The sequence below is a fragment of the Phaenicophaeus curvirostris genome, chromosome 1 (assembly GCF_032191515.1).
Source record: "Phaenicophaeus curvirostris isolate KB17595 chromosome 1, BPBGC_Pcur_1.0, whole genome shotgun sequence".
Lineage (NCBI taxonomy): Eukaryota > Metazoa > Chordata > Aves > Cuculiformes > Cuculidae > Phaenicophaeus > Phaenicophaeus curvirostris.
In genome coordinates, this window is record NC_091392.1 from 47,045,009 (window position 1) to 47,182,756 (window position 137,748).

Consider the following 137,748-nt stretch of genomic DNA (forward strand, 5'->3'; position numbering starts at 1 on the left):
CTCACTGGTCTTGCATCCTCTCTGGTACTGCTTAATGCATAGTGCCGATATATATGATGAAACGAGATGTTTCCAATGTGTGTAGGCAATAGCGTGCCCCTCTCTGCAGGAGCTCTCTGCAGCTGGGCTGGACAGTTTGCTGTCTCAGGAAACCATTAAATTAAACAGATATTTGACCTGAGGAGAGCTACGGTGGGTGACTAGAGCGACTTGATGGAGCATTAACACTGTTTGCAACTTATTAAGAGACGGGTAACTGCTTTGGGCAATCCGATGATCACCATTCAGCATCCTCAGCTGATGGCCTGAAGTACTCATTTTTCAATCTTATGTCATGTTCTGATGACTTGATTATTGGTTGCTGCCTTAAATAGGTTCTCAGTAAAATCCTCATTCTTTTCATGTTGTAATAGGATTATCATACAAGTTGATGACGTTTGTACCTCAGCCAAAATACACAGCGAAATAAGCGAAAACGTCTAGAAATTGAATTTCCTAAAGATCAGCACAAAGCTCCTCAAACAGGCCGAACCCACACAGCAAATGCAAGTTACTGTTCAATAATGAAACAACAAGTTTCAAGGCTGTGCCAGCAAAACAGGGAAATGTTTCACCTCTCTGATACTCAAGCACTTCCTTACCTATGGAGGAAGTTTTTTCTGCCATCAGTTACTGATTCACTCATTTCAGGGAAGGGCTCCTTTCCAGTTTGGTTTGAATGCCGGTCCTCTAATCAGCTGGAGAAAAGGAGTCCCTTATATAAGCCAAGGGAAACGAAATGCTTCTGTGATACGGCTCACATGAATAGCTAGGACTGAGTGCCAGTTGACTCCCCAAGTCCAGCTTCTGCATCTTCTCACCCTGTTTCTTTAGGGCTGTGTTGACTGGGACAAGTATTTGGGAGGTTTTCCTCTTCTTACTGGTTTTCTTTTTCAAGGCAGTCGGTGAAAGCAAGTGGAAGGCATGACACCCTCTTCAGACAAAGAGCTCAACGGGCTAGATAACCCCAGCTTTGTGGTGAGTCTGCTCCTTTCTGAAGGGTAATTCTTGCGTGAATGGGTGTGAGCTATGCGAATGGAGAAGAAAGGGAAAGGCAGGGGGCTCAGGCTGGCTGCAAGGATGCTGATATATGGTAAACATCTGTCTTGACTCTTTTATTGGCAGGAATCTGAGGAATGATTTCCTCGCTATAGCCTGCTGCTGTTGCACTTAGCATGTTTTCTTTCTACTCTCTGGTATCCTTTTCACTTCTTTGCTCTCTGTTATTTCTAAAATGATAGTGTAGATGAATGGCAGCGCAAGTGTACCTGTACTGAAAAGCAAATGAACTCATGGCTTCTTGTGGCTGTGTCCCTGATTAAAGGATTTTATGTCTTATTTAGTAAAAATACAATAATAATTTAGCTTAGTGAAGAATGTGTTTCTTTTTCTTCTGGATCTATTCTAGTGGGGTGAATTGTCAGAGAGGTGGGTGAAAAAGGGAATTTGGTAGTCCGTGGGGGAGAACACCCTATACAGCTAATGCGTGGAGGTAAAAGCTGTAAATGATGCGTCAGTTCTGTAGTGTGCAGTGCACTGGAAATGCTGTGGGCTATAACAACCATAGGGCAAGGGCTTGGGGCATGGCAGCCCCCTTCCTATCTCATGGCAGGGATCAACTCCGTTAGACACTAATAAAGCTGCTTAGGTTTTGACAGCAGGTGTGAAGGAGTGGGGACCTGCAACTGCCTTGCTACCTTGGTACAGACCACCCACCTGAGGGACTTCGGAGGAGGCATTTAACATCCCGGTACAGAGGTCTCTCATTACTTGGATAACTGCTGGCAAGTTTGCTGTGAGCAGAGGAGGTAGGGGTGCTGTGCCCGCTGCAGACAGAGCCTCAGGGAGGTGCTCAGATCCAGTCTGAAGTTTTATTTCACTGTTGTTAATGGACTCCATTTCTACTTGTTCTGCCATAATGCGGATCAGGCTTGTGACTTCCTCTGTTTTGAATCACCCCAAAGAAGGTAGAAGACAGGAGTCTTTTTACCTATGGTTCGAGCAATTCAGTTTCTGACTGCCTTCCTGATGTGCTTATTTAAGATGCTGTTGAGGGCCCTGGTGCTGTGCCTGGAGCCTGAGGCACACAGAGGGCATCCTGGTCCCCTGGGTTTGTGGGAGAAGCTAGACTGAGAACCACCAGCAGTGGTTCCCCCTTCCTGCTCTGGACTGCTCCTGCGTTGTTCTCCTGCCAATATCTCAGCATCACAGACTGGCTGAGGTTGGAAGGGAGCTCTGGAGGTCATGTCCCACACCTCTGCTCAGGGAAGGTCACCTAGAGCCAGTTGCCCAGACTGTCTAGACAGCTTTCTAGTCTCTCTAAGGGTGGAGATTCCACAACCTTGCTGTACAGTACTTGGTCATCCTCACAGTAAAAAAGTGTTTCCTGATGTTAGGATGGCACCGTCTGTGTTTCACTTTAAGCCCATTGCTTCTGGTCCTGTCTCATCCTGTTATCTCCACTCCATCCATCTTCTGCTCACTCCCCTCCAGCTCCTGGAGAGGGTCAGGCCTTCATGTGATGATCATGTGGGGCTCTTACTGGCACAGGCTCTGCCTGGCTGGAATATGCCTCCTGGTTAACACGGGAAAAGTTATAATGCAAGGAAAGGAGCTTACTGCTGTCCTCCTACCTTAGGATTCATCTACCCACGGTGTTATTCAGGAGCAGACATCCTCAAATAACTCTGTGCATGGGCAATCTTAAGTACCTTGCTGTATATTTGTTAATCCATGACTCAGGTTCTCTTGTTCTGAAATGAAAATGTCTCCACAGGGAGTTATTCAGGAATGCCTTTTGCTCTTGAAGTTCATGCCTGAGTTCAGTTTGAATTAACTCTGTCTTCAGCTGTTTGTTTTGAAGTATCTGTGATGTTCCCAGTCTGCCCAGGCTGGATAAATACACTGTATTTAAAAGGTATTACATAGCACATTTTCAACAGCATTATCTAAAATGGGACTTTGGAGACACAGACACGAGAATGGAAACATGGTGGTTTCAGGCAAATAATTAAGTCCTTCAAGATTAATTTGCCACAACTGCAAAATTTAGAACTGAATGCAATGTTAATTTTACATCCCTACTCCGTGACCAGAATATTAGCTGTTTGCTTCTATTGGTAGGTAGGCCATGAGTGTTATAGCAGCAGCTTTAGTCTGCTGGGCATTTTGGTGTCTCCAGGTTCAGCAGGACTTGGAGGGGGAAAAAATAAAATGTTTGGTGGTGACAAACTGGTTGAGCTTATCCTGACAGTAGTTTTCTTACCCTGCCTGACAGAGCAGGGCATCCCAGCCCAGAATAGCCCTCTGCTGCCAGTCTGCTGGGGACTCGCTGGCTGGACAAGGATCGACGAAACAAACGGTTTGGGTTCTTGATTAGCTTTTGCATTTGGCTCAAACTGTTGTTGCTTCCCAGACAGACTCCTTCTACTAGTTATGTGTGTGTGTGCAGGGGTGTGTGCACACGCACAGGCGGGATGTGCATGAGGGTGCATGTGTGCGCACAGGGGTGAGGGCGGCATGGAGTGAGGAACAGAAAACCAGGGGCATTTACTTAGCTTAAAACCCGAGGCAACTGAAGCAAAGCAATCTTTATTTCCTTGGCAAAACTCATCTCTGTATATATTAACTGTGGAAGGCAAGCAGTCCCCCAGGGAGCCCTGGGGCTTTTGGCTGCCTGGGAGGGCATCTGAGCCTTCACGGGGAGATAATTCAGACCCAGCCATCGCTCTGAGGCCCCAGGTCCACAGGCTGTTTCCTGGACCCTGGTGCTGCTGCTGCCCTGGGTCTTCCCTCTGGGTGCCGTTCCTCACGGCAGGTGGCTGAGCTGGAGCACGCCCTGGTAGCCCACACTGAGGGCAAGACCTTGACTCACCCTGCTTTTGACATTGGGCTCCCTTGAAAGAAAGACTGGGACTCCCCATCCACTGGTGCCCCTGGGTTTTGCCTGGTTTCTCCATAGGAACAAGGTTTCCTGGTAAGACAAAAGGGCAGATGTGTTTATCAAGGGCAGAACTTTCGTAAGAGTGAGCACAAGGACATAGCGAATAGAAGGCTTAAGAAAATTAAATACAGAACTGGTGGCAGCCAAGTTCTTTCATGATATTTTATCAAAAGCACTGTTTGGCTGGGCAGTGATCAGAGAACAGTGCAGCTTTCACGGATTAGCCCACTGTACACTCTTTCTTTCTCCTGGTTGCAGGAGAAAGTGTCTCTGTCCTTAGCTAGAGATGTATGATACTAACACACTTTGTCCAGAAGCACCTTTGAACCTGAGACATCCTCCAATGTTTGTTCTGGTCTAGACAGACACATGCATACGAAAAAAAATCCATAGATGTTTTTATCTCTGTTTTAATTTCCCCCCTTGCTCTTCTTTTTAATCAGGACCTTGTTGAAAGCTACGTATAAGGTGTTCCCACAACACACAGAGCGCGGTCATAAGAGAGGCAGCTTCTGTGTGCCAGTGGGGCCAGGCTGTGTCTAACGAAGTGTCTCTCCTGTTTGCCAGGGTGAAGATGGGAGTCACTACTGCTCCTCACTGGACCACACTGTCCAGGGCCTAGAGGAAGGTGGGAACAAGGGCCACAGCAGCAGCAATCTTGCCTACACTGTCACAGATGTGCCCCCCTGGTACCTCTGCATCCTGCTGGGAATTCAGGTGTGACAGGGGAGCAGGTATAGGCTGGGGGTGGGTGGAAGTTTAATGGCTGTTCAGCTGCTTAATGGGGATGAAACCTGAATTTGGGAGTGCTTTACCTTCACTGGGTATGACTGGAGCTGTGGGGTGGTTCTTAATGACTTGAATCCCATTCCACCACCCCCTGGGCACCAACTGTTATACTAGTGCCCACAGGTACACCGTGTCCCTTGAAGTGCAAACAGGAAGGCAGAGTCTTGGGGCTGGGGACAGATAGTTGATAAGAACAGGTCAGACACCTTGGCTGAAGTTAGCCCAATGTGTAAGGGCTTCTGAACTTCTGCCTTCCCATGGCAATAAAAACTGTGCAGAAGGGCTCATGCTGCTTTGGCTGGTGTCATGCCCAGTGTCACCCAGTGCCAGCTGGGTACAGAGCCTCAGGAGGCAAGAGAGACTTCAGAGTGATTAAGGTAACAATGGTCTGTGCCTGGAGCTTGGCAGGCATTTTGTACTTTGTTTCCTTAAAATGTCATCTTAGACATAGAATGTATTAAGACAAGGTTTTCTGAACATACCTGCATCATGATTTTAGTAAGATGTGCCTCTGATGAGTACAGTGAGTTTCTGAGTGCCACCAGATCCACCACTGCAGTTCTGTGGTGCTCATGGAGGTCCTCTGTGGCAGACCTGGGGCTGTTGGTTGACAGCGACTGAACATGAGGCAGCAGTGTGCCCAGGGGGCCAAGAAGGCCAATGGCATCTTGGCTTGTATCAGAAACGGCGTGACCAGCAGGTCCAGGGAGGTTATTCTCCCTGTGTACTTGGCACTGGTGAGACCGCTCCTTGAGTATTGTGTTCAGTTCTGGGCCCCTCACCACAAGAAGGATGTTGAGGCTCTGGAACGAGTCCAGAGAAGAGCAATGAAGCTGGTGAAGGGGCTAGAGAACAAGTCTTATGAGGAGTGGCTGAGAGAGCTGGGGTTGTTTAGCCTGGAGAAGAGGAGGCTGAGGGGAGACCTCGTTGCTCTCTGCAACTACCTGAAAGGAGGTTGTGGGAGAGGAGGGAGCTGGCCTCTTCTCCCAAGTGACAGGGGACAGGACAAGAGGGAATGGCCTCAAGCTCAGCCAGGGGAGGTTCAGGCTTGACATCAGGAAAAAATTTGTCATGGAAAGGGTCATTGGGCAGTGGCAGAGGCTGCCCAGGGAGGTTGAGTCACCTTCCCTGGAGGTGTTTAAGGGACGGTGGATGAGGTGCTGAGGGGCATGGTTTAGTGATTGATAGGAATGGTTGGACTCAATGATCCAGTGGGTCCTTTCCAACCTAATAATTCTATGATTCTATGATTCTATGATTCCGTGAACTAGGGAGTGAAACTGACTGAAACAACCTTGCCTTGCCTATTGCACACAGGAATTAGGGTTAATATTTGAAGCAAAAAAATAAGTTTGAAGCAAAAAATAAGTTTGAAAAATTATTTTCACATTAGTAATTAACTGAAGGTCATTGTAGTGACTCTTCAGAAAAATGCAGTGCCTGATTTGCCCAGTTCTATGGTTATCCATAATTGCACAGTATGAGAAAAGCTGCTGATAGCAAAGAATGGGTAGCTCCAATTTGCCAACTTTTTATGTTATCCTTTGTGGTGCAAATAAGCTGGCCTGAAACATTTGCATTCACTTTGCCTGACTGATCTCTCACCCTGCCTTGGGATGTCCCCATCTTACTGGAAGAGCAGCCTCAGCAGCTTTGTCTGCAAGTGCTGGGGATAAACTGATTGCATCTTTACAGCAATCTGGGAAGTGCAGAGCACGGCAAAATTTCTTTGGGCGTGGAAAGTGGAAGAAGTTTGTGGGGGTGCATTGCAATTCTTGTAGGTGTTTTGGAACAGTCTCTAACAAACATTGAAGTTGCCAAAAAAAATAATGGGTGGTACTAGTATTGCCCAAACACAAACCTGTGAGTTATTTTTATATTTCCCTCAACAACACGGGAATAATATACAGCCAGTTCTATGTCCTTTTCACCCAGTCTTTCTCTGTGGCTCCTAGCATTTCCTGACAGCCATGGGAGGTCTCGTAGCCATTCCGCTGATCCTCTCCAAAGAGCTTTGCCTCCAGCACGACCTCCTCACCCAGAGCCACCTGATCAGCACCATCTTCTTTGTCTCAGGGATTTGCACCCTGCTGCAAGTCCTCTTTGGAGTCAGGTAGGCCAAATGCAAGAAATGGGACATGGGACAAAACGAGTTTGTAGATGCAATTACCATGTGCTCCACCAGTCTGCTGTGAAGTTTATCTATGCGAGGTACTCAATGCGCCTTTGTTTGGGCTTATAAGGAACCTGTCTTAAAAAATAATACATTGAAACTTGCGGTAGGCAGTATCTGCTTGCTCCTTACCGCAGGGATCCTCCAGCTGAGGCAGAACCCTTCTGATTTGGGCTTAGGATCAAGAGAGCATAGAGCCTGTAGGAAACTCTGGGGCAGGGAAAGAAATGTAAAAAATAGGAGCCAATCTGCCACCTCCTAGGGATGCAGGTAGGAACTCTGCAGCATATCCCATTAAGATGTACCATTTCTCATGCTCAGGTATTCATGGTACAATCTGAATGTAAGCAAATCCTCCTTGTGGCTTAGCTGTTGAATAGCTTCTGGTGAGGACATGATCATGGTGTTGCCATTTACTACCCAGAAAATGGAGTACTTAAGAGACGTGATTGCAAGCACTCTCCCTTGCCCCAAAGACTGTATCTTTGCTTGCCTTGCAAAATTTCTTTTATTTCCCTTATCATAACTCTGGACTCCCTCTCTCTTTCCATGGGATGTTTTTTTGTTTATAGGGGAAACACATGTTTCTTGCTTCAAAGGCAAAAATCACACATTCTTTGGCTTCCAAATCTGAGGGACCTGGTTAAAACTCTTCCACTGGTCAATTGCCAGCTCCAAAAAATGTTTCTACTCCTTCTGTTTCTTTCCCCAGTGTAAATTCTCCATCTCTGCTTGTCTTAAGAAGTGGCTGTTGGCAAACCTCTTCCCAGAGAGGGCTCCCCTTCTCCTCCTGCTGCACGATTAGGGTAGGAGGGGGCCACCCTGGCCATGAAAAAGAGAGAATCTAGTTCTTCTCAGTTCAGTTAAATTCAGGCTGGGATGCGTGACCATGGTGGTGGCTGCTGGTGTGATTCGGGCTGGGGTACTCCCAGACACCCCCCAAGCGCCTCCGTGAATACCTGAGAGCTGTGACGTCCCCTGCTCACTGTTAGCTGAGGATGAAAGACTAGTAGGGAGACTCTCCTGTGGCTGAATAGCTAAACTAGAAGGAACAGATCAAATTAAGTGGTAAGAAGTTGTTCCCATTAGGATAAGCTTGAGGACGAAATGCCTTGTTGCTGGCTCCCACTAATGTGTGAGGACATTCCTGGCAGAAAGGTGGGACTGCGGTGTGGCTGGAGGCAAACCAAGCCTGAGGATACATTTTGAAGCAGATCTCTTTTTCTCCTGTTACTGTTTTCTGAAACTCTAGTAGTTAACTATAATGCACTAACAAGACAGCCAGGAAAGGGGTAAATACAAGTTGGAGGGGATGCTTTTTTCCTGGGGACCCCTCAGCTAAGCACTCTGCACAATTCCCAGTGTCTGTATTTAAGAAAGACTAATTCAGAGGAGAAGAAATATGGAGATGATCTGTTACTGTGGCATGGGAAAGAGAGATTTGCCTGGTTATCCTGGCAAAGTGGCATCTCAGAGTAGTATGGCTGCAGCCTACAATTAGTCTGGGAGAGAAATGGGGAGGATCAGACAGGGAAAAACCATTTTGGCTAAAAGACAATGTTGGAACATGAATGAACAGATGGGAACTAGCCATGGAGATGGGGAAGTTCCCACCAAAAGTGAGTGCAGTTTGGGAGCAGGAGTAGCCAAGGGAGAAGCACGACACAGTGCAACCTGCAGCTTGGTTGTGTTACACAGCGTGAAAAAGCAATGACAGGTCCTAGGATGCCACTGGAGAGGCTATCCAAGAGGCTACTGAGGGGAGACACAGGCTGCTTGCCATTATGGAGAGCCCCCCTTAGCAGTTGCTTGGGCATCATATAGTGATGATCAGAGTGTAAGTTTTCCTTCTCTAAACCTGCAGCTTTCCCTGGAAAGAGCTCAGCATGCCCCATATGCATTGCCTTGGCACTCCAGTTTGCTCTGAGCCCATCCATGCCAGCAACAACTGTGAAATAGCTTGAGGGCCAACACAGCAGGAGCTGTAAATCTATTGTTAATTCAACAATGTTGGCACAGGGCATTCTCTGTTGCTTTCTGTTTGGTTTTCTGCCTTGCCCAGCAAAATGCTTTGAAGGCTGCAACATGTTTGGCTGAATGCCGTAAATAAGTGACTCCACAGATGACTGATATTCAAATATAACTTATGGGAAAAGCACCGACCGTGCTTCAGTTGTCCATGGCATGAGTAATTGCAGCAGGGTATAAATATTTGGTCTATGTGACAGAAATGTAGTGCTGTTACAGTTATGCTGTCTCTTATTTTACAGTACTTTTCAGAGAACGGGGGAAACTACTTTGGTTCAGGGAAATTCGTGCCTGGCTGGAGCACTCACCTGGCTAGCTGCCCTGCTGCTTTTCTGAGCAGGCACCATGAGGCAGCTGGAGCAAGGAGAGGCTGCTTTGGGGGCTGCTCCCAGGAGCAATTTCTGAACAGAAGAAGCTGAGTCATCTCAGAAGTTTCCCTCAGCTTGTTTAGATCTTCTGTGCCAGCCAGTGCCTTTGGGCAGCCCTAGGTTTTTCAAGTATGCTAGAGGAATGGCCAAAACAACATGCTCTACAACAGGGGCTTAATGCCTGCGATGTCTTCTGTGTCTCCATTTCTCCCTGCACGGAAGGAGAAGAGGCTGATGTAGCTCACAGGAGTACCAGCTCTGCTGTACAAAGCTCTGTACGAAGACAATGCTGAGCACCTCTGAGCTAGCGAGCTCCTTGCTAACATGAGGGATTTCCAGAGTTAGGGTTATTCTAAGTCAGGAGACAGGTGGCATGAGGGGAGAGCCGAGGTCCCTCCCAGACCCTGCTCACAGCCCTGTCCATGCAGTTCTCCTTTCCAGTGTCAGAGGAAACAGGGTAGAGTCATTAGCTTTGAAAAAATGTCTAAAAGCCAATCTGCATTTTCCACTCCCCTCAGTCTGAGGATGGTTGTGACATGAAGAGTAGCCAGTGCATATCCTTATGTTCATGAGCAGATTGTGAAGGAAACCAGGGCAGCTGAGGGGGACAGAGCAAGCAGCTGGATATTGACAAGATCTGGGCTTAAGCTGATGCTTAGATTGTCTTCAGTCTCACCATCTTTCTTCCTTGGTTTTCTCCCCTCCTCCATCTTTTTCCGTTGGTTATTGTTCTACTATGTGCAGCTCCATGGTCTTGTAACACCTTAGAGGAATTACTTTTTCCTTAATGTGGGGTATCAGCCATTGCTGGTGTTTGAACAGGAGCTTCTCTCCTGCCCCTGGTGCTCTTGCTCTTGAGTGCAATGGGTAGCAATTCCCACCCGTGGTCAGCGATGGAGACCTATCAGAACATTTCAAAAAATACTGCCAGAGGCCATAAGCAGACTGATATTTTAATTTATTTTTCTTTCTTTTCCCTCACCACTACGGAGCTGGGTTTCTAGCATACTTGCTTTTCCCTCTGCTCTCCTTCTAGGTTGCCTATTATTCAAGGAGGGACTTTTGCATTCCTGACGCCCACCCTGGCCATGCTGTCTCTCCCCAAGTGGAAATGCCCTGCCTGGACACAGAATGCCACCCTGGTGAATGCCTCTTCACCAGAGTTCATTGAAGTCTGGCAGACACGGATGCGAGAGGTACATTACATTTTCAGTGGCTCTCATTATCAAGGCTGTTTGCACCTAGAAAAGCACCTGACCATGGCAGAGCCATCAGTGCTGAAGAACACACCATTCCCAATGGATCTTGGCCCTCACCCTGTTGCAGCTTGCTAAGTGTCTAGACATTGGCAGAAAAGCAGGTGCTTTGCTGCTGCTGAACAGGAGACGTACAGTCCTCGGGTGATTTCTGGTCCCTGCAGTCTCTAATGATCCAACCAGATCCCTTCTCCCTGAAGTATGGTTAACCTCAAAGCCTTGAGCAGCCTAATCTAGTTGGAAGTGTCCCTCCCCATGGCAAGGAGGTTGGAACTGGATGATCTTTAAGGTCTTTTCCAACTCAAACCACTCTGTGATTCTATGAAGGAAGGGAGGGAAGATGTTTCCAAGGAAGGGACCCAGTCTAACCACAGGAAACCCAGTAAAAAGAAAAGAAAGGGCAGAGCTTACTGTAAATGTTAAGGAGAATTCATTCTTAGGAACTCAAAAGAGACAAGGAAAGGTCAGGGATCTCACTGCCTTGTGTTATATCTATTGCCTTATAAGTGGCTAAATTTGCCTCTGTCAATCCATATATTGGGGTGCTTTGCAAAGCACTCAGAAATGTTGTGAGCTCATGAAGGGTTTGCTGTACAGCACAAGCTGACCTCCCTAGTAATACACCAAAATCTATCACAAGGGCACTGCTGCCTTCTCCTTTCAGGCTGGGTGCTTCATCCCAGGCACCTGTGTTTCTCTTCCCTTTGGAGCTGGGGGGGAAGTTTCTGAGCACTGCAGAGGACCCAAATTCTTCAAACTATATAATCAAACTTGTGAAGGCAAAGAACAGCATTTCAGGGTGTAATTGCCAGTCACTGAGCAGTGATTGTCAAACACAGGAAAGTTCAGAGAAACCAACACTCTGAAAAAAACAGAGGCTGTAATGACCTGCCTGCCCTACCAGCATGCTGAAGTGCCCCAAGACCTTCCCAGATAGGAGATGAGTGGAGAACACAGCCCTGCTCCTGTTTTCAGGGCAAGAGTTCTTCCACTGCACTTTGGGGGAGCAGGAGGGGAGGGTGCAGGGAAGCTGATGCCTGCTTGGGTGGCCCAAGAAGACAGAGAGGAAGAGGTCTCTGGAGCAAAATTAGCCGTGGTGAGGACTAAATCCATCAGCCATGGGGAGAGCTGGTGTGCTGGTACTTTGGTGGCCCTTCCCCACACTGCTGTAGTCAGAGGGAAGCCTCTATGCTGGCTGGTCGCTGGTGGCTGAGCTTGAACCTCACTCCAATTTTGCACTGACTTATTACGAAAAGGCTCAACAGCTTGAGCTCCTTTCAACCTCTGCTCTCTTCCTCCATTTTTCCAGGTGCAAGGAGCTATCATTACAGCTTCCTGCTTTCAAATCTTTGTTGGATTTTCTGGCCTGCTTGGATTTCTGATGAGGTTCATCGGCCCCCTGACAATTGCCCCCACCATCACCTTGGTTGCACTGCCGCTCTTTGACTCGGCTGGAGATGAGGCTGGGCAGCACTGGGGCATAGCGTTCATGTAAGTCTCGCTTCCCCGCAGGAAAGCTGAGTGTACATCAACTGCTGGCCTCTAATATGAAATCAAGTGTTGCAGTCTGTAGCAGGTTTCCCCAGGGTCTGAGGTTTATTTGTTGAGCACTATTGTGTGGCAGGCTTTTGCAAGACAGCAGCGTGGCATAGTTGCTGTCTGCTTCCCCCCATCCCTGGAGGCTAGAGGCCTCTACAACAAAGCAAAACCCAAAAATGAGATTAAAAGTCTGGGGTTTTTTTGTGAAAATCCAAAGTTCCTAGGTCAGTAAATAAATTTTCATGTGTGGTTCCTGGGCACAGTTTCTATTACAGTTGTCTACCCACAACTGTGGGTGTCTTAAATGGGTGTCTTAAACACCCATTATTTAAATTAAAAAATAAGATTCCTAAAATGACAAAGTTGAGCACTCAGAGTTAAGTATTCCTTGAGTTAAAATAGCTGGTGCTTTATGTATTGTTTTCACATGATGAGGAGGAATTGTTTTCACCACAGAGGACTTGAGGGGCTCTGTAAATGTCTGTGTGTGTGGCTTTGCAGCATGGTGTGTTATTTCAAGGGTATCTCAGTATGTGCCCCTGCACATGAGTGTACCCATGTGCTTGCTGGCAGCATCTCCTTGGTATTGCAGAAACAAATTCAGAACACACAAATGTCGTTGCATGGTTCCTGTGCAAATTTGGCACCTTCAGATTCCTAATGCAAACTTCATCTTGGGATAACATGCAACAAGAGTAAGTTGTTAGCCTCTCTATGGGCTCCTATCAATTTGCTAGTACTTTTCAGAGCTACCTTTGGAGACCAAGGGGCCAGGCTTGACTACAGCCCCAGGAAGGCAGCATGCTGTTGTGGGGTCATGCCCCAGTCTACCTCTCTCCAATTCTCTTCTATTCTCTTTACCTTTCCTCCCAGGCCTTCAAAGCCACCTCTCTTCTCCACCTCTAGCTCCCTAGTTAACTGGTTTCTTCCACCAGCACCCCATACAACCACAAACCTTGCCTGCCCTCAGTTTTCCTTTCACCATTGTTTCTCCCACCAGTTCTATGGCTAGTTGTTTTGTTTTCCAGCTCTGATGATCTGTCCTAGCCCCTCTGCTCAGCCAGTCTTAATTTTCCCTTGAAAATGTGTATCTTTTTCTGGACAATCTCTGTTTTCCGTCTCTTTTCTCCAGTCAATGGCTCCTAACCTCAGTTCCTCACTTGACCTCTTTGCCCAACTTTGCTGCTCCATTAATGAGGTCCCAGCCCTCCAGCCCATGTGCCTATTATCAATCTTTTCTTACCTGTTCATTTCTGTACCATCTTCTACCCATACTAATCCTGGTCCTTTCTTTCATGACTCAGAAACCTGAGCCCCAACCTGATCACTGGGCTTTGGGCTGATTTTGTGTCTTCTTTTGCTGTCTCCTCCGTGCTCTGTGGGTACGGTTAGGGAAAGGGGTAGAGGAGTGACAGCAGAAGACATAAGCCATGTGGTCCCATCACATTCTTGAACCCTCATGATGAGCGATACCTGCTGTTGCTTCAAGAAGCTGCTCTAAGTGCTGCTTATTTGCTCCTTGGTGATGGTGCATACACAGGCCATCACTGGACAAGGCCTGGACATACTCAAAAAGCTCAGAATCTTCATGGGCTGCAAATTCTAAAGCCTGAGATGTTTTTGCTGAATGCCTGGGACCTGGAACGAATGATTGTTGTCACAGACTGATCATTGTTGAGCAGAATTTTGTGAGAAAGAACCCCAAAGAACAAATTCTACTAAACCTCAAACTTCTGCTCCAGGTCATCAGCAGACCCTGCTACTTCTCAAAGGAAGATTACCTTCTCCACACAGGCTATATGCTGTGTCTATTTCCTGAACATCACTCTTTGAAATAGGTTTGGGACATACTTTTTCCAGAAGTATTTGGCCTGAGGCAGACATTTTCCATGGAAATTTTTATCCTGAGTGGGTAACAATAGGCAGAATTATAAGCAGCTGAAAATAGCATTTGTCAATGGGATGTGTCAGGCAACCTGAATAATAAGCAGTGACGCCTACTTGAGATAGACAAGGGCTCTGCAGTGATTCATAAGGCAGCCGAGCACCTTTGTTAATGCAAATGCGCAACACGAGCACTAGCACAGTCTGTCTGAGCTCTGTAGCTTTCAAAATCGTGAATGGAAACCAGTTCCTCCTCAGACTTTCTGCCTCCAGAATTCAGTGCTTTAAATCGTGATTGATAGATAATGTTTGGCTCTATGTCGTGGTGTGTCTTTGCAGAGGTGAGGTTAGTGTTTCCTTTGCACTGCTGGTATTCTACCTGCCTGTGAATACTGCACCTCATCACCTTTTCATGCATGGAGAACCACCAGTTTTCCATGCACTGTCGGTGTCCTTCAGCTGGTGCAATCGATTTCTCACCAAATCCTATCTGGATTAATTCACTCAATGTCTACAATTCAAATTTGTTAGAAAAAAAATGGGGAGCCTTTCCGAGCCCTGGTTAACATAGGAGGAAAATGTCCACAGTCTTCTAGCAGGCCAGTAGTCAAGGTGGAGCGCCCAGTCCTTGCCCTTTCGCTGCATATTGCAGCCTCCAGCTTCATCAAGTGGTTGCCCTTTCACATGCAGAGCAGACAGGGCTTGCTGTGAGTGCACCCAGCTGTGCTGCCATTTGTGGGAGATGTGTCCTACATGATGGATGGCAGAGGAGCTGCATCTTGTGGTTGCTTCCACCAGAATGAGTCCTGGGCACTTCTGGGAACACACACGAGCTCACTTGCTTTGGAGGACCCCTCTGCTGTGCAGCCCTCGCAGAACGGATGGCATTGCTTTCCCCTTCTTGACTTGCTGGGAGGGATCTGAGGATGATACGTGCACCACCAAAGACCCACAGCATTTTTTTCTTTAAGAAAAAGGGATCTGCAAAACCAAATCAAATCTTCTTTGTTTTTTTCTGTGTTTTTCGCAGAGCAGTATAGGTGAGCCTGAAATCAATAAATCCTGTACTGCTGGTTTATCTGAATTACACAGAGGTTCAGGGACAGTTTCCTACATAGCCTGCCTGGGCCTTGCATGCCTCTCAAGTGTTTCTTCTACTCAAGTATCACTTTCAAATTCTGGCAAGCGTGTCATACTCGGAGATGCACCGTCTGGGAGGTCAGTTTTGGAACAAAACAGGGAAAAAAGTATTTGCAAATGCAGCAGAGCTGTGGTTACTCTGATGGAAAGCTTGTTCCACTCCAAGTTTGCTGGAGTGAGAAGCCACCCACTGGTGCTGAGAGCCTGGTTTCTGGTCCTCTGGAGCCCTCGATCCTCAGACAGGAGGTCTTCAAGTAATGTAGGGCCAGGCAGGCAGCTCAGCACCTACTTTGTCTCATGGTCTGCTTTTCCCTCCTTCTAGGACTATTTCTTTCATAGTCCTATTCTCTCAGTACCTGAAAGATGTCCCTGTGCCACTGCCATCTTACCAGAGAGGCAAGAGGTGCCACGTCTCTCCAGTCTACCTCTTCCAGATCTTCCCGGTATGTTGGGGTTCCCAGAAACCTAGTGGCTGTGGCAGAGGAACTGGAGTCACCCGCTGTGGGCTGGCTGGGCTCTTTCCATTCACGTCCAGCCAAGTTAGTGCTTCACAGCCCAACCTGCACTTCAAGGGGGGAGAGCAAGACAAGGTCCCCATGGCCTTGCATATGGGGAGGGAACAAGGGAGGAAGGGCCACCAGGAACCCCTGCCATCCTACTGTCTCCATCCGAAGTGCAGAGGAAAGTATCAGGCAGGGAGATACCTTATCCCTGAGAACTGTGCTGGAGAAGTAGCCATGCCCTAACTGCACCCAACTGCTGTATGTGATGGGCAGGTGCTGCTGGGGCTGTCCCTGAGCTGGCTGCTCTGCTACGTGCTGACGGTGACCGACGTCCTCCCTCCAGACCCCACTGCCTATGGCCACCTGGCCCGGACAGACACCCGCGGAGATGTTTTGTCACAGGCTCCCTGGTTTCGGCTGCCTTACCCAGGTACCACTGCCTCACTTCTTTCTCCATCCCACTCTGCTGCTCCCCACTCCAGCTTGCACCTCTGCTTACAGCTAACAAGGGGAGATGAAATGCCACAAACCAGGCAAATACCCACAAGCACCCTTGCTGCTCTTTGCCCAACCCCACAACAGATTTCAAGGAAAATGTGCCCTGTGGACTTGAACTGAGCTCTTTACTTGCAGGCCAGTGGGGAGTGCCAACCGTCAGCCTGGCTGGGATATTTGGCATCTTAGCCGGAGTGATTTCTTCCATGCTGGAGTCCGTGGGAGATTACTACGCCTGTGCCCGCCTCTCCGGGGCTCCGCCGCCGCCGAAGCACGCCATCAGCCGTGGGATAGGGGTGGAAGGCATCGGCTGCCTCCTGGCTGGGGCCTGGGGGACAGGGAACGGCACCACGTCATACAGCGAGAACGTGGGCGCCTTGGGCATCACCAAGGTGAGCCTCACCGTGCAGGGTGGTTGTGGTGCCCTGACCCTCCGGGAGGTTTCTCTCGGGAGTGTATTTACAAAGGTGTGGTGGGCGTGGGTATGTCCTGGGCCTGGGATGTGATCTTAGCTCACCTCCTGCAAGGCACGCTGGAAAAATATGCCCTGGTGAAATTGGTGACCAACTCAGCCGCACTATGAATCACCTAACAGAGGTGACCAGTTCCTCCCTTCTGCTGATTATGGTCTGCATGTGGGATGAGTACATCTTGCTGTTACTCACAGCACCTGGCTTAGGTGAGACTAAAGTGAGTATGTTATGTCTGAGCTAACCTGGAAGCCTCCTGAGGATTGACCTACCAAAGACCACCTGCCTATCTGTCTGTCTGTGGCTCCATCTGTTTATCTGTCTTCCTAAATATATTTATAAAGGGGATGCGAGGGGAGAGAAGAAATAAAAAAAGAATATCTTTTAATAGGGCTTCAAATTCCACAACTTTTATAACCCAAGAATGGCAATCATGTGAAAGGTAGACTATTTCTTTGGGATTATAAAATGTGATGGCAAAGTTTTATGTTTTTACCTCTCTATAGTTTTGTGAATCCCTTGAGTATCTTATTGCTCTTATAAGGGAAAGAAATTTCCAGAGATAAGCTTGACAATCAGATCAGAGATTTTCACTAAGCTTTACAGCCAGGGTACGGGTACATCCAGTGGCCAACTGGAAAACATTTTTAAATCATTGTCAAATAAGCAATGTCACATCAGCAGAGCTGCGAGTCAGTAAACAAATGCAGAATTTGACTTACGGCTCCAACTCTATAATGCTGCTTATATCACAGGATTTTATGAATCTCACTCACAATAATAATTTTTCACAGACTGAGGCTTTCACATTTGATGGAGCTGCCCGCTGCCAGCAGGAAAAGCTGTCTGGTTGTCTACATGGAGTCCAGTTTAACTTGTCACCACACATAGTTTTTCCCTATGAAATCTGTGCATGCTGACCATTTACCTGAGCCCATTCTTTCCTGACAGGTAGTTTGCTGCATACATTGTGTGTAGGGGACGTAGCATAGTGCAGAAGTGCCCAAACTGATAATTATCAGATTACAGGACATGTTCTCCTCATGTGCGCTAAGTCCTTCAGGAGAACATAACACCAGGAGAGATGTTTCCCTTAGATTCTGCCTCTGCTCACCTTGTTCATACTTAAGAGAGCTGAAAATACAGTCTCATCTCAGTCAGCCTTAAATCAGTGTAAAGACTCTGGCTGAGATAGATGGGGATGCTGGCAGCACAAGGCAGATTTCGTTTTGTTATTTATGAGGGAAATGCAAAGAATGTGTTTCCTCTGCTTGAGCAGAGGTGTCCAGCACTACCTGCAACATGTTTGGAGATCTCCGATATCCACAGGGGCTGTCAGATAAGGCAAAGGAGAAGCTGCCAAGATGTAACATCTTAAATGGCACCAGGCATCTATGTTTAAGCTGCTGGGTCAAGCTCAGTATACCGGTACCTAAACTCTCATTCCCAAGAAAATAAAAGGAGGATTTTAAGGAGAGGGAAAGACCTCAGAGTCACTGTATACACAGCAGGAAACTACAGTTTCTCTGACCTTAAAAAAGAGAACTGGTTTTCTTGTTTTCCTGACATAATTAAAACAAACTCTAAACTAGAGGCTTTAGCAGCATGTGTTCACAGTTGTGGTATCAGTGGATTAGTTTATTTGCCTTTAAGGCCAACTCCATGTACTGGGTAATTCGACATTTTGGCAAATGAAGAATCTGAAGCTTCATTCTAATCCTGGAATAAATAGATCTGTTGGCTTTTATTGAATTACAGTTTTGATGGTAATGATGTCCCAAGGTTTTAAGCCAAGGAATATAAAAAACCCACCTGAAGGCAACACATGATTTTATTTTGAAACTTCACCAAATCTTTTTTATTTTTCTTTCACAATCAAGTAAGACTTAAAATATTTTAAAGGGACATATTTAAGAAATACTTAAAAGAGACGCTACTGGTTACTGGGAATGTTTTTGTTGAAAGCATTCACAAAAAGCCCTTCCTGTAAATATGACATTCTTCAGATATTTAAAGGGAGGGATTAAAATGTGTAATTGATTTATAAAATGTTTGCAGAGGATTACAGTTTCCCTGCCTAAGACAGGAGCATAGTAAATCTTAGCATGATTCTTTAAGCTATCTAACTTTTGGTGTGGCAAGGCTGAAAGTCTAATAAATATTGTTGCTTTTCTTTTCAGTTTCGATAGTCCATAAATGTCTCTTTTATCCCTTTGTTTGGCAGATACTCTTTCTTTCCTATTTACATGCTATAACAGACCCGAATGAAAGTCTTGGTGCTTCATCCTGCCTTTGTTGTAGTGCCCGACCAAGAAAAGGCCTCCCTGGCTTTGCCTAGGGAAAAGAAAAGAGAATGGTTTTATTGAAGCTAAATGGGTGATGAGAGATAGGGACAGACTAGACCAAGAGACTTCTCCACTTCTTATCAGCACAGAAAGGATTTATCAGATCCCATAGCTCAGGATCAAACCAGCCAACCTGGCCAGCTCTGCTCTCCCAAATCTTGGTTTCCAGGGAATGGAGGAATGTGTGTGGGACATCTAGTTGAAAGCTATCTTTAGGTGGCAACCCAAACCCTGGTGGTAGGATTCTCCAGTGAACTGACTGGATAGTTGCAGCCTGTGGGTCTGCCAAGATGTTTCTAGGCTGGAGCGCGAGCAAAGTTGTCTGTGCTCTTAATTTAATAATAAACTTTTTTTTTTTTACAGCAAACTGTTAAAGTCCTGACAGCAGTAGGAAAAAGGATGACATCAAGCAAATAGACATGGAACCATGATTGCTTTCAGAATGCCTTTTGTGATAAATATTTATTAGTGTGCAAATACTGATGCTTCCCATGCAGTGTGAGCGTTCCAGCTCACCAGCAGCTGCACCTGAACCTGTGACTGAATGTGCCGCTGAGTGCTACAGCCAGAGGTGCAAACCCTGCCTGGCAGGTTGGCGCTGGAGCTGCCATCCCTCACCTCTCTGTGCTGGTCAGTGCGTAACTACCTCCCCTTCTTCTTGCCCCAGGTAGGGAGTCGAATGGTGATCATTGCCGGTGCCTGTGCCATGCTCCTCAGCGGCATCTTTGGGAAAGTCGGAGCAATGCTTGCCAGCATACCCACCCCTGTGATCGGAGGCATGTTCCTTGTGATGTTCGGAGTTATCACGGCAGTGGGCATTTCCAATCTGCAGGTAACAGCTGTACAAGTGCTGCTTAATTTCCATGGAATCATCATAGAATCATAGAATAGTTTGGGTTGGAAGGGACCTTAAAGATCATCTAGTTCCAACCCCCCTGCCATGGGCAGGGACAGTTCCCACCAGACCAGGCTGCCCAAGGCCCCATCTAGCCTGGCCTTGAACACCTCCAGGGATGGGGCAGCCACAACTTCCCTGGGCAACGTGTTCAAGTGTCTCACCACTCTCATGGTGAAGAAATTCTTCCTTATGTCTAGTCTAAATCTGCCCCTCTCCAGTTTATACCCATTGCCCCTAGTCCTATCACTACAAGCCTTTGTGAACAGCCCCTCCTCAGCTTTCTTGTAGCCCCTTCAGGTACTAGAAGGTCACTATAAGATCTCAGATCTCCTCAGATTACAGGCGTATGCCTGAGGAGATCTGAGGAGATCTTACAGTGACCTTCCAGTAGGCGTGCGCTTGTAATCCCCCAAAAAAGTCCCAAAGGAGACTTTGCTTTCAACAAATGCAAACATTTGCATTGGCAGTTCTTCGGGTGAAGATGAGGGCATGTACCCAGAGAGGCTAAACTGCAGAGGGCTCCCTGGTCAGGGCAGGGCTTTCTGGCACCAGGGGCAGCAAGATGACAGCCCAAGCAGAACCAGGGCTACTGTCCGGGCCCACTCCTGCATGCACTGTTTACATCTCAGCACATCTCATGAACACAACAGTAATCCACAGATGCAGGCAATTCCAGATTTAATGTATACAATTTCTCTGCGCAGTACACAGATATGAACTCCTCCAGAAATATCTTTATCTTTGGATTTTCTGTATTTGCCGGCCTCGCAGTTCCCAACTGGGCAAGCAAAAATAGTGCACTGCTGGAAACAGGTAAGTGACAACAGCATTTTCTGTAGCATGAAACTGAAGCAAAGGCTGATCCAGAGAAATCTTTTAAAATGCAGATTTTAATGATAAAATCTATAATCTGTGCTTTGACTGCTGCCTTCTTCGTTCTGGGAGGACTGTTCTTGCCCTTTGCTTGGATGCACATCTCTGGTGTGGAAATCTCTATTCCTGATCAGTGACTGCACCTCACCAGATTCCTATCAGGCTAAGGATTGCAGAGCTCTTCCTTGGGACGCATTCCTAGGACAGGGCTTTGGGCAGGAGGATACTCCAGGGCTAAATTCTGATCAAGATCTCAACAAATGAGGCTTTCTTACATGCTCATACACAATAAAACTTTGTGCTTCCAAAAAATAAAGCAGACTTCTCTACTAAATTCAATCAACTTCACTCTATTGAAACTGCCAGTTCTCCAACAGTTACACCTTCATTGTATTCACATGACAATGTACTTGTCACAAAGGCTATAGTGTCCTCCCGTAGGTATATATGCCATGCTGGATGCTCCCAAAAGAGCTGGGCCCAGAAATCACATGCTCTTTAGATGGTCTATCAGATGCTTTACTTCAGTGTAGCCCTCACAGAGAAACCTCACACTTGATTAACTTCTGGTGAAATCCCACACTAAATATACCTATATTTCTTTGGGAACTGTAGCTCCTGCTTTTGTAGAGAACTGCTTGGTGTTATTTTGAGGATGTGCAGAACGTGTCTGGAAAGCAGCATTTTTCTTGGACAGTGCTATGATCTGCACTGTTAATAGGCTCTTAATGTACTTACGAATCATCTTCAGACCACTGGCAGCTGGCTCAGTGAATAATTACACAGAATAAAACTGTGCATTGCCAAATCTTAAGCTCTCTTTTGGGATTTGCAAGCCTTGTCTAAATAAGTGTGCTGCCTGCAGCCTCCTGACATGGTGTATGTCGCTGGTCAAATGTGCATCTCTGCAGCAGTATCCAAAGCTTTGTTTTTCTGCTAGGAATCACCCAGCTGGATCAGGTGATCCAGGTGCTTCTCACCACTGGCATGTTTGTGGGTGGACTCCTGGGGTTCATCCTCGATAACACCATTCCAGGTAGGATTTGCTGAAATAAGCTAAGATGCTAATTTGTGCCTGCCTCGCGGTTTGTTTCCTCGTGTTTCTGTCTTCACGACTACTGCTCTGTGGGAAGGAGTTGTGGTAGCAACCATGAAACACCATGTGATAAACTCTTCCCAGAGAGAGTTGAGGAAGAGAAGAAATCAATGAAATAGTCTCTAGCTAGAAAACAGCAGCTTATAAAAAAACTACCTCATTTTTCAGAAATAACCCAGTCTGAAGAAAATGTTTATTTGGGAAAAATGTCTTCTAGGGAAAACACCAGCCTAAAGCCATGTTGCTGGTTGAAAGAAGAAAAACAACTGCAAGAAGTGGAAGGAGCCAACACATGCCTTCTTATGAAAGCTGCTAAAATTGAGGCTGAATTGGTGCCACAGCAGTGGGAAGCAGCAGGAAAGGCTGATGACCAAAGATATAGGATACAGTGCCTGCAGCTGGCCCTCACAGGCAGCAACAAGCCTCTGATTTTCATGAAGCCTGGGGAGGAATGGCGTAAGGAGAGGAAACCCTCTTTTCTGCCACAGAAAAAGAGCAGGAAGGACACTTAACCAGATACCTTTACTCCCTCAGGCTTCTTAAAAAGTCAGTCTCCTTTTGGCTCATTCATTTTCTTGTAGCCCTTGGTGTTCAGCTCCCCTAGGCAGAATTTCCAGGTGTGCTCACTCCATTTCCCAAGAGGGACTCAGCCACTGGGACAATTACAGGTGCTCAGCAATTCCTTGGCTAGAGTAAACGCATGTGACTGACTAATAAACCTTATTCTCCCCCTCCCCATTATCTGGGCAGTTAACATCCAGCCTTGCTTTCATAGCACTGCGTGACCTCCCCCTTTGAACAGTTCTTGGATGCCCCATGGCTTGTGAAAACCTGTCTTGGTATACTTGATTCCTGCAGAAAGCAGTGGAGAAAGCTGCTTGTCTGGAGGCCGTTGCAGGAAGACAGGTATCGTCTAGAAGATCATTAATGAACTTTTGTAAAGAGCTTTGGAGGTAGAAGGGTTTAAGTGCAAGGGATCTGTATGTTGTGCAGGCTCTGCTGGGATTTGAGAAGTGGGTGTGAGGTGCACAAGGTAGTCGCTTGGAACACCTACCATTTTAATCACAACAGTCTCATTTTTGGTGTTGCAGGAACACAGGAGGAGCGGGGGCTCCTGGCATGGAAGAACAGCCACAGGGGAGAGGTGGACAACTCTCAGCTCATTTCCAAGGTCTATGACCTTCCATTTGGCATAGGCACCAAATACTGTGCTGTCTCTTGGTTTCGCTATCTCCCCGCTTGCCCCAAAAGACTACCTGGTGGCAAGAGAATGGATGAACTGAAGGCTGCCGGACAGGAAAGCAGCGTTAAAGCAAATTCAGAAAAAGACTCTGAGATAGGTGCCGATACAAGGATATAAGCACCTGGCCTTCAGGTGAACTCGTCTCAGAAGCAGGGACCTGAAAAGCGTGTCTGCAGTCCCCATCAATTGAACACGAGCTGGTAGCTGTTAGAGGCTGTAGCAGGAGACCAATAATGTCTTTCTCTCCCCAGCTCTGCCCCCTGCACCACTGGTGACCTTGAGGGAGTAATTTTTCTCCTTTCTGGTCCTGCTTGCCCACCTCTAGGAAGAACATAATCCCTATTTAGGGAACACCAAAGACCAAGAAATAAATGCCTGGGAAAGGCGTTCCGTTTCCTTCCTTGCACTGAGCCTTAGGGACCCCAAGGAGGAGCTGTTCAGCTGAAGCAGAGATCTTCCTGTCCCCTGTCCTCGCTGCTCAAGAGGCCACAGGAGAAGGCATCCTTGATGTACACCCTGTACCACTCTCAGGTGTCCCTTGGGCTGAGCCTTACCCCCACCAGCTCAAAGATCTGTAATGGCAACACTGGCCTCTCAGCTTGTGGTTTACACCTCATCCTGGCTAAAAAGGCACATCTAGGTCATAATTCTTCTCCTTCTGTATTCCCATAATTTAAAGTCAGTCAAATGAATGTTGTTCTAAGAGAGGCATCTAATTAACAGGATGGATTTTCTTGTAGCCTGTGAACATGACTCTCCCACCTTAGGCCACAGAGGGAATTTAGAGACTGTACTTATGTTCTTGACCTAACAGAAAATCCCAGCCTCACTGAAATTAGTCTCACCTGGGCTGCCAGCTTCCCCAGGGCACCAAACCCTACAAAGATGAAGGAATCATCCTCAAAACTGAAGGAGAAAACTCTCCTGCTCGCAATCCAATGCATCCCTGGTACTGCTATGCCCTGTGTCCCCCCCACTGTACCTGTTTGATCTGGTGTGGTGACTGTGCAATGACAATCGTATCTCTGGCAAACAGCTTGCAGATTCTTGTTCCTTTCCATTATCAGCAGAAACAGCCTTAACCTATAAGGCACATCTAATGTGATTGCATGTGGTGCTGGTTGCCCATGGCGTGTAATAACATTGTTGCTGTAGCACAAGCTTGCGTTTCCTGCATTGACATTTATACTTACATGGAGGAAAAAAAATAAACAAGAGCAGCAGCGTAGTGGTATTTCTCAGGGTGATTGTCATAGCGAGGGGCAGGTGGTGTGCAGAGGATCATGGAGTAATTAATTTGAAGGAACCTCTAGGGGTCATCTGGGCCAGGCCCTGCTCAGAGCTGGTCCTAACAGACCAGGTTGCAGTGATCTCTGTCCAGCTGAGCTGTGGGTGGAGCTATAGCTTTTTTGGACAGACTGTTCCAATGTCTGACCATCCTCACGGTGAGAAGCGTTTTCCCTCACATCTAATTGGAATTTCTAAAGCATCACCTTGTGTCTGTGTCCTCTTGTCCTGCCACTGTTCCCCTCTTCCAGAAAAGTCTGACCCCATCTTCTTAGCACCTTGGGTACAGCAGAAGGCTGTGAGACGATGCCCCCTTCGGCCTCTCGTTTCAAGACTGAACAAAACCTGGGTGGTTTCAGTGAAAAGCGTTTATCCCTCATGCCTATTACAGTCCTGTTCTTTATTCCCACACCATGCAGCTGTAGCGTTATGTGGCTTGTTTTTATTGGTTAGGGGCATGCTGGTGTCTTAGATCAATTGTGTGAACGTTGGGGTCCTAAAGGAGGAAACAATATGGTATAAACTGCTGTCACTGGCAAGTTGAGATGCCTTCACTGAAGATTGTGGGTTTTATGTCTTCGGGAGAAAAAGTGATTTGCAAATATCTGTGTATGTGCCCCCCACCACATATTTTACAGGGATGACTTAGTCCCAGGCATCTCAGCTCTGGTATTGTCTTCATCCTTCACAACCTCGACTACATTTCTAAGCTCATTTAGAGCCAGCCTGTGCTCCAAGGGGATCTAGCAGACAAACCCATGGTCTTACGCATCATCACTCTCAAATTTACTTGTGCTGTAGCACGTGTGTGAAGGGGAGTTGTTATTCTACTGCACACGGTTCTCGTGTCCTGCACTCAAACTGCCCCGCGGCTGCTGCCCAGATGCCCTGCGCGCTGGAGTGGTTAAGCTGGGAACAGGACACAGAGCTAATCAACGAGGCACACAGGCAACACCAACAGGGCCCAAACCTGCTGTACTACACAGCCTATAACAGGCTTGTTGTTCCCTGCCCCAGTGATGGATGGTATCACTCATCTGTTACGCCACTCCCCTGCGCACCCAGCCTGTCTGCGTCCCCTCATCTTGTGTTTGGCTTGCAAGCTCCCTGGAGTAGAGCTGAGCGTGACTACAGCTCCTGGCATGATGGGGCCAGAATCCTCAGTGGACGCTCACCCTGGCACATCCCACGCCCCAGGAGGCACAGGCAGCGGGAGGGGCAGGGGGGATGCTGCTCTAGGGCACCTGGCTCAGCTGTCACTGAGGCTTAGAGGCAGTTTTCAGAAGATGTTTACAACCCTGTTTCAAGCTCAGGCTCCTCAATGTCCTTTAAAATTCCTCCTTTGGCACGTTTGACACATAAGCATAAAATATTCTTTTATTTGCCTCAGGAGGACAATTCCAAATTTTAAAATGAAGTAGGCAGGGGTTAGGCTGCAGGACCACCACTCCTCCCAGCTGCATGTGGCCACTTGAGGTTTGGAAACAGCTCTGGCTTTGCGTCACAGCCACACAGCTTCTGTTTATTTTCTACTTAATGAAAATAAATGAAAATCAGAGGATCCTCAAGTGTAAAACTGAACACTTGAGGGCTGTTCTGGATTGCCTGGAGAACAGCCAGCTACCTGTCAGCTGCATTACCCTTTGTGCTACTGTCGAGTCCTGAGTGTGGCAAGACTTACTAATACCAGCCAGGTGTGAGGTCACCCGGCTTGCAGCTTTGCAGAGAAGCAGACAGCTAATTGGGAAGTCTAGGCAGATGCTCCTGCTGTTCTGGCTGAGGAGATCCACTGAAGAGTATTTGTTTGTACCTGGTTGCCCTGGCGTTAGCGCAGCTCATCAGTGGCTCATTTTCAGAGCTTTCTGTGAAGACGATGTGACCTGGGCAGTAGATCTGCCCGATGTTATGCTCGTAGTGCCATAAAGTGAGGGGCCGCCACGCTGCAGCACGGCTCTATCTAAAGTGCCTGGTCCCACTCCGCTCTGTTCAGCGTAGTCTGTTCAAACCCCTGCAATGGCCACACTTTCACTGATGCATCCACGTTTCCCACTCTTCTCCCCCTGCAGCCTTTCTGCGTTCAGCTCCTTCCCACTGTCCTGCCCCAGTAGCCTGCTGGCCTACATTTTCCAGATTTTTTTCAAGGAAGGTTTCCATCAGAACAATCCACCCCAGGCACAGCAGAAAGCAGTACCCACATCCCTCCCCCATAATGTGCTCAGGAATGAAGGCCGCCTCTCTGCCCAGGGAGAGCAGACCTCATTCGCGCCAAGGCAGAACAACTACTGTCTGTGTAGTGTTGGCTCTGCAGGAGAGGAAACCTCCTTCCCACATTACACACAGGCCTATGCTCTTGTAAACTATGATTATGCAATAGGAGGAACCAAAGTAAGTTGTTCTTCACCTTCTCCTTAATGTTGTAACACCTCCCACAAAGCCTGCTTCCATTTGGAGGAATTGTTTTCATACTACCTGAACATACCTGTTGTTTCACACTGATGTTTGGGCCAGTCCTTACCTACAGTACTTCTGGTGAAGGATCAGAAGCTTTCATGCATGATGATCAAGTGAATGCGCCTACATAGTGCATGGTGTCCATTTAAAACTGTCTCCTGTGGTAGGTGGCAGGCTGAAAGTCATGTGAAATTTAATACCCTGCTCTTTAACTTCTGCCCTGTATTGTCTCTCAATAGGGTGGGGACAAACGCTAACAAGAAAAGTTTGTTAACCCTTGAACATTGCCAAAGTCTGACCTCCGTTGATGTAGTAATTAAGATGGATGTGGTGAAAGAATCATTAATCATAGAATGATTTAGGTTAGAAAAGACCTTTAAGATCATTGAGTTCACCGGCTAAACCATGTCCCTAAGCGCCACGCATACACCTCTTCTAAATACCTCCAGGGTTGGTGACTAACGCTTCCCGGGGCAGCTTGTGCCAGCGCTTTGTAATCTTTGGGTATTAACAAAACTAACCTGACCAAATGCTGTCTGGCAAGTGGAACTGGAAATCAGAGGTCTGTGAGATTTCTATGACTGAAAAATCATACAAAAAGTAACCTCAACACTGAGAAAAACTAATCTAGTCCCTCCTCACCCCCAAACTCCAGAATGATAAGAAAACACAGGGAGACCACTTAATGTAAACAATTATTACTGTAGGTGCATACATACATCTTGCAGTAACGAAAGGAAAGAATGACTTGACCTTGGATCCTCTTCGAAGCCTGTACGTGTATTTCAACCAACTTGTGTCCCAAAACCTAGACTGCCCGGGGGATGCATATGCTTGGCATTTTGGAATGAAATGGAGAGGAGGGAGAGCCAGCATTGCTTACAGCCTCAAAGCAATGATAGGCTGTACACATGAAGCACACTAGAAACACCAGGGAAAACGCAGGGCTGCACCCTGAAGAAATTAGAGGAGCTCTTAAACCCAAACATAATCTGCAATTAGGACCCTCCATCCCAACTTTCAAACACAACAGCCTGGCAAACATCCACTTGGAAGAGCTACCACAGCCTCAACCACAGAGACAGAAGGTGCTTTGGAGGAATTATTCTCCCATTGTACTTTAGTTTTAGTCTGCACGTGTGTTTGCTTGAATACAGGTGCAAGTATCGTACTCCATGCACCAAAGCAGTGTTGGGCCACAGCCCAGCCCTCTTGGATTCAGCCTAAAAGCCTGGCTGCTGAAGACCAATGAATACCTGGGCATGCCAGCTTCTCTTTAGAGTTTAAAATAACACTTCTAGCCTTTGTTTGTGATGGCTGTTAGCATGACCTCAGCATAGCCAGGAAACCATTTGTCCCAATCTGCAAAGAGCCTTTAACAATAGCTCTGAGATATGAAGGATTTTATTCATCTTCACGGCATCTGTAATTCCAAGACACTCTCTGAGCAGCACTCCTCATCAATGAATTAGATGTGACAGAAGAGCACAGAGCTGCTCACTCAGCTTTACACACTTTGCAAAAGTAAATAATGCAAAATGTGTATTATTGTGTCTGCACTTCCCTAGGTCATTTGGGAGTGGACAGCCACTGCTGCTGTCCTCATAAAGAGATGGAAGAGCCTCATCTCACTCTGTGAGGAAAACCCTCTTTCCTTGTCAGCCTGGGCCAAAAAATTGTACCAGAAAAGTAATCAATGTCAGGGTGCAGGGCCATTTGTGAATTTTGCAGGTTGCAGTTGGAGACCTGTGTCCTGCAGAGCTGTGTAGGCTGTCACTGATAGGACCTCTCTGCAGCTCTTCCACAGCTAATGCTAGATAAGGTCGCTTAACACTACATGCCTCCATTTACTTGTGGAACGAGGTTATACATAACAAAGCAATAGAAAAAGTATTTCTAAACTCTGTAACTTTTATAGGTATAAATTCCTCAACCTTTAAGGGAATGGGAAGTCAACAGTAACAAATGACTTCAACACAGTGTCTCCACCCTCTGCTCAGAGAGGTGCTGCACTGATAAAGGTGCAGTCTCTTCAGGTGTAACCAGCAATGCTTGGCAAAACATCAGCAAACAGAGATAATATTTAGAAATCTTCATCAAGCGTTTCAGTGCATCGCAGCAACTCAGTCTCATAATCAAACTGAAGATCTTCTTCCTGAAAGACCCCCAAAAGTCAAGCAGCATTAAAACACAGAGAAGTTGATAGTGTTTCAAATATACAGTAGGTTGGTCAAGAGCTGACATGTGTCAGCTAGTGCAGTGTGAGCCTGCCCTCCTCCCTGAATCAGCAACCAGTACTAGTCAAGTCCCTGAGATGCGTGATGAAGAATGGCTAAAATGTTCGACCAATTTCTTTCTAAAATCACAGGGCTCTACCCTGTGCCTATTTACATTGTGTAGGCAGCTGTCATTTACAGTGGTAGCAAGTAGGTCACATAACAGGCTCTGACCTCAGGCCTTGCTGCCCTATTAGCAACAGAAGATGGTCTTCTCTTTCACCAGCTTATAAAGAATAGATGACTCCTGAGAAATCAAAGTTAAGCAGATGAAAACACCCACGCCTGCAGTCCATCTAGGCCACCTCTGCCTTGATGCAGGACTCTTTAGAGCAAGACTGCTTTTAAAAATAGGTGCTGTTTAAAAAAATGTATAGCTTAAGGAGCACTAAATCCCACTTGTTTGTCAAGGGACTCACCTAAAAATCCATAATTTTAAAAGAAAGTGTGCCTCTGAAGATGCAAAGGTGCTCAGTGCTATTTAAGAAAAAATCTCCATTGACTTTCACTTACATACTGTAAAAGTTTTGTACCTCAATCTAAATTCATTCTTTACTGCCTTTGCTACTAAGCATCTCTTATGATGCAACCTGAAGACAACACCTCTTGAAAAATTACAAGATTGCTTAACTAATCTCATGAATCTTAGAAATATTTCTCTACCATGGAAGCATGCTCTTGCTCTCAGTTTTGGGTCACTGTCCTTTTAAGAGCTCTCTTTTCCTTATCCAATTTATTTCCTCCCTTCTCTTGTGTGGGTCTTTCTCAAGCATTTTATACCAGTGGAATGCTTGCCCTTGGCAGCCTTAAGGAGGCTCGAGAGGAGCTGCACTCAATGGATCTGTGACCGTGAAATGGTGAACATACACAATCTGACAACCAGGTATAACGTAGTACTGACACGTAGGGACCAGCAATAAAACCTATCAATCACCTCATCAGCTCTGCAGATGAAAGGAAAGGAGACCCTAGGCTGCCTGTTCTATTTCAGTCAGGTGCACATTGCATGCTTCACCTTGTCACTGTGCCCACTACCTACCTCTGTATCTCCAACAAGTTGTGTGTGCACAGTGCACCACTACATCACTTTATACTTGGGATAATTTTTCATAGTGCTGTCCAAACTCCTGGGCTAGCGTAGGAAGGGGAATGCTCTACAGGGGTTCAGTCACACCCAAAAGGTAAGCACGAAGGGCTCCTTTCCCTATCGAGTCCAAGAGTCACTGATGCTCTCCATTGCCCAGTTTCTGGGGTAATGTGTGTAGTCTACACAGAATTCTCTGCTGCTGCCTGAGTTGGTATGTTTCAAGATAGTTAGAACATCACATAGCACAGCTCTGCAACCACTGTTGCAGCTCTGCAACCACTACAATCTGTCTGCTTGAGACACCCCTCACCACAAGAAGGATGTTGAGGCTTTGGAGCGAGACCAGAGAAGAGCAACGAAGCTGGTGAAGGGGCTGGAGAACAAGCCTTATGAGGAACGGCTGAGAGAGCTGGGGGTGTTTAGCCTGGAGAAGAGGAGGCTGAGGGGAGACCTCATTGCTCTCTATAACTACCTGAAAGGAGGTTGTAGAGGAGGGTGCTGGCCTCTTCTTCCAAGTGACAGGGGACAGGACAAGAGGAAATGGCCTCAAGCTCAGCCAGGGGAGGTTTAGGCTGGACATTAGGAAAAAATTTTTCACAGAAAGGGTCATTGGGCACTGGAACAGGCTGCCTAGGGAGGTGGTTGAGTCACCTTCCCTGGAGGTGTTTAAGGGATGGGTGGACGAGGTACCGAGGGACATGGTTTAGTGTTTGATAGGAATGGTTGGACTCAATGACCCGGTGGGTCTCTTCCAACCTGGTTATTCTATGATTCTATGATTCTGCTCTCAAAACAAAATAATTGTCAGTCTGGGGTTTTTTGCCTCTTGGCAGGAGTCTCTGGAGGTGCTGTACTACAGTTAGAATCAGTTACCTAAACCAAAACAGATTGTGACCTTCACATTATCACTACTCTCTTGCCTGGGTGATTTCTGCTCAAATTCCCTTTTTATTGTCTGATTGAAGACAACTCAAGTTCCTGCATAAAAAAAAAGCATGCACAGCCATTTATTTCCTTTTGGAATAGCTCAGTCAATGCCGATTTGCAGTACTTTGAGCTTCTTTTGTTTCCTGTCTTCCCATCATTCCCACTCTCCATCTTATTTCAAATGTCGCTCTTCAAAGCTTGAAAGACACAACCTCATCTTATACCACCTAATCTGGGAGCTGAGAGACAGACCTGGGCTCACAAATAACAATGCAGCACCAAGCAGAAGGACAAAATAGGACCACCTAACGTCACACAGACATAATGTTAACAAAAGAAATTTAAAACCAGTAAAACCAGAAAATATCTAAAACTGGAAAATACCATCTCTTGCTAAAGCTTTTAGTTCTTTTCTAGGCATGCTCAGTTCACAGCTCTGCTCTTACGAGGAAGACAGCTATTTGAAGACCAAAGGGCAAAAAGTGCAAGAATTGTGTGCTCTATTCTACAACATATGCTCCGACACTGTGGCTAACAGTGCTGAGGACCTTCTGAGCTGGAAATTGTACCAAGACCTTCAGACTTAGTAACTGTCAATGGATTGATGCTCCAGCAGTCAAATCTAGTAATTTTCAGGCTCAAGTATTTTTTAATGTTTCTTCATTTCATTTAGTGCTTTTTTGGTCTACTGTTAGACACAATGAGTAATCATTCAGTGTACCAAATACACACCATTTAGGATCAAAATCCTCTCACTACTCCTGAGGGGTATCTCCCTTTCGTTCCTCCACATACATGCAAGCTCTGAGCCACCTTCTTGGCAGAAGGGGAGAAAAAACACTGCTAATGACTTGTCTCAGCGAACCTCTAACAGTAGGCTGAGGTTACGAGGCAGCTCAGCAGATTGACCCTCCGTGCTCCAGCTCTTTCAAGAACAGGAATACCCAACTCCTAGGGCCTGTCAGTGGAGGGCTCAGGGCAGGGAACCTAACACCCAGAAAAGCAGAAGGTGGTCATACTGAGCTAAGAATTAAGCTGCTGGCGTTTAATGGAGAACTGCAAAGTGAGCTTCACTTGCTCAGATGAGACTACTCAAGCTTTTGCCCAAGGAACTTTCAGGCAAGTGATAAAAAATTTTATTTGTAATGAATCTGGAACAGATCAGAAGCACGGAAAATATAAACCCCTTCCTAAAAATGACATAAATACTTTGGTCCTTCTATAAGGATTCTTTTGGCAAAGCTTACCTGGCAAACCTGCGTGTTAGCAAAGAAGAGGCTTTTTAGGAAGTTTGTGATCTGCAGGTGTCTGTGGTGCTCCTCTGGACTGTCAGAAGCGAGGCTTAGAAATGCTGAACTGAAAATGGAACCAGATACTATATTTAATTTCCTATTCCTTCTTTTTTCATCCTACTCGCTTTCTGTCCTCCACACTTTACTTATAAATTAAAAAAGATTCAAATTGTTTTCAAGATGATTTGGATATTAAAGACAACAGCCAAACAAGACAGGGAAGAGCAGAGGTGGACGGATTGACAAGATATTGTCTAACAAATGCAAGGAAGACATGTCAGATCCACTGACACATGATGGCTTTAGCAACACTGTTTTGCAGAAAAGCACATTTCCGTTATAACAGAGAGCAACAATTGTGACCTAATAAATGTTATTTAATGGATACACATTTGTTAAGCTTTATTATGTATTCAAGTATATTTTGATCAACAGCCAAAACAACCTTGTTTCCATTAATTCTGTTCTGGAAGTGCAAAGTGGAATGGTGGTGAAAGAGAGAAAGAGATTTCTACAAAAGAACTCACTAAATATAGAAAAATAAGTAGAAAATTTTATTTAAAAAGAACAGATTAAAAACACTACGTGCAAAGGGAAACAATTCTAACAAAGTAGCAAGAATGCATAAAATGAATCATAATGTGGTTTTCCTCTCGAGGAAAGCAATCCTTTTCTTTCATTGGTCTACTGGGAAAAAATCAAAAGCAGTGCCAGCTTTGTATCTGACCTGCAAAGTAAAGAGATGTTATTATTTAATAGGTCTGTGTTTCTTTGATGTTCCTGTTCAGGTTAACCATACTTTATCTTGATCACCTTCCTGTGATTGAGTTAGGGTACTTGAAAAAGGTAAGGGAGACAATGTTAAAAAATGATAATTTTTGTCTCATTAAATTAGAGTGCAGTTTATAATTAGCTGACTTATCCAGGGAATGCCTTATGGTCCTCCTAGACCTAGTAAGGAAGAGAGAGAAATGGACAATATTACTAATACTGTAACTTGAAAAGATGGAAAGCTATGCAGAGTGTGGAAGAAAATTAGGACTCGAGTTATCCTGAAGTGACCGTGTGCTCTTAAAAAATGATTCTTACTGATTCTGCCATAAATACCTATTAATCATTTCACTTTTGCGCCTTACGAGACAGTACTATTGTGAGTACAATTGCTGGAAGCTGGTGTTCTAACCATTTATTAAAAATTAGGCACAAAAAAGGAAGCTAGGCTATTGCCCTACTTGACAGCAAACTTGCTGTGAAATATTGACAGTGGATTATTAACTTACTCTGTCTAGCAAAAGGGGCGAGTTTGTAATTTACCTCTGGCCAGAAGTTCCCTGAATCTCATTTCTGCCAAGGAAACCAGCAGCAACATCAAATGCATCTTCAAACATCACCTATCAGAGAAAACACTTCAGATGTCAACATATCCAGCCACCTAAAAGTTTTACCTAGGGCACAATTTTTAATAATGACATCTTTAAAAGCATGATACTCTTTACTTTCAATTTAACAGGTACATTTATAGCTAAAGTAAACCAAGAGGGTTTTGTGGAGGCAGGAATAATAAGGAATAACTGTATTTCATGATGGGGAATGCCAGTTTAGTCTATGCCCTTAGGCCTGTGCTTCAACATCTAGGAATCAGACTTAACACTATATCTCCCAGAAATCAGTAAAACAACCATTAATTATTATCAGTGCTTTAGAGACTTGACTGTGGGCTGCTGCTTCCGACTAGAGATCTCAGCTGCACCAACCAGTCTCCCCAAATCTGATTCCAGTGTGCGACCTGGCTTACAAAAGAGTTTGGATACTCCCTATGACAGACCAATAATCTCATTAGTTCACTCTGCCATAAGGCAGCTCACACATTGTCTGTGCTAGAAAATACTGTACATGCAACACCCTCTGACGTTTCCTAAGGAGATTAGCAGTATGAGTTATGTCTGGACACTCAAAAAGTACTTCTCAGTGCAATTACTTATATGCTAAAGGTGGGCACCTGTCCCTCCCTTACAGCTAATAAAATTACACATATATCTTTGGGCAGCCAGCTGCTTAAGTAAGCAGTGCTCTAGGAACAGTTCACAAAGAGCTGGCTGTTATTTAATCTCTTTTTGACAAATGCCTTGGTCTACTTAGTCACCGACTTCTCGGTTCTGTGGAGGTGTGTGGCACAGGCAGTCATTAGACCTGTACCATTGGCACTGGTTTACAAATACTTTTTCTCTTTGCTATGAAGTGATTTGATTAAAAAGAACCCAAAACACCAAAACCAAAACACAGCAGGCCTTGGCAAACTGAGTATTCCTTCTGAATACAACTTGTCTGTGCTCCTTTCAGAGTTTGCAGAATACAGTAATTGTATAATTCTTCTTGTTCTTGCTCCCTCCCCCTGGAGCAAGCTAGAGCAAGTTTAACTGTTACTTAGCACAGGAACTCTACAGGTCAGTGCAGAATAGCAGGATTACCATCACTGCACTCCTATAGCTTGCTGTGCATCTTACCAAGAGAGACTTGGTGTAGACATTTTACCCAAAGACTGCTTTATTATCTCTACTTAGGCATGGGAGTGGGAAAGCTTAATTACAACTACTGTATGTTTCCAATTAAAAGCTGTAGAGCCAATTATCAACTGAAAGCTTGGAGTTTCAAAGGCAGACCAGTGTGTTACTGAGCACTTACGTCCTCTTGTGTGGAGACTGAGGAACCACTGGCTTCCTCACTGTCACCTCTGCTGTCCCTCACACTACCTTCACTGCATGCAGGCTCTTGGCTAGCAGCCTTGAGATCCTCCAGGAAAGCTTTCTGGCTACAGTACTGCAAGATGCTGTCTCTCCTTTCTTCAGAATGCTCTTGCCAGAAGTGGGAAATAGCTGTGGAGACCTCGGGAAGAGGCACCTCCTCACTGCAAACAATTCCATGCTCTATCAGCAGGTCCACTGTGTGCTTATAAAAACACAGGTATCTGTAATGAAAGGAAAGTGAGCTCCCCTGAAGAGCAGGCTATGAGGCAGCCATCTACTGTAAATGAGCAGGAGAGTAGGGAGTAGCTGTGATTTAAAACTACTTCACTGACTCTGCCCCCTAAGACTTCATACAAATATCGAAGGTTGCCCACTGCTGTCTGCAGATTTTAGCAACTCTGTTCTGCCAAGATCTCATTTGCAAAAGACAGGCTCCAGCCACAGCCTCGGCAGGACTGCCTCACAACAGACACTCCAGGCGCTGCAGGCTCTACTTGTTGCCCAGGCAAACCTCATTTTGGCATTTAATAAATTTTGAGTTGCTTGCCTTTGTAACCTGAGGCTTTTACACTTTAAATCACTTTTTGTAATTTTACTGGCATTGTGCTACACTTAAAAGCCTTGGCTGAGGTCACATCCTGACGTATAAGGTATTATACGTGCAGAGAGACTACCACAAGTTTGGATGTTCTGACTTATTTAAGGATGTGAGCTCAATTTCCTCCATTCTATATCTGAGGAAATGCATCCTTAAGATTGACTTCTAGGCAGCAGTGAAACTAGTAATGGAACATATGTGTTGTAACACCAACATGGTGACTAAATCTCCGAACGAGCCGGCTTCTTCTGTTAGCATTGTGTGGCACTGAAACTTATTTTACGTTAATTAAATGCTTAGAGCTTCCCAGATGAAAATAATAAGAAAAAAGGAGTAAAAAACAGGAGTTCTATAAACAGCAATTCTATAAACAAAGAGTTACTAAATTTGGACTCAAAATGATTCTTTGGAAGATATCCCAAGTGAGCACATTTCCTGATTAACTGAACAGTATTGCATGAGTAAGTAACTCAAAGAGTTCAGCAAACCAACATTGAAAATCTTAAGATGATTTTGCACACAAGCATAACCATTTTTAAACTCCAGTTTCCATACTCGGAAATATTTTCCACTATTGCTGGAGACAAATCACCTGAAGGGGAATAAGCGTTCTTATGTAAGGTATTGTACTCACCAAGGATTCTGGATCTCCAGCTTCAAATAAAAGATCTGGAGTTTCTCAAACGAAAGAATAGGAATCACCGCTAGACTCACCACAAGAAGGATGTTGAGGCTCTGGAGCAAGTCCAGAGAAAAGCAACGAAGCTGGTGAAGGGGCTGGAGAACAAGCCTTATGAGGAATGGCTGAGAGAGCTGAGGTTGTTTAGCCTGGAGAAGAGGAGGCTGAGGGGAGACCTCATTGCTCTCTATAAACTACCTGAAAGGAGGTTGTAGAGAGGAGGGTGCTGGCCTCTTCTTCCAAGTGACAGGGGACAGGACAAGAGGGAATGGCCTCAAGCTCAGCCAGGAGAGGTTTAGGCTGGACATTAGGAAAAAAATTTTCACAGAAAGGGTCATTGGACACTGGAACAGGCTGCCCAGGGAGGTGGTTGAGTCACCTTCCCTGGAGGTGTTTAAGGGACGGGTGGACGAGGTGCTAAGGGGCATGGTTTAGTGTTTGATAAGACTGGTGGGTCTCTTCCAACCCGGTTATTCTATGATTCTATGATTCTATGAAATTAAGGTTGAGCCATGACTCAACTATTTCCTTCCAAGCTGGAAAGAGGCAACCACATATTGCACTGGACAAAGTACTGGGCAGTCCTACCACTGTAGCTCCTGCTGCTGGACTTGGAAAAAAACCAGTTCATTGAAGCTTAAAGCTTCTGTGATGCTGCACAAATAATGTGATTAGATGATCACCAAAAGGCTGTTACTTTATATGCTAAGAGTCCCTGTTGTTTTTTGCCTGTTATAAAGGATCAGTTTTTGAGAAAAATTGGCTATGAACCAACTGCAGTCTGCCATAAGACTGCAGGGTAAGTGCCTGAGTCCGCACAACACAGGCTCTGGTCTACCCTGTCAGTGAAGAAGGGGAAAATGTGGTGTTTACGGCTCTATTGTGCAGCCTTTGATGAAGTAGAGCTTACTTCCCCCAGAAAATCAGGATTCAGCACATTTCAAGGTCTTGTAAATGACACCTTACCACAGCCACCTCCGACTCTCACAGGAGCAAACGCAGGAGCAGGAGGCTGGTGCCATCTGCTGGCACAGCTGCAGTATCATCTTGAAGACAAAATAATCCAAAGGAAATAATAAATAAACTCCAGTTCAAAGCAAAACAGAAGAAAAGGTGGAAGTTTTTGTTTATGATGGTGACGCTGTGGAAGAGGATGCCAGCTGCAGCTGTGGATTCTTCTGCATTGCTGTTTGACAGCAAGGGGAATGTGATGAATACGGTACTCAAGTCTTAAGATATCAATAACTTTGGAAAAAAACCGCAGGAATTTTAGAATTACTATCCCGAATTCAAACACATGGGCCACTGACATGAAGACATTTGCCTCTGATTTTTAGACCCTGAACTTAGGACCTGATCCTTAAGGGAGTTACGGACTCGCACCCACTAGCTCTAAGTGTAACACACATGTAAGAGTTCAGGTTCTCCTCCTCCCACTCCACATTGCAGACATTTTGAAGAGTGCTTTCGGAGATCTTCCAGATCACCACTATTCTGCAGTCCACAGGCTGAGGACTATGTGATCTTCCCTGGTCATAGCCAGGGAGCAATCTGGTCTAGCGGAAGGTGTCCCTGCCCATGGCAGGGGAGTTGGAACTGGATGATCTTTAAGGTCCCTTCCAACCCAAACCATTGTAGGATTCTATGATCCATGCTCTGATCCCCCCCAGAAAAATACTCCAAGCTGCCAGGAGCTAAGGTTCTGTTTCTGGAAGGGGCAATAGTATTCAAACTCCTCATAACAATGCCGTTATAGGCAGGATGAACATTAGTTGTGGGGAAAGTATCCGCCTACCTCTGGTTCCTGCACCTCCCTGGAACAAGAACAGCTAGACTCTTTGAGAATTTCACCTGGCATAGCGATTCTCACATTTCTAAAATCTAGCCCTGTTGCAGGGATACAACTTGATAGCGGCATTGATACCCCAAACACACAGGGACATACACCTGCATAAGGCATTCTGGATGAATAACCTCCCATTCCACCTGAGCTTGGCTGTTAAACCACTACTGTTCACAGGTATGTTGTGCCTTACTCTGTAAGCCATCTGGATGGTGGTAAAGCACGGCCATGCAGGGAGTGACACACTGGAAAGATCTTTTTCTCTTTCTTCAGGATGGGAGGAAAATCCTCAGGGATTTCCAAAGACTTGCAGAGCTGGGGACTGCTGTGATGCTGGGAGTCCATTCACACGCAAGTTACAGGTAAAAGATTTGGGAGGTGCTCAGCTTCATCACCAGCAGGGTCAAAGTTGCTAGCACAAGTCTTCTGCAAAGCAGATGCAGACTGCAACAGGGCTGCACGAGCAGCAGCAACTGGATGCACAGTGTTAATGCAAACAGATTAAAAAACTGAAGGCAACATAGGGTGCACCTACCTTTCAAATTCCACCAGATCCGGAGATGAAATGTCTGGGGACAGGATAAATACTGGTTTCTCATCCCTTCCCACTGTTTGTTTTTCACATTCTTGAATTGAATAGGAGGTGACAGAGTCAGTCTCGCTCACAGCTGATGCAGTGCTGTAAAGAATACACAGGAGAAAAAGCCACATGAACAACTTCTGAACTGGATTAACAAGGCCCTCATCATGGTCACTTCAGAGTCTGGGGCGATTCCTCTTACGCCAGCTTTCTCCTCCTCCTTTTGCTTTGCAGGTGAATGAGAAGTCCTTAGTGGAGATAAGCTATGTACAAGGGAAAGGAAATGGAAGCACTGACTGGAAACGAAACCAACAACATGCCTAGAGTGTTCATGTACTGTACAGGATTACAGGGGCCCAGGTGAAATCTCTTCATGTTTTCCTCATAATGAAGGCCTCTGCTTGGAGATTCATTAACAATGACAAAAAGGTTCAGAGATGCTGCGATGGAAGTAAGTGCAAAGTATCATCATCTTTCCTTGATTGGTGTAAGCCCTTACCTGTGATTTTTAAAATGCCTCTTGACACATTCCTCCCAGACTTCTTCCAAGTTGGACAGGTTTTCATCCTCCAGACTGAAGGATTCTGCTGTCAGCAGAAAGGTTACTGTCACATCAGTGGCACTTTTGGCTTCCCTCTCACTCTCAATAGAGAATAATTTCAAATAGAATAATTTCAGCACCTGCTTCTTCATGAGACAGAGGTTTTCATTAAGCAAAAATGATGTGAAAGGAGAAACTTTCTGCCTCTCCTGCAACGTAACCAGCATTACTGGGAGTTTATGATCACTGAGGAACTTAGAATCAATGCCTTCTTCCTAACGTTGGTCTCACATAAGTGATGAAAACAATCAGCAAGTCAACACCCAAGCAAGTAGCAGTTAGTACAGTATTTTGTGCTTGCCATATAATGAGCCAATTGCCCATAAAACCCCCCTGACAACCAACCTGATTCACAAGCAGTATGAATTGCACACATATGCAAGTAAATAAAAGGGGTAGTTTGCCTCCAAACTCTCCTCAACCTGCCTCACTGCTTATGACCCCTTCAATTTTGCTCTGTTAAACTATTCCTTCTACCTATTACTAGTTTTTATGGGCTGTTACCGAAGCGGGTGGCTTCAAGGGAGATTGCTCATTTTAAACACTGCGACCCTTAATTGACACAATTATTGGAGGTGCAAGTTGAATGAACAGCAATGTTTTTTTTCTAGCTGACAGTAATTTGGACACTTGAAGTGACACAAAAATACGTCCAAAGTCTCTACCCCATCAGGCCCTACTCCTGCTTGCTGCCAGTGGGGCAGTGGCCAGCACCAGTGACCAGAAGGCAGTTGGCGAGCATCCCCAGTGCTGGTGCTGCCTGGACTGCTGGCAGATAATATTAGACCACTGTGACACGCAGTGTCACAGGCAGTAACAGAGGAGCGTGAGACGACCTGCTAGGCTGAAAAAAACAAAAACCACAACATCTCTCTTACCCACTTATATTGGAGTGAATTCTTAAGTAGGAGATTCCATTTCCTATACTAGAAAATCCTCAACCATTTCTCTGTCCTCCTGATTTACCTCACACCAGAGCCTGTTGTTCTAAAGTTTACGTTCTAGCTGTGCTCCACATATTTGTTACAGCTGTGACTCGCACTGCGCCAGGAGGAGCACAATGGGACCCCACGCACGCAGCCTGGGGACCCAGGCCAGCCCCACACCTGCTGTAGGTTAACTGGCAGCAGGAACATAAGAACACTCTGCCTGAACTGCCTGCTGCCGTGGGATAGCAGGAATGACTCATTTCCTTCCTTCACCTAGGCTGGAGAGGGGAAAAGAAGAACTGAGAGTCAGAGGGGGCTTTCTGAGGTGCAGTGCTCAGTGGGTTGATAAGACCTCTGTACCATCCCTTGCTTACTGCTACAGCTAAAAACACAGTCGGCTAACGCTCTAATGGGCTCAGCTATGTACCTGTCTCTATTTAACAAATAAATAAAAAACAAGTCCAGGCACCCTGTCCAAGGCAAATACTTGCATACAGTACCTTCCATCTTCAGCAAAGAACCCAAGGTTTGCTCCAGCTTCTGGATAGATTTCTTAGCCTTATGCAAAACCTGATACTAAAAATAAGAAGAAATCAGAACTGATTGCTCTCTGCTCTAAATAGATTCACGTTTTAACATGCCTTGGTTGTTTTCTTCACTTTTGCTTCATTCTGACCATCTATTATTTCAAAGCCTCTGTGAAAATAACTGTGTTGTTTCACCAGCTACTCTTATCCTTACAAAAGAACTAATACCAGAATAACCTTAAACATAGAATACAAATATTTGGATATATATTATGCATTACAGACACATCACACGCAGTCACACACACATTTGCAACTTAACTCGGATCTTCTTTTATCAGCAACTGGTGTTATTTGGCACGTTCTCTTCTTGGAGCATGTCCAGAAATATCACACTGTGAAGTCTCATTGGATATCTACCAACTTTAGGCACAAGACTATCCTTATAATTTCCCATGAAAATTTTGCTAAAAGTTGTCTTTGTCATGTTCTACTCTCAGCTACACTGCTGTAAACTGGAATAATTTCAGTGATGCACATAATTCTTTCATCATTTACAGAGAGCGTAACTGAGTGCATACAGCAAATGCATTTAAATGTATACATCTCAGAAATATTTCAAGATCAGTGATTAGTGATTGTGATCAGTAAGACCATGCACAATTACCTTAGACAGGCCATCTACTTTGCAGAGCTTTCATAATGGATATTTTAGCCAGACACAAAGCACTATGACTAGGAATGAACTTCTGTATTTAGGCTCTTGAAGATATTGAACTTCCCTGGCCCCCAAAAGTCACAGGAAGGGAACATGATACTATCAAAAAGCAATTTCAAGAACTAGTACAGGAAGATAGTCCCTTTAGGCTAGACAAAACAAGTATCTGTTTAGTTTTGGCTTCTGAGATCATAGTGACTTCAGCTTAACTGGCATCTTATTCACAAGGCAAATTAAACTCATACCTCAAACTGCATGAGGTAAGAGGCTTAGCAGGCACAAGCCCCAAATAGCAATATTTTGCACATTATTATCTTTGCTTCGAAGACTTTGCCCTTTTTAATATTTTACCAGTGAATGAGTGTTTCTCACAAGAATTAATTGATAAGTTTTGCTGCAGCTGGTTTGTGTGTTTAATTATCTCATCATAAAAACCTGTCTTGTAAGATGTAGCTGGTTTAGGTCAGGAGATAACCTGACCGGAGTCTCCAGACATGGTTGGATATCTAAAAAAAAGAACAAACATTCTTTGAGGATTTACACGGTTCTTTGTCTAAAGCTAGTATATATACTCACTGCTTTTGTAAGATGTTATGCCTTTTTTTTTTTTTTTTAGGAGGGCATCCGATTCAGTGCTTAATTGTAAAATAAAAATATTAAAGTCTTGGCTTCGAAGATTTTGGCCTTTTCAGTATTTTACCAGTGAATAAGCATTTCTCACACTAGCGATAAAACTGCACAGCATGAAACACAGCCGAGACGAGCCTCCCACCTCCTGCACCCTTCCCTGCACCGATTCGATGCTCCATTTCCACGGGATACCCAGGCCTCGCCTTCCCAGAGCTCCGAGACTCCTCAGCTCCCCGATACAAAAAAGAAACGGCTTCACAGCATCGCGATTTTGCTCCCCCGGGTAACTGTGACAGCAGGACAGGACAGGACAGGACAGGACACGATACCAGGCGCTCACAGGCGCGAGGGGTCCGGATCCACACCCAGTCGGGTGCTTCGCCTTCCCCGGCTAGAGACAAGAACGCCCAGAGCCGGGAAAAGAAATAGGCGGGACGCCCGCGCCGGGCGCCCCCGGAGTCGATCGATCAATCGATCGATCCGTTCGATACATGCCTCCTCCCGGCCCCACCCCCCCCCGCCCCCCGCCATGGCGGCCGCGCCTCTGCCCGGCCGCGCCCGGCAACACGGGCCGCACGTGCCCGCGGGCCAATCGGGGCGCAGCCCGCGCCGGCGGCGGCCAATGGGAAGGCGGGAAAAGCGCGGGCTGCGGGCGCCGGCGGGGGGGCTGTGCGTGCGCGCGCGTGCGTCAGCGACGAGGCTGGAAGAGGCAGGCTGGAGGAGGCGGAAGGGACTACAAGTCCCGGCGTCCTTTGCGTTGGGTGGGCTCGGCGCGGCACGCTGGGAGTTGTAGTTCTCGCGGCGCCCGGCTAGGCTGTTTGGCTCCGGCCCCGGCCCCCCCGCTCCCGCTTCCCGCCCGCGTGGGCGGGCGGAGCCGGCTCGGCCCCGATGGCGGCGGCGGCGGAGCGGACGGACGAGCTGGTGCGGGAGTATCTGCTGTTCCGCGGCTTCACCGCCGCTCTCAAGCAGCTGGACGCGGAGATCAAAGCGGACCGCGAGAAGGGCTTCCGGGTGAGCGGCGGCCGCGGGCGGCTCGGGCCCCGTCCGCTCGCCTGGGCCGCCCGGGAGGGGCTGCTGGGGCCCGGCGGGGCCCGAGGGGCCGGGGGGCGGCCGGGGCGGCGTTTTCCACCTCCGCTCGGCCGGGGGGTCCACCCGGCGGCTCCGCTCCCTAGTTCGGAGGGGTGTTAAGCTCCTCGTTGGAGGCGTGGAAGTTGGCGCGGGATTTGCCAGCCTCGAAAAAAACCCACAGTTTTGGTCTTTCGTGCTCCCACAGAGGCGGGTTTGAGCGGGCGATGTGGTGTTTGGGGCAATCGGGCTTTTTCTTAATCAGCAGTGCGAGCTTTATCGTTAACAAAAACGTGTTGCTTTTGTTTTTAAAACATCGGCGCTTTGTCAGTATTTACAGCTTGGCGAACACTTGCTCTAATTGGGACGGCGTTGTCCAAGACAAAGTGAGGAAGGGACTGCAAGGGTCACAGACTTGTTTCCTTTATCCCTAGGAAGCCACGGAGGTAGAGGCTGGATGATGTCCTAAGATGTTAACTGATGAGAGGGGAGCAAACCACATATTAGTAGAAGGACCTGGGGCTGTTGGTTGATAGCGACTGAACATGAGCCAGCAGTGTGCCCAGGGGGCCAAGAAGGCCAATGGCATCTTGGCTTCTATCAGAAGTGGCATGACCAGCAGGTCCAGGGAGGTTATTCTCCCTCTGTACTCAGCACTAATGAGACCGCACCTCAAATACTATGTTCAGTTCTGGGTCCCTCACCACAAGAAGGATGTTGAGGCTCTGGAGCGAGTCCAGAGAAGAGCAACGAAGCTGGTGAAGGGGCTGGAGAACAGGCCTTACGAGGAGCGGCTGAGAGAGCTGGGGTTGTTTAGCCTGGAGAAGAGGAGGCTGAGGGGAGACCTCATTGCTCTCTACAATTACCTGAAAGGAGGTTGTGGGAGAGGAGGGAGCTGGCCTCTTCTCCCAAGTGACAGGGGACAGGACAAGGGGGAATGGCTCTGCCAGGGGAGGTTTAGGTTGGACATTAGGAAAAACATTTTCATGGAAAGGGTCATTGGACACTGGAACAGGCTGCCCAGGGAGGTGGCTGAGTCACTTTCCCTGGAGGTGTTTAAGGGACGGGTGGACTAGGTGCTGAGGGGCATGGTTTAGTGATTGATATGAATGCTTGGACTGGATGATCCGTTGGGTCTTTTCCAACCTGGTGATTCAATGAGTCTACGATTGTATTTAACAACTTCGGTAATTGAATTTTTATGGAGATAGAGGCTGGGTGATGTCCTAAGACGCTAACTGATGAGAGGGGAGCAAACCACATATTGAAACAGCTTTGGTAGTTGAATTTTGTATAGGGTGCAGATTTTTGTGTATTTTGCTGGTGCGTGTCTCGGCCATAAAAAATCACTGAAGTCAAAATCTGTTCCCACACCACCATTCTGCTATATTCGTGTTGCAGAAGTTATTCCAAAAGAGGCAGAATAACAATAAAAAAAAAGGTTGAAAACTTCTATGCCTGCCTTATTGGATGATGATGTTATTAAAGATAAAGGTACTCCAAAGACTTCAGTGCAACGCTCACTCTTGTTCTTTCCGTTGTTTAAATAGTTTTTCCTTTTAATCTAAAAAAATGCTATTTTCCAAGCGCGGCCCTTGAATCACATTATTTCCGTTTCCTCATTATGAACTGACCTCTTGTAAAAGAAGTAGAAAGTTTTGCTTACTTGCAAAAAACCCCACTAACTGTGTTTTAAAAAAAATGTGATCCTTCTGTCAAAATCTATTTGGCTATATTCCTCCATGTTTGTTTTTTGGGTTTTTTTTTTATTTGATAGGTGTTGCAGAATGGAAGAGTGGTAACTCAAAATGCAGAGTGATTCCCTGATTAGGAAAATAGCTAGTGTATAAGTACTGGATTGTAGTGTTATTTGCACTGTTAAAGCTTCTCAGCATTAAGTTACAGAAAGTCTCTTGTGCCGGAAGAGCCCTCATGTGACTGCAGTCTTCCCCATTTTGCCCTCATTAGGTGGATAAGATAGTGGACCAGCTGCAGCAGTTTGTTCAGACCTATGATCTGGCTGCCCTGCGGGATTACTGGAGTTATCTGGACCGACGCCTTTTCAGCCGTTTGGAAGATGTGTACCGGCCAACAGTGAACAAGCTGAAAACCAGCTTATTCCGATACTACCTTGTCCATACTATTCAGGTAGTGCTTGGTTTCCCTTTTAAAAAGGATCCTGGTCTCTGAAACCAGAGCCGTGTGATACCCTTGTGAGCCTCTCAGCAGGCTTGGTGTGTAAGGGACAAGCAATTTGTGCAGTGTGTATCAGGAGTGTGGTAAGGAGTTTGACATGGGCTCACATGACAAGCTTGTAAGCAGGATAGGGAAGCTGAGGCGAGAGGGAAATACACTGGGAACTGGGAACAGGATGTTCAGACTTAGAGATGAAGGCAGGCCTTTCTCAGACAGGATGACTGTACTGTTAACTCAGTCCTGATCGGGCTTTGTTAATAACTTGGGTACTGGGAGAGGTCACAAGGTTTGTGAACACCTCCTTGTCTGGCATTGCCATGAGGACAGGAGGACTATAGCAGTGCTCAAAGCAATTGCTGTAAGTTGAAGAAACAGGCAGAAAAATGCTCCAGGCGCCTGTATGTAGGTAGCAGTCAACTGTTCCGGTGCAGATGACTGAGCAGGCATCAGCCGTGCAGGGAAAAGCATTATTGCAGTGTTAGGGATCAACAGTCTGTATTTCTTCTACTCTAACCCGCCCACAGGACTCACCCAGTCCCTCCAGGCACCACGGTTCTTAAAGCATCAAGGGAGTTGGAGGGTTTGGAAGGAAAAAAGGTGATTTGAAGTTGCTGGAGTTGAGTTTTAATTCATGAGTGAGGATAAGTGGGCTTCAAATCTGTACAAGGTAATGTGGGAAAGAAAAATGAGTGAATGTTTTGTTTTGCTTTGAAGAGGACAGAAACGAACAAGTATAAAATGGTGCAGAGATTCTTATTGAAACCCTACGAAAGTCAGTGGAATATATTACATAGGGGAATTTGGCAAACAGAATAGACACATACCTGTCAGGAATTCATGCTTCATTTCTTACCATTTAAAAAGAATGTTTCTTCCTTGACTCCATTCCTTGACTGAAAATCTTAAATGATGGGTGTTTGGTGGAGGAGTCAAAATCTAATGCACATTTCTGGAAGTGCATTTTTTTGTTTTGTTTCGGCCTGTGCTTACTTTTGAGGCATGACTGTTCTGTCCGAGTAATATGTCGGATGGAAACCTTTTCAGGCTACATCTGCTGTAGATGTGAGTAATTTGAAGTATACATTGTCCTGAATGCTCATGTCTCATGTCAGTGTACAAACTCCACTGGTGTAGCTGGAAATCAGTGTAAGCAATTAGTTCAGTTTCCCTCAGCCTTTAAACAAGACTAGAGACTAGAAAGAAGATTGGATTAAGTGCATTTGTGAGCTTCTCCTAGTTTATTTGAGATTCTTTTGTTCCTAGATGTTAACTCTAACCACTTGCTCTGTTGGGCTTTGAAAGTAGTTGTTAGTGTGTTCATAAGACAGAGTAAATATTCCTAGAACCCACGTGGTGGCATGAATGGAAGTGTGAGCCCTGTTCTTCTTGCTGTGTTTCAGACTGGCCGCAATGACAAGGCGCAGGAGTTTTTCCTCAAGCAAGCCTCTGAGCTCCAGAACCAGGCAGAGTGGAAGGATTGGTTTGTCCTGCCCTTCCTCCCCACCCCAGACTCCAACCCCACCTTTGCCACGTATTTCTCCCGCCAATGGGCAGATACATTTATTGTGTCACTGCACAACTTCTTAAGCGTCTTATTTCAGTGCATGCATATCCTTTTTTTTTGCAACTAACAGTTAAATCTCCCTTGCCCTGGTATTATACTTACTATTAACAGTGGTGCTGAGAATACTGTATTACAGAACTTGTTGCTTTCAGGTGATTGTTTAGAGCCAAGAGTTAATCGGAAGCTGGTGTTTAACGGAGGATGTTGGAATAGTTACTGTTCAATTATCTGATGATATGTTATGTTCCCTGGGCACAAACAATTGTGGTTGTTGCCAGTGCTGAACTCATCCCTGCTCAATGACCAGAAATCTTGTGCACATCTTGTTCTGAAACGCTTCTCCTCTTTGCTTGGCAGAGTACAAAACAGGCTTGCAGCCTTGGGTAATGGTCCCTCACTGAACTAGCATCTCCCAGTAGACCCTTCTCTGGGTACATATGTTCACAACGTTGTCTTGTGACAACTTGCAGTTCAAGGCTGGCAGAAATAACTGCTTTTGTCCCACACTACTGCATTCTGACAATGGGTGGATTTATGCTGCAGCAGGAATACAGCTCATCTTGAACTGTTTCTTCTGTGTACACTAATGTGATAATATAACCTCTCATCTTCCACTTCTGACATGTAAAAAAGGAAGAATCAAAAAATCCTTGAAAAGCCTATGTGAAATAGTTCGTGCAACAGAAAGGTATAAAGAAAGTACAAAGTTGGCTTAGGTGACTAAGCTGTTATCAGTCTTCTGGCCTTGCATGTGCCTCCTTCTAGCAGTGTGAACTGGGCAGCTTTGCTCCTGCGAGCAAATGGCCAGTATGAAGTGCTGGCTTTTAGAATTAAGCACACAAGTTCTTGCCTTGGGTTTCTTTAACATTCCTTACCAGTTCCAGTCATTTTGAACTTTGAAGCTGAATGTCTCAGGAGCAGTCTCATACAAGAAGAAAATGAATCATTGCGGCATAAGGTCAGAACTGAAGTCACTCTGTAGTTGCTGACTGTATGAGGCTGAGTTTTGTAAAATCAGTTCCATCCATTTAAGAAAGTTGTAACTGTTCAGTTTGGTGCAGTTTTTGCAAGGCAGGTTATTGTATCAAGTCCTGTGTTATTTTGGTTTATCTTTCAGCTGTCTCCAACAAACTTAGGATTGTGATCATATTGAGAAGTGTCTGTGCAGGCTATTACAGTCCCTCTGCTGCAGGTGACTGTCTCTCCCCTGTGCTGGCTGGCAGGTGGCTGGATCCTCTGCAAACTCCTTTCCTGCTACACTGCAAAGTCAAGACAAGCTGAAACTGGTGGCAAGTTAAGGGCATATATGGCTGACTTTGCACAGGAACTTGTGAATAGTGTTCAGTCACTTCCAGATTTTAGCTGGTGGAGCAGTAGAAGCGGGCAATAACATCTGACATAGGGGCAGAAACTTACGTCTTGAAATGGCCACTTCACCGTGGTTGAAGTGCACTTAAAGGAATTTCAATCAGCTAGTGGAAATATTGTGGGTATCTGTTTCCCGACTTTAGACCTTACTGTCAACCATAAGAAAGACTGACAAGTTCAGACAAAGTGATGCCCAGCTCCTTATTTTCTATAGTAGCATTGGCAAATGCTAGAGAGAGGGTGTAAGAATATGTAGCATGGACTGGTCATCTCCGAGTACAATTTCCTGTTAGAAAGATTTGGGAAATCTGCAGTTTAAGAACTTCCTAAACTACCGGTCCTATGTGGATGATAATGTCCAAGTGGGAAGCCTTGTTCATGTAAGCAGGACCTTAGTTTGCTTCCTCAAACGCACCAAGTGAAAGCTTTCTCTGTATGAATACTTAAATAAGTTTTGTGCTTTACCTTTTGTGCTACAAAACATTACATTGTATGTTGTGCTTAGCATCTCAACTGTTTTGGTAACTGATCAACACTGTTAATTTGTCCTAAAAATGTTGAAGTAAAATAGAATATTTGATTTCAAAAAGGAGATTTTTGTGTAAGAAAAGCAAGGTTTCTCCCTGTGTACTGTAGAGAGTCGATGCATCAGGCAGACTTTGACAGGGGGGTTCTATTAAGATGGCCAGTGAATAGGGATAAGGTATGTTTTGAAATAGAGCTCTTTTATTTCTTCCAGTTTTGTGTTCTATACTTTTAGTCAAATTAAAACTGGTTTTTGTTTGTGGCATGTTGATATTGCTTGCAGACTGTGTAAGTGTCCTGTGGCAAATATTAAAAAATTAAAAAGAGTCTTTCCTTTTTGTAGAACTGCTCAGGTAAGAAAAGGAAGCAGCTACCTATGGAATACAGGTTTAAATAAAAAATGATGTGAATAAATAATTGAATTAGATGCTGGTTGAAATTTAGTGATTCTGATTTCACTGTTGAAACAATGCAAATTCACAAATAGCAAACTGGATTTATGAAGCCTTTTTCTTCTTTTAGTTTCTTTCCTTAAATACTATGATAAAAAGGGAAAAAGAAGAGTTATATTTGAAAAGCAAATGCATGGAAACAGAAAAGCCTAGAGGACTATTCTTGTGAACAGAAGTGACAGGCATAAACTACATCCATCACAGAAAGCTGCTTCGTGAGGTTCCTCCCCGCTAAGGTGGGGAAAGAAAAATGTCTTTCTCCATGATGTAGAGATGAATCACAACAGTGAGATTCATCTCTACACCATGGAGAAAGACATTTTTGGGAGGGAGCTGGGCAGGGTTTGGAGCTGGATTTCAGGGTTTGATCTCAGTGCGCCCTGCCAGCTCACCAAACCCCTGGTGGGAACATTGCCTTCTAGGCTCAGTGCCCGTACGTTGCTACTGCGAGTCACATGCATTGCCCTGGCCTTGAACTGCCTGCTTGGAGTGGCTGATCAGTTCTTATTTCTTAGCAGCATTTGTGTCCCTACAGCTACAGCCCATGGAGAAGAGTAAAGGGTTTTAAGTAGGCTCCAGTTTCATGTGTGTAAAGTACTGATTGTTTTGACTACTTGGATTGATGTGCTCAGCCGGTCAGAGCAGCTTTCTTCCCTCCCCACCCTTCTTGGCTGTTGAAGTTAAAGGAGTAAACAACTTCAGCAAGTGGGAAGGAGGCAAACCTCAGCGACCCTCGGTTTACTTGTCTCTCTTCTCTCGTTGTAGCTGTTTGCTTTGCAGGCTGAATCCTCTCGCATAAAGAAAGAGGAACTGGAGGGGGAACAAGTTGTGCATCACAAGTTGCCTGCATATGTGGCCAACATGGATCGACTAGGGGACTCTGAGCTGTGAGTGTCTGCAGGGAAGGAGCTAGGGACTGGCTTTGCTTTTATTGAGTCAGGGAGGCTCCTGGAGGGTCATTTCCTTGTTCCCTGCCCTGGGAATCATTGCAGAAAGACATCCAGGCAGAAATTCTGGTCATGCACAGTGATACACATTGTTTAATCGTTATTGAAACTCTTATTTTTCCCCCAGTACAGAGTCATGCAAAACAAGTCTGTGTGTTTGAATTCATTGTGTTACTGAGGTTTTTTTTCTTGCTTTAAAAAGATCTGAAAGCCACAAGGTATTAATAACCCTGCTAAGGCTTTGACTTTCTCATGTGCTTCTTTCACTTCTCTTCAGACAGAAGGATGACTGATCAAATTATGCTGCTGACAGTGACTAATGGAAGTAGTTGCAGAGACCCCACACAAAGTCTTTTGTTTTAGTCTAAGAGTCGTCTGATTAAATAGACTTAAGTGTCTGGTGAACTGTCTTGGTAACTGCTCTGCACTCTGTACCTGACAGGCTACAGAGTTTAATCTGAGTTTTGTTTATTTTAGTTTAGCTTCTCTTTGTTGAAAGGCCTGATGTTCAGCTGCATACGTGGGAGAGAGGGATGTGAGAGATAGAATAATTTATTCCCATATTAATTTTTGTCCATTTGTATTAGAAAAACTTGCCTTAGAAGTGACATTCCTTGTCTTTGCAACTTAACTCTTAATCTGGGGGCCAGTACTGATGGCTTTTTCCATGCTTCTGCTCCACCCAAAGCCCAGCTTTGACAGAACAGTTCTCTCATAGAAAAGAGGATAGACATGGTGAAGGTGATTGTATTCTCCATCCCCCTGGTGCTGCTGTGCTAGCAGAGGAAGCTGTAGTGGAGTGAGGTCACAAATATATGTTTCGGGAAACTGCCACTGCTCTTGGCATTGTGGGCTGAGGAGGGAGATGTATGTAATCATAGAAATAGACCTAAACATTCTTACTTTCTTTGGGTGCAGTTTTTGAGATACTGAGGGCCTGTTCTTTAAAACTTCAGAACACGACTTGGTGACTATCCAAGGGTGTTCAGTGGAGCACTGGATACTGAATGCCTCGTGAAGTACTCTGATTTATGCCTCAAATTGGGAATCGTGGCTAAATAGGTTCTTCAGAAATCTGGATTCCCCTGCCTTTCCTTTAGGGTCTTTTTAAACTAAGCAGATGGAGTGGAAGGAGTTTGAGGTGGCCCTACAGGGAATTCAGCAACAGCTTGGCCTTCTGTCTCTCTGAAAAGTGATCTTTAGTTACAATAATTACAATGATTTGCTCCAGGCACTAACAGGATGCTTTAAAACAGATTTTTAATGCATAGTGATCCATTGGCTTAGAAAGGAACATCTGTCCTCCAGTGCTTCAAGCAGCTGGCACTTTGCTTGTTGAGTAGTCTTTGATTAGATTGCCTGGCTACACTTTCACATTCTGTTTGGTGTTTTCTTGTTTGTGGTTTGGTTTTTTTAATTAGAGATATGACCTGCAGCCAGAGGAATACTGCACATTCTCTTCAGTCCCGGGGAGGCTTTCTGTCCTCTTTTCTCTCCCAAAGTAAAAAAGGCCCTTCCAGGCCAGCCCATCCAAGTGGGGCTTCTCCAACACAGACTGGCAGTATGCTGCTAGGGAAGAAAGAACCAACAAATCACCAGGTAATTCTCAACTGTGTTTCTTGAAGTGTGCCCAGTATATAAGCAGTTCACTTGCAGCACAGCACTGCTCCAAGCTTTTCCTTCTAGTGGAAAAAATGAAATGTTATTTTCTTTGCAAGTTTGTGCTGGGCCTGAGTGCAGCACAAAGACAGCTGATGCCTTGTGGGGGATCGTAGAGCCTTGCAGGTTCTTGATTTCTTTGCCTCCTCATTTACTCTTTGTTCTGAAGCCTAGCACAAGTGTAACTTTGCCAAATCATTACTCTGCCTTCCAGAATGCCAAGGGAAAAGAAGGAACAGTGAGCTGTAAGGACGGGAAGAGCCACTTCAGCGGGATAGTAGCAGGCGAGTCAAGCTTCCTTCAGCAGCGGCAGAAGCGCTTGCAAGAGCACGGGAAGGAAAGGAAGGAACTGCTGTCAAAAGGGACCTTCCAGGTACTGGGCAACATAGCAAGGCTGGGAAGAGGAGGGCTGGTATTTCTGTAGTTTGTTGTGCTAGGCGGTAAAACAAGCGCAAACATTCCTGTTAAGCTTCTGAATTGCTACTCAGCTCTAACTGTATCAAAGGTTAATCTCTGTAGTTAATCAACTCCTTACACACTCCATTTATTTCTGTGTCAGTATTGACATTTGCAATGGAAGAGGAGTTGTCTTTTGTCATGATCTTTTAAACAGCCTGGTCCTGGTCAGGATGAGTTCATCTGTCTTAGTGGTTCTGTTCAAACACCTTGTTACAATCCCTAGTGCTTAGTGGCAGTGGGCTTGGCTCAACCATCCTGTCCAAGTGAGTTCTGTCCTGTGGGTTCTGAAGCTGGTTTGGGCAGGCTCTCTGTGGGATGGAGAAAAATTGATAGAAAGCTTTTCTGGATAGGAGTAGAAATATCTTCCTTGGCAACACTTGCTTTTATGGAGTTTTCTGCACTGTATGTTGCAGTTTTGCCTGGGGGCTTACCCTGCTTTCTGAGCTAATGAAATAATAACTGTGTTCTAGATTTTAACCTCTGAGGGTCAGCAGACTACTTATGAATTGTCTGGCTTTTGGCAGCCATGTGATCAAAGGATACAGAGCATGAGAGGAACGATGGCTGCATTTCAGCCATGTTTATTTTGGCTGTACAAGATGCTGCCTGGCGGAGAGGGAGAGACGCTGCTGAGGGAACGTTGTCTGTCGGCCCATATGTGTGGCTGTACTGCATGGAGGAACAGCTCTTTAGAGAGCAGAAGCTACTCCCCTACTGAACATTGAAGGCTGCAAGAGAACTTTTTCTTCATGGCTCATCTGAAATATTTTAATTAAACATTGGTCAGAAAATTGCAAAGCCTCGTTTCTGATAAGTGTCCTTTGGTTTTCCTTTTCCTGTGATGGTCTAGGTTGAGGAAGTATTTTCCTTGCTTTGGAAAAGTTACTTCTGAAGCTTTAGGGGAAGCCGATACTATTATAGTTTTCCGTTTGTTGTCAGTGCATGCGAGGAAAAAGGAAGCTGAAAGGTGGCACTGTTCTTCCACATGACTGTCATTCGCTGGTTGTTGCTGCCCCACATAAGCCTAACAGTGCCTCTGTGTTAATTTCCCAATCTTTTTCCAGCTTTGTGATTTTAGATTATTTGATTATGCAGTGTTTGACCCATTGCTCAAGATGTGCAAGCCCTTATAAGTAAGGCAAGGATGTGTTAGGGAGCAGTGATTCTAAACTATCAATACCGATACCATTTTGGGGCATTTCATCTTCAGAGAATGATTTAGCAAAGTTAATGCTTGCAGTTGTTTTACTGGCTTATGTGCTTTATCTGCTTCTTGTTCAGTTTCTGGTGACAAGGGAAGACAAAGCTGCTTTCAAACACTGCTGTGTGCTGCAGCGCAGATCTTATTCAGATACCTTCACCTCCTAAAGCTCTGTTTGTTTTGTCTGCCCTGTGAAATCGTGTTTTAAGCTCTTGGACTCCTGTTGACTCTATGGTTGTCATCAGTCAGTTGGCTGCAGTGGTTGAGTGGACTAAATCTCTGGCAGATGAGGATAACCAATCTAGTGAGGCTCACCGTCCCACTCTCTGTTAACTTGTATTGCTGAATGCAAGTATTGCTTGAAATATGTTGATTTGCTTGTGAATCTGTGCTCTAGTGGTCCTTAGCTGAGGTTTGCCACGCAGGTGGTATGGTTCCTTTCATTCTTACAGGAAAATGTATGGCTGGATGCATTGAGGGTGATGTAAGAGACTCTGCAACCAGGGAAGCCACAATAAATGATGCAGTTGTGCAACATGCTGTCTTTGTGCTCAGAAAGTTCTCTGGCAGAATGGATGTTGAGCTGACAATGCTTCTCTTTTCTTTCAGTGCAGATTCTTGTGACGTTTTTTGGGGGTATTTTGTTTTTGGTTTTGGTTTGGTTTTTTCCTCCTAGCAGGCTGGGTTGTGGCTGAAGAGCTTGATCTGGAACTACTGTTTCCTTGTATTTCACATAGGATTTCTTCCTTAGGGACAAAGTGCTGAGAAGAAAACAGATATTAGCACAGCTGAGACAGAGCTATGCTCAGAGATGAATGCTGAGCAAGTAGAGACTTCAACCAAAATGCCCGCCAGCAGTACAGAGCCTGTGGGGGTCCGGCAGGAGCAGCCTTTCATCGTCCTGAGCCAGGAGGAGTATGGGGAGCACCATTCATCCATCATGTATTGCAGGTAATGGACTGGCAGAAGGGGGATTTTCTTGTAGTAGCCTCTACAGAGGACCAGCTGGCCTCTGTTCAGTCCAGCGCATCGTGCACGTGCCCTCTCTTGTAGGGCAGTTGAGTTGGGGTGACTGAAAATAGTCTGTAGCTTGTGCAGTGAGAATGGGCAGATTTTTGTGATGTGGAGATGCTAGCCAGGAAGAAACTCCTTGGGAAAGCAGGATGGTATTGCTTTAGGGCATTATGCTTTGCATGTGGAATTTGGTGGACTTCACTGTGCCCGTTATTCTGGACCAAACAGGCAGTGGTGCGAGGAAGTTCAGATTCCTGCAGAATGAATTAGTATGTGGCCAGAAGAGGAAGGATTACTGAGGTACCTACTCACATCTAAGAACTTTAGGGAGAAAAACATCCAATCAGTTTCCTTCTGCACATAGGGTCGATTGTTCTGGACGGAGGGTGGCCAGCTTGGATGTGGATGGGGTCATCAAAGTCTGGTCTTTTAACCCCATCATGCAAACTAAAGCGTCATCCATTTCCAAATCTCCATTGCTGTCTCTGGAATGGGCCACCAAGCGTGATCGGCTGGTAAGTAGTCTGTGTGTGGAGTCTCGAGAGTCACAGCAGCTGATTTGGGACTGTGTCGCTATGTGTTGCACATTAACTTCTAGACAGCTGCAGTGTGGATAAGATCAGGGCAAAAGTTAGTTTCCAGTTTACTGGGATGTGGGGAACTGAGGCTTATAGGGCCTAAATAAAACTAGAATGGGGAGTGCACTCCATGTAATGAGCAAGGAATTCACCACTGGTTGCACCGAGACAGAAGTTCTTAAACCGTAGTGCAGGTACAGCTGCAGGATAGAAGTAGCTCATTTGAGAGAAGTGCCTGTCTCCAGCAGAGCTGGCAGCCACTTGAGAAGGCAGGCAGAGGCAGCCTGGTGCAAGAGCCCATGGGAACCCCACAGGAGGGAGCTGTGGAATTTTACTCACATCCTGAGCCAGAGGCAGAGAAAGGAGAGTGGGGCTGAAGAGCAGAGGCATGATGTTAGTCTTTTGCTTATGCAGGTGTTAAAAAGGCTCCCTGGCCAGTTTTACACTGGTGGCTTATTGAGTTGAGGGTTGGTCTGTGCATAAGGGGCTTGGGGCTTGTTTAAACACCATGGCAGTTTAAATGTTTCCTATAGTATTTTTTCCTGTAGCTCTGTTACTGGAGAGGAACCTTAAGTTATATGCATTCTTCTGAGTCCTAGAACTGTTGCTAGCATTTCATGCCCTCCCTTGGCAAAGTGACAGGGCTGTGTGAGGAGGCAGGCCTGCAACTGAGTGAATATTGTTCACGTTCTGGCACTGATGATGTGTTGCTGCTAACCCTAAAAATGCCACTTGTGAAGAGCTGGTGGTACACCTTGTTTGTTTCTTTTCTTTTGCTCTTAAGAAGGAAGTTCTCCATGCAGTTATTCTGATGTTTCTTTTGTTTGGTGGAGTCTATTTCCTGCTTGCTGATGGAAAGATTCTTCTTTCTGAAGTACCTTGGGATTCAGCAGTAAATCAGGCTCTGAAGAGAGAAGGATCTGGCTTGCTTAATTTTCTTTGATGCATCCCTCCATGGTTTATACTTCTGATTTAAATTGTAGCGTCACTGATAAAAGTATGCGTGAGCCCTTCTAAATGATTTCCTATTCTCCTAGATGAAAGGAGGTGGCGGCTTCTTGGTTTTCTCTTACGTTAATTCTGTGTCACTCTTTCCTTGATCCTCTAGATATTGAGACTCCACATATGTTTTGCATCCTATAACGTTAAGCCATGGCTTTTTTCCCACCTTTATGCCTATCCGATCTTTTTCTCACTGGAAAGCAGTGCTTTCACTCTGAATTGTGGCTTTTATGGTAGTCCTTATCAGCATGATATGCACAGAAAGACAAAATGTACCCTAATGGAGATATGTTTACTCTGAATGCATAAGTAGAAAAACATCTACTGTGTGATGTTGGTGGTTGTTGGATAGCATCTTTGAAATCACTCATGCTTTTTCCATCTCCTCCTGCTGCTTTCAAGCTATTGCTTGGCAGTGGGGTCGGGACGGTTCGTCTTTATGACACAGAAGCAAAGAAGAATCTCTGTGAAATCAGCATTGATGAAGACATGCCCAGGTAACTCTGGAAAACTGATTTATATACATAAATATAAATGTTGTTAGTTTTGACTATTAAAAGGTGGGTGAAGTAGCAATGTTCTTGTTGCTTTCCTGCAACCATAGAACTATCTAGCCTTCATCCAGAGGGCAGTCCCTGTCTGAGCAGTGTAAAATTGCTCAGTTAAATGGAAGACACTCAAAATCTGTTTAAGCACCTGCTTTACAGTGGACCTTGTTTTGCAGGGTGTTAGTGGGAGAACTCATGGCGCAGTGTAGTGCTTGAGGCGTCTGCTGGAGAGAAGCAATTCAGACTGTTTACTGTGTTTCAGGATCCTCTCGCTTGCCTGCAGCCCAAGTGGTGCCTCCTTTGTCTGTTCTGCCGCAGCCCAGAGCCCCATCTCCCACATGGACTTCTCAGCAGTCGGCGCTATGGGCAAAAGTATGAACCAAGTTCCTGGGAAGCTGCTACTGTGGGACACTAAAACAATGAAGCAGCAGGTACTTGCTGTGGTTTTTTTCCCTTTCTCAGCCTGCCTGCTGAGAATGAGTGCCTTCTGTTTCAATACGTAGGATCCCTCTTTCTAAACTATGCTGACTCTTCAATGCCTTTCTTTTTTTTCCCCTGCCTTTCACCCTCCTCTATCACTCACAGGATGAAAATGAGTAGTGTATATAGCTGTTGGATTTGCGTGGGGTTTTTTTGTCATTGTTGTTTTTTAAGGGATTCTTCAAACTATTCGTAGCCTTGTTTCTATTGTGCTTGCGCAGTTTGTGACCAGAAATGTCCCAAATTAATTACATGATGCTTTGCTCAGACTTTCTCCAGTTGAGCTATGTTCAAGGGGTTTCTTTGCTATTTCCCCTGCCCTGCCTGTTTTTAAGGGAAGTGCTTCTTTCAGAGGTTTCATCTCATGTCGTCTTCTCCATTGTTTTGATTTGGGTGGGCCAGATTCTGTCAGGGAATCCTCGTCCCATCCCTTGCCTTTGTCCTTAAAAAATGTTGTCCCTGAAACGTAGGAAAAAGTGATGTACTCAAGCTAATGTCTGTCAGAAGCTGGTTTTGCAGCCTTGAGGCCATGGCCAAGAAAGCCGTGGCTTGGCAGAGGTGAATTGTTGGTTTAGTGTCACAGTTAAATGCAGCTGCCAACCTTGAAGACTGTAGTCAGGAAAGGTGTAGGGCTTCAGACTGAAGAGGTTCTTGCTACCTAGATACTGTCTTTCCTCCACTGGAGACCAACTCCTCAGCACTCCCAGCTTGGTTTCTTGGCATTAATGCAGACTTTCCCTTCCAGCTGCATTTCTCCCTGGAGCCTGAGCCCATTGCTATTAACTGCACGGCCTTCAACCATAATGGCAACCTGCTGGTCACTGGGGCTGCAGATGGAATTGTTCGTCTCTTTGGTATGTTGAAACTGGGCAGTGAAGTGGCTGCTTGGTCTCCCCAGCTTGCTGCCCCTAGCATCCTTCTTCTGCCAGCAGGGAGGCAGCTGTGGGACATAGCCAGGTTATTTTTTTCATTCTTTACCATAGCTCCCAGGAGTGAACTAGCATAAACTTTCTCTGGGGCACATCGGCTGGAGACCCTCGTAGTGCAGCTGCATTTATTGCTTCGCTCCTGTAGAGGAGCAGAGCCTAACTTGCGCTTGATCCATGTGGTCTTGGCTGTGCCATACAGCAGTACCGCTGCCAGAGGCTGTGTCTTGAGGAAAGGAATTACTACATGACTTTCCGGATGGAAGCAAGGGCTTGGCATCAGTCCCTCTTCCCTGAGCAATTTCTGTTTCTCAGGTTTTGTCTTCTTCAGCCTGTCCTTGTGATAAAGGCAGTTTGGGCCTCTCTCTGTGAGTAAGGGATCTTCTTCTGGCCCGGGTGCTAAGCTGGAGGCTGCAGTCCCTGGTCTGTGGGAGAACAGTGCTAGCAGCAGCTGTAAGGGTGGACAGGATAGTAAGGTGAGGAGAAAAATGTGGTGGGGGGGTTTTGCAGCTTGCCTGCAGTTGACAGTAAGCTTGTGAGCAGCTCTGTAAAGTTGGACGAGGTGAGTAGTTATAGGCAATAATTTTTGTGGCCAGTGTAAAAGCCACATGCTGGAGAATAATTAAGCACACAGTGCTGGGATTGGATTGGGCTCCCTCAGGCTGGTTTAGAGGGCTGGGACAGAGACCTTATGACTATAAACGGCCTCTTTCTCTTCACTTCAGCTCTGTGTGATTTCAATGAATGTTCAGTACCAGTTCTCCCCTCAGATATGCAGCAGCACGAGTGCGCCATGAGCTGGAAGGCACACGATGGGGAAGTCTACTCCGTTGAGTTCAGCTATGATGAGAACACAGTCTACAGCATAGGCGGGGATGGAAAGGTAGGATCTGGGTGACCTTCTGCTGGTCAGCTGGCAATGAGATCCCTTCTGGAGTGTTCCCCATATGGTGGGAATAGTGTATAAATGCTTTCAGAATCTGGAGGATCTTCAGGCTGATAACTGTAATCTTAAGTGTGCAGTTCCACCCTGCTGTATGCAGACTCTTCAGAGAGAGTGGTTGGGAAGCCTATTCACAACTGAAGCTGTCTTGGACCTTGTCTACAAATCCTGTTGCTGGTGACATCCCCTCCCTAGAGAATCTATGTGAAGATGGCCTTTCTGTGCCCCTGAGATCGCTGTATTTGAAAAGTGGGATTCACCAGGGAGCAGATCCTTCACCACTTTGCGTAAATTTCCTTGTCAGCAGCTTGCTGTTGCTTATAACAAAGGCTTCAGTTTCTGCAGTTTCATAGTCTTCAGCAGTAGAAGCCTGGCTCAGGGAGGGTGATTGGGAATGTGTGGGTCCTTGACTGATGAGTTAAATGAATTCCCACCAGGATCGTGCATGCTGTGTGGAAGGACACATACACAGCAGTGCTTGTGGAAGGTAGGGAATATGTTTGCCCAGATAGTAGGCACTCTTACAGTCTTTGTAGCCTGTGTTTTATAAATGTAGCCACTTAGATATAGGTGTCAAAATGTCATCTTCTGTCTGTGAGGAACAGCAGCTTTGGTTAAAAATGGTGAATGCTCCCTCTACATTCATCCCAGTCAATTTAATGGTAGGCTTTTGTCATCTCTTTTTGTCATTCTAGTTTATTCAGTGGAATATTCACAAAAGTGGCTTGAAGGTGTCCGAGTATGATCTTCCTAGCGAAGCTACAGGTCCTTTTGTTCTGTCTGGGTACAGTGGCTACAAGCAAGTCCAATTCCCACGAGGAAGGCTTTTTGCTTTTGATTCTGAGGGCAACTATATGTTGACCTGTTCTTCTACTGGGGGAGTCATTTTTAAGGTAATTCTGAAGTGATGGGGAGTAAGTACTCTTACACATCCATACATACTCTTGTTATAAGGCTGCAACAGCAGTCACTGGAGCTTCTCAAGCAGCATCTACCCACCCCTGCTCTGTGAAAGCTGCTGCTCAGTTTCATACAGTGTGCATTTTTGCAGTGGTTGGTGTTTAAGTCTTTGAATGCTCTCTAAGTGTTTGGCCCTCTGTATGTAGCTAGTATATGTGTGCTGCTTGTTCTTAAAGCTTAGCTGCAGCAGTTTTCCATAGTAATCAAGTGCCTTTGAGAAAGTTTTAATGTTATTTTAATATACTGAAGCATGCCAGTTCAATACAAAATGTGTGATTGTTGGCCAGTACTCATCTTTAATCTGCCTTGTGTGCTTGCTGATGCTCAATTAGTTTCAGCTTGATGCTCTCTTACTGTGTACTGAAAAGAGATGAAGGATAAGGTTTTAAGTACCCAAATTTCTGTGCTGGAGTAACAAGCGGTTACTGATTGCAAGCCCCTTGCCTGCCCCTCTTGAGTCAATCCCCATCAGTATAAGACATCACAAAGCAGATTGCATGTAATTTTTATTTCGTGCCTGGGACATTCAGAGCAGCCACACTAATATGAGTTATAGTTTAGGTATATATGTACTCATCATCAGTGTGTGCTCTTAGGCTGCCTTGTTCAATTACTGCAGCTCAGTTGATGTCATAAGCTGAGCTGCTTGAGAACATGTGACTGGAAATTTGTTTCCTCATGTGTGCTATGTACATCTCAACATCTCTCTGATTTTCTGCTTAATTCTGTATGCTGCTAGGGATATGGAGCTGTTAGCATGCTTTGGCTTTGCTTGTGAGTGCACTGTTCCCCCTACAGAAAATTGCCCCCTTAAAATCTAACACTTTCTTTCTTCTAGTTAAATGGTGAGGAGAAGGTTCTGGAGAACTGCCTTTCCCTGGGGGGACATCGAGCTCCTGTTGTCACAGTGGATTGGAGTACAGCCATGGACTGCGGGACCTGCCTCACTGCTTCTATGGATGGGAAGATTAAATTAACCACCTTACTGGCTCAGAAGTCTTAACCTGGACAGTGGTGAAAGGAAAGAGTGACGGACTTCACAAAAACAGTATTAACTCCACAGGAAGAAACTGCATGGGAGAGAAGGCAAATCATAGTCCCTCTTCTCATTGTAGATTTTGCCTCCTGACAAATGTTAAATACATTTGCCAAACCACTGTGCAATAGAATGCTGGTATGGGACCGGATAAGTGGCAGCACTGAAAAGTAAGTCTCCACTGACCCAGTGTGGCAGTTGGACTCCCTTCATTGGGACATGTTGAGGTACCTGGCTAGACAGCTGCTGGGATCACGTTGGGGGTCCTGCAGAAGGAAGTGAGGCTAGAGGAGGCATGCGGGAGGCAGCACAGTGCATGGTGATACGATGGCTCAAACTGGAAAGGCTGGTGTGACACCAGAGTATTCTTTCAGTATAGCATTTGTTGTTGTGCTTTTTTTTGTTTTACTTTTTTCCATAAAAAGGAAATATTCCCTTGCACTTGATTCCTGTGCTCTGTTCAGTTTTTGATGCAACATGTGGAGGGTGGCTGGGGCAGTGGTAGCCCAGGAAAGTCTCCTGCATGGAGAAAATACCCTTGTGCTTTCACCAGGTGCTTCCAGCACTGATACTTGCACACTGAGGGGAACCAGTGCAAGACATCCAGGAACAAAAAGAACTGCATTTGTGGGGATGTCGTGTTTCCTTGCGTTATCTGCTGCCAACTAGAGGAGAGATCCTGAGTCAGAATCTTCTTGAAATGCCTGCATTGGAGGTCAAAAGCTACATATTACCTAGCAGTTACCTGATGGCAGATTGGAGAGGGAGGGCCAGAATCATTCTGATCCTGTACAGCGCTCTCTGTCACTGGAGCCAGCTCTCCTCCTGCACCCTGCCACCATCAGGGCAAGTGCTGTGCTCAGGTATTGCATAGTCGTGGAATGGACTGATAAGCAGCCCGTATTTCATTTTGAAGCCTCAGCCAAGGTGATGTAGTGAAGCAGTTATTTACAAAACCAGAGGTCAGACACAAGGGCCCTCGTGTGTGGGAAGTAAGATGGGAATAAAAGGTAGGTATGCGAACGGGGCTGAATGGGGGGAGAAATGGGCCTGGGTGCTTCCCTTTCTCTTCCCTAGCACTCCTCACCCCAGTCCTTGCCATAGGCTGAGTTCAAGGCCTTCAAAAGAGAGGAATGCATCAAGGGTCTCTGAAGTGGGGGATGAGGTGTCTGGGAACAGCAAGGCTCTGCTGACGACAGGAGCCTAATTATTTTCTAAAAAGGTGGACTGCAGCTGCTGCTCTGATAACTTGGCCTACACATGACCTGTGCTCGTTATTGTAATAGTATTATAATATTAAAACACACCTCCACACCCAAGGCTACCAGCCTCTGAGGCAAACCCCTCCCATGGCCACACCTACTGGGCTTGCGCGGTTGAGTTTTGGCACGGAAAGTGAGAATTCTTTCTCTACCAATCGGCAATTAATATAGGGGCCACGATCACTCAAGCTTCTTTGCCCCTACATGCAGGCTAGTATAAATAATTCAAACAAAGGAAAGTTTTAGGCGGTGGTGGGCAAGTGCGAAGAGGAGTGTCACCGAAGCTCTAGGGATCAGCTGGTGGACTGAACCCCATCTTCACCTACCTGTGCCTGTCCATCACTACTCGGTGTCTTCAGCTCATGTCACATGTTCCCCCCCACCTTCTTCTGCCAAGTGCTGATTCTCTGACTTCTGTTGTTTCGGTAGCTTTCTGCGTATCCACTTGGCAACAGCAGCAACCTCTGAGGCAATGACGATTTAACCTGGCTTCTCACAGCAGTCTAGCTGAATTTAAAATAAACCATGTTTTGAGTTTTGTTTATTTTTTACTAACTAACAAGCTATGAGTCGTAGTCCCTGTCCATTTGCTGCGGATAAAGGAGATAGATTTCTAAGGCTGTGAATTCTTCTAGTGTTTTTTTTTCCCTCTCTAGTATAAAGGGCAGAAACAAAGTCATTACTGTAGAGATGATTATTTGTATGCATTTCAGTGTTACTTTCTTGGAAAATGCTGACACAGCACATATATTTTAAAATGGAAAAGCAGTGAAACTTTTCGTAGTTTCATCGTCTGATAATTAAAATTTAATTAACTTTGTTCATAGTCTCATCTGACCCCTTACGGTACTAAATACTTGCAAGTGCCCTGCCTCTGCATTTGGAGCTGGAAATGCATAGTACTTTGCTAAATAAACCAGATCTTTGATGCTTGTGAAGTCAGTGGGTTTCAATCAGACTTCTAGTGCATGAAGCTAATAAATCAGTAAATGAAGAAGCCATGTTTTCATAACAGAAGGGCCACTTAAGAAAAGGGCCACTTCAGTAACGTTTTATGTTTCATGAGAGTTAAACTTGACAGCATTCCTTTACAACCATTAAGCTAAGGCTTTTGCAAGTCTGATAGGTACTGACACATAAATTCAAACAAAATATTTTTTCAGTTTGTCACTCAGCCATTACTACTTGTTGGCTTTACAGTAAAATTGTTTTCTTGTAGTGTCTTTTGTATGTTTGCCCAGAGACTTGCCCTTCATAAGTTCCATGTCCCTCCTCAGTTCTGTGCTCCAGCTCCTTCACCGCTCACCAAGGAGTTCTAAAGAGAAACAACCTGTAAGACAAAAAGGAGAGTATAGCTTGGTTTTGCTGCTGCTGTTACTTTCAGAGCTTTATCTGACACTGATGCTGTAAAGTGCCACCTTCAGAGCCTTATCTACATCTAGAAGCAGTTTGTGTGACAACTCTCAGTACATTTTGTAATCACCTAGCAGGTGTCCACACACAAGCATGTTGAACTTGTTTAGCAGCCATTACGCCTATGTCACTTCTCTGTGGCTTTGTGTAAAATTACCCCAGAACAAAACTGTGTGGCTGAACCTCTATTGTAGTGTCTGTGATGTAAAAAATAAAATTTGCTGTCAGTTGACAGGAGTTTAATAATAGTAACTTTTTGTAAACCGCATCTAATGCTAAATCATTGATGCTCTGCTTCAGACACTTGTCCTTACAGGTTCAATTGGAAATTCCGCCTAAAAAAACCCACCACCAAAGAAATCAACTCCATTACTTGCGTGCCTTCTGATCTCTTTACTGCTCTGTAGTCTTACCTGTGTTTGAGGACTGAGTGTAGTTTACTCCACTTAGACTAGAACTGCATGCAAGCTACCTTCAATAGAGACATTTGTTAGATGTCGAGCAGAGCTGGATTTGAAATAACATTCGCGTGATCAAAGATTGTAAGAAGCTTTTGTGGTAATTGAGGAATAACAACCACACAAAATGTGTTTGCTTCTCATATTTAAATTAAGCATGAAGATAAAATGCATGAGAGGCTTATTAAATGAACATACAGATATTGCATCTGATAAGATCAAAGCAATTGAGTGGTATTTTAATTTAGGCATTTGACTAACTTTGTCTAAAAAAAAAAAATACCTGGTTTTGAGGTAATGTTGGCCTTGTTCCATAACATCTGAGAGGTTCACTTGGTTGTGGATTGTTCCATAGAGCTAGTCCCTCTGCTGCTGATACATCATTATGTATATTATACCCTGAGAACACTGTACAGGTAAAACACGCAGGCACAGTTACAGGCCTGAAGGCCTTCGATCTAAATGGGCAATATAGGACGGGTGGTATAATAAATTGAAGTTCTTTACTTGAACTGTTAGCAATGTCTTTCAGCTCTAAAATTACACCCTTCATCCACTCTGAACTAAAGATACATTCTGTACAGTTCTCATCCTGTGGCAACACAACTGAGTCTGACTATAATGGATAAGTGAAGCAACTGCTGTCTACAGGTTCCATCGTCTTAAAAAAATAGGTTTATTTAAAATATTTAGTATTCCTGGAAGTCACTTGCATGAAAATTGTTCTTGTGGTTTAAAAAGGAGAGATGGAAACAAGACTTGAACCAAAATTCTCCAAGAATCTCCCATTTGTATCAAAAAGCCTTTGATATAAGGATTTGAGTGGGCATGCAGTTGTTTTCTACAGTACTAAGTAGCCTTGGGAAGAAAACTTATGAACGAAAACTCTAAGCATCTTGCTTCATTGCTTTGACAAAATAAGCCTGTATCTGCCCCTTGGGAATACAGAACAAAACCCCCAAATACTTCAAGTTGCTCCATAGAGGTTTGCACTGACAAGGGGGTCTTAAATAAGACCAGGATATGCGGTCTGCTCTGAGCTCTAACACAAAGAGCAACTATTCAAACATCTCAGGAAAGGTCAAGAGTGTGACAGAGAGAGAAGGAAAGAAACGATCAAAGATCATCTATGCTCCATAGTTACCAGTTTGGTTGTTCTGCAATGAAGCTCTCTTCCACGAGGGGGCTGAAACATTCTTAGCAGTAGAATGAACTTCCTAAAGAGCCGAAGACTAATGAACTTCAACTTTTCTCCCTTCATCTTGAATATCTATTTCTTAGGAGTTATTTAATATAAACATAAGCCATTTTTAAATATGCTTCATTAAAGCAAAACCTGTTCTTTCTCTCCTCCTGCTAAGAGGCAGCATGGAATAACAAACACAATTGGGACGAGTTTTTCTCTAGAGTAACAGAGTTTGCTACTCCCACCTGAATAAAACTGCTTTGGGAAAAATTCCATGAGCAGGACTTCCTTGGTCTTCATCCTTCATACCCTTCTCTAGTCTTGTTTCTGCATGAGAGAATAATGTTGTTCTATATTTTGATTCTGTCCCAGATTTCGCTTAAAATGTATGCTATTATACATAATTGAAGGGAAATCTAATTATTTCTGCTTAAAATAATTATTGCTTAAAATACCAGTAAATTAACAAGTCTGCTTTTATTTCCCTTGTTTCAAGCAATTACGTAGTTTGCTTCTACCAGCATTATGCATTATTTTAGGCTGTCCTAAAAGTGAGAAATAATATGCTGGCTGCAAAATGAGCACGGTAAAAGCAGCTTCACCTTCCACTACCAATGGTTCTGCTTTGCCAAACTTCATCTTTTCTTCTTTGTTATAAACACACTCTGGAAACTAAAATTCCCAGAGTCTTTTATTATGGAATAAAGTCAGCAAAGGGCTGGGTGTGTGGCTGAGGCTGGACTGTGTCTAACCAGAGGCGTACCTGGTCCAGGCTCCTCTCCCCTTTTATACATTTCTTTTTGGAGCAAAAGCAGTTGTTCCTCCGACGTCCATCAGCACGTGTTGGGGGGCCCTTGCCACATGGGTCGGCCCAGGCAGTCCGCTGCTACAGAACTGCCTCTCCACCGAACCTGGCAGCGCCACCAAAGAAAGAAAACATTCCCTGCCATGACCCAAGCGTTTGTCCTAAACTCAGGTACAGTGATCAGGATCAATACATTTGGATCTCCACCCTCCTTGACCCTCCCACCATGTTCCTTTATTCAAGCCAAAAACACTGAATAGCCTATTTTTCACAATTCCCCCTCTAATGTTTGATCTAATTTTTGGCTTGAAAATGTAACAATCCACTAAATTTAACCAAAACATGAACAATCCACTAAACTTTTATCAACAACTAATGAACCCCACTTATTCCAACCATTTACATTTCCTTTAAGGCGTTTCCAGCAGAATCTTGCCTTTGATTAAGTTCTGGGTGATCGTTGGGATTTCAAACTTTGCCTGTTTGGGTTTTTTTTTTTTTGTAAAACCAAATATCCAGTTGTTTCCCCAATTTATTCTTTCCCACTTCTTGTTCCTTTACATTCATAACGAGTGTGGTATATCAGGGATTCAGTGACCTTCTCACCTGAATTTGTTTCAAATCTTAAACCACTGATCACTGTAAGGAAGAGCATAAATGTCCAGCGACTCACCTCTCCACCCATTTCTTGGCCTGTTAGGTTGCAGGTAACAGCCGAGGCAATGATCTTCTTGGTGGCAGAGAATTTTTGCCTGCAGGACTGACTGCTCCTTGATGAGACTAGAGGTTATAGTTTTTAATGGATTTCCACTTAAAGCGCTTTTTGCGCCTTTCAGTGGTCTTTTAAAGCTGGGTGCCAAGTTTGAGTCCCTTCGCCTCCTTGAGGTTCTAAATTCCCACAAATAAAACAAGGGATATCCATTCTCCCAATCAAAGGTTACCATCCAGTTTGAAGGGGTCAGGTAAATTCCCTCAGGTCTCCTTTTCCCTACCACATTAAGGAAATCTCAGTTATTCAGTCCAAACCACCATAATAAGTTTGTTTCCGATGGCTCAGTCAGTCTTCTCCTTTACTTCTTCTGTAGCGTGAATCTCAGTGGATCCTGGGAAGCTTTGATTGTCCACTCAGATTCCGGCTAGTCCACCAGTCCCTTAACTTGCGAGGCATGAGTCCACCCTTGTTCCCTGGTCCGTACAGCAGCTTCTGTAGTCAGGAGAACCTGAAAGGGACCTTCTCATTCTGGCATTAAGATATTTTCTGAGTTCTGGTTGGTTCCTTTTGGTGAGTCCAAACAGCATCTCATAGGGTGATACTCCTACATCCACATAGGGACATGCGTGGATCCTCAAGAGAGCTGATAGGGGGAGACACTGTACCCATGACAAATGAGTCTCTATACTCATTTGTTCTACCCTGCTGTGTACTTCTCAGGCTATGGGCTTGTTTAACCTCTGTTTCCCATACAGTAAATCCCATAACCCTTCCGAGCTCTTCCTTGCCCCTGGTTTTAGCGGTCCTCTTCACTAATTATAGGGGGTGCTGAAGGTTCAGGGTGCTGTTCCAATACTAGCAACAGCTTTTCTTTTTCCCTTTATTGTCACCTGCCAACAGCCCTGTCTTGGCAAAATGCAGTGTTGCAACAGTTCCTCCAGAGCCCCTCGAATAAGTTGGGAGACTCGGCAAACTCCCAAGGCAACCTGGTCCATCTCAGCCGCTGCTCTCGCCCCGTGTCTGGGTCCCCCCATTCAAAAGCGATCCCTACTACTCAAAAGATTACAGGGGTTAGGGTCTAAAGCTGTGGGGTGACACACACAGCTCCAAGGTCCAACCCTGCAACACGACCTCTACAAAACCTAGGGGCAGGCCAGGCATTAAATATCAGGGAAACACCTTTCCTATTCCAGGAGTAGGGATTGCAATCACATCATCCTGCTCCCAAAATCCATTTCCTCCACCCCAGCAAAGTACTGTTTGAATCACAAAGCATAGTGCTCCCTTAAGCTCCTGCAATCCAGCCAGGTCCGTTAGGGCACATCCATTTGCTTCAATTAGGGGCTGGAGTTTGAAAATCAGGATCTGTGTCAAGAGCAAGATCAGGTTCTGCCACCCCTTCATTAATAATAATCAGGGGTTGGAGTTCAGGATCAGAATTGGGAATAGGACCCGATTTCACCACGCTCTCCTCCTAAAAACAATGAACCTCATGCTCCAAACTGGAAAAACCAGTTTCACAACACCCCACCACCACCATCCAGCAGTAGTGATCCAATCCATTTGTTTCACCCACGGCGCCCCACTGCCCAGGCACGCACTCGGCCTCTGGGTCTGCATCCAACAGCAAAATAAATCCTAGTCTGTAGAGTCCCTCAACTTCTTGCTCAGCAAGTCTAATCCTATCCTTTTACACAAGTCCTTTCTGCCCAGGCATCTCCACAGTAATCTCACACTGGGGGCAGCTCCCCCATCCTCCACGCCACGAGGGAGGCTGGAAACACGGCACTCAGGACTCCACACTCGCTTCTCGAATCTGTTTCAGTTTGAATCTCATTCACTCCACACTCACCACCCCGAACCCACCCAACCAAATCACACTCATCAGTCTGTGCTTTCTTATCCAGATCTTCGTGCACAAGGCAGCCGCGATACCTTTCCCTTAAAAAAATGTTGCTTTGCAAATTCCAGCCGGCAGGACATCGAGCAGCCGCCCCAGGCCACCCACGAGACCCAGTGAACCACAGAAATTTCTGTGGGGTGCACCACTCGCCAAGACCCTGTGGAATGGTCCAAGCACAGGTTGAGACCTCCTGGACGAGCCCCCAAATTGTTATAAACACACTCTGGAAACTAAAATTCCGAGAGTCTTTTGTTGTGGAATAAAGTCAGCAAAGCAAGGTATACAGCGCTGGGTGAGGCATTCTTCCATGCCTCTTCTGAGGGAACATGCCCAAAGTAGTTTCATAGACTTTTATTTTTGCTGTTTTAGATCTAATTTTAGAAGTTATTTTTTCAAGGGCTGCAGTGGCTTCTCACCTTCGATGGTCTGTTGCCCTCATTTGGTGGTTTCTGCCTACACAGTAAGAAGGTTCTCGCTTTCCTGAAAAAGCCTACTCCTTATACATGGGAGAAAAAGAAAAAGACACTGGCATTTAATACTTTCTTCTTTTAAAAAGTGTTAAAGCATTTTCACCAGACAGTGGGTGACTCTAGGCTTGCTTTATTCACAAATCAGAGTTGGGCCATCACCTCAGTGAGTGGCAAAGGCCCGCACAAAATCATCAGGTATTTACATATTTTGACATAGCATTATACAATAGGTATTTTCTTTGAAAAGTTCTTGGTGTTCTTCCATGTGCTCCTAGTTCTTTATTCTTCATTAACTCAAAAGTCCACAAAAGTCCATCTTGATAATTCATCTCTGCTGTCTCGTTTCACTTCTCCCTCAGAAGTGATGCTTCAACAGGTCATGTTCCTCCTCTGGTCATAAAAGGCACTTATCTTCTTTCTTGAGACACATCTATTCAACTTTAAACTTCAAAGGAAAACCTCAGGCTGTTCCATTAACTTATACCTATATCTAGTCTATGTCTTTACTCAAAATATGCTGACCTTTTAATCATCAGTTAGCATTAAATCTAATACCTATGTTCCAAGCCTGACATTTCTTAAACAATCTGTTGATTCAGCTGGACTGGGGCTGTACCTGGGACAATTGAACAGTATTCTTGTAGCTGTCAAAAAGATTATTTTCCAACACCTGTTCTTATTATATTCTTAATACAATGCTCTATTTATCACAATCAACTATCAATAATATCTAAGTCCTACCTGGATATATTTATTGTTTCCCTTAACAAAATGCCAGGCTGTGATTGGTAGTTCAGCAGTGGCTTCATAAGCTGAGCCTTCCTCCGTGTAGCGATGAGATCCTTCAAGAGAAGGGTAGATTATATGTTTCGCAGTCCTCTGATTTTCATCTGTCTGTATAAATCACAATGCTCAATTATCCATTCACATGTAGCTGTGATTTTGGAGTATGTGGGACAAAAGTAGATGACTGAAGGAGAGCAAAGCCTGCCTTACCAGTGCTCAGAGCTGTTGATCTTGCACTTTCTTTGACCACTGCTTTCACTAACAAATGAATAAGAGGCAAGAAAGAAGAATAACCCCAACAAGGTGAACCCGGGGTCCCTCTGCAGATTTACTGCTGAGCAGGCAGAGCTTTTGTGGAAGACAGAAAGAGTGTGTTTCACTGTTTTCCAATGTGACAACTTGATTTCTTCAGAGAAGATTTTACTTCTTGCCTGAATTAATCTACCCACACTAGAGAAAATGAACGAGGTCACTATGAGTCTAATTTACTTCACTATTTACATCACAGTTAATTTCAAGTAATGTATTTTATCTTTTCTACCCCAGGCAGGAAAAACACTGGATGAAAACAAATACAATTACATCTGATTTTGCCAAGTCAGATCTATCACTGCTAGGGGAAAAATCCAGGCTGCAAGTTTAAATGTTCCCTTAAACATTCTTCCTGAGCACAGAAAAAGGCAATTTTCTTGAAAAAGCCAGAGTATCTCTTTCATTGCACAGGACACATGAACTTGTATATTACAGAAAGGAGTTTCAGAAAGGCAGATACATAACTCTGGTATGTAATGTAGGTTAGAATTTGACATTAAAGACCATTTTCCAAAGACAATTCAGTCATTCTGTCAATGACAATGTCTCTTAGTTATGCAAATAACCAAGTACAGCAGTGATTATCTGCCTGTGCCCATGCAAGTCTTTCCAGCACTGATGACTGTACATTTTTGTGAGTGTACCTGATGCCCTTACAGGCACCAGGTCCCCTCAGAGTTAATCTCTAAGCATGAAAAAAAAAGTTTATTTAAATGTAGATCTAGAACCTGGAATGATTAATCCATCTATTCATGAAAAGCATCAAAAAGATACTTTCAAGTTTTTATTAAAAACATTCTGTAAGCTGATGGCCAAATACATAACAGTAACAGATGTTCTAGTAAAGGCTTACAGCACCTTGCCAGTTTTCTTTTCTCACTGTCTCAGATCCTGTGCGTTGCCATCCTATGGTCAGACTTTCTGTTACTGCAATGCTTTTCCTGATTGGAATCTATATTTTTGTAAGGATATCTATATTTTTGTAAGGAATTCTATATTTTTGTAAGGATACAGGTCCAAGGACAAAGCAGAGTTATTTTCAACATTTTCTGTCTAGTAGTCACCATTCATAACTTAGAACACACACTGTAAAAAGACTGAGAAAACCATTGATTAATTGCCTTAACTTTTTACCAAAGGTAAAACCTACACACACTGGTGCTTAATCATACTTTGCATCATGTACAAACATGCACTTCTCCATACAAATTCCATAAGGTTTTTAATCTGCTATTGCAAAAATACTTATTTGCATACAATCACACCCTGCTGTGGTTTTAAATGTTTTCTGAGAATACATTTTGAGCCTATTATCTTAACCTCACTGCCTTTCTACCCACGTATAGATTAGCAGACATGCAAACCCTTTCATTTTTATTCAGGTCTGACTGCAATTAAGTTGAAGTGAGTTTGTTCTTCAAAACAATAGGACTCAAGTTTTTCCATAAGTATTGTTGGTGAACACACTGTTGCTCAGCTGCTGAGCTCTAGCACAGTCTGCATCTTACAAATAAAAGTTTTTATTACAGGAGATGACAGTGATGGGCAGTTTTGGATATTTTTGTAGTCTGACTTGTTTGTTCATGCCATGTGTTAAAGGATTTTCACCAGACAGTGGCTAACTCTAGGCCCACACAAAACCATCAGATATTTATATATTTTGACATAGCATTATACAATAGGTATTTTCTTTGAAAAGTTCTTGGTGTTCTTCCATGTGCTCCTAGTTCTTTATTCTTCATTAACTCAAAAGTCCACAAAAGTCCATCTTGATAATTCATCTCCACTGTCTCATTTCACTTCTCCCTCAGAAGTGATGCTTCAACAGGTCATGTTCCTCCTCTGGTCATAAAAGGCACTTATCTTCTTTCTTGAGACACATCTATTCACCTTTAAACTTCAAAGGAAAACCTCAGGCTGTTCCATTAACTTATACCTATATCTAGTCCATGTCTTTACTCAAAATAGGTTGGCCTTTTAATCATCAGTTAGCATTAAATCTAATACCTATGTTCCAAGCCTGACATTTCTTAAACAATCTGTTGATTCAGCTGGACTGGGGCTGTACCTGGGACAATTGAACAGTATTCTTGTAGTTGTCATAGAGATTAATTTCCAACACCTGTTCCATTATTTTCTTAATACAATACTCTATTTATCACTATCAACTATCAATAATTTCTAAGTCTTACATGGATATATTTATCATGTTTTCTCACTTCCCTTAACACATGCATGCCAGTTGCTGAACAGAAGCAGTCAGATATTAAGAGCCCTATCTTATCTTTCAGGTATTTAAACCCAAATACCAATATGACCCTGGTTAAGGAAATCAAGGTGAAGAACACATTTTTCACCTGCTTTCTTGTTGGAGACAGGTTTAATCCAGACGCAGAGAATATGGACCTAGACATGGCAGTACGCTAGATATACACTGTCATTTAGAGTCCATCAAACTGATTATATATCATTTGTTTAAAGAAGACATTGGAAGTAAAAACCAAAATATGTAAGTGCGCACAACAGGACAACCTACTGGTCAAAGTAGGACCAGTTACAGCAGACTGCTCAGGACCATTTCTAGTCAAGCTTTGAGTATTGCCCAGGAAGGATACCATACAACCTCTCTACACAACTTGTTTCAATATTTGATCTCCTTCATGATATAAATACATAAACAGATCTCTGTATCTAAGCAGGATTTCCCACGTTTCAACATGTGTCCATTCCCCCTCAGTCTCTTGCTCTGCGCTTGGCTTGGTCTTCTGTGCAGACAACAGCAGTAAGATCATCCCTTAACCACCTCCTTAGGGCCGAGCAACACTAGTTCTCTCAATCTTTTACAATACACCATTTTTCTAGCTGCAAAATTGCTGTTAAGCCCCAGTCTACGAACTACACGCTTGTGTTTGGGCCTTCTTATGGCCTGCACAGTCAAAGAAACTGGTTCTTTTATCTGTGTGAAGATCCAGAGGCCGGCAAAGTCACTCCCAGGGTGAAATCAAAAAGCACAATTGATTTTGGTCACAACCAAAATAAGCAGACCAAAAAACTCAGTTGGAGGGCTGAGGGTGGGGGCAACTTCCCACTGTTGCAAAAACAGATCTCAATCTCATCAGATTACAATCTGATACCTTAAACACAACCAAGGACACTTGGATATGATCTGACATGCACCAGTGGTCAAAGAACACACAATAAGATAAGTGAGACAGAGAGTGGGGGAAAAGAAGAGAGAGCAAAAAAGAAAAAGGAAGGGGTCACATGTAGTTTCTTTGGCAGCAACTCCAGCAGCATCTTCTTCCATGCCATGTGGTCCACGCTGGTCCAACTGGAGTGATGGGCATGGCTCCTTGCAAGTTCTTTTATAAGGCCAGTCCATGCCCCTTCAGCATTTGAGGGTTGGTCTTGCCACGCATGCACGGAAGCTCCTTTGGAAGAGTCCAGCAGTTCCAGGGCAGTCAGGTGGATGTGGGGAGGGTTGTGCCCGTGGTTGCTCCTCCTCCCCCTACTATAGCAGCTGGCTCAGGAACATGAGTCTTCTTGGCCAGGTGAAGAGCCAGTGGGGGAGTGCCTGCTGCCGCAACTCCTACCCCCACTATAGCAGCCAGCTTAGGAGCAGAGCCACAAACAAAGTGAAGATAGCCAGCCCTGAGATGATATTCTAAGACCAGTTGTTGGGGAGCACCTGATGCTGCACCCCCTCCTCCTCTTCTCATTGACCCAGGCACCACAGAGAAGGCCCTCAGGTGCAAGCAAGCAGCCCTGCACTCAAACAATGTTTAAGACAGGCAAATCAGTAGATGACTTGGCCTTTATAATGTCCACATGTAGCAATTAAGTCATGGACCCCGTCAGCATCAGAACAGAACCATTTTATTGTGTAAAGGCAAAGTCTTATACAGTGTTTCTCTACCTAGCTAGCAGCTACCCCAGTGAATTTCCACTTCTAAAGATCCCATGACTACAGTGTTAAAGTGCAACGACTACTTACTACAGATGTGCCCCTTATCTTCATGTTTTCCTTCTCTGCTTGTTCATCTTACACATTCTTTTCTTACTATCCCACAGGTCTTGCTAACGATTGCAAGGTCTCAAGCTAGCGAGCATGACAGCAGAGATTCTCTTGCTCTGTGCTTGCTGCTGATACTGCGGGTGCGCAAAAGCATCAGCCCCTTGCCTCAGCGTACGCGTGGCATTGTTATCTTTTGTGTCCACAGTCATACTGGATCAGACTATGTACACCTAACTAACTTTGGATCTTAATGATCAGGACTAAACAGTCAAGAAGACAATATAAAGAACAGGTTGGGTATAGAACAATCCTTCTTGATATATATTCAGAGTTTTCAGTAAATCAGTGGTTAGAGAAAGCCTGAACCAAAGGCCCCTGTATTCCGTTCCATTTACTAGCTACCAATTCACTGCTTCCCTCTTAGTTCAATCCCTTTTTCAAAGTCATGATAATTTTACCTTCCACATTTCTGGAAGCAGTTTGCTCTATACTTTAGTTCTGCAGCATCTGAAAAAAAAAGAAAAAAAAGGCTATTCTAAACTTGCTGTCCCTTATTTCACCCTGTGTGCCCACCAGGTAGAAAAAGTGAATGAGAGCTCTCTACCTTCCCTCCCCAAGACACCATTTAATATAATTCAGTCCTCCTCCCTCATTCACTCAGGCATTGTCACTGTTGTCTTTTTCAAATGGAAAAGTCCAAGTGTTGGTAGTCATGTTTTGAACTGAAACTGTTCTCTATGTTTTATTAATGTTTTCTACCTTTACCTTCTTTCTGACCTGGTGAAGCACATCTTTACCCTGCTCTCTAGATGTGGCCACACCACTGATCTACACAACAATGTCACAATGTTTTTCTCCTCTAGTCTGTCTTCCTTTTTTTAATAATTCCTGGTATTTTTGAGTTGGAGCTGGAACTTAACTTTCCAAAGAATTATTTTTAGAGACTCCAATAGCAGCTACAGCAATAACAGCATGTATAGAACTTACACTAGGCACATGTAATTAAGACTGGGTTTGCCAGTATGCATTACCTTACATTTACTATGACTGAATTTCAGCTTCTAGTTTAGCACTCCTTGCTGTCATCTTCATACTCCAGCACTGCAAAGGATTTTGCATCAGCTGCAAACTGTGCTGCTTCCTTACTCACTCTCTTTCCAAGGCCATTTCTGAGTATGCTAACTAGTGCAGGTCCCAGCATGAATCCCCATGGGAGTCCAATTGTAAGTCTCCTGCAGTGTAAAAAATGACTATTCATTGCTGCCCCATTAACCCTTCTCTTTCAGCTTGTTACTAATTCACAACACAGCCTTTCTTCCACAGCTCCTGTTCTTTAGCAGCACTGGTGAGGGACTGTGCCAAAAGCTCTTTTGAAATCAGCACAATGAATGTATCACCTTGGTTTATCAGTTCGTTGTTCATCAAAGAACTTCACAGTTATGACAAAGTTTCTCTATCTACAGAAACCCATGTTGAATTTTCCAGAGCTTGACGTATTTGTCTGTATGCTGAAGCCTCACCCCAGTCCTCCGGCACTGATTTGCTTGTATGACCTGAGACAAGACTTGGTGACTACATCAGGAAGAGGGCTCAGATGCTGAAAATGAACACTTATGATCCCTAAAACCAAAAGAACTGCCTTCAAAATTCTCATTCAGTTGCTTTCCAGCTACAGAGATACTTACATTCCATAAATTATTATTGCAGTGATGCTCCCAAAACATCTCTGACAGCATTAAAATCTACTTCCCAGTAAGCTGGTGAGGGGGCTGGAGAACAGGCCTTATGAGGAATGGCTGAGAGAGCTGGGGTTGTTTAGCCTGGAGAAGAGGAGGCTGAGGGGAGACCTCATTTCTCTCTACAACTACTTGAAAGGAGGTTGTGGAGAGGAGGGTGATGGCCTCTTCTCCCAAGTGACAGGGGACAGGACAAGAGGGAATGGCCTCAAGCTCCACCAGGGGAGGTTTAGGCTGGACATTAGGAAAAAATATTTCACAGAAAGGGTCATTGGGCACTGGCAGAGGCTGCCCAGGGAGGTGGTTGAGTCACCTTCCCTGGAGGTGTTTAAGGCACGGGTGGACAAGGTGCTAAGGGGCATGGTCTAGTGTTTGATAGGAATGGTTGGACTCGATGATCCGGTGGGTCTCTTCCAACCTGGTTATTCTATAATTCTATGATTCTAAGGGTCCAACCTGGACAGTCACAGCTAAACTGCTTCAGTGGCTAGGGTTAAGGAAACTGTAATAACCCTAAGATCATTGTAGCACACCCCAAGTGAAGGAAAATATTAATTTATATGTTCATAGACTGAGGATGAAACCAAACCCAGATCCCTCACAAGCAGAGTTCTGGGGTTTCTAATCACTGAACTATAGGAAAAGAACAGGATGATTTCACATCCTGCATAAAGGGTCCCTCTAGGCATCTAACAAGAAAAGAAAGAGTTTAATGAATTGAACTCCAAGTAGAGCAAGCAGCTCCTTCCCGCTCAGTTAGTTTTGAGGATGTTAAGAGACACACTTTTAAGTTTTGCAGCTGTACTTGCCTGCCTGGTTGGCATCTGTATTTGTCATGATTTAACCCTCCCTGAGCCAGGTCAGCAGCAAAACACAGGTCATTGAGAGCCCAAGCCCCATACCCCAGGGAAAGAGGAATGGGAAATAAGAGAGACACTTATGTATTGGAAATTTAACACTAAAATAGCTTTAATGAAACAACAATAATAATAAGGAAAATAATATGAACAAGAAAATAATAGAATATATACAAATACATGAAATTGAACACCCTGATGACTATAAGACACCACTGGTGCTGCAGAGCAGGCATAGGGAAAGGTGCCAGGCTGGACTCAGAGGAAGACAGGCAGTGGGCTCAGGACCTGGATTCAGGAATGCACAGATCTATGATCGCTGGGCAGAAAGAAAGATGGAGTTTTTACTGGTTACCGGCCATCAGAGAAGAAAAGCTTGACCTTCACCATCCTTCAGTTTTATACCAAATATGTGGAATGGAATACACTGTTGGTCAGTTTTGGGTCACCTGTCCTGTCTGCTCCTCTCTGCAGGTGCAACCCGTTTTTGCCTCTTTGACTTACAGCATTCCACCAAATAAGAATGTCCTTGGCTTCTATAGAAATAAGTATAAACAATGGCCTCTCTGCATACCAGTGCCCCGTTACTTTGGTGATGATCATATATTTTAAAGTTTATCACTTTTGAAGACAGACACTATCTGAAAAAACACACAGTTAACTTTCAGAAAATGAAATTACTTAGACAAGGCTTTGCTGAAAAGTTAGAAAATTAATTCTGCTTTAGATCAAACCAGAACAACATTGAAACACCTCTGATATAGCTGTGTGGGCAAAATGGACCAATGTCAGTGTCCTGGTTAAGGACTTGCAGTGTGGACCTAACTTAACATTCCCGAATTAGTGCTGTAGTGGCTGAGGCAAGTGCATATAGTCCATCTGCCAGTTTTCCAATGGCAGTCATAATTCCTGCTTGTGGGACACAACAGACACAAGCCCAACAGCATACAAGATTTGCTGGCACTAAGCCCCAGTCACTGTGACTTCAGTCACATACATGTCATTGGCCTTTCACAGTGAAAAGTTTAGTCAGCTTATTGTTCAGTGTGGATTCCATGCGATCCCATTCCTCCACTAGCCTCAGCCACACACAACAGGAAACCCGGATAGAGAGCTAGTTGTGAGTGAGTTCACACAGGAGCAAGGTTCTTCAGCCTTACAAACCACAAATTTGAGCACTGCAGTACCGAGACCCTCTATAGACCGAATTCACCTTCTTTGTAAGTAAAATGAAACTATATTTCTTCTCTTGTGAAGGAAACAGAAATAATTCCACTAATGCTAATGAAGTATCAACTAACAGAATGACAAATGCCCTAAGAATATCTGTATAGTTATTCGCCAAATGAATAAATAAATAAGGCAAAGGACACTTGCTGCACCAGAAATTTAAAATAACCTGCTGTTTTCTCCCGTGAGAGGCATCTATCTAGTCTATGTCCTGAATGAGGAAGGGGCCAAACAGAAAAATTGTGTATGACAGACTACTTAATTCTATCCTGCTTTGTGCCCACAAGGGAGTCACAATTACAGCTGCACAAGTTGCCTGATTTTTAGAAGTCTGACATTGTGACAAAGCTCTTTGAACACTGTTTTGTTCATAGCACATAGTCAAGTTCTGAGGCCCTGAAACTCTGAAATACAATGGGTAAGGACAGGAGAGCAGTCTTCATTTGGAATTTCTTTGCTTTTTTTCAGCTGAATTCAGATCTTAAATGTTACTGCAAGACAGCATAGCCTTTTTTTGCATTTAAGAATATATTTACTTCCCATTTGGTTATGACAGGCTAGTTGGAAACAGAGGTGTGCATTCTGTAGTCAGCCTATCTATACTTCTCCTGGGAAACAGTCAGCAAAAAGTGACAACAACTGCGTGTGGCAGCCTTAGTTAAAGGAATGAAAATAGTTCAAAAGGCAGCTTCACTTAATATGTTTTCCAGGCTTTCAATATTCAAATAGTAAGAGACTAAATATCTAGTATCTCAAGAAGTAAAACTCAGAGCATCTCAGACAGCAAGCTCAGCTTAAAATGAGGTCAGGGAAAAATAGCTAATTTTTAAATTGTTTTTGCAGCTCATTGTATTGTCTTTAAAAGTCTGCTAACCAACTGTTACAGTACCAAGTATCCTCTCCTTCACAGTATGCTAATATTGTTTTGATCCTTTATCTGTGTCAATGATATATTTGTACAAGAATATGACAACATATATAACTGAGGAAAGCTAAACTACTATACAAACAGCCACCTGAGGAATTCCTGAAAGACCAGGTCTGCTCCATCTTTCTCTGGTTACCACGGGAATTAGAGCAGAAGGTTTGTCATATTCCTGCAGTAATTTCAAGAAAAGTTTCACTATGTGCATTAGAATGTCCAGTTGCAAGAAGCCTTTATTTATTACTTTTTTTTTTTACTTTTTGACTGAAATGATGACAACTTAATTACTGATGACAGTACTCAATGAAGTAGTGAGCTACTGGTTTGAATTATTGGCTCAACATTATACTTCCCTCTGAAAAAAGACAAGTGTTAACTTTACCGGGGAGGTGTTCTTTCTTAGGAAAGACAGGAACAAGCCAAAAGTCGCTGCTCTATAGCCACCATTGTACGCAAAGGCTTTGTTTAATCATGAAAACAAAAACTTCTTGATTTGATATACAAAGGGTCATTCTATACTTAGCATGCCACACACGAGGTCATGCAGAATATGACATGATTGGTGGTGCTCTATTCAGCTAGCACACTAAGTCCAACTCTGTCTTTCTAAATCTGTTTTCCAGCTCCTGAAATGATGTTAGAAAGTGAATGTGGTGGTGGTTTTTTTTTTAAAAAAAAAACAAACACAGAAGGTTTTTGATACAGTATCAAATAGATTTTGGAAAGGGAGGGTCAGAATAAAATTACACTCTAAGTAGCCTCTTACAGCAGAGCAAGAGAGCAAGCTTCAGTACACATTTCAACCAGAAACATGCTTTCACTGCTTAGTCATAAACTCTGAATGACAGTGCTTATAATAGAGTCCTCACCTACAGGTGGGTAAGGTGGTGCCTTCAGCAATACCGAAGGCTTTCTTTATCACAAAGCAAAGTGTCTGCAAAGGTTTGTGATTTGTCATGAGTTTCTTGCTATGGTTTTATTTTTAAGAGGAACTGTTCAGTCTTCTATGTGTACTTAAAGAGCAGAACTTACAGTTGAAACAGTAAGGGTCTGAATGAGTACCCATCTCCAAAAATACATCCAGGCTTCATGCTGGGTATAGACATCTCAACTGATCAGAAAAGACTTCCCTGATGTGAAGACAAACTATACGTGAAGCAGAATAGGTTCCAAAGACATTGAGGTCCTGGGGCATGTCCAGAGAAGAGCAGTAAAGCTGGCGAGGGGGCTGGGGAACAAGTGTTATGAGGAGCGACTGAGGGAACTGGGTTTGTTCAGCCTGGAGAAGAGGAGGCTGAGGGGAGACCTTATCACTGTCTACAGCTACCAGAAAGGAGGTTGTGGTGAGGTGGGTGTTGGTCTCTTCTCCCAAGAGACAGGTGATAGGACAAGAGGGAATGGCCTCAACTTGTGTCCAAGGAGGTTCAGATGAGACATTAGGAAAAATTTCTTCTCTGAAAGAGTTATTGCCCAGTGGCAGAGGCTGCCCAGGGAGGTGGTTGGGTGCCCATCCCTCGAGGTGTTTAAGACAGGTAGATGAAGTGCTTAAGGATGTGACTTAGCGGTGGACAGGTACGGTTGGTCTTGATGATCTCAAAGGTCTTTTCCAACGCAACAATTGTATGATTCTATGAAACACAGCTCCTCCTGTTCAAACTCTTGACAAGTTTGTTGCCATGAGTCTTGGGACAACACGTGAGAGGAAACTGCAGAAACACAGCGCAGAGCCCGTCCTCCTGTTCCCCAGGGGTCCCCACTTTGCAGACACCAGCAGTGACAAGAGAACAGTCACCGGGGGCCATGGCCACACCCCCCTCCCTCTCCCCCTCCCTCTCCCCCTCCCTCTCCCCCTCCCTCTCCCCCTCCCTCTCCCCCTCCCTCTCCCCCTCCCTCTCCCCCTCCCTCTCCCCCTCCCTCTCCCCCTCCCTCTCCCCCTCCCTCTCCCTCCTCCCATAAGCCCCGCCCCCTCCCTTAAAGCCCCGCCCATCGAGCAGCCCCCGCCTCTCCGGCCGCTGCCCCCGGAAGTGGTTCGCGCCGCGCCCCGGAAGTTGTCGCGGGCGGAGCCCGGCCCAGCGCGCGGCCCTGTGGCGGCCGCTGTCGGGAGGCGCAGCCGGGACCGCGGGGCCGCCCTCTCGCCCGGCGCAGGCGGCCCGGCCGGCTCGGCGCGGGGCTCCTGGCGGAGGTGGGTGCTGGTGCTCTTGCTCTCTTACTTTCGGCCCCTGCGCGCGGGGGCGCCCGGCCGGCTGCGTCGGGAGCGGCGGCTCCCGGGGCCGGGCCCGGCTCGCCCGTGGGCGGGAGCGGCCCCGCTCTCTCTCCGCCCGTGGGAGCCGGACTGGGACGGGACCCCTCCCCGGCCGCGGGGCGGGGCGGGAGGAGCCGAGCGCGAGCTCGGAAGCCGAGGAGGAGCCGCTAAAAGCCGTCCTGGGTTTGGTTTGCCGGGGTGCGGGTCCCGGCGGCCCGCCCGCCTGTTCGGTGCCTTGTGGCTCCGTCCCGTCGCGTGGGACCTGTCACCTTCCCCTGGCTCCGCTGCTTGTGTCGTGCACCTCGCGTCGCCGAGCAAGCCCCGGGGCTTCCGAGGGGCGAGCCCCGAGGCTGATGGAGAACTCTGCCGGTCAGTGGGTTAGGGCCGGTGGGCAGAGCCTCCTGAGGGGAAGGGGTTCCTAGAGCTTTTCACAGGGGTACCTGGTGTCCTTGCTCTTCTCTTATTAAACTCCCCTTCCTCCGATGCGTCCCCATGTGCGAATGTAGCAAGGATAGACCTGAAGAGTCACAGAGGTCAAAAGATGTCTCAGTACTCGTTTGACTCTGTTCTCCATCTAAAATTGATGTTCTGGAAAATTAAGTCATGTTTTCTCATCTTTGTGGTCACTGCGTCTTGTTTAGCATTTATGCATAAGAAGTGATAATTAGTATTGGAAATCACTAGGGGTGTTGTTGGACTGTGAGTTGTAAATCACACTGTTACTGCAATGTGTACATGCCGTAGAAATCAGGGTCTCTTGTAGTAAGTGTTGAAAAAGTTGCCAGCAGTGGTTTGATATTAATATTTGAAGAAGCATCTTATTTGTGATTTTTAAATAGACTTTGATTTTTTTTTTTAGCTGTTTTACTTAAAGTGCTATACTTAGGTGATGACAATCTAATTTTTCTTAGGTGTATTGCTGTGTTAAAAGTGATTTGATATTAAGACACACAGGTTCAGATCGAGTAATTATCTTCTTGTCTTGTTGAAGTTGGCAGAACTGCCAAAGGAAATTGGTTGCCTGTTTTCCTCAGCAAATGCACTTGAAGAGCACACCTGTTTATGTATGCCTGCTTAAAATTAAACCAGCATCACAATTTCAAGTCCACAACCTGTTAACTCCATTCTAAATCAAGTGATTAAGAATGTTATAGCTTGACTGAGATTCCCAGAGTTTATTTGCCTCTTTGTCAAGAATGCTTTGAAAATGCTTGTTGAAACAGTGCACTAGCAGTTGTGTGTATATCAGGTTAAAGGGCTTTCCAGGCTTTTGCTTGCTTTCCAGTTCAGTGTCTCGTCTTAAAGGTTGGTAGTGAGTTGCTGTCAAAATAAACTGTTCTCATTCCTGTATAACTCTTACAGGTAGAGTAGTTTGGAACACTCTTTTGTCATATGAGAAATTTCTGCTAAGAAGAAGAGAGGTTCTCTTAAATTTTTGTAATGGGTGGGTGGTAGTTTGTGGAAGGATTGATCCTTGTAAGAAAGGAGAGTTTCAGAGACTGGCAAAATATGACGCATGGCCCTTGGGAAGACTGGTTTGCAGATACACTGCAGATATCTGATTCTGTACTTGAGTTTTACAGTTCAAGAGCTCTGATGTTGATATATTTTGTCTTTTCAATTGATACGTTTCTCTTCTTTGTTAACTGGGTGAACATAAACAGATATATTTACTTGCCATCAAAATGCCTCCCTGCTAAATCTAATGATCCATTAATAAGTCCTATTGTTTGGAAGTTAGTGAGATTATTGCTGAAGGTCTGTTTGTACTCCTACTTATGATACTTTACAAAAAATATTTTCAAAGTAGCTCATATCCACGTTTACTAGGGGTCTGATTCTGAACTCATTGAAATGAGTTTTGCTCTGTTTTGTGACCATTGAATCTTGTAGTTTAAGCAAAACATATTTTGAACCATTGTTTAAATTCCTTGTAAATACTAAACTGCAGTGAAGATAATACTTAACATGACTATTGGCTTTGTTACGTTTATGTTCTTCCTATGGAAATACCTGAGGTGATTTAATCAGTGACATTTAAAAGAATGTCTGGTTAAAGTATTATTAAGTTAGGGTACCTAATATGCTGTCTTAATTTTACTGAACATGAAGAGTGAAATTGGTTAATGTAGTGAACTGGACTCCCTGCTGCTTGTGCATGAGGAGGCTATGGCTGCCTAGGTTTCTGGAAAAAGCTGGGACAAGGTTTAATCTTAGGAACAAATGAATTAATCATGTTCAGCTGCTCTGGCAAGTTTAAATTTAAAATGTGGTGGTGTACCTGTGCTTTCCCACAGCATCACAAACTAATGAAAATTGGACCTTCTGCCTTACCAGGCTCCTTGCTGTTCTTTCTTCCTTGTGTCAATAAGAGTTGCATTGGGAGCCAGTTCAAGAAGCTGAAGTAGCTGGAAAGTAGCAGCTTTTTTTTTTTTTTTTTGAAGAGTTAGTTTTTAATTGACTCAGCACCCTGAACCAACTCACCCTGCAGTTGTGTACCTTTGAGTGGCTGTTGGCCGAAAAGGTAGGATCTAAGGGAAGGAAGAGAAGAATGGCAGTGCATGGGCCTGAATGCGTGAGGCCGACGTGATGAGACTCCAGCCTGCAACCTACAGCTTTGCCTAGGTGTACAGCTGGCATGGACCAGCTCCACCATTGAAAAACATGGTCCTGTTTGTTTCCACCTCGCTCTGCTGCTTCCTCCTTTGTGCGGGCAAATACTTGTATGGTTATGTGGTGAACTGGGCTGAGGTTTGAATGAACTTGGGGGAGGGGAAGGGAGGAGAAGGTTAGGTTTGAGCTGGATCAGTTTGCTGCACAAACATTTGTGCTGGCGCAAAGATGGGGGTGGAAGCAAGCAGTAAGGGGAGCAGGGTGTGTCTGTTTCTTTTGGTGACAGTGACACATTATGCCCACTTAAAGTTTATTCGATAATTCAGTGAGGTTAAGCTCATACAGGATTGAGGGTTTGCATACATTGTTCAGTTATGGTTCATGGGCATATTTTGCATCTAAGACCTTTTAACAGTGTGTCTCTGATTTCATTATGTACTTTGAAGGGAGTTTGAGGAAAGAATCTGGCCTTTTGTATAATAACCTTTTAAAAAAATATTTTTATTTAATACCTATTGTTTCCTTTAGCATTGTTTAATGGGAATAATATGCTGCTGTTCCTCCGTCAAGTTCTTGAAACAGTGAATTTGTTCAGCATGTACGTTGAGTTTCTAAATTTAAAAGACTAAAATCGGAAAAGATAGTTATTGGAGTGTCCACTAAGAAAACTGCTAAGTATTTTGCAGTAATAAGTAAATTTAAAAAAACCCCTCTCTTCCAACCTGGTTATTCTGTGATTCTGTGTGATTCTGTGAAACAGTGAAAATTATGAGGCTGACCTAAGATATGTATTATAGCTTCAGACAGGTTCCTTGGAGACAGTGTGTGACTCTTATTAAGTAACTATTTAACGGTGAGTGGTTTTCAAAATAATTTAAGGCTTTCAGGCTATCACAGAAGTTGTCCTTATGTTTCAGGATATGGGTAGGCATTGATTATTATTGTTAATTATAAACATCTGTGAAGTTTGTAGATACCCTGTCCCCAGTCGTTTGTCTCTACTGCTCTGCCACAGACTACCATGCTTACTGATCCTTTCCGTCAAAGAACGTGTATGCAGTGATTCGTACTTTAGGCATGATCAGCAGTTAGATAGACAGTATTAATCTACCCTCAGTGGTTAGTTACCTTGGTTATTTTTTTCTGAAGCAGACTGGTGTGCTCTTACAGGATACACTCTGTTGCAAGTCTGAGTGGGTGGTAACCTGTCATTGCTGGGTGGTGATGAGTAGCTGTGGGCAGTAGATGCTGCTGGAAGAGAGGACCTATCTGCAGCTTTTCAGTAATGTGTTGTGAAACAAATGTAATGTGTTTTATTTCTGTCTGCTGCTGAGTAACGATGTTTCTTACCAAAACTATTTTGGAGCTGTTGGCTGAAAACTGCCATTCAGACCTGTAGTTTCATGCAGTGTATGCAGATGATATTTTAGTTTTGTTTAAGTTGTAGAACAGCAGTCCTGATGTAACAGATTAGAGTTCTCCACTCTGAAGCATCATCTTTTCTTGTTGGGCCTTCTGTGTAATCAGTGTTAAATGTGAATGTTCTTTTTGAACTTGAACTGGAGATAAATTGGTGTGTGTTTTTTTCCCAAATAAGTACGTACGCATATAAATATGCATTTATGTTATGTATTGTCCAATCATAATGTACTCTTCAAAACTTCCTTTAACAATCTTGGCAACCAATTTAGTTCACTCTTTCTGGAAGCCTGTCTTCCTAGAGCCTTCCTCCAGAATTTCAGTCTTTCTTTCAAGCTTGACATGACAACAGAAATAATTATCCCTTGGCTTTACTAAAAAGAACTAAACTTATTTCTGATGTTGATACAGTAAAACTTCATTATTACGGAATATTTGGGAGTGACTATATGCATTCTTTGCTAATTAGTGGAAATGACGCGATTATTGACTGTTCCCTTCTCTTCTCTTAGAGTACTTTTAATTTCATATCTTATTTGTTCTTCTAAAATGCTTTCACATCCATATGTGGCATAGTAAGGTGGGAAGTTTCTTGTGACACAAGCTGTATTTAATCTGTCACTGACTTCTTAGGTGGTCCAGGATAATTCCTGCCCTTTTTCCTTGAATCTCAGTGGACAGAGTAGTGCTGACGTCTGTGTTAGACAACGTGTTCCTCTGAATTATTCCAAGTGTAAAATGGTTGTGGTGCGTGTTGTTGCTCTCATAGCAGGCTGTGCTGGATGGCCACCTGTATCTACTTCAGCTTCCAGGATCAGCCACAATTACTAGATATTCCACTTATTCCCCCAGAACTATTTTTGTGATGTAGAGGTTCAGGTTGCTTACTGGCTGTTAGTAGAAGCACCTCTCTGTTGGTATGTTTTTGAACAGGGATTTTTGAAAAAAGATCCCAGATGTAGGTTTTAGCTTATCCTTTTTCTTTCCCTTCCTGTATGTTATAGCAGAGATATTCAGGTACTGCTTGCCATTCATCCTTTTCTGGTTTCTACGTTGTTTACTTTTCTGTTGAGGAAAATGTGATTCAGAAATACTGTATGAATTGTCTATGCATGTAATAAAAGCTGAGAGCTATGGGACAGTGGGCATATCTGAAATAGTGATGGTTTTCCTGGACTGTACTCCAAACTCAGGAGAGACTGGGGCACCATGTTTTTAGTTTGAAGATTGAACTTCTTCCCCTTGGCTCTTCTTCATAGTGGTTTTGGTCCTGGCCGGGTCGAGATGCTGCTGCTGCCATTTGTACAGGGGTGATGGTTACTGTAAACCACTGATCTGCTACTGTGTGCTGACTCAGTGGTGAAAAGTTGCTTTTAATTTTCTGCCTTTTCAAGGATAAGGTGGACTTAATCACCTTTGGCAGTACCTGGATTCCCCTGTTTCTAATGGAAGAGACATAACTTTGATTTGTCTGTCTGTGCTGGAGCTGCAGGTTAAACTGATGTGTTGGTATTTCCACTGTTTTCCTGTGGCTGCTGCCAAGGAAGTTAAAGTGCATAGCAGTTCTTATCTGCTGGGGTTACTCACTTTGACACAAATGAAGCATTTGTCTTTCAGGCAAATTTTCTTAGGTGCGTTTGGACAGGGATTTTTTTTTCTTGTACGTTAGTGTGACAGCTGGCACAATATGCAGGTGGGGACATTGCATTCTTACTGTAATTTAGTCAGTAAAAGTGATTGCAGTAATGCTGTTGGTTTGTTACGTGAACATTGGAAACCTGTTGTTCAGCACAGTATTGATGTATTTCTGAGATATAATGTCTTCATGTTATGACTAAAACACTTGGTAGGGTGAAGAGTGGACTGCTTCTGCTATGCCTTAAGGCAGTGTGACATCTTTTTCCCAAATGGAGATGTTGAAGTGGTAGCTTTAAAGGAGAAACTCTTTTTTTTTTTTTTTTTTAAAATTATTTTTCAGAAATGCAGACTCTGGTTTATATGTAAACTCCCAGTGAGAAATGAACACTCCAGTAATAGCTGTGTTCCATCTTGGTAGCGCTGTATCTTACACTGAGCTTTTCTGAAACGACAGCAGTAGCTTTTTGCTTAGTTGCACAATGGAGTAAACCAGACCTGACTGTGCAGCAATTCTCCTTCAGACATGTCTAAATTTTTCAGTCTATTTGAGTATCAACAAACACTTTGTGCATACTTTCGCCATGCGTTGAATGCTTCTATTTTCCTTTAATTTAGCTTAAAACTGGTAATGGAATTCCTGAGGTTTTGAAAGGAATACTTCTTGGCAAGCCTAGAGTTCTGAAACCAAAGGCAAATTAAGATACCAAGCAAACGCAGGGAGGGCTACTTCTTCAGGGAAGAAAGTTAAGATGATTCCAACGTCTTAGAGAAACTTCGTTGTATTTATGTTGGTTTTGTTTGTTTTGTTTGTTGTTGTTGTTTTTTTTTTTATTTAAAGAAATCTCCTTGAATTACACCTTTAAACACAGTTATGTTTCTTTAAAAAAAAAAAAAATCTTACTGGAACAGAGGGGGACTTCTTTTTTCCCCATGATGTTACTGAACAAGTTTCACCTTTTCAGCCAACCATTAGAAGCAGGGGCTGTAATACTTTTCTTTGTAGCTGTCTGTATTTCTCAGTATTTCAAACATTGACTGAAGTGTATAATTAGGTTACTAGTTTCAGTTTAAATAAAATATGCTCTTGCTTTTAAATCACCACAATAATTGTAATTGAAAATAGTTGTTGCTACTATGAATCTATCAGGTGGTACAATAATAGAATCCAAATGTTTATTTACATTTCAAAGCGTAGTTGTGCTTTTTATACAGCATATAGCAAAGCTTCTTGTTATTAGTGGGAATAAGAGGAGTTATGATGGAGGGAAACTTGGTTGGCTGTCAGTGCCTTGTCCCTCTTTGGCGTCTGTGATGGTTGCTGTAAGCATCTTCCCTGTTTTATACTCTGTTCCCACTAATCCCAAGGTGTACAGCAGTTCATAGAAGCCTTGCGTGCTATCTCCTCTACTTATGTTACTGCATTTCTTTCTAGAGTCTCATGATTCTATCTACCTTCATTCAGCCCTGCATTTCCTTGCAGTTTCTTATAATCATATAAATTTTGATTGTCTTGGAGCTTATAATCATCTCTCTCAAACTTAACCTGTTTGCTCGCCATTTGTAATGCTTCTGAAAGTGCTATAATCCTCTCCATGCAGGGCCGCTGTTTGGGACTAGCCCTCTTTTTTTTTTTTTTCCTCTTCTCCTTCAATCCCCGGTCATATTTTACTCATATCCTCCTCCTTCCTTGACGAAATGTTTTCAAGACCATGTTTTCTTTTTCTGTCTTTACAAATGAAATTTAGGACTGTATTGGTCATCTGGAATACTGCAAGTACCTCCTAACTGTCCTCTTGATATTCCTATCTCTATAATCTGTTCAAAGTACAGCTCTTATGGTTTTTCAGTAGTCTGTATGACTGCCAGTTTTCCTCATCAACCTAAAGTTAATTGTCTTTGAATTCAAAGATTTGCATCTCATATTTCTGCATCATACTCCTCTTTTTATTGCTACTGTCGCTGTTCAGATCAGTCTTCCCAGCTATGCCTTTACTTGTGTTTCATATCGTATTCACTTTGATTTAGGAAAGTTTTGAGTATAATTGTATGTTACATGTGTTAATGCCACTACAAGAGAAAATGATTGCACCTCTGACTTTTCTTTGTAGGTATTAAAGTATCCTGTTGTCTCTCTGCTTATACAGATGAACTATGTTCTTATCTACCAAAGTTGACAGGAATGCATGTTACCTTTGGATCTTTCTTATAGAGATGTGTGAAATGTACATTACTGTATGTCTTCCAACTCTAGTTCACTTGTCTGATCCCCATACGTAGAGATACGCAAAGAACCCTGGTGAACACTGGTGACGTGCCTTGAACTCTGTTGTGTGAGTCCAGTGTCAGATATTGTAGACTTTTATGATTATATTTGATTTTATTTAGTAAATATTTTTTTCTGCACTTGGTGGGTTTCTTTGGTGAAGCAGTTAGATGCAATCTACGGCTCTTATTTAAATGATATACAAATTGAATTAAACTGGCAATAAAAGTAGTATTGTGCCATCTCCTATACTTGGCTTACTGCAGAACTAAAGCTAATATTAACAAAGGCAATACCTTTTTTTTCCTAATAAGGAAAGCCAAGTGACTTAAATATTTTTCTTCATGTCTCATGAAACTTTAGGTCACAAGGTTTTTGAGACAATGACTTGTGGCTTGTTTGTTGTTTGGCTGATAATATCACAAAAAAGTTATATATTATAATAGTTACAAAAATCCATTTTAACTTATGACTTGCTGTACCTGGCTTAGAAACATTTTAGGATTGCAGAATTAAATTGTTGTGAATCTCTTCTAGGTCATGGCAGGTGCCTTGTGTTTCATTCTCTTAAAATTGACTGACAGACTTTCATGCCTTGAAACTGAGAATGCGGTGTCCGTGTTACTCATTAATTTGTACTGCTGTAAATGTAAAAGGACTGGAGCAGTGGTAGATTTAGTGTTAATTCTCTGGGGTGTACAAACATTTATGCTAAAGTAAACTGGATGGTTTGTATCGGTCTATATAGTATTTGTGCAGCTAGACTGGAGGTGGTCTTAAATTCTTAAATAATTGGCTCCTACTTTAACGTTCATGGAAGCATTTAACTGGCAAATGTTTGGATGCTCTGTGTGAATGTGAATGCCTGCTTTCTTATCTCTCTGATACCTGTCTCTTTCTTCATTTACTGTGCAAGTTTTAGGCAACAGTATTCAGTTCCTGAGAGAACTTGGTCTGCACTTGCAGTTTTACTGGGAAGGATACCATTGTGTTAATCTTGGTTATTTAAAGGCATTTGGTTAAGACATTTCAATTCTTAAGTATTGAACAAGCTAATATGAAATGCTATATCATCAAATAAATTGTTCTCTAAAGTTGACCTTTGTGGTATTTATTTAGTAGTATTATAACAACATTGTTAGGCCTGTATTTAGAGAAACTGAGTAATGCATGCCATTCAGGCAGTCCTGCAACTCCAGAGAGTGCTCCATTCCTAAAAACTGCTGGACTAGAAAAGAATGTGTAGAGGAAGGGAAAAAAGGACTGGACTACATGGGCTTCAAACTATTTTCTTGGGGTTTTTTTGTTTGGTTTTTTATTTTTTTTTCATTTGATCCTCCCTCCTCCTGCTTTTTTTTAGTAGACAGGTGGATGGATGAACCATTCTTATCCAGTGCTTACGTCCTCGCTCCCCAGCTTCCAGAACTTTTTCAGGTAGCAGAGGTGGGGAGAGCATTTCCAGCTTGTTCTCTAGGTTGTTAGTTCTAGAGCAATGTGTGCAACATACACCAGAAACTTAGATAAGCTACCAGTTTCTGTTTAAGAGTATATCATGACTGTTACTTTAAGATACTTATGGCCACTTAGGGTCTTGAAATATTTCTTCTAGTAAAGAGCAACAAAGTGCTCTTCAAAATCTAAAGTTCAAGTTATTTGTCTTGGATATTCTGTTCCTGCAGTGAATGTGGATCATCTGACCTTCACAAATGTGTTTTTCTTTTACTATTAGTTTAGTCCAATAGTGTCAGTATGTTTGCTTAATAAATACTTATTTCTTCCCACTTCAGTGTTCCTAGTTCTGTTGGGTCCCTATAACATGGTCTTGTAGAGCACAACTTCATGTATGTTTGTTAAGTTTAATTTTACTTCTTTGCAAGAGTATGTATTAATGTCAGCTGTAAAATGGAATTCTAGTTGTTGAATGGATGTAACTTACTAATTTTAAATTGTATGGCTTTAAATAGTTTCATGTTAAGTAAAAAGTAGTTTAACATTGTGAGTAGTGTGTAATTAAAAAGAAAACTACATTGCCAAAGGTTAGATTGTGCCAGTAACATCATTTTAGCACTTTTCTGTTAATTCTTCACTGCTTGTGTTAAAATAAATCAATAACGCTTATTTATACTAAAACCTGTCTCCTCTCTCCAAGAGCATAGGCACCTCCAATTTACATCTGGTGTCAGGTTCAGGTTAGCTGTGAATATTTCTGTCCAGGTTTGCATGTTTGTGAAGTGTTAAGGTTCACAGGTATAGGCGTGTAAAAAATTAGTTGGCAAGCAGTTAAAGTAAGGTTTATGTTCACATCTCACCTCTGATAGCTTCCTATACTCCTATCTAATGGTAATTTTGAATTGTTCTTTGTTTAGATTCTGATTCATGTAAGATTTTTGCCTTGTTTTGACTTCACATTGAACTACATGTGACAAAACTTAGCAAGATATGTAGGAAGGACAAGGTTCAACTTAAGCATATGCTGGTCATTTTGGAGCTTAGTAGTTTTAAGCTCTCCTTAGGAAGGATGATTTGTTTGTAGTTTACAGTAGGAAGGTGTCTGAAGAGGAGGAAACCTGTTCAGCTGAGGCTTTGAGGACAGACTGGTTACAGTGGTACCATCAGATTGATTGTTTCTAGTTCTGACTTAAACAGTGAGCAGTGCATTAAGGATGGTACATTGGATTCTTATGGAGTGTTCTGTCATAAGCATAAGGTTTTATATTCTACATTAAATATGTAGGTTTAAGCTTTTGCATGAAAAAAGTATTTATTTCAACATGCTATGCATTGGGTAGCTAATTATTCTGAAATTGTCTGACAGTTTTTGATGAACTGCTGTAGTCCTTGATTACGTGCAGCTCTAGATTTTTTTCGGAAAAATAAACATTTTTAAGTAAGACCTGTTTTCTAATCCTGCTGTCGGATGTCAGAATGTCTAGAATAGTCAGATCATGTTTCTTTGTGTTGCTTTCCAGTGCCTCACATAAAAGCGTGTGACCTAGATGTGTGTGGGTTTTGTTTTTTCATTTAATGGAGTTACATAAGTTAATATAGAGTCTATTGTTGATCAATAGCTAAAATTATTGCGGGGGGAGAAGTAGGATGGGGAAGGGACAACTAGTGTTCATTCTTTTGTTGAAAGAAAATCTTCATCTTTCTTCCATCACTTGGGCGCATTCCACTTTATGTTCTGCTCTGTCGTTAGTCTGTAATGTTAGCATTTACTGTCAAAAATTGGACATAACCTAGGAGCTGAAAAGAACGTAAACTCTTGTGTAATGAAATATGTAAGACTTTGTCAGCTACAGATGAATAAGTGCAATAGTGTATCAATGAGGTTTAGATTTTTAGAATAGGAGTTAAATTTTTAGGTTTGTTCTGTATGAAATGTTATTTCTCAGGTGTGCTATGTCAAGGAAATGTAGTTTCAGAAAGCCTTCTGTGTTTTTGAATTTAGAACAAGCAAGGAAATGTCACAGAACAATGCTTGAGATAATGGAATAATTAAGCCTAGTAGTGAATGATGAAAAGTGGAAATGTTTTATATCTTACTTTGAACAGTAAATATTGTGGGCTGGGTGCAAGTGATTTGGGAGAGGTCTTGGTTTATGCTCATTGTAAAGACTTTCTGTGAATTCCAATAGCAAACACAACTTCAGTGAAGCTACATCATCAATTAACTTTCATTATGAATGGACTGTCGTAGGTAGTTATAGGAAATTTTGTAACTACGTATTAGCACATAAAAAGAACATAAAACTAGACAGAATAAGGGGGTGTTGTCTCCGAAATGGAAGTCTAGTTATGAATGAAATCTAACTAAAACTGTTACCAAAACTTTGAATGTTAAAAACTACTTGCCAGGTTACTCATAGTCTAATCCTAAAACCAAACTTTATCTGACTTTCTCTGGGTTTCAAATCTATGTGTGAATGTATTGTTTTATGGTAGTCATTAGAGTAAAACCACTGTTGAATGGAAGTTTAGTAAAAATCTCAGAAACCTAGAAGCCAAGTTTCTTTTGCTCTGTGCTAAAATCCCATCACACTTTCTTTCCAAAACAAGTTACAGAGAAGAAGAAATTTCCACTTTTTTTTTTTGTTTTTGTTGAACAGTTTATAATTTGGGACTAAGGAATTTGGCCTTTTTTAAAAAAATATTTTGTAGATACATGTTATTCCTGAGACTTGAATTTTTTGTTCTGATGGAGAGACACAGACCATCTCTGCTTCCTCCAAAAGTATTTTCAAATTGGTTCAGTGGTACAGTTCTGCCCAGCTGCTTTACCCTGGGGTGTAGTGTTGACATTTAAATTCAGTGTCAATAAGTCTTCTTTTTTTTTTTTTTTATTTTAACTCAAAAATAGTGACAGCAAGCTTGGGGCAGGCAGTGCATTTTTTCTAGTTTACTTTGCACAATCATCCTGTACATGGATGATTAAACTCTTTGTAGATTGGTTTACAGTATGCCTTACAGATTTTTTTTTTTGTTTGTTTGCTTTAAAAGGCCTTGATATGGAGTGCAGCAATTCAGCAGCTGATTGCGAGTAGTTCAGTGTTTGTCTCCTGAATTAAGTAGGGATTTTGTTGGGGATCTAGCACTGTGTGAGGATAGCAAATTTATCCACTGACTCTTTGGTGATGGTGGTTGCTACTTCCTAGAACTGCATTTTATTTCCAAGAAAACTGTAAATGCTTCCCTATGAAATGTGTGCATTCCTAGGCATGCATTCTAATGCAGTGAATTGTACCAGTGAGTTATGTGGTGCCCCATGATTTTTCATACAGATTGTATGCAGTATTTGTACATCAGTTTTAGTACTTTTTTCTTTTTTTTTACTAAGTTACTAGATGTGCTTTAAGGTTATATGTCACTATTGATGGCTTCTGTCTACAGTAGTGACTTGGCAGAGGTTTCAAACACTTGCAAATGTAATTAAACTGCTCAAAAGTGGCAACTATAGATCATTCTCTAGGGAGACTCAAATGACTCATGAATGACTCACTCAGACTCAGTTCTGAGGATCTTATGATTACTTCTTGTTCCATAGGCTATCTGATGGCCAGCAATGAAGCTAAGATGTGCTAGAGATTAAAAACTCTGCTATTGCTTCGGTACACAGCGAGTTACAAAAATTACTAAAAATAACATAACCAAACCAATTTGTTCTATCCAGTTTGGCCCTAGTTCAGTGGAAATAATAGACAAAATCTGTCACCTCAGCAGGCAAGAATTAATGTATTTTAGTTTGAATAATGTAAAAATTACACCATTAGGGCTTAGCTGATCCATGTTGCTGCAGTGTAGGGTTGTTAGCAAAGGGAAGGTTAATGTGCTCATGTTTTTGTTTTGAGGTAGGCTAGTGTCTGCTGCAGAAGAATTTGTATCAGTCTGAAGTGCTAGAAAGGCTTCAGAATAGGACAGTAGCCTTACTTGCAGCATGCCACAGGCTGGCACAGCAGAAACAAGGTATAAATATAATCTGGCTGTGGTTCCATCATGTATTATTTAAGTTTTCCAACTGTTTGTTTTCCCTTCTGCACTACAGCTTGCTGTCCTCTCACTTGTGATGCTCTCTGTAAGTACAAGCTCACTGGAAGGATGTAAATTAAGTCCTCTCTCTTTCTCAAGTAAAGTAACACCAATACACGTGCCTTGCATAATGTTCTTGCTTCTCTAGTTATTTTTCAGAATACTTGGTAAGCAATATGGACTTCTAAATGAAAACCAACAATTTTCTCTTGCTCTGATTTATGTGGTAGTACATAGAAGTTGGTCGACATATCAGAGAGTCAAAATGAATGGGTTGGAATTTATGAATACATGTAGGGATGCTAGGTTAATAATCTTTGATATATTCAGGGTTAAATAATTTACATGGAGTTGTACAACAGTATCAAAGCACGTATGTTTATAGTAAGGAAATAATTAATGTGTTGTAATGATGAGCTACTATACCAAATACCTCCAATTCTGATGTAGAATGGGACCTGGGGAAACATAGGTAGCAGCCTAAACGTTGGTGGGGTTAAACAGAGGTTGTAGGAGCTGGGCAAGATAAGATAAGGTAGTGGATGAATATAGGGAATTGAATGGGAACTGATAAACTAGGAAGAAGTGTGACTTCTGGAATATTTTGTATTTTGGGAGCTTGATTTCATTTATCCCAATATCACCTATTAGAGAATTTTGAATTAGTGTTTTACTGTCCTTAGTAATTAGCATGTGTCTTAGTAATTATCGTGTTTCTTAGTTCTAAATTGCTTTCAAAATATCTGTGGTGTTGTTAGGCAGGGATAAGTGGCTTCTGTGCTTTTGTTTTCGGGTGTCTTCCAGTGTAAGCAAAAGGGCTGCAATAAATGGATAGAGTATTTGGTATTAAAGTGCACCATAAGCAGCATAATGATTATTTCACACCGCTTCTCCCTCTAACTTTTCTTCACTTCCTTTCTGTTTCTTTTCTAGAAATGTAACTTTTGTGGATTTTGTTGTTGGGGTGCAGTTTCTGTAACTCATTCTTGTTGACTGATTTAGTTACTGTTGGATGTAATGTGTTGCGTTGACAGAAGCTTGTGTTCTGTTTGCTTGTACTGTCTGAGACAAACCATTTCATTTGCTTTTGGGTTTTTTATATTTACTGTGAAAGTACAGAGAGAAAGAAGAAGAGTCATTGTCTCGGATCATACAAACTCACTTTGGAACGTCATTGCCAAAGGCCATTTCACTTAGTGATTATTATGTTTATGAAGTTGTTGTATTTTTTCAAACCACAATTCTTGTAAAAAGATAATTATTAAGTTAAAGCTTGGACTGTTCTTTGCAGATTCTTTGCCAGTGCCAGAATATATTCAAATGATACATATTTATCGTTTCAAAGGTATCGCTCTAATTTGAGATACTGAGTAGTATAAGTTTTTAAATCATGTTACTGTCCTTGGAGTTTACTGAATATTGATTTTAAGGTGAAAGCAAAGCATTTATCTTGCACTGCCATTAAAAAGATGATGTGAAATGTGCTACTTCATACAATGGTTTGAAATTTTTGGTCTAGCTGTAAATTAATCTTTATGCTGTCTGTGTTTTAGGGACATACGCATGACACAACAAAAATCTTGCTGTTGGCAGCTATTGTTGCTGAACACTTTAATAATCAGTTTTAACAAATCACAAACTTCCAGAGGTTTCATGCTGTGTGTTTATGCAAAGTTTAACTTAATACTGAATTGAGTGGTTGAGCTGGAATTTGTAAGGATGACTGACATGCAAGGTTAACTTTTTGAAGAATGATGAGAATGACTTTGAATTTGTTGGGCCACTTGGGCAGATTGATGAGAATTTTTGTGCATTTTGTAGCAATAAGTTGCACCATCCCAATGAATGCTTATTCTTTTGAGTTCTCACTGGTTCTTCATGGTGCAATCCATACTGATACATGCTCAACTTCATTTACCATGCAGCAACAGTTCTTTGAAACGTTTGATGGGTGCATGTTCTCCTGACCCATCTTGTCTCCTTGCCACATAGATTTTCCCTTGTATAGTTTTCGCTTTGTAAGGGAATGGTGGGAGACTTTACAACAAGGTGCCCTTTTCCTCTTAGTGTATATGAGCAAAGCTCTAAAATTGGTTATGGAAAACTTTTTAATCTTGCGTGATAGTCTCCTGTAGATGGACCGTTGGAGTCATTAGTTGTAATACATCTCTGAGAATACAGTTTGTGTAGGAAATCTAAACTACTTTGTAGTAGTTTAGTAGCATGTCTTGAGAATGTCTTTATTTCAAAGTCTTCCACCAGTACTTTTTCTTCACTTGTCTCTTGCATGGTTGCAGGTGAAGGTTGTAAACAAAAATTAAATAGTGGATTTGTCAACATTTTGTGCTTGACTGTAAGTAAGGAATGGTCAGAGTGCCTTAGGAAGTTGTGCCTAAGTCCAATTTACTAAGAAGTTGCTAACTTTCCCCTTTCCAAGCCTGTATCCATCAGCTGTACATTTGGTGTCTTTACAGTTGTGGATTTGAAGACTTATAAGTAGAACAGTATCAGATAATAGCTCTGTAAATGTAGAAATTGCACATACAAACTCATAACTTTTACTCATATTAAGGCTGAAGTGCAAGGCACTTAAAGTATGGGTGAGCATAATGCTGTTTTAACATAGTTGAAATGAGCCTGATCGTTGCCTGTTCTTGGATGGAGAATATTTTCACTGCACAGGAACAGGCAAAAGCAACAAGACAGCTGTGCCATAAAATGGAGATGCCAGTTTAGACTGGTAGAGGTGTTTGTGCCAAGGAATTGTGGCTGGAGTTTTTCCATGTCTGTTATAGTGTGTGTAATGGTCAGCTGAATTACATCTCTTGTGGTAGCTGCAGTAGAAGTATGAGTGCAGTACTTACCAACTGTTTTTTAGAGTTTATAGTACAAATGGGTAAGACAGGCATTAAAAAAATAAGAAAAAACCCAGATATTACACAAGTGATTGTAGATCAACAACACTGCTGGTAGCAAGGTCCTAGATATGGACTAGGGATGAGCTGAACAAGGAAGATGAAAGATAGCTGAGATGAAGTGTGGTGACAGGAGAAAGCAAGGAAGCAAGATGAAGACTAACACAAAGAAAAGATCAAGCCATCAGAGAGATGTACAGAGAAACTTCCAAATGTCCTGAAAACCAAAGGTCTTGGCCTTTACCTGTGGTACTTGTCTGGCTTTGCCTGGCTGGCCATCTGCCCTGGGCAGAATAAAATGGCAGTGTGGTAACTGGTCCTCCTCACTTGGACTCGCTAAGCCCCAAAGCTGGTACAAAAGGGACAATTGCTCTTTTCAGGGTTATTTCCCAGCAGAAGTCTCTGATCTGAGGCAGGAGATAGAATGATACAGGAAAGATGGGGAAAAAAAAGTTGGGGTAGGCAGAAAAGGAAAGAACACAGTGTTCGGTAATTGTGCTTGATTAATCAATTGTCATATAAAATTGATAATTTGTGCTCTGGAAAACTACCTCTTATACAGTACAGCAGATTTTGTTGTTTTTTTTCCTTTATCGAACAGTTGAAACTCATTATCAAAGACACTAGATCAAAAGTACCAGTTATGTTAATGAAACCCTAAAGTTTACACTTCAGACTTCATAGTGTTGTTACACAGCAAACATTTTGACTTTTCTATCCAAAGATGCACGTACTTTCAAATTGTGTGTTCATTGATGTTATTCCACTATTCTGTGCTTGAAGATGTTCATTAATCACTTCTGTAATTTGTCAGTCTTGTACTTAACGTGGTGATATGCTAAAATGTAGACCTTAACAGGATATATTTCAACACCAAATGTAGCTCTTATTCTAAAACTGCTTTTGAAAATCTTTAGATATTGGAGAAGGGTTTTGTTTGTTTGTTTGGTTATTTTTTAATGCCTGTATTTTTCCTTAATCATAAGTTGCTTAAGGCTAGAATGGAGGAACCTAGTTGGACTCCTCTGTGTTCTGATAAGATAATACATCTCACCTGCTTACTCTTGAACAGGAAGCAGTTAACCTTCTACGTAAACACTGTACATCACAAAGTTTTCTGAACATGATTTTGGAGCTACTGAAGACATCAAAGCTCCACTAGTTTTCTTGTCAGCTTATTACAGACATTAGTTAGTATGTATTTATTGTATGCTGAATTATTTGGTGGATTTTGTACTTAATAATTTTTAAAAACTTTTTTTTAATTCTTAGAGTTCTGTCAAGTGATCTTATCTTGATATGCGAACCTTTTTTTCCATTGACCAATGATTTTTTGATGTAAACGTTCATTTATCTAACTTCTAAACCTAGAAGGGCAATTTTAATAAATTTGTAACAAACTTACCCAAGTTGATCTATCCTAGACAAGTATCTGGCAATGTCACACATCTGTTGAACACAGGAGAGCTCCTCAAAAATCATTACTGCATTTCTTCACAGAATAAAATGTCATACAGTAGTCTCAGATGATAGGTTATTCAGCTAGTATAATACATATGAAATAGCTCCTCAGAACTTACTTTTAAATTGTTATGTTTCATTATGATACCTAGTTTAAAAAAAAAAAATCCTCTCTGTGGACGGTGGTGGTTCAGTTTAGACTTTTTGTAAATCATTCCCTGGCCTTTCTTGAACAGTTGTAGGGAGTAAGCAGATCCTCCAACTACTTTACAGGAGTGTAAACAATGGTAATAAGCAGTTTGTTACTTAGCAATATTTATTTTAATCCATAGGTCACTGCAGAAGTGCTGCTGAGCTGGAGTAGACAAACATAACAACAGAAGTCAATACTTTATATAGATATTCCAGTGCTTTGAGTAAAATACCTAGAGACTAAATCTAGAAGGAACTCGCTCAGCTCAAATATCTGTTGGAATTGGTTTTAGCTTGTATTCATTTGTATGTGAGATCTGCTGTAAGATGCTGAATCATATAAATAAATACTATATTTTAAATGCAAATCTCGTTATTAAATTGAGTGAATTAGAATAGATTTCTGATCTTTTTCCATTCTTGTCTAAGTGCCAGCAAGCTTTAAGGGCTCGTTATTTAAATGGGCTTTTTGCCAAAACATTTTACATTCTGTGTTTTTAAACAAATTGTGCTGTTTTGCTAAAGCACACCAAGTTTTCGTCCCCAAAATGCTGTAGCTATAGAATATGTGAGCGGCTGGCTTTTGTGTGGCTCATTTTTGGGCAGACTTCTAATACCCTGAAGTAGCAAACTGGCTGTTTAATCTGTCCTTTTCTAGAAAATTGTTGGAGCAGGGTGGTATTAATTTTGGTCGTTGCACCTGCTTTGAAATTAATCTGTAAACCCCGTGGATGGGTCAAAATCATAACTTTTAAAATGTTTTTGTTAACCTCCCCTGCCTAAATCTGAATTTGTCTGTGTTCTGTTCTTTCTTTCAAGTTCTCTGACTTTTCATTGACAATAAGGTGTGATCGATTATTTAACTGCAGCACAGAATAGTGTTACTACTACACTACCAGGTGTATCTATGGGCGTAGTTTCAAAGAGCAATTCTTTGTGGTGCTGTTGCTATAAACAGTGCCACCCCCTTATTTGTGTTAGGGCGTTCATGTGGTGAACCTGATCAGGAAGCTGTTCCAGATTGAAAAATAACTGAACAAGGAAAATGATTGTTTTTTAACCCAGAGCAACTATGAGTGACATACTGATGTTTGCAAGGGGTGGGTAACTGAAGAAACATTATAGAAAGTAAAACCTGAAATAGCTGAAGTTCAGGTGGATATAGAGTTTTCTTTATTAGTTTTTTGTTTGTATTTTATTTCTTAGCAATAAATGATATTTTGCATGCATTTAGGTGGAGATATATGTGTTAGCTGGAGAAGGAACACAATTTATCTCAGGTCAAGTTGTGCTAATGAAGCTGTGGTCTGGGTATGGCTTGAAGTCCCAGCTGAGCTAGGCATGCTCGCTGTATTCCTGCTCCCCCCTGCACATTCCTGCCTTCTCTCTGTTGTGCCAGCTCTGTCACTGAGCCAACAGGGAGGCAGCTCAGGAAGCTAAACTGGCTGAAATGTAACCTTCCAAAAATTTATTATCGGCTGGCTTTGCTCCATGAAGCTGCACACCATGGAGACTGAAGAGAGCCAGAGCTCACCTACAGCTGGGAGCAGCAGGAGAGTCCATTGCTGTACCTCCAGCTTGTATTATTGTGTAGCCTCCAGGCACCAGGAATAAGACCTGAAAGGTGGCTGCATATACTTCTAAGCCCTGCCTGTCCTTCTGTACTTCATAAAATCATAGAATAGTTTGGATTGGAAGGGACCTTGAAGATCATCCAGCTCCAACCCCTCTGCAGTGGGCAGGGACACCTACTAAACCAAGCTGCTCAAAGCCTCATCTAGCCTGACCTTGAACACCTCCAGGGATGGGGTATCCACAACTTTTTGAGGCAACCTGTTCCAGTGCCTTGCCACCTTCACAATTAAACATTTCTTCCTAATACTTAATCTAAATCTCCCCTCTTTCAGCTTAAAACTATTTCCCCTTTTCCTATCACTACATGCCCTTGTAAAAAGTCCCTCTCCAGCTCTCTTGTAGGCCCCCTTCAGGTTCTGGAAGGCTGCTGTAAGGTTTGCCTGGAGGCTTCTCCAGGCTGAACTTCTGCTGTGTGACCCCTCCCTAGTTTCAGCTCTGACCTCTTCCCTCCATTCTTCTTGTACCCTCGCGGTTCCCTGTCACCCTCTGCAAAATACTACTCAAATGGGAGGGGAGAGGAGGAGGGATCGGAAGATGAAATGAGCTTTGAGTTTGTGGACTTCAGTTTGAGGAATGCTGGTTTAGGAGATGCAGTGGCTAGTGGATGAATAGGAACTCTTCATAAAGGAGACAACTTGTCTGCTTTAGCCAATAAAGCAATTAATGTCAAGAATAACTTAAGCATCAGTGACTCCTGTGGAGGTCTGCAGGGCATTCAGGGCATTGGTAGTATTTATTTTGATTTCTTGTTTGCAAGGTCTTTCTAAAGTTTTATAATAAAAAGCATAACAGAAGAGCTACTGTTTGTATCTTTTAAGCTAATGTACTCTACCAAGTGGTACTGCTTCAATATCCATTAAATAGCACAGCTGGCACAGAATAATGAGTGTGTGATCTGTTTGGGCAGTGTTATTGACTAAGGGTATTATAATATAAATATGAAGAATTCCTGTAGTGTACCCTAGGAGCACACATGTTGGTTGTTTCCCCTTCCACCCCCACCCTGCAGTGTTGAAATTTTACACTGTGGAAGTTCATTAGAAAAAGAAAGAAATTGTGCAGCTGTGGAGGGTACATTTTGGAGGCTCTAGTCCCAAGTAAAGAAAGACAAGACTGTGTATGAAATTGATGCTATTTTCAAAGGATGGTAAGGGTGCTGCTTTCGTGTAGTCATGGCTAGTTAATGGTGATAAAGTCGTGACATCTTTAGCAGTCTCTAGTTTTAATCCTTTATGAGAGAAGATGGCCATTCAATATAGCCATCAGATGCTAACAAAATGGATGCGCCGGAACAAGCTTGCCCCTCCGAGTGATAAACCAAATTGGTTTGTTTTCCGTATGCAGATGTTTGGAGTTTTAGTGTGATATTTTAAACTGCATCAACCTAATTCTTAATATCTAGAAGCTGCAAACATTTGCAACATGAAGGTTCAGTCACAAAATAATACAGAAACACAACGCCAGTGTGAACTTGTGTGTAAAGATTACCACTGAGTGCAGTTGGTAGAGAAACAAAAAATCTGCATGAAGTCTTTGAGGACTACAGTATTTTGGGTAATATTTGACAGTGCACAGTACTCGGAATTCCCTATAGCCAAGGAGGGATGGAAATGTATGAGGCTGAAGCTTAAGGCTACTGTCTCAGCACCAGCAAAGATCAGTGCACTTCTCGGGCCTTTAATTTAGGATTGGTTTTTTTGTTTTAAAATTGAGTTTTCTCTTTTGCTCATTCAGAGAGGCTTCTAGCTGAATCTTCATTTGTACAGGTGGATCTAACTACAGGTTTTGTTAACTCCTATCTCAAATAGGAATGGGCATGAATCGGCTAAACTAATGGAGAGTGTTAAATCACTAGTGAAGGAGTAGTCAGAATTGAAGATGATATTGTAGAGGGAATGACAAGTTACTTAATTGGATAGAATTTGACTGAAAGACATTTGCTGGAAAGAAAGAAATGGTTGCTTGGATCACAAATGTGATTATACTTGGGTTTTACTTAAATCTGCTAGGCAGATCCTAATAATCAGAATTCTAATCAGTTGGTGTAGCCCAAAGCACAGACAGGCATCTACACAGTCAGATTACCATGGTTTAAGAAAGCAGCCACGTTAAATAGATGTGCTTATGCTCTTTGTCATTGCAAATGCAAAGAAAAAAAATAAAACGTAAGCCTGTCTTTTGGCAGACTCAATTCACTGGTGACAGAAAACACCCTAAGGTTATAGATCATGCTCCTGGTCAGCTACCAGTGGAGAGTCTAGGTAGTTGGAATTTGAGGAGTAACTAGCTATTGTTGATCTTCCCCTTTTATACAGTGAATTGGAGTTAGAGGGGAGGTGAAGTTAAATGATTATTAGAATTTCCCCTTAAAGTGGGAATTAAAAATATGCAAGAAGAATGTGAGGAGGCACAGTAAACAGAACTAAGAAAGTTGGTAGTCTTTCAAATGTGATGAGGAGAGTCTTTGGCAGAAGAAGGAGAAATGGTAAATACAGAAGACAAACTGTTTTTAAAAACTCAGATTTAATGAGGTCTTGGGAGGATAGGAGTGCCAGTTTTTGGGGAAAAAAAAAAAATGTATAAAAGCTAGATGTTCGGGTAAGGCCAAGTTCCTTGTATCCAGGGGCGAAGAACTTGCTGCTAGGGAAAGAGGAACCAATGAATGGGTGAAGAAGGTACATATTGAGAATACATACCGACACTGTATTAATCTCTTTATTTTTATAAAACACAGTGCTATAGTCTTAGTTTTGATAACATCTTATTGAATCTGCTTATTATTTTGGTAAGAGGGACCTTGTAGGTTTCTCAGTGGTTTCTTTTTTCTATTAATATATTAGAAGACTGTATGCAGAACATGTGAAAAACAAAGCAAAGTTCAACCTTTCCTGAAATGTTTGGATGAATGGTACTTCAGAGATCAAAATACTGTAGAATAAAAACTTAATTCCATTTACTTAATTAGAAAATTTGGCACTTTGCTGGCTTTGGAGACTTGGCAAGAGCTGTGGGTATTGAGTTTTTAGGAGGCATCTGTGGTTAAATATTGGAGATCTGACTGATTCTCTGAACAGTTTGAAGCCAACCATCCTTTTCAAGAATTCAGCTTGATTCTCTCTTCCTCTTTGTCCCCATTACTTGACTTCATTGTTGTAGCCTTCTACTTTATTTTCCCATTTCATTGCTTTTCTCCTTGATCCTGTATCCAAAATCCTTTTCCACAGCAGTGATGCTTAAAACTTCCATCCCATTTCTGCAATTTTGGTGTGTAAAAATGATGCTTTTTGTATATGCTGTTCCTTCAAGGACATTTTCAGAGATTCAGAATTTCCTGTAATAAAAAAATCTAGTCTTGCTTAGTTGTTTAACCTAATGTTGCAGTTTGGAGTTTGAAGTTCTGGCTGTTTCTTTTAAAAGGATGTAGTTAGTCTGGCAGACATTCACAGAAAACAATACGGTGGTGTGGATCTGGAGAAATTGTTTTAGTAAGAAATCGAAAAATATTTGTGTGTAAGTTGTTTTAAAAATGATACCAAGTAAAATATAAGTCTTGTTTGGAAGTTGAGAGCAAAAGGATCATTTTTTGGAGTGCAATTAAAGTATAGCACAAGGAACGTTGTCCCACATTCTCAGAAGGATTAATGGGGATAGTGGAGCAAACAGCTTGTGTGCTCTTGTCCAAGATGCATGTTCCATAGAGGCCAAGACTTTTTTAAACGGGCTGAGGTGAAGATTGAAAACTCCATTTAATGTTGCGTGTATATATATGTATGTACCTATTGAATGGAACATTTGTATCAATCTAGTACCTCGATGAAATGTGTGATTACCTTTTTATATGACATTATGATAGGCCAAAATATGGGGTGCCACACCTCGGAATAAGGGAATGCCGCTCTTAAAATTTCATGCTAGAGTGGAGAGGTGCAGGATCAGTGTCACACAAATCAGTGTTAAAAGTCATGAAGTATTTAAGTGTTAGCACAACATTGCTGCCTACTGCAGTTCTCTGTGCTCATGTAACCCAGCTGTTTGAGCTGGTCTTTAATCTTCAATTCTACTGTAATTGTGGTGAATGTAAGAGCTTTTCTGTCAGCCTGAGCATGTTTTTTTAAGAAATTACTGATGAACAGCATTCCAGCAAATGTTTAACTGCCTTATGTAAATCTGAGCATTTTGCTAAAATAATCACTTTTAAGAAGAGCTGTGGAGAATTAATTTAATAGTAACATGCCATTTCAAAATTTTACATAATGGCTCTTCAAGGTCATTTGGCAGTCCTGAATTTAACCAAATGAACAAGGCTCTGACTTTGCTTTTCTTCTAGGTTTTTTTCATTGCTTGGGGTTTGTTTGGTTTTTTTTTAATGATATTGGGTATTTTTATACAGCACCAAGGTGGGGTGGGATGAGGGAGAAGAAATGTAAAGTTGCTGATTACTTGGAATCCAAATATGCTGAAACGTTTGCAGCTGAACAGATCAAGTCATGAGGATCTAGGTGTTGAGGAGGAGTAAGAAAATAAAAGAAAGGCTCCTGTGAATGTGAGGAGCAGGCGGTTGGTGGTGGCAAGAGGTGCTGGCAAAGGAGTGCTGCTGAGAGAGCGAGTTCCTGGTGCGATCCTGCATCAGCCTACTTGTTGTGTGCTCAAAGAGGGCTCTGAGGGTGGTGTGCTGAAACGGCAAGCTTGTGTGCGGTTGCAATAATTTTGTTTTCATAGGAGCCAGAAGACTTCACAGTTTAGCTTGGGTTTTGCCAATTTTGTTTTGCTTTTTTTCCTTTGGAAAGGGCTAAAGAGAGAAAAGGAGTGTACATTTATTACTGTATTTTAATCATAAGTCTGACAGCATGCTCATTCAATAAAGTCTTGAGGTAGAACTCCACCTGTTAGCATAAGCAAAGTTAGAAACTAGATTCTGCAACTTCACCTCTACCATTCATAGTTTGTTTTCCATAATTGCAGCCAGTGGCACCGAACTCTTTCTCAGCATGTTTAGTTTCTTCTTGGATCTCCTTCCTTGTCATTTTTAACTCTTTTACGGTTTGTTAGCACTGCTGCTTTTTCATCCTTCAGGTACTTAGGTACTTTCAATATTAATTTTCTTAGTAATGGCTGCCAAGTGAATGAAGGGCAAGGATTACGTCTGACCTCAGTTCAGCTGGCTTTATTATCAAAAACACCATGTCCCCAAAATGCATTTGCTGGTTTGGGTTGAATTGTTGTGTTGTTGTTTGTCAGACTGTGCAAGGGAAGAACCTTCTAGGACACCTGAAGGAGGAGGATTTCATTTGAAGGATGGCAGCATGCATGGGCAGGCAAGGACAGCGTTTTGTGCCTCTTGCTGTATGTCTCAGGAGTTTCTTCCTGTTCTGCTGAACACTTGTATGCCTTTAAGCCCTTGTGTTTCCACAGGAGAACATTCCAGCTCTGGCACCTCTTATGTCTGTTCTGTCTCCAAATGTTAAAGTGAATTAGTCAGTCTTTGCTGATGTACAGAAATGTTTCATTTTTTTTCCAAGTAATTATAAAGTAAAGAGGTCCTTTTTCTGACCATTGGGGAGTGAGTCTCTTGGACCTGACCACACTCAGTAATTACTAGTTCAGGGCAAATGCTTTATTTTGGTGCTACATCTCTTATGTGCATGTGAGGTCTGGTACGTGGGAGTCCCGTGTTCCAGAAACCTAAGTTTTGTTTTCCAATTGAAAGAACTTGGCTTTGGGGTAGTGAAGAAATGCTAGCCAAAATAAACAGAAGGTCAAAGTGTGGGCTATTTTAAGTCCTAAGTAGGATACCAGGATTCTTAAATCATATAGAATTTGCCACCATGGATTACATCATGGATCTGAAGACGCAGGATTTGCCACATCAGATAAATAGGTTATCCATTTAATCTGTTGTATTAGCCAGTTATGAAATGGGCTGTATTCGGCCACCAGCAAAACTCAAAGGACCGATTGTAGCACCATTTCAGCCTGCTTCACCTATCTTCTCAAAGAAGTAACATAGCAATACAACAATCACTATTCTACTCAGCAACACATCCTTACTTGGTAAGTTCCTTCTGCTGTTTATTAGTCTGTTTCCTGTCTCAAATGATTGTGGGACTTCCACTTTCATCTTGAATTTTTGTGTGGAAAAATTGAAGTTGCTTTGCTGTAGTGATGCTTCTGCTTAATAAGCAGAGGATGTAATGAGTTATTTAGAAATTGTATATGCTCAGATTTATACTCTTTGTACTCTGACAGTATTCAGGTAAAATTATTCCATGCTGTAGAATAACCATTAGCATCAACAGTGCTCAGAAGCTCTGACATGCTTAAATTACTTATCATAATGTGTCTGTAGGGATTTGGCTGTGCTTTCTTCAAGTATTTCTGACTGTGAGAATTTAAAAGAGGGGAAAGATGTACTCGAATGAGCTTCAGGGAGGGACTGGTTCTGTATTATGTGGCTCACCATAGGGGAAACAGAAAACAGAAGTTGAGTGGAAACCAGTCATCCAACTGTAAGGACATTAGATTTCTCATTTTTAATAGGTCACCTCTGTCACCAAGAATTTCACATGCAAGAGGAGTCTTACAGCACATGCCAGGCAGGTGTGCTGATGGTCACTGTAATATCTGGTCTGAATTGGGAATGTTTCCTGTCTGAGTCCCTTATATATGTAAACATCCAAACCCTTGGGGGCCACGAATTTTGAACTTTGAGAGGAAACTATCAAACTTAGTTTTTCCTATTTCAGTGTGTTCAGTTGTCTTGCAAGTTATTTGTGTCTACTCCTAGTGTGTAGTTTGTATGCAATTTGAACTCTTTTTTACGCACTAAACAGAGGTCAGTCTTTGTGGTGTAAAGACATTGACTGACAGCATTTAGGTAGTGACCTAAACTACAGGATGAATCAAGTGTCTACTTGAATAATAAAACCCTTCCTTCCATGCTCCCTAGATTTTCCTTTGCACCTTTCCACTTGAAATAGAGTTTACTTTTTATATGTCTTAACCCAAGTGAAGTAGGAAAAAAAGGATCTGTAAGAGGCAAAATCTAGAAATGTGATGGGTCTGTTCCTGCCTGACGTATTTTAAGTGTTAACTATCTGAAGTAATAGTTTTCAGGAAAATAATATTTATTTTTAAGGAGCTTGTAAGTATTAATATGCTTGGAGGAAGGCAGAAGGGGGAGTTTCACTTAATGCTAACCAATTTGTGCCTGTTTTTATATGGGTAGCAATAATTTGCCACTGTTATCTGGTAATTCTTGAACTCCACAGCGTCAGGAGAAAGAGCCTTTTATGGGCTTGAGACAATCCTTTGGAGATGTAATCCTACCTCTAAGCTTCAAATACAATGGCGTCTCTCTTAGTGGAGGCTTTTTTATAGGTTTTCGGGGAAAAAAAATCAATTTTGTTGCTCCCACTTGCTGTTGAGATTTGAGGCTGCATCCTCTTACCTAGAGAATGTTAAGGAGGGGCACCACTCTCGAGCTCTCCCATTTCAACCAGGTTCACACAACAGGCATGAAGGAATGAAAAACCCACTCATAACTTGCCTGTGCTATAGTTTTATGTGGAGAGAGTCTACTATGTTGCAGGAGAACATGGCTGTTATCCGGCTTAAGCCCACAACAACGCAATTGTAAAGGCTTCAGGAAGGCTTCCCAGGAGCCTTCTGATTTTCCAGGGACGTCTGGTCACTACTTACTGTTACAGCCATCAAACAGAAGGATAAAATTTGGCTATTAGCCAAATGTGCTCCATTTTTACACAGGTTCTTGTATCTGTAAGGTTATGCTTTCTGTGAAAGAAAAGGGTTTTGTTAGGTATTGAAGTGAACTTCGGTATTTCTATTGTGAGGGCTGTTGCCAATTGTTCTTGAGTTGAGAATGCTTTGTAATGAAAAGTGTCTCTCATTGATGACCCTAGGAGGGAGTCATGTGCAAATTAAACTCTTCCTTCTGTGGTAGCATCTTTTACATGGTACATGAAAATAGAAGCATGGCACAGTTTGAGTTTGAAACAGCTTGTGGAGTCAATTCTTTCCAAGTCTTAAGAACGTGGGAAAAAAACATGCTGTCCACTTTTAAATCTTCCTACTCTCACAAACGCTGGTTTCAGCAGAAAAAATTTTTAAGTAACAGCTGTCTTCATACATGGATCTTGTGTTCCCAAATAACTGACTTTTATAGAGGACCCAAAAAATGGGAGGAAAAGATGGTTAGTCTCCTGCTTTGTCACTGTTATAACCAGCTAACATTAAATTGAAAAGAGCTGGCAAACAGAACTCAGCAGCTAAAGGAACATTTTGAAAAAGTGAATTTAAAAATATCTGAAAACTTGTTTGGTTTTTTTTTTACATAAGTAAATGTTTGTCATTCTGACTGTCCCCTAGGCAATAACTTGAATTTCACAGAAGGCAGCTATGATACTGAAACCATCCTGAGTACCTATAACTGCTGCTACATTCTTCCCTCCACTCTTCTCTGAAGTATGGGGCTTTTCCCTTTAAAAAACTTGATGATTTCTTCTGAACCTGTCAACTACAGCTAATTTAATTTTTTTTTGTTTACTTGATTGATCTGAGCATTGATTGTGAAGTTAAGAAAGAAACAGGTGTTGAAACAATGCAAATAACTTGTATTTAAAGAGTGTGTGAATGAAACTTCAATTGAATATAGTCTTTCTGCTCAGTCTTTGATAGTGAACAGCTGTGAGAACCCAATTCCATAGTTCTGAAATACTTAAGTATTGTAGGACTGGGGCAGCTGAAAAAAATCTCAAATGGACTTAATTTTTGAGTTTTCTGATTTGTAATGATTTATTTCAGTGTTGGTATCAAGCATGGTGGCTGACATGTTTCAAGTTTAGGTAAACTATGGGTAATGCTTCACAGTGGTTATAGAACCCATTTTGAGAAATGTATTTTAGGAAGTGGCAGAGTTTAAACACTGAAGGTCACATCTTTGCGTTGTTATTGAAGACAAAATAAATATGAAGGCAGTTTCAAGTTTTAAAAATAATAATTTGAAAAATATTCTACTCACTATGCTAAATATAATTGTTTAAAAAAAATATTGAAAAAGATTAAATAATCTGTCAGTGAATTTTCAATTGAAATATACTTCCAAAACTCACAGCATTTGGATTGTATTTTATCATAACTGCTTTATTTCTAGCAAAAGGAGGGGTTGATAGTACTACTTTTCATTCTACCTTTTTAAGTAAATACTTTAAATAAGAGTAGGAAGTAAAAGTGCAGAGGAGTTCAGTTGTTGGGATTGTCCTTTAATTGGTTTATTTATTTTAATAGCATAGGCCAACTAAAACAATTTTTGAAAATGGTCAATGCTGACACTCTAAAAGTAAATGTAGTCTTCTAAATTGGGCAACTTGAGAATGTTGTAGGCAAAAATGACAATATGAGTGTGTGTTAATATTACTTTGCTGTGATCAAATTAAGTGCTTGTTAATACTCCATTGAATTCCTAGGGCTTTCGAGGTATTAAAATTTCTGAAGGAGGAAGAAGCCCTAATAATCTTTCAACTACAATTTCATGTTCTAAAACACCTAAAAACACCCCCCGAAAACACTAAGGTCAGTGCACTTTAGTTATGTTTTCTGCTCCCTACTTGTTGGTCAGAAAGCAAGACCTACAGAGGATATAGCTGCAGTGGTTTGAAAGGCCACTTTTTCATTTGAAAAGAATACATTAAAAAATCAGTTAACAGGCAAGGCACCTTTGCTTCTCCGTACTTCTTCTGAGGCTGCTTTGGTCTGGGACTTTTCCTTCCTTGATTTTTGAGATGTGTGTGCTAGGCATTAATGCATACAGCAAATATCCTCCAAAGTTAATGTTTGATTCTACAACCAAAGCATGCAGAACTGACTTAATGCCAGCTTCCAGATCAACTTTGCAACTGTGAGCTGACTTTAATGGGGTGACCACTTATCGTGAGTAAAAGGAGAAATGCAATTGCAGCTTGTCCATGTGGCCTTTCTTACATGAGGGAAACACATATGTTGTTCAGACCATCCCCAACCTGGGGCCACTGTAGAATTGCAGGTGTTAGCTTGTAGCTTGTTAGAAATTCTTTTGACTGTGACTTTTTTATTAAAAAGGAAGAGTATCTTCTGTCTTCGTTGTCTTCCTCGCCTTTTGAGAGATCAGAATAACTTGTTGCTACTGCTTAGTCTGAGGGAGAGAGACATGTTTTACTTTACAAAGCAAAGTAATAAATCTTACTGAAATTCCTAATTCTCACTCCTGTTAACAAGGTTTAGATAAGTGTTGGTGCTGGTTTGTCTTGCCTGGGATTTTCACCTTGCAGTGCAGCAGTGATTGTGTTAGGGAGAAGCAGAAGATACTGTCTATCCCCTTCTGTCTGCTTGCATGACTACACCCAATCACCACTGATGCTTCATGAATGGGAAATTACAGCTCCTAAATTTGACATTGTAGATATAAATGAAAAGATCAACTTTTAGGGTTGTGACTGAAAACGTCTGCTTCTCTGTGTATGTTTAAGTTTGGGTAAATGTTTTGCAATCTGGGAAGATTTAAGAAAATCCCAAACAGAGTAAATAGTTAACTTGTAATTGGAAACAACTGGTTAGAGAATTTTGTTATTGGTTTACGTTTAAAAGAAGCTAGGTGCTATAAATTTGTCTGCTTTTATCTGTTAAACCTCTGTTTACATCATTTAAGAATCGTTCTTTGGTAACTGAAACAGGCTGGTCTGCTTTAGGTAGACAAACCACGTGAAGGCTTTAAAACTTTGTTAGGAAAATATCAGCGTAAATAAATACCAGTGCAAACACACCTGCATATTAGTGTAGCTTGCCTGTGAAGATTTTTAGTTTTATTATTTTTCTAATGACTTACCGGTAAGATTCCACCAGAGTGAGTGGATCAAGCTTTCTGCTCCCTCTTTGCTTTCTCTCATCTTAAAGATTTTAGCAAGGAATTTTTCAAACTAAGTAAATCCCAGTGATTTGTGAAGGGGCTAAGTTTTCTGAAAACTGGGTAGAGGTGACTAAGGCTGTGATTCTGTCCCCAGCTGGCTCTGGCACTTGCTACATGCTCTGCTGAGCTGGTTTGGTGTGCTAAGCCAATAAAAATGAAACCTGACCCAAAAACGTGGTTCAATAATACCAGCTAGACTGGGTTGGACCATCACAGAATGGAAGTCTGCACGTGTTGTAGAGGCATAGGTCTTGAATACAACTGTGTACAGTTTTGTCCAGCATCAAGAAAGCTTATGGCTACAGGGCAAATAAATTACAGGAAGGGCATGTGACTTGCTGCAAGTTCCTGATACTAAATACCAGTTAATGCCCAGCAGAAAATCTGTTTAGTGTGTGTCTGCAACTGTACATACCTATCAAGCAGTTCAATGAGTTTATCCTTCTGTAAATGTTTGAAATCTAGGGTTTAGTTTCAGGTTAGAGACAAGTTGTTAATTATTTCTTTTTTTAACGTCTTATGATGGTGCACTCAATATTATTAAGTCCATGCCATCTTTTTGTTTGCTAGAATGGCTTTATTGGGTCAGAGTTGAAGTATTGGTTGGTACAGTATCCTGTTTCTAGCAGTGAATAGTAAATTCTGACAGCCAGTGGTAGATACATAGGGAAGGGAATAGTATGAAGGAACGTGTTATGATTGTTACCTAAGACTTTTCTAAATATCTGCAGCTTAAGAGAGTTTTTGAGCCTGATGTTGACATCCTTGAGTTTAAAAGCTCTTTGTGGAGCTTGCACTTGTCTAATTAGTTTCTAAATCTTTAAGGTTTTGGAATTCATAAGATGATGTGGATTGCGAAGTTTAATTACATACCATATGCAAAAAGTACTTTTGTGTAGTTTTTTGAACTGGCTCCTTCATAATGTCAGCTGATGATCCCTAATGCTTGCATTTGGAAAATAGTTGTGTTTTATTTATTTTCTCCATGTCACCTGTAACTCTGTATTCATCTTTTCTGTCCCATGTGGTCTCTTTTTCCAGGCTGAGCAGTCAAAGTGGCATATTTCTGTTTTTACTCTGTCTTTTTTGACAGGAAGAGGCATGATTTCATGCATTGCTACATCTGTGGGTGCACTGTGGATTCATACAACAGAATTATATTTTTGTTATACCTCTTTTAGTGATTCCCAAACAATTCTGTTTAATTTGCTTTGATAGTTGTTGAGCTAGTGTTTTCATTGAACTGTGTGATTTACATGACTGAGCTTTCCTAACAGAATAGAGGTCCTTTGCTAGATGAGTTATTTTGCATGTACTGGTATTGAATTTCTGCTGTTCTCTTGCACAGTTTCTCCACAATAAGCGCATTCTGCAACTGTTATCATAATGCCTAGGACTTGGCATGAGTTTGGAACTACTACTTTGGGTTCTCAAAGTGCTTTTAATCCAGGTACAAGGCAGAGGACAGCAGATGAATACAAAGAATTGCAGCAGCATTGATAAGCAGAGCTACAAAGTCTCAAGCAAGTTTGCACAGACATCCTGAAAGGCTGATAGGAAAGGCTTATAATAAAGTATTTTTCTGGGAATTTAGCCCTTCTCTTGAGTTTAAGAAGCAATGTCAGAGGAAACATCAAGTGCTTGTCTGGCAGTGTTAACAGAGAATGGAGGCTGCCAACTGTTTGCATAATGGAAGCAGCAGCTGAGTTTTTGGTGTTAAATTTGAGTGGATAGCCAGTATGAGAGTAACCCAGCAGTGATGGGGTGGGAGGGTGAGGTGTGGGGGGGTGGAGTGGGGTGTGAAAGCAAGCATTTATGGTTAATATAGTGTAGCAAGAATCAGGAGGGAAGCAGGGAAGGGTAATGTTAGCCATACAAGTCAGCATTTGTACATGTTCAGTAGAATAAGCAAGAGGGAGTTGAGCTGAGTAAGTAGTATGTGTTCTTCTGTTTGACTGCTGTGGTTTGATTCAATGTGTGAAGGATAATGAGGGCTTTGCAGCTGTCATTTCCACACGCTAAATTGGGTACAGAGTGTGCGAAGAATGAGTGGAGTCTCCAGTGTGAGAGACTATGCTGCAGAAAGGGACACCAGATTTATTTTCTTCCAAGACCCATCTAGGTGCTGAAATGCTGGCAAAGCTCCAAGAGATCAGTCTCTTGTCTAAAACTGCTTACAAATGCATCCTGGCCACAAAGACCTCACTTGACATAATGCTGCCAAAAACTTTTAAAAAAGTGTATGTTTTTTCATTAGTTTACTAACTGGCATCTTAAAACCAGAAAAAAATACATTTTTTATGTACTTTTCTAGTTCTAGGTCAAATGATCAGTTCAGTGACAAGACAGCATGGTACTTCGAGTATGACAGAAGCCCTGATGCTGCAGCAGAGGCTGGGAGTATTAATGGCCAAATCTAGGTGAGTGAGTTTTAATTCTGCCAGCTCCTTAGCTGTTTCATTTCTTCCTTTTAGCTATGGTTCATGTCTTTCCTTTGAAGCAGCATCGCTGTTCCTAGTCTAATATTAATAATTCAGAAAACCATCTTGGAGACAGAATAACGAGCTTGTATGGTTGACTACATACCCTTTCTTTTTTGTTCTTGAGATACAGTGGCTATACATCATACATCTTCATATACTACAGCTTTCTACTTGAAACTCTAGTGATTTTTCCCAAGCTGCTTTGCAGTTAAGGTTTTCTGTTGTTTTTTGTTCTGGGCCCCTCACCACAAGAAGGATGTTGAGGCTCTGGAGCAAGTCCAGAGAAGAGCAACAAAGCTGGTGAAGGGGCTGAAGAACAGGCCTTATGAGGAATGGCTGAGAGAGCTGGGGTTGTTTAGCCTGGAGAAGAGGAGGCTGAGGGGAGACCTCATTGCTCTCTACAACTACCTGAAAGGAGATTGTGGAGAGGAGGGAGCTGGCCTCTTCTCCCAAGTGACAGGGGACAGGACAAGAGGAAATGGCCTCAAGCTCTGCCAGGGGAGTTTTAGGCTGGACATTAGGAAAAAATATTTCACAGAAAGGGTCATTGGGCACTGGAACAGGCTGCCCAAGGAGGTGGTTGATTCACCTTCCCTGGAGGTGTTTAAGGGATGGGTGGACGAGGTGCTAAGGGGCATGGTTTAGTGTTTGATAGGAATGGTTGGACTCGATGATCCGGTGGGTCTCTTCCAACCTGGTTATTCTATGATTCTATGATTTTTAAGATTGCAGGCACTTGCCTCCAACAGATTTGATCAGTTATTTTATGCTGAATGTGAAGCAAGCCATCACACTTTAAGAGCATGATGCTATCCAGTTGTTTCCACTTCGTAAAAACATTTGGGGAGGTGTAAGGCTGGGCTTTATTAAGTGCAAGCATCTGTGCCTAAATGCTGCAAGAAGTGTCTGCAATAATCACTGCTGCATGGGGAAATTAATATATTAACAGTTAATCTGCATTGCGTCTATCTTCAGCTGTTGCTCTTTTAGCAGTGAATTCTTGGAATAAGTAGGGTAGCATCAGTAGGCTTACAAGACCAACACCTGACTATTACTGTAGTGAGGCACTGTGGGGTGCCAGGGTAGGAAGTTAGTAATGCATTTTTTTATTTGTATCTCCCTTTCTAAAAATACCTGGCAGAACTCATGAGGAAAAAAAATGGGATAGATAAAATAACAATGGGATGTATGCATGAAGACTATTGAAAGTAGTGTGTAATTTTGCAAGTGCTTGGGAGGATTAATGAAATTCAGGACATCCCTTCACTATGCAAAAAAATTGTGTAGCATAGCTTCTCTGTGCAAGAGTTGAAGCAAACAACCAAGCCCCTAGTTTCATGTTAAGTTAGGAAAAAAAGCTCTGTCCAATTAATGCATGTGTTAATGCAAATGTCAGAAATTACATTACAGAATCTGTGATTTTTAGTACATATCTGGTACTCTGCCTTTTTCTTACTGGATTAATCCAAGTCATGTTGTTACTCTTCCATCAAGTTATCCTTTTACCTCTCCATGTGTTTCATGGTATATTTGTACATATTTATACAGTCTCTAGGTTAGCAGTATCTCTTTTGGGTGGCTTTTCTGGTCAAGAAGAGGGGGAGAAGTTAGTTGCTCTTCATTGAATTCCTTGCACCTTATTTATCAGCAGATGAAAGTGCTGCTTGGGTACTACTACCACATGCTAATACAAATGTCTGTCTGGAAAGCAAGTCCTGGTTTCCTTAAAATGACATCAGAATTTTTTCCCCTTTAGTGAGGAAAAGTTATCAGCCAGTTGTCTTCCTTCTTGATTCCTGATATCATATGTCTTGTTGACTTACTAGCTCTTTTCCAGGATTTGTCCCACTTTTGATTTGTGTAGTGAGAATTTTAGTCCTTATCCAACATAAGGATGATGTAAATGGGTTAAGTTTTCTTTTGTCTGACTTCCTTTTATTTAAGTCTCGTATGAGACTTGCCGCCCTCTGCGAGATGGTAGAGGGAGGAGAAGCAAGTTGTGAGACTTGGTTTGGTAACTGTTTTATGAAAGCTTTACCATACGTACAAAAAATTCTTTATGTGAAAATATCAAAACTACAGCATATTTATTTTTTGTTTACTTAATTTTGCCGTGCTGTTCTGTTTTAGTTGAATATTTTACTATTGTATGGCAAATTGAGTAGACCGTGTAGCACAATCCAAACAGAACTTTATAGAAATACCACACACCATCCCCCCCACCCCCCTACTCCCCCCACCCTGATTTAAAATATTTGTGTTGAAAATGTTTTTTTTACTTCCCTTGACTTTGAATACATAGTTTTATGTACATTGCTATGTGGGAAGTATTTAAAAGTGGAAGCACAGAGCCCCACTGCATGGCTGCCAGCACAGGGCTGCCTGCAGGCCTGGAACGCCTCCACCCTCTGTTGCAAGCCAGCCCCGGAGCTGCTGAAGCCAGGGCAGCCTTTCAGGATTGCTGTGCGGGCTCCTTGTGTTGCCTGTGCCTGGTAACCTCCAAAAGGCCAGGGCTTGTATGGGTGTCACTGAGCTGTGCTCAGCAGTCTAAACCAGGGAGGGCTCAGTTAGATGGAGTTGGGATCCAGGCAGTTGCCTTATGTAATTACAGGCCCTGGTTTAGGAGATGAGAATCACACCCAATGAGCTGTTGGGTTTTGTTTTCCTCCAAGCTGCTACCATGGGAATTAAGGTGACAAATCAGTCTGTTTGGTAGTAACCTCAAACTGAATTATTGATAGGACTTCTAACAGCTCAGTGTTGTCACTCCTTACTGCCAAATCTATGTGAACTTGAAAAAAACTATTTGTAATATTTATGTTGACTTTTATTACTTATGACTGCAAAATTCATCATGAAGAATTGTAATTTCACAAAACAATTCATGTTGAGTTGTTTTGTTGTTGATAGTCTGGTTTTACTTCAACTAAATGATAATTTGGGTTTTCTTTCCTTCCGCCCCCTCTTTAGAGATCACATGGTCTTTTAAAGAAGTCATGGGTAGCTGTTGTAGCTGTCCAGATAAAGAAACGGTCCCAGATAACCATCGAAACAAGTTTAAGGTAAGCAACTGACTGAATTATATGCTGTGAATCATTTTGTTGCTTTCTTGCAGAGTAGGTCTGTGATGGAAAAAAATAAAAATGAAAATAGGGTGAAATTACCAAATGGTTAAAGCATTGCAGAGCTGCAGGTGTCTGTGGCTACAGGTTTCTATTGCTTCTTTGAGAAATCCTCTCTTACCAGTAGTGACAGGAATTCTCTAGACAAGGTAGGCTTTTTTTAATGACTGTTTTGGTCTTCAGAAAGGAGAAGCAGCCCTCTGCTTTTGATTCCATCTCCATTTCATTGGTAGGGCCCATTTAAGTGTTGCTGCCTTTGGGAGGTTTTGGAAGTTAGGAAGGGAGTCGTAAGCATCAGGGAAGAGCTGTTGAAGAAGTGTGATTATAAACCCAGGTGTGGGGTCAGCAGTGGGAAACTGTAGGACTGCTGATTTTACTTGAAGATCACTATGGATTATAATAGCATTTTGAGAACTTTTGTCCTTGAAGAAATTTTATTTATAAACATGCTTACATCCTGGAATTCATAAGCTTGTGAACGCTTGTTCAATGTGCTTAACGTGAAGCTGATGAAATCAATGACTTAAAGTAAACATACCTTTGCATAGTCACACAAGTGGGATTTGCTTCTGTGCTCCAAACTGTCTCTGTGAGTAAGCAAAGGAATGTAATGCTTCCATAGTGAAAAATGATTCATGCATTGCCTTAGGGTAACACTGGAATGAGCTTTAAAGCCTTGATTATTTCTAAAAATCTTTAATATTATCAATACAAAAAGCTGAAGGATAAACATATTCATCTGTTTTCTTGCTTTTAATGTGTTTGCCATCACTTTATGTAACTAGTTCACTTTTTTCCTCCTTGTAGAATTTCTCTATTGTTTGTGTGGGTTGCTGATTTAGCAGCAGGGGGGAGAAGATCAAAGAATGTAATTTGCAAAATGAAGAAAGCTGGCATAAGCCTCAGTGGCAGATGAAACTATTCCTAATTATTTTCAGTTGACTAGATTTCAAGTTGAAAACGTCTCTTTAAGGAGTAACATTAATTGATACCATAGGGAAGATTTTGGTAGCCTTTTTATTGAGTAAGAAAGAATCCCGCTAAAGACAGTATTGTGAGATGAAATACATGCAGAGGAAAATATACATTCTCTGAATTCCATGAAGGATGCAGATGACCTCAAACGGGTTTAAAAGCAGACAGAATAAGAGTTTAAGCTTTTTACACATTTTCATGCAAGATAACCATGGAGTATTTGAATTATTTGTTGACTTTAAAAAGGCAGAGAAAAAAAATCTCAAACAGTCTGGTGATTCAGCACAGTGCAAGGCAATGCAGGTATGTGAAGGAAGCTTTATCTTGGAGCCCCTTATCCTTTTTCATTCCTTTTCCCGACTGTAAGTGGGGTTATATGACAAAGCAAATAATTTTTTTTTTAGAAATGGAGCTATGAAAGATTCCATTATCTGAGGTATGCCTTATCCATGTGGAAATACTAGAATATGTACATAAAACCAGTTAAAAATAAATTTAATCTTACGAATCTCCTATTTTAAATTTCTACCCAGATTTTACAATAATGTTATGCAGTCTTATTCATATTGATTTTGAATATGTATTATTTTAATTCTGGGTTGTGGAAACAAAAGAACTGGTTTGGTGAGGTTTGTTTTTTAAACTTTTGCCTCAAGGATCATAACTAATGACGTAGCAGATGAAGCACATCAATGGGACATTAAGATTATTAGTAGTGATATTGGTGCTTAGTAAAGTATTTACCTGATGCAATTTCACTTCCTTTTTATAGGTTATTAATGTGGATGATGATGGTAATGAACTGGGTTCTGGCATAATGGAACTTACAGATACAGAACTAATTTTGTACACCCGTAAAAGGGACTCTGTAAAATGGCACTACCTCTGTCTCCGTCGCTATGGCTATGACTCAAATCTTTTCTCTTTTGAAAGTGGCCGAAGGTGTCAAACTGGACAAGGTATGTGGAGTTTTTTTATATAAAGCTTCTTGGAAATTTATTTGATGTTGAAGACAGTTTTGTTTAAAAATATATATTTTCCTGTCCTTAGGCAAGGGTTATAAAGTGTGTAGGTTTATAATGTGGTTTCTGGAAAAAAAAAGTTAGCTTATTGAGGGATGGGCTTACAGTAAAATGAAGATTTGAGTCGCGCATAATTTTTGGCAATGTAGATCTGGAGCACTTCGTGCTTGTATGTGTGGATACTTCTGGTCAGCTTAGGACATGTTTTTTACAGGGAAGTTCTACCTCAGAGGTTGACTTGACTTTCAGGGAGAGGCAGTGAAACCTCGAACTCTGGAGGAATCTCCTCGGAATTCAAAGAATTCTCTATTTTTAGGTTTTAAGATTGGAGCACTGTTATGAACAGGATATCCCTACCCTATTTTATTGTCTTCAGTAACACGATTTTGTTTCATCCTCTTCCTAAAACAAATACGTGTATATTGGTGACATGATTCTCAAATTTTGACACATTTTCTAATGAAGTGTGTAAACTCTGGCTCTGCTCAGTTATTTTTTTCTTTGGCTTTAATTGGAAAAAGATGGTTACCTTTCCAGTTCCCATATCACGCCTGCCTAGTCCAAGGCTGGCTCCCAGTGAGGAGGCGTGGGTTTCTCTCTTCACTGCACCAGTCCCCAGGAGAAGAGCTGTTTTGGTTGAGGTTTCGGCCTAGTTTTGCACCTTTCTACTGTGATGTAGCTGTTTGCAATTGGAGTTCTTATGTGTTCATATGTTATGAAATTAGGTTGGATTTTTATTTTCTTATAGATTTTTAGCATTTAGTACTGTTTTTATCACTAATGATATTTAGCAATTGCATTTTTTTTTTTAATTTCACTTTAAAAAAATCAGGAAGATTAAAGAAATTGATCACAAAGCTGGTCAGTCTTCATTGTCCAAGGGGGGGCAGACAGTTTATTTTTTTTTAGACATTAGAAGGTGTTCTTGATTAATCTCTTAAGAAATATAGATGTTTTCTGATGTTACAGTATATTCCATACTACATTTGCAGTCTTAAGAGGAAAGTAATAAAGCTTGTTTGAAGAAAGTCACTTGAAGTTATTTTACAGGTTTGATTTACTGCTTTACTATATGTGTAAAATAGATGTTCATAAAATTCAATTGAAAATACTATTTTGAGTGTTCTTCTCCATGGGCCATTAGCAGGTCTGCAAAATTTTCTCCTGAGTCTAATTGCTCTGCTTCCCCTTTTTTTTTTTAAATTGAGAGGATTAAGCTGGCAGTGTGAGCAGCAACCCTTGCTTCCCTCTTTTGTTTCTCGCCTTCCTTATATAATATTAAAATGCTGTGAATATTAAGAAAAAAATAAATCTGGCAAAAATTGTTCTCTCTGCTGCCATTTTGCAATGGAGCATTGTTCCTGAGACCTACACTGGGTTTTCGGGGCACAGTTGCCAAACTTCGTCTTTATTTTTTGAAATGACCAAGAAGTTTTTCATTTGAGAATACTCTGAATACTGCCCGGCAGCTTTTATGGATTGCATTAGCTGATATTCTTTTTTTTTCCCATTTAATCTCACATTATATTTATTGATAAGTTGTCAGAATGCACTGATGGTGAAACGTTGAGTATATGCTAGGTAATAAAAACCTTGAAAACTTGTGTTGGGAGTACAGCTCCCAGTTCAGGATAATTCAGGATATAAAACGTGGAGAAGCTGGTGTGTCACCATATTGTATTTAATGTGAATATATGTAATAAGAATCAAAGTTTCATCAACTTGTTGTTGATGCAGTTTCAGTGCCGACTTGGTTCACCTCATATTTAAGGAATCGACAAATTGGAAGTACATTTTTTTAAAGAAAAGCAAAGGCAACTGATTTTCTTAGGCACTGGGAGCTCTTTAAAGCTTGTGAACCAAGATTTTTCTATTTTCTTTTTTTCTATTAAAATTAAATATCCAGTGTGAATTTTCAGAAATAAACAAAAAAATTCAACACAGGCTACTGTACTTGAGTGGGATCACGGGTTGGGGAAATGTAGCAGAACAGCTCTACAGCTGCCATGTTGCAAGCGTGAAGCTTATTCACTGCACCAGCCGACTATTAATTATGTGTAATTACTCTTAGCCCATTTGATATATTCCCAGCTGGGTTTTCATGAAATTTCTGGGAGTTCTGATCTGTAGCAGTTCTGTGTCCTTAAATAAATACATGATGATAGTAATTGCCAGCATATTAACATAATTGCACTTACAGAAGTAAATATATAGGTAGGTAGTTTCTAGTAAAGAGTGTTTTAAGATTGTAATACTCATTTTAAAAAATGAGCACCTGCACCAACGTTTAACAAGCATGTCAACTTTAACTTCATGCTTTCAATGGAAGAATAATCCAAAGCTGCGACTTTGCTGGTGAGGGTAAGTTGGGGCGCTCCCTGCTGTTTAAAGACAAAGTGGCACAATACACACGCAAAACACACAGTATTGCTGCTAACTTTGTGTTCTGTGTCTATCCTTTAGCCTAAAGCAATTGGTTTGTTACTGTCTGTTTCACACAGTTTGTCTTACTAGCTTTTCATTTGAATCTTCTTAAAGAAACTGAACTTTTACCCAGTGTTTAAATCCTTCTTTCTGTTGTGCAGGTATCTTATCTTAATGGTAATTTAATAGAAGTCTGGTTTTTAAAATACGACCTCCTAGCACCACAGTAGTTTCATGTAGTGTCTTTTAAAAAATGTATTTATTTAACAGGTATCCTTTTTATCAGCTTAAAAAAAAAATCTTGCCTTGTTCTGTGCTTTTTTTTTTTTTAGCTCCTCATTTAGCACTCAGAACTTAGTTTTGCTTTTAACTGAATCAGTTCTCTGTTCTAATTTATTTCCAGTGCATGGGAATCTTATTCTTATATTAGATAAACACTTTAAAGGTTCTCATAGTAAATTTTTGTGTTTTGGGGCAATAAAAATTTGTTAACATTTTTGCTTCTTCCACAGGTTTTCATTACATGGATTCCAGTTCTGTTATTTGAAAGTTGTATACATCGTAAGGTATGTTTCTTAAGTTAAAGGATTTTGATTTTTTTCTTGTGTATTTATAGGGATCTTTGCCTTTAAATGTGCCCGTGCAGAAGAGCTGTTTAATATGTTGCAAGAGATAATGCAGAATAATAGCATAAATGTGGTAGAAGAACCAGTAGTAGAAAGGAATAATCATCAAACTGAATTGGAGGCTCCCAGAACCCCTCGAATGCCTACCAGTAAGTATGGTTATACTGTCAAACGACACACCTGAATTGAATGTGGTATTTAGCTTTAAATTAATTTTCTTTTTAATTGCTTAAAGATTTAATGCAACTCAAATGCTATTTTAAAGTAGTGCATTCTGGCTAATTATCAGTAATGCATTCTCTCGAGGTTCTTGCTGAGAAATCTCTCCTGAGAATCCTAAGTCTTCCTTAGTCAAGTTATTTGGCTTTAAGTTATTTGGCATAAGTTTTGGGAGCTTAGTTGTTGCATGAGAGCACTGCTTTGTTAAAATATCTCTTGAATTGCTTTATAATGTGTCACCATATTTTACTTGTAGCATGTCTAAGAAATGTTAATGTTGGGCAATGTTCCAGCTTTTTTATTAGGGAAAAAGTAATGGTAATATCACATCTATACTCGATTTGCAATCTTTCCTTTGCTGTGGATGGATAACGTGAAGTCCTTTCAAAAATACCAGAGGATTTCAAGTAATCCCAGGAAGATGATTTGATATTTGAAACTGTGAATTCCAGGTTATCGGTTATTTCAAAGAAATGGAAGCTTAAGTAAATAAGTCCCTGTTTGTTAGGGAGGCTCATTGTTAATGGTAGAAGAAGTTGGATAGGGACTTTACTGAGAAGACTATGGTGCGTAACACACCTAAGTTTCAGTGATTGCTTCAGACATATTTCCCGGTAGATACCTGCGTGCTATACTCTTGAAATTTGCTTTCCCAGTCCTTCTCTCAGCAAAACTCTCATGGGCATAATTAATACTTTTTCATATATTTTAATTTCTCTTTTGAAAATCAAAGATATAAAGCATCTTACTCATATACAGTAAAATGTTGTATTTTAATATGGTTCTGCTTGTTTTTTGATTGAATCAGCTCCTGGGTTCAATGCACAAAGCTTACCAAACGGCTATCCCAGATATCCATCTTTCGGAGATGCTTCATCACATCCTTCCAGCAGGCATCCTTCCGTTGGAAGTGCACGGCTCCCCTCTGTCGGTGAAGAATCAACACATCCTTTACTTGTAGCAGAAGAGCAAGTGGGTATTTTTTCCCCTCCTTATATAATTTAGATTCCACACTAGTTCAGATTTTTCTAGTGCTTGTTCTGTAGGCCTTCATTTGTGTTTTTCTGTAGCAGATGTAACATATTTCTACTATATGTTAACTGCCTCAGAGAAGTGTTTGCTTTGCCTCTTTAAATGATTCTTTGTATGATAGCTTGCTGAGGAAGCATCACTACGTTAAGTTGCTCTTCATATTTATATACAAAAAATATATAGAAAGTGTGTATTTGTATATAGTCTTCTCAAAAATTTCAGTAATTCCTTTTAAACACATAAATTGTACTTTATAATGAGATAGTCTGTCAAAAAGCTTCTATACGCATCAGTCTTCTATTTACTGAATACAGCTTGTGGACTAACTTAGGCTAGAAGGTACCTCTAGAGTCCTGCAGGTGAGATTTCGAACTTAGAGGCAGCTGTACAAAGCCTTGTCTTACCATGCTTTGAATACTCCAGAGGGGATTCCACAGTGTCTGTGAGCCATGCATACTAGTGTTTGATGACCTTTGTTGTGAGAGTGTTTCTAATATTTAATCAGATCTTTTCCTCTTACAGCTTCTATCTGTTGCTCTGTAGCCTTTTTCTGAACATCTCTAAAAAGGGTCTGGCTTTACCTTTTCTTTAGCTGTTAGGTAGTTGAAAACAGCTATTAGGTGGTTTCCTAGCCTTTTCTTAAGACTGAACAAGGATGGCTTGCTCAGCTTCTCCTTGTATGGCACATGCTCCATCCCCACTAATCCTGGCTCTCCACTGGACTTCCTTCAGTGTGGTGATGTCTGTCTTATCCTGGGGAGCCCATATTCAGTCTCACAAGTGCTTGATTGACACTAATAATTACTTTCCTTAACCTACTGGCGTGCGTTTGCTTATGCAAATCAATGCACATCGGGTTTTCATTGCTGCAAGGGCACACCGCTGACTGACTTCCAGCTTCCCATCCACCTGGAGCCTGGTGCTTTTCTGCAAGGCTGTTTTCAAGTCACTTGGTGCACAGCCTGTGCTGTTGGAGGTGTTCCATACCAGGCACTGGATTTTACATTTGCTCTTGCTAAACTTTCTGAGGTTTCGATAGGCTCAGTTCTTCAGGCTGCTGAGATCCCACTCAGTGGAAACCTTACCAGTCTGGGATAGACTGAAAACATTCAGAGGGTGTGTTCTATCTCATTATTCAGATTGCTAATGAAAATGTTAGTGAAGTGTAATAGAATGTGGTGTGATTTAGGAAGACTCTTGTGTGCGGCAAGAAACAGTGCTGGAAAGCAGAGAGGGTAACCAGAGCGAAGTCCAGTGAACTGTCTTCTGGGAAAGTATTTGCTAGGAGCCCTCACAGAAGAGTCCAAGTGTTATTGTTGGAGTTATTGAAGTGTAAATGAGTTTAAAGAATCAGTGTATGAGTCAAGTGAGCTGTAAATAACACTTCAGCTTGTATAGCCTGTCAGAGAAGTTGGGCAGGCTAGATGACTGCTGCTCTTTGGGAATCCAGAGAGTTAAAACTTAAGAGTATGACTGCATTACTCCAGTCTTTCCCATTCAGCCTTGTGTTGATCCCCTCTGGGGGACCTGGAGGGATAAACTAGCGGTGTGTTGCTGCCTCTTAGTGGCATCTGGTGCCAACCCCTGCTCCAATTCTGAGTCCTGCAGTTCATGTGGAATTGTGTGTTTTTCTGCTTCATTTCTGGTGTTAGGAGGCTTTTGCCTCTTGAAGAATGAATGGACTGTTCTTCCAGTAAAGCCAACCTCTCTGCTGAGTGCTGGAGTAGCATACAAGGCAAGATCCTGGGATCTTTTTAGGTCATTGTTTGTTTTTTTCTTAAATGGACAGTAAGTTTCCTTTGCAGTGTGGAAATCAGATAAATTTAGCTGAAGCAACAACTATTGAACTCTTGGTTACTGTCATGGTAAGAGACAACAAAGTAGAGCTCTGCTTCACTGTTTTGTCCCTGTGAACTAGCAAGCTAAGCTGGAGCAGCTCAAGGCATCCCTGACCAGAGCCGAGCAGGAAGAGAACCTGAAGAGCTGTAACTAAAGCACAACCGAGAAAACATCAAATCAAAATAATTATTAATGTAGGATGTAAATTCTTTTATTTTGTTAGAGTAACATTAACAAAATGAACAGCAAAATTTCAGGGAGAAAAATCCCAAAACTGAACTTATTTCAGCAGTGTGAGAGAGTTGACCTTTGCTCTTACCACAAGATTTGCTTTCCAGGTGTTTTGATTAAAAAGTGAGGAGAAATTTAGAAGGGGGGGGGAAAGCACAAATGGCATTTGCATTTCCTCTTTTTCTTCCCCTTTTAGGTGCATACTTATGTCAACACTACTGGGGTACAAGAAGAAAGAAAAAATCGATCAAGTGTGCATGCGCCACTGGAATCAAAGCTTTCAAACACTGAAACAACTAAAGTGAAAGAAGATCAGACGTGTACTGATGACAGAGATGCTCAGGTTCTCCTGGAGCCTGAAGGAGTCAAATTTGTTCTAGGACCAACACCTGTTCAAAGGCAGTTAATGGAAAGAGAGAAACTGGAGCAACTTGGGAGAGACCAAGTTAGTGGCAGCAGCACAAACAACACTGAATGGGACACTGGGTACGACAGTGATGAACGTAGAGAAACACCATCTGGTAATAAATTGGTGTATGAAAATATGAATAGGTTATCAATCCCTAGTGCCTCAGGGGTCAGGAGAGGTCGTTTGACATCAACCAGTACCTCAGACACCCAGAACATTAACAACTCTGCTCAGAGGAGAACTGCGCTGTTGAACTATGAGAACTTGCCATCCTTGCCACCTGTTTGGGAAGCCCGCAAGCTGAGTAGAGATGAAGATGACAGTTTAGGACCAAAGACTCCATCTCTGAATGGCTATCATAATAATTTAGATCCAATGCATAATTATGTCAATACAGAGAATGTAACAGTGCCAGCAAGTGCTCATAAAGTAGAATTTACACGACGTCGGGACTGTACGCCAACAGTCTTTAACTTTGACATTAGGCGTCCAAGTTTAGAACACAGGCAGCTCAACTACATACAGGTTGACTTGGAAGGTGGTAGTGACTCCGACAACCCTCAGACTCCAAAAACCCCCACCACTCCACTTCCGCAAACTCCAACCAGGCGCACAGAGCTGTATGCTGTGATAGACATTGAAAGAACTGCTGCTATGTCAAGCCTGCAAAAAGCACTGCCCCGAGATGATGGTACTTCTAGAAAAACTAGACATAACAGTACTGACCTGCCTATGTGAGCCTGGGAAGCATTAAATCATTTGCACCTTTTGTGAAGTTTATAATGAAGATGCAAATACTTTGCATTTCTTAACACTAACGCCTTTTATAGACTAATAGAACTTTTTCTGCATACTTCATGTACGTGTCTAACTAAAGGGAATTAATGTACAGCAAGTATTCATTTAGGTAACACTATTTCATTCTACAGTAGTAGTAATTACTGCATAGCAGCATCACCACCTTTCACAGTGCCTCTTTAAATTAATTAGAGTCTGAGTGACACGCCAGTTTTGAATTCATAAATATTCTGGTCTGGTGCCTATTCTTGTTAATGGCGTTTATAACACTTTTTAAAGCCTCTTGATATGTGCATTATTAGCAGGTAAACCTAATCTTTCAAGATACATATGTTCATTCCCCACTGAAGTGGGTCCTCCAGAATGAATTGCATTGATTCACTCAGTTTGTACACAAGATACATTGGTTCATCTCAAGGGATATAAACACCACACCTTTTTCTGTCTGTTGGGTTTTTTCTTAAAACCACATGGGCAAGAAGGCCTCTAATTCACAGTATTTTCTTAACTCGTGTGATATTTGAGAGGTCACATTGAATTTTGTTGATCAGAGCTATAAACGTTTCTAAACCCAGCCTTAAGTTTCTTCTGCTAGAAGAGAATTCAGTGGTGTATGAAGTTCTCTGTGAAATCTGACAGAATTTTAATCTCATTAGGGTTTTGGGTTTTTTTTCTTGGAGGGATTCACAGGTTGGCTGTATGAATTAAGGCTCTCTTGTCATTTTATAGTTCAGTGTGCCTTCCCTTCTTTGCATTTGTTTCTTTTTTCTATCCCATAATGTCTTGTTTTAAAAGTCAAAAATTTGTGTACAACTTTAATTATTATTCAGGGTTGGTTTTGTTTGTCTGTCTCTCTGCATTTGACAAAAAAAGACTCTTGGAGGCCAAATGGTTGTCTTTGTCCAGTGTTCTACTTTTTTATGCCTGACAAATATTCCAGCTCTCCAGCAGGATGCATTATTGCACAACTGGAAAGGTTTATTATGCAGTTATTGTCTTCCTCTAAAGCACCAGACACAGGTTACACGGGAGGCAGGGTACTGGACTTGATAGTTCTTCATAGAAAATTGTACGTTCAAGCAATGTGTATCCATAGTTTATGGTATACTTTAATCTAGAAAGATATGTAGTAAATTATCTGAAGGTAGTGTTATCTATGGGCATACTTCTTTTCCTTTTGCAGTTGATGAACTTGGTTACGATGATGGCTGCTCAGTGTTACAGGTACATTCAGGTAGAATGTTGTTTGTGGAATATGCCAGATGCACCCATAGCAGAAGTTATTTTGGTTTGGTTTTAATTCTGGCAGTATTGCAGGTGCAGCTTGGTACTAGCAGCAGAAGAGATTACTCTTGAACCTGTGCTTGTAGTGGAACTGACACTTCTGTGAACTCGTGTGATGTAAAATAAACCTTGAACTGTGAGTGAGCAAAAACATGCAAGAAAAGCCATTTGGAGACCTGAAGATGAATTAAGGGTCTTCATGCAATATTTTAATTCAAGTTCTATAAAAAACAGACTACAATTATTTTCAGTCTTTTAAATTGGAGTGTATTCCTGTTTCTTTGTTATCCTCTTATTTGATCTTCTCTCAGTTTAGTAGTGGCAGCAGTGATAGTACCTGAAATACACGTGTCTTGACACACTGCTAAGGGATATCAGGGAACCCTTTTTCTCTGAATTTCTTTACAGACTGTATGGTACTGAAATACCAGATGCACAAAGAACATAATTTGCAGAAGTAAAAGGTGGGAGTCATTGAGACCATTACGAGGAACTTCAATGAGATTAAAAAAACCATCATTAATGATTTCACGGTCAGCCTATGCACACTCTTGTGACAGACTCATTGACTTGTAGGGCGACCTCAGTACTCAAGAAGGTAATGACTGTCTAGAGTTAGATGTGTTACAGGTCTGCAGTGTTAGTGCTCTTTCGTATCTTTGCTGTTGCCTCACCTTACAGACCAGTCTTGGTCTGTACTGAAGAGAAATTACCAGGTATTGCAAAGTACTTACTGGGTTAACAATATACTGGTACGATTCTTGTTCTTAGTTTACAGCTCATTTAAATTTGTGAGTGGAACTAATGCTTCAGCGTGTGTTTTGAAGCAAACAGATATGGTCTGACTAGCTGCCTAGAAATATATGGTCCTCATCTGTACAGTATGGGTGTTTCAGAAATACTAATCAATTGGACCCCTAAAACACAACTGTGAAGCAGGGAAGTAGTATTCTTAATATGACAAATGGGGAAACAGAGGCTTCGGGTAGATCTTAAGTGACTTGCTGAAATGACAGCCACCAACCATATCCCTCCTTAGTTCCAGTGCACTGTCCTATGCCTTTATCCTGAATAGCCTCAGATTCAAGGGATGGTCTGAGTAATTTTTTTATGTTGTTGCAAGTTACACAGTACTTCTTAGGGGGTGTTTTCTTAGCTCTGGTCCACAGAACTGAGAACATACTGAAATGACAACTTTCTGTAGCCTTAATTATATTAACTAGCCTGCGGACATGTTTTCTAGTCCTATTTTTTTACTTTCTTATATTTTAGAGGTGGGATAATGCTTTCTTATTTTGGGTACACTGCAAACACACTGGGTAGTCCCCATTACCGGCACTACTCATCTTTAGCATTCCTTATTTTCTGCCCGTTGAAGTAGATGTAGTTGCAATGCACTTTACCCTTTGAGACTTGATAAATATTTTTTCAATTCAGTCTCTTTTAAAGGCTGTGATGTTAGGTTTAGTGTCTGATCTATGATTCCGTTTTCAGCTGAATGCTTTCCACAGTATTTAGATCATATTTATTTTGGGCCCACAGGTGTACCGACTGAGAAACTACAAATATGTAACCATTTTCTTTATTAATTGAGATATATTAAGTTTACATAAACCAGGTCCTGCAAAAATGGCAGCATCTCCATCAGTTCCTTTTTCATCCACAACATGCAGTTGGCTGCTACCCTTCTAGCACATTTGATGAAGGAACGCCTTTAACTGTAGGTATTCCTTTAATATAGTGATTTTGGGAAGGACATACGTTGGTGTGTCTTAAGGAACTCGAGATGATAAAAAAAGATGAAATGGTGACCAAAAGTACATAATAAAGATTGTACTAGAAATGCAGTTAGTGAGGATTCATCCATTGGTTAAATCAAGAAAATATTTTTCTCAAACTGCTGTCAAGAGGACAGTTAGTTTTGTGGTGTTTCTTGGGGACTCCATAAAACAATATTAAAAAGACCATTCTGAAAACCTTAGCTCTCATTAGAGTTCCTGTTAAAGTGTACAGAACTTTTATAGAAATCTGAAGTGTTCAAATAGATATTTGATATTATAAACTGCTTAGCCCCCCCCCCCCCTTTCCGCTGATGTTTGGATATTTGTGTGTGGTTACACTTCTGACGAGGGCCTGGGCGTAAAAAGGGCCACAGAAAGGTGTAAGCTGTACAAAGTCCAAACCAGTGTCAAAACAGAGCTGCTCTTATACAGGTGACGGATCAGCAGCAGATGTTGCTGGTGTATTGGCTCAAAACCTGGCTATCCTAGGCTTTGTTTTATGTCTAACTAATGAGACAGAGTCAGGAGAGAGCAGACTGTCTTTAATCGCTGACGGTGAAGTAAAAATGCAACTTCTGATTAATGTTGGTTACATAGTTACACGCTCAAAGTAATATCTGATTTGGACCTCTGTTTCTAAGCAGTATTTTCCTCTTTGTGTAAGGTGGGATCAATGTTGGAATTCCATTTTGGCACTATACTAATTTATTTAATGGCTGCAGATAGGATGAAGCTGATTTAGTAGGAACTGATAGTGGACCTAAATCTGAAATTCTGCTGTTTCCCCTAAAGAAGTTTGGTCCTACAGTTTGATAGATAGAATTAGGTATTTTTTGGAATTTGATGATAAGATCTTTCCCCTCTTTTCCTTGAGGTAGCAATTCAGGCATTTATATTTGACAGTATTTACTTAATATAAATGTAAGTTCATTTACGGTATCTTTATTTTAAATTCATATACACTCCAAAAAAAAAAAAAAAGAAAAAAAGGCAGAAGAAATTCCACCACAAAAAACTGCGTTAAGATGGAGTCAGGGTTGCTGATGTCCTTACTGAACATATATAAAAAAAGACAGGAAGACATGAGTTAAGGTTCTTTTGCAATCTTTAGGAGTTACTTCCTCTTTTGGACAAGATAAGTGAATAAGAAAAAATACAACTGACTTCGCAGCTGTAACTCTGACCATGTATGCGTTATTTCTTGTGATACTGTGCTGTAAGGTATGTGACTAAGTCTGTCAGATATTTTAGGAGGATATGATCCTAATACGGTGTTTACTCCAGATTAACGCAGTGTTTTGTTTGGAAACTGTGTAGGTGTACGTATAGAATAAAAGAGATGGTTACCTTTTCAAGTTGATAAAACAAGTGTGGATATTTCTATATTTTTATATATTACAAAGGGCATTTTGAAATTTTTCTTGCAGTTTTAGTAATTATTTAGTGTGGTAATATACATATATTGTGATAATGTTCTGTGCTATATCCATTACTTTGTAATTCTATTTTATGTAGCAAATATGTGTATATACAAAGGAGATTATGTAAAAAATATGGTTAAGAAATATGCTCAAGCCCTTCAGAATGGGGACCATCTTTCTCTGTGTCTGCAAAGTACTTAATGCCTTGGGGCCACAGCTCATGTCTGAGACCCGTAGAAACCGAACTGCCAAGTGATGAATGTGGAGGAGCAGCTCGTCTGCTCTCCACAAGAACCCAAAAGGTGCCATGGAGCTCACTTTGCACTCCCCGGTGCTGGGGCTGTGCTCTACATGGTCATTCCCGACACCACCTGCCAACAACCCAGAGAGCCCAGAGTCCATGTGTCCTTCCCTGTCACAATAGGAAGGGAATCTTCCTTGTTAGTAGGGCCATCCTTCCAGAGCTTGTTCAGGCCTCACGCAGTGTCCGTTGAAGCCAAATGAACGATTCATAATTGACTTCAAGGCCACTGGATGTCTTCCTGCAAGATCAAGTTCTGGTGACATAACAGCTCTGTTACACCTGAGAACCTGGTTGGTCAAGTTCTTCAGGAATGCGCTAAAAATACTGTAAAAATATAAATATATTTAATAACATGTACTGAAAAAAATTCCTATTTGTTGTGGTCAGAGTTCAGATTACTATGTGAATTTTGATTTCTTAGTCATACTTGCATATATGTTGCTTTAACTATTATGTATGAAAGAGGAAGTGATTCTAAAGTTTGTGAAAGATCACAATTATACCTGTTTTTAATGGTTATGTTGTTTAGGAATGGATGTCAGCACGTTTAACTCCATAATAATGCAGTTTTTTTGCATTGGAATACATGTGTATATCATACACCCACATTTTATATATAATATATTATATATTTGGTACTAACTTTGTATTTTCCCTGAAATTTTGCCAAATCTTGAACACAGATGTTCTCACTTGTAAGACTTTGGTACTTAGTAACTGAATGTATAATAAATGCTCTGGTATGAAAGAAAAGTGTTGTATGTTGTCCCACGATACAGATATCTCAACCAGCAGGCATGTTGCCTTTTTTCACATCTCACTTCATTGCAGCATCACCTTTCATCTTGTGAAAAACAGTCTGTGTTTTTAACTAAACTGCAGACCTGCCATTACAGTACAGCTGAACACCGCGCTAGCCTGAAAGCTGACTGGTAGTAGTAAGAATACCAATAGTCACCAGTGTGCCACAAATGCATTTATTAAATGCAGAAATAGACATTTCTACGAAGGCCAAATTCTTATGTTGTACGTTCCTTTCTTGTCATTACATTGTATGATATTGTAAGATTATTGTATGTCTTAATTTGCATTATAAAATGTTTTTTCCTACTTAAAGGCATAAATATAGCAACTTTGTATAAAGGTAGCTTTCTAGATTTTTATTTCTTTTATATAAAAAAGTCTAAACAGTGGGAGTACCATTGCCAAATTGTTTATAAAATTTCCATTAATTTGCCCTGTTTGATGAATTTGTTTCTACAAACATTCCATATTTCTTTTATGAAAAAAGGGTGATATACTATGCAGAGTGTATTTTTATGCCATTCCACATTAATCTTAAAAGAAAATTAATTTCACTTGTTTTAAGCTGTCATTATTGAGAAAGCTTACCAAGTGTGCATTTTTAAAAAATGTATTATGTATCATGACAACAATTTCCCTCTTTACCAGTGCCAACTTCATTTGGAAAAAAAAAAAATGTAGCATGGCAATAAACTATTGATTTTACATTGAAAATTGTCTGTGGGTTACTTTGGTGTTTCCCAGTGTTACTGTCGCTGTATTGTATTTTGTTAGTATAACTTTTCTTGCTTTTCTTTGAAACGCTGCTTCAAGTACCTGTTTCCCCTCTTGTATTCCACTCACTGAATCATTAACGTTGGAAACGACCCCTAAGATCAGCAAGTCCAACCATCAGCCCAACATCCCCATGCCTACTAAACTATATCCCGAAGTACCACATCTACACGCTTTTTTAACACCTCTTGGGATGGTGACTCCACTGCTTCCCTGGGCAGCCTGTTCCAATGCTTTTACTGCTCTTTCAGTAAAGAAATCTCCTTTGAGGCAGCTGTGGAGAGCGGTAAGGTCTCCCCTTTGCTTCCTTTTCTCCTGACTGAACAACCCCAGTTCCTTCAGCTGCTCTTCATAAGACTTGTGATCCTTCACCAGCTTCAACACACTTCAGCAGCTCAATGATGACCTGGAGTCTGTAAATTTTCTTCAAACTTTTGTTTCATTTCTACTATTGTTCTGTCACATCTTTCTCATGTATGTAGACTTAGATTTTTTTTTTTTTTGTAGTATTTTTGCTGTCAATCAACTTACTGGCTAGTGAATCACAAGCCAGCAATTTGAATGTGCTCCTTTCTTGGTCATTTAAAGACTTAAGAGCTCACAGAACCCAAATAGACTTTATTAGCATAGTACTGATAAATTCAGAGAGCAATAAGAAAACACACAGTTGGAGTCCTGTCCAGATAGCCTTATCACCTTCTTCTGAAGACTACAAAATACGGTGGTGATGCATCAAAATTCAGTGACTTTTTCTCCCTCCCAAGTCACCATTTTAAGGCGTTATTTCAATTAAGATATTTCTAGCCAACAAATAGACAAAACCCTAGAAACATCAGGAGATGTTCTGTATTCAGAAGCTTTTAAACAACATTCAGTGGTCCTTGCACTAGGTTGGTTAGATAACTTAGACATCCGGAAACTCAATTCTCAAGAAGGTTTTCATATCCCTGGCCAATAGCTTTGCAGCTTTCCTAACATTAATGGCTTCCTGGCCATTACTCCACTTCATGTTTCCATACTAGCAAGATGCAGAGTTCAGTAGCAACTCTGGTGTTTTGTACTTTCATTTCAAACAGAAAGAAAGCTTCCTGGTAATATTTGGTTGAAATGTTTTGAGTGTACCAGTTATAACATGACAGAAGATAAAATACATACAGTTAGGCAATTGATAGCAATATTACAACTAAAGCATCATGTAACTGATGTAAACTGTCAGTGATTCAAATTAAACATGCATATGCCTTGCATTCTTGACCTAATAATGCTTTTTTTCCTGAAATAAAATTATGAAGCTGGCTCAAAATACGTGGCACTTAACCACAAAGCATCAAAAGAGCCAAACTTCCAGCCATATGTGAGCACCTGATAAGTTAGATTTTGTGAAGAGTCACAGTCCTCCTTCCTTCTTCCAACTTGTATCTGCTAAGAGGCTTAAGTGACTGGTTTGACTGAAGTTAACCCACAAACCAGATACTGTGATCGCTGCTGCGATTATTGGTCCCAGGGAAATTGGTGAACAATTGCTGCTCTATTACTCCTACATCATTAACAGCTCAGCTATAAGCAGAAGGTCTCAATCTGAACTGAAGTGCTATCAACAGGTACTGAGATGCATGGATGTCTGATTGAGAATTCATCCCCGAGCAATCAAGCCTGTGCTTTGCTGAGCTGCCCGATGTGTCGAATAATCTCTGGGACTGAAACACACTTTTTTTCTTCAACCCTGAAAGAGATGAGGCCATTTACAAATATGTGTGTTTATAAAAATACTAAAATGAGGCACTTTTTTCCCTCATTCACAGTGTGACCTTAAAAATTGCCATTGGCACAACAGAGGCGAGGGCACAGTATAGCTGTCAGCGAGCAGCAGGAACCCAGAACTAGTGCTGCTGCTGCTGGGCTTCTCCTATTCTGGGGTTACTGTTTTTACACATCACAAAGCACAGCTCAGCAAGTTAGAAGCCCCTTAAACAAAACTTACAAATTCTCTGTAGTAAGTTTTTCTATGAGCATTCGATCTCCCAAAGGCCATAACTCAGTTAATTGTCCAAGGCACTATAAAATCTTTTTTTTTCCCCTGGTTCACACTACAGTAGCAGCAAATGTGAATTAAAATGAATCATTACTTTAGTGCAAATCTTTCTTAAAGCTCCAATTATGAGATAAAAGATTTAGCGCTGTTTTAGTTGCACTTTTAGCTGTAGCCAAAACTTCAGATACTTTTCTACACAACCACAAGGAAAACCAAAAATGTTAAAATTCAATTGGTACTCTAGCTTCAGAGCAAGGTTTGGAGGAAAACATATTTCACTCTTAAAAGAAAACAAAGCAAAAACCCCAAAGAACTTCAAAAAAAGCCTAAACAGGTATTGACATAGGAAACCCCAGAGAAGGTTGTGAAAGTTGGCAGTTTTAGTTACGTTGTTTCTGCCATCTCCATTGGGGTAGATACCTCTTTGGCCAGTTTGAATCTACAACGAACAGGTTTGTGTATACCCTCAGAGGTCTGTATCTGGCAGCAAGAAGAGGAATACGAGCTGGAATTAGTGCTTGAGGGACAAGCATTATAAACCAATTCACTTTTGGTTTTATGTGACCAGGTAACTAACAGGTTTTTTTGGGGAGGAAAAGCAGCAAAAGAACAAGGCTTGGATGTGATCTCATCCATCCGCAAAGCTGCCAGAAGAACAATTACTGGTTTTTTAATATTGAAACAAAGAGTTTATGGAGTGGGATTACGCCAGAGTTCTCCTGTTCACTGCTTTTAATTGACGATTTGGATGATACAAAAGCGGACATCTGGTGATTGCACTGGAAGCTAAGGGTGACAATTTAAAATGGTTTTGAATGGTTTGAGGAGTGTTCTCCAGGAATATAATTAAATTGACCTGGGGCAATGGAAAACTCCTTTGCTGAAGCAGAAATAATGTTGTATAGGAGTAGAAGGTAAGTGCCTAGAAGACAGGCTGGTGAGCTGAGGTGCAGGGCACTGCCAGGTGGGTTGGAACCAGGTGCTGCGGTACACGAGGCTGGTGCTGCACAGAGCAGAGGAGGAGGAGGCAACAGCCCTGTCTGCAACTATCTGAAAGGAGGTCCTAGCGAGGTGGCTGTTGGTCTTGTGGTCCAAGTAATAGGTGCTAGGACAAGAGGGAATGGCCTCAAGTTGCACCAGGGGAGGTTCATATTGGACATTAGCAAAAATTTCTTCACTGAGAGGGTTAACGGGCACTGGTAGAGACTGCCAAGGGAGATGGTTGAGTCACCATCCCTGGAGCTGTTTAGAAGGCAGGTAGATGTGCTTAGGGATGTGATTTGTAGTGCACATGTATCGTTTGGCTTATGAGAAACACTTATTCACTGGTAAAATACTGAAAAGGACAAAGTCTTTGAAGCGAAGGTGATTATTTTTATTTTAGAATTCAGTACTGAATCAGATGCCCTTCTAAAAAAGGCGGCCCATCTTACAAAAGCAGTGGGTATATATACTAGGTTTTGACAAAGAATCATGTAAGTCCTCAAAGAATGTTCATTTTTTTGTTAGGTTTCCCAACCATGTCCAGAAACTTCCTTCGGGTTACCTCCTCCCCCAAGAGAGCCACACCTCACAAGTCAATTAAGCACATCACTAAATTCTTGGACCTCTTAGAGAGTTTATTCTTTCAGGTTATTTATCCACATCTGGCGATTGTCTGCACATTATGTCTTGATACAAGACAGATTTATGTGAAAGGATAATTAAACATACAAACCAGCTGCAGCAAAACTTATCAATTCTCACAACTGAAAGGGTTACCAGGCACTGGCAGAGGCTGCCCGCAGAGGTGGCTGAGCTGCCATCCCTGGAGATGTTGAGCAGATGAAGCGCTTAGGGGTACGGTTTAGTAACGGACAGGTATGGTTGTTTGGGCTTGATGGCCTCTGTGAGAATTAATTGATAAGTTTTGCTGCAGCTGGTTTGCATGTTTAATGATCTTGTCATATAAATCTGCCTAGTATTGAGAGATAATATGCAGACAATCTCCAGACGTGATGTTTAGTTGTCTAGCAAGATGCAGTTGTCTTCGGTCAAATGACAACCTGAAGAGAGTCTCCGGA

General features: G+C 42.2%; 4 protein-coding genes across 8 annotated transcripts; 3 read left to right on the forward strand and 1 right to left on the reverse strand.

Moving 5' to 3' along the window:
- The first annotated feature begins 545 nt into the window (after positions 1–545).
- On the forward strand, positions 546–24,240 carry LOC138716640 (solute carrier family 23 member 1-like). Of its 3 annotated transcripts, XM_069849805.1 has the most exons (12): positions 546–1,017; positions 4,550–4,699; positions 6,727–6,884; positions 10,377–10,536; positions 11,906–12,087; positions 15,482–15,602; positions 15,936–16,092; positions 16,296–16,549; positions 19,640–19,804; positions 20,575–20,683; positions 21,684–21,779; positions 22,931–24,240. In XM_069849805.1, the coding sequence occupies exons 1-12, from the start codon at positions 964–966 to the stop codon at positions 23,197–23,199; spliced, it is 1,875 nt and encodes a 624-aa protein (XP_069705906.1). In that variant the 5' UTR covers positions 546–963; the 3' UTR covers positions 23,200–24,240. The 3 variants fall into 3 exon arrangements, with proteins under 3 accessions (XP_069705906.1, XP_069705908.1, XP_069705907.1); XM_069849807.1 differs by lacking the exon at positions 6,727–6,884; XM_069849806.1 differs by lacking the exon at positions 546–1,017 and having other exon boundaries at positions 4,565–4,699; positions 6,707–6,884.
- A 4,663-nt stretch (positions 24,241–28,903) lies between these two features.
- STRA8 (stimulated by retinoic acid 8) lies at positions 28,904–42,903 on the reverse strand (the record flags this gene model as incomplete). The annotated part of the gene is given in 10 exon segments (XM_069858680.1): positions 28,904–28,975; positions 32,358–32,466; positions 33,717–33,793; positions 35,085–35,367; positions 38,802–38,945; positions 39,346–39,430; positions 40,877–40,952; positions 42,097–42,127; positions 42,592–42,855; positions 42,857–42,903. Coding segments are annotated over 10 exon segments (1,188 nt in total), but the record flags the coding sequence as incomplete, so codon positions are not given.
- Positions 42,904–43,076: 173 nt separating this feature from the next.
- On the forward strand, positions 43,077–61,620 carry WDR91 (WD repeat domain 91). Its single transcript, XM_069857222.1, has 15 exons — positions 43,077–43,262; positions 45,285–45,464; positions 46,913–47,119; positions 47,951–48,034; positions 50,187–50,308; positions 51,790–51,967; positions 52,242–52,400; positions 54,439–54,638; positions 55,066–55,216; positions 56,684–56,778; positions 57,092–57,260; positions 58,055–58,163; positions 59,006–59,118; positions 59,874–60,071; positions 60,977–61,620. The coding sequence occupies exons 1-15, from the start codon at positions 43,140–43,142 to the stop codon at positions 61,139–61,141; spliced, it is 2,253 nt and encodes a 750-aa protein (XP_069713323.1). The 5' UTR covers positions 43,077–43,139; the 3' UTR covers positions 61,142–61,620.
- A 19,677-nt stretch (positions 61,621–81,297) lies between these two features.
- Positions 81,298–133,593, forward strand: FRS2 (fibroblast growth factor receptor substrate 2). 3 transcript variants are annotated; one of them, XM_069857236.1, is made up of 7 exons: positions 81,298–81,426; positions 114,420–114,525; positions 117,559–117,650; positions 119,458–119,644; positions 122,748–122,906; positions 123,785–123,948; positions 126,275–133,593. In XM_069857236.1, exons 3-7 carry the CDS (start codon positions 117,585–117,587, stop codon positions 127,223–127,225), a joined length of 1,527 nt encoding a protein of 508 aa, XP_069713337.1. In that variant the 5' UTR covers positions 81,298–81,426; positions 114,420–114,525; positions 117,559–117,584; the 3' UTR covers positions 127,226–133,593. The 3 variants fall into 3 exon arrangements, with proteins under 3 accessions (XP_069713337.1, XP_069713346.1, XP_069713354.1); XM_069857245.1 differs by lacking the exon at positions 114,420–114,525; XM_069857253.1 differs by lacking the exons at positions 81,298–81,426; positions 114,420–114,525; positions 117,559–117,650 and adding an exon at positions 122,037–122,068 and having other exon boundaries at positions 119,506–119,644.
- Positions 133,594–137,748: the final 4,155 nt, after the last annotated feature.

Bases quoted from the DNA above. Each gene is read 5' to 3' on its own strand.
- LOC138716640 (XM_069849805.1), top strand. From the start codon at position 964: ATGACACCCTCTTCAGACAAAGAGCTCAACGGGCTAGATAACCCCAGC. The intron at 1,018-4,549 runs GTGAGTCTGCTC...CCTGTTTGCCAG, and splicing joins TAGATAACCCCAGCTTTGTG to GGTGAAGATGGGAGTCACTA. The intron at 16,550-19,639 runs GTGAGCCTCACC...TTCTTGCCCCAG, and splicing joins GCGCCTTGGGCATCACCAAG to GTAGGGAGTCGAATGGTGAT.
- WDR91 (XM_069857222.1), top strand. From the start codon at position 43,140: ATGGCGGCGGCGGCGGAGCGGACGGACGAGCTGGTGCGGGAGTATCTG. The intron at 47,120-47,950 runs CATATCCTTTTT...TAACATTCCTTA, and splicing joins GCGTCTTATTTCAGTGCATG to CCAGTTCCAGTCATTTTGAA. The intron at 57,261-58,054 runs GTACTTGCTGTG...TTTCCCTTCCAG, and splicing joins CTAAAACAATGAAGCAGCAG to CTGCATTTCTCCCTGGAGCC.
- FRS2 (XM_069857236.1), top strand. From the start codon at position 117,585: ATGGGTAGCTGTTGTAGCTGTCCAGATAAAGAAACGGTCCCAGATAAC. The intron at 119,645-122,747 runs GTATGTGGAGTT...GTGTATTTATAG, and splicing joins AAGGTGTCAAACTGGACAAG to GGATCTTTGCCTTTAAATGT. The intron at 122,907-123,784 runs GTAAGTATGGTT...TGATTGAATCAG, and splicing joins AACCCCTCGAATGCCTACCA to CTCCTGGGTTCAATGCACAA.